At 37.1% G+C, this 144179-nt stretch overlaps 15 protein-coding genes across 15 annotated transcripts; 6 read left to right on the forward strand and 9 right to left on the reverse strand.

Annotated features, from left to right (window-relative positions):
- Positions 1-6945: 6945 nt before the first annotated feature.
- Positions 6946-7887, reverse strand: LOC311627756 (olfactory receptor 51A4-like; the record flags this gene model as incomplete). Its single annotated transcript, XM_084894316.1, has 1 exon — positions 6946-7887. The coding sequence occupies one exon, from the start codon at positions 7885-7887 to the stop codon at positions 6946-6948; it is 942 nt and encodes a 313-aa protein (XP_084750442.1).
- A 4943-nt stretch (positions 7888-12830) lies between these two features.
- LOC311627755 (olfactory receptor 51A4) lies at positions 12831-13772 on the reverse strand (the record flags this gene model as incomplete). The annotated part of the gene is made up of 1 exon (XM_084894315.1): positions 12831-13772. One exon carries the CDS (start codon positions 13770-13772, stop codon positions 12831-12833), a length of 942 nt encoding a protein of 313 aa, XP_084750441.1.
- A 7442-nt stretch (positions 13773-21214) lies between these two features.
- Positions 21215-22156, reverse strand: LOC311627758 (olfactory receptor 51A4-like; the record flags this gene model as incomplete). The annotated part of the gene is made up of 1 exon (XM_084894318.1): positions 21215-22156. The coding sequence occupies one exon, from the start codon at positions 22154-22156 to the stop codon at positions 21215-21217; it is 942 nt and encodes a 313-aa protein (XP_084750444.1).
- A 16485-nt stretch (positions 22157-38641) lies between these two features.
- Positions 38642-39592, forward strand: LOC311627813 (olfactory receptor 51L1; the record flags this gene model as incomplete). Its single annotated transcript, XM_084894421.1, has 1 exon — positions 38642-39592. Exon 1 carries the CDS (start codon positions 38645-38647, stop codon positions 39590-39592), a length of 948 nt encoding a protein of 315 aa, XP_084750547.1. The 5' UTR covers positions 38642-38644.
- Positions 39593-49152: 9560 nt separating this feature from the next.
- On the forward strand, positions 49153-50094 carry LOC311627761 (olfactory receptor 51G2-like; the record flags this gene model as incomplete). The annotated part of the gene is made up of 1 exon (XM_084894321.1): positions 49153-50094. One exon carries the CDS (start codon positions 49153-49155, stop codon positions 50092-50094), a length of 942 nt encoding a protein of 313 aa, XP_084750447.1.
- Positions 50095-55115: 5021 nt separating this feature from the next.
- LOC311627777 (olfactory receptor 52J3-like) lies at positions 55116-56052 on the forward strand (the record flags this gene model as incomplete). Its single annotated transcript, XM_084894337.1, is given in 2 exon segments — positions 55116-55706; positions 55708-56052. Coding segments are annotated over 2 exon segments (936 nt in total).
- Positions 56053-60189: 4137 nt separating this feature from the next.
- Positions 60190-61122, forward strand: LOC311627781 (olfactory receptor 52E2-like; the record flags this gene model as incomplete). The annotated part of the gene is made up of 1 exon (XM_084894341.1): positions 60190-61122. The coding sequence occupies one exon, from the start codon at positions 60190-60192 to the stop codon at positions 61120-61122; it is 933 nt and encodes a 310-aa protein (XP_084750467.1).
- Positions 61123-65141: 4019 nt separating this feature from the next.
- Positions 65142-66077, reverse strand: LOC311627775 (olfactory receptor 52E2; the record flags this gene model as incomplete). The annotated part of the gene is made up of 1 exon (XM_084894335.1): positions 65142-66077. The coding sequence occupies one exon, from the start codon at positions 66075-66077 to the stop codon at positions 65142-65144; it is 936 nt and encodes a 311-aa protein (XP_084750461.1).
- A 10351-nt stretch (positions 66078-76428) lies between these two features.
- On the forward strand, positions 76429-77367 carry LOC311627766 (olfactory receptor 52E2-like; the record flags this gene model as incomplete). Its single annotated transcript, XM_084894326.1, has 1 exon — positions 76429-77367. One exon carries the CDS (start codon positions 76429-76431, stop codon positions 77365-77367), a length of 939 nt encoding a protein of 312 aa, XP_084750452.1.
- An 8774-nt stretch (positions 77368-86141) lies between these two features.
- LOC311627739 (olfactory receptor 52E4-like) lies at positions 86142-87089 on the reverse strand (the record flags this gene model as incomplete). Its single annotated transcript, XM_084894299.1, has 1 exon — positions 86142-87089. One exon carries the CDS (start codon positions 87087-87089, stop codon positions 86142-86144), a length of 948 nt encoding a protein of 315 aa, XP_084750425.1.
- A 5185-nt stretch (positions 87090-92274) lies between these two features.
- Positions 92275-93213, reverse strand: LOC311627769 (olfactory receptor 52K1-like; the record flags this gene model as incomplete). The annotated part of the gene is made up of 1 exon (XM_084894329.1): positions 92275-93213. One exon carries the CDS (start codon positions 93211-93213, stop codon positions 92275-92277), a length of 939 nt encoding a protein of 312 aa, XP_084750455.1.
- A 7997-nt stretch (positions 93214-101210) lies between these two features.
- On the reverse strand, positions 101211-102155 carry LOC311627749 (olfactory receptor 52K2-like; the record flags this gene model as incomplete). Its single annotated transcript, XM_084894309.1, has 1 exon — positions 101211-102155. The coding sequence occupies one exon, from the start codon at positions 102153-102155 to the stop codon at positions 101211-101213; it is 945 nt and encodes a 314-aa protein (XP_084750435.1).
- Positions 102156-111075: 8920 nt separating this feature from the next.
- On the reverse strand, positions 111076-112014 carry LOC311627772 (olfactory receptor 52D1-like; the record flags this gene model as incomplete). Its single annotated transcript, XM_084894332.1, has 1 exon — positions 111076-112014. One exon carries the CDS (start codon positions 112012-112014, stop codon positions 111076-111078), a length of 939 nt encoding a protein of 312 aa, XP_084750458.1.
- A 16705-nt stretch (positions 112015-128719) lies between these two features.
- Positions 128720-129670, forward strand: LOC311628414 (olfactory receptor 52A5-like; the record flags this gene model as incomplete). Its single annotated transcript, XM_084895656.1, has 1 exon — positions 128720-129670. The coding sequence occupies one exon, from the start codon at positions 128720-128722 to the stop codon at positions 129668-129670; it is 951 nt and encodes a 316-aa protein (XP_084751782.1).
- Positions 129671-138636: 8966 nt separating this feature from the next.
- Positions 138637-139581, reverse strand: LOC311627751 (olfactory receptor 52D1-like; the record flags this gene model as incomplete). The annotated part of the gene is made up of 1 exon (XM_084894311.1): positions 138637-139581. One exon carries the CDS (start codon positions 139579-139581, stop codon positions 138637-138639), a length of 945 nt encoding a protein of 314 aa, XP_084750437.1.
- Between the last annotated feature and the right edge of the window lie 4598 nt (positions 139582-144179).

Genomic DNA, 144179 nt, shown 5'->3' on the forward strand with positions numbered 1-144179 from the left:
GGTTTGGAACCTAATACAGTATGCTGAATAAATGCATGAATGGATGAATGAGATAAAATGCAGTAAGGATTAAATAAAATAATTTTTAGTGCAGTGATTCTCCAGTTTCTTCTCAAAGGCACTCACCTCCAGACTAATGAATCAGAGAAAGTGTCAGCTGATTTCTCCACTAGAAGATATCATTTTTTCCTTGATCCTCCTTTCAGCTCCAATTTATTGAGGTAAAGGGATGTCACCCGAGGGTCTATGGGGGAAACAGAGGAGACACAGGCTGAGCAGAGACTTTGATAACCCTCTACTCTCTCTGACACTTATTGATCATGTAATTGCAAACAGAGCTAATTAAGATGACCAGCATCTGTGTTGATGACGCTTCGCAAAATTACTCCCAAGGACAAGCATGACCTTATAGAATAAAACACTTAATTGTTAAAAACACTGTCAAATTCATTTTAATATTTAATTATCTTAATACATTTAAGGTAAGGAAGGTAGAGATAGCAATTTCAATTTAAAGATAAAAGAACTAATGCTCCAAATGACGAAAAAAGAGATGAAAGATGAGAAGCAGCAATGATTAAGATGACCTAACCCCCCCCCCCCCAAACACACTTCAATTTATTGGAGTGACAATGCTTAATAAAGTTATATAGGTTTCAGGTGTACAATTCTATAATACATCATCTGTATACTGTATTGTGTGTCCACTTCAGGTCAAGTCTCCTTACAAAACCACACACAGGGACAAAGTAGGACTTGACGCACAGGTCTCCTATTCCCAGTTCATCTGCCACTCAAAACTCTCTTGACTAATTTGCTGTGGGGGATTTACTAGCAACTAGCTAAACTGAGAGCTCGGTGTATGGTCCAGGTTAGATGTGCCCCAGTTATCTCGTTGTTCCTGACTATTCTCTGTGATTCTTATAATACATACCTGAGCACCATCAGCTGCAGGGGCTTGGGGTGCATATTCCTCTCAGTTGAAGCTCAACTACAGCAATATTCCCTGCTTAAAACGCAGGGTCTTTTTGAAGAGTCCAGCAGCTTCTCTCTGGGGGCTGAGAATCCCCTGAGGCGTTCTCAAGACCCTTAGCTGAGGAGAGAAGTCCTGGGAGGCTGAGAAATTTCCATCCAGTATGTGAAGGAATAAAGATGTTGGGATGTTTATATTTATAGATTTCAAATTATGAAACTGGGTAAGAAAGACCCCAATAGGCCTGGAGAGCAATATTCTGAGAGAGTATTTTTTAAATTCAGATTCAGATGAAAATAAAGCTGATTCTAATCTTTATCTGGTACTTTCTACCAATGTGACTATGCACTCTAGGACATGTTAGTTAATCTCTTAGAAAGATAATTTCTCTATATCTTAAAAAGGGAGCATCTCCCTTCCTTTTTTATATAGTCCCTGGTACTATGAGGCATTTTCATATCGTTTATAGTATAACTTGGTTTGCATTTACAGAGAAAGCTCTCAGTCTTAACTATAGGTTTATTAATTCCTATTGACCATTTCTTGTGTTTTTCTCCCTAACACACATATGGTCTGTGTCATAATTCAGAAGGCTGTACTCCAAAATGCTAATTTAAGACCTTAAAAAGTTTGTCAACCCATTTTAACTACCACTATCTATATTGACAGTTCTTCCAGAATCAATTTAAACAATTTTGAAATATCTGAACAGAATAACTGATACTTAATGGATTTTCAATAAACACCATTTAAAAATAATGAGAATGACCATGATTATAGCTCGCAGTGCCCCTTCCCTCAAGCCTTTACCACTCTATTGTCTGTGTCCATGGGTTATGCATATATGTAGACAAGTTCTTTGGTTGATCTCTTCCCACCCACCCACTTACCCATCCCTGCCTTTTCTCTGACATTTTGCATATCTTCTTGGAAAACTATTATTTAGCTCCTCTGCCCATTTTTAAAAGCAGGTCATTTGGTTTTTGTTATAGAGTTTTGTTACAGAAGACTGGAGAAAAACCAAGCAACACTTAGAAAAAGGGAGTTACATTTTGTTATTAAATTAGAGGCCCGATGCATGAAATTCATGTGGGGGGTGGGGTGGTATGTGTCCCTCAGCCCAGCCAACACTTTCTCCAATCTGGGACCCCTTGAGGGATGTCCAACTGTCCGTTTAGGCCTGATCCCACTGGGCAGATGCTGGGATATTTGTAGTCCTCTCACAATTCAGGACTGCTGGCTCCCAACCGCTCGCCTGCCTGCCTGCTTGCCTGATTGCCCCTAACTACTTTTGGCTGCCAGCCTGATCATCCCCTATCCATTCCCCTGCCAGACTGCTCACCTTCTAACTGTCCCCTGCTGGCCTGATTGCCCCAAATTGCCCTCCCCTGCTGGCCTGGTCACTCCTAACTCCCCTCCACTGCCAGCCTGGTTGTCCCCAATAGCTCTCCCTTGAAGGTCTGGTACCCACAACTGCCCTCCCCTGCAGGCCTGATCACCCCTAACTGCCCTGGGCAACCCCAACTGCTCTTCCTTGTAGGCCTGGTCCCTCCCAACTGCCCTCCCTGCAGGCCTTGTCCCCCCATAACTGTTCTCCTTGCAGGCCTGGTTGGCTCCAACTACCCTCCTTTACCATCCAGTCACCCCTAACTGCCTTCCCCTGCAGGCCTGGTCCCTCCCAACTGCCTTCCGCTACAGGCCTGGGTCTCTCCCAACTGCCCTCCCCTGCTGGTCATCTTGTGGTGCCCATATTTGACCACATGGGAGTGGCCATCTTATGTGTTGGAGTGATGGCCAATGTGTATATTACCTTTTTATTAAATAGGATTCTGCACAGGCCCAGAGAAAAATGTGTCTTTCAAACTTTGAGTCCCTCAACATGGAGGAAACTTTTTCTAGTTATACTTTGTCTCCCAAATTTGGAATGAGACTTCTGGGCCTTCTGAGAAAGAAGGCCTGTGTGCTGGGAAGGGGCCATGAGACCGTATCTCAAGGCCTAGCCTGGTGCCAGCACTGACAACTCTGTCTGGGGCATAGTTTATGGCCTCTCTGTTATTTTCTCTATTATTTAAGCAAGCAAGAATTTACAGAAGCCAAAATAGCAGGGTTAAAATTTTTAAACAGCAGTTTTTATATAAGATGCATGCTTCAGTATGCATTTTAGGCATTAACATTTTATCAGATATATAGTTTGCAAATATTTTCTCCCATTAAGTAGCCTGCCTTTTATGCTACTTATTTCTTTTGTTGAGTAGAAGTTTTCTGGCTTGATGTAGTCTTACTTCTTAATATTTGCTTTTGTTATCATTGGTCCTGCAAGTGATGCTTTCCTATTGGCTTATGGGAGGACTTCCTGATGAAATTCACAACACAGTCCACAATATCCCTTACTGTTTTCTGAGAATTTAATCTTTCCTCTTCTGATCCCTTCCCTCTCTCCAGTCATGGAAATTCTACTTCAGTACTCTGGATGTTATAAGAGAAATGAGTCTCTTTGGCAGCATCCTGCACAGCTGTGAAAGCATGGCACTCATCACCTGATCTTCTTTTCACTTGCAGGAGAACTCAAGGGATAAGATGTTCTTGTCATGCCCTAACCAGTTTGGCTCAGTGTAGGGGTGTCGAACTCAATCAGAGAAGGGGCCAAAATCTAAAATCCAGCCTAAATCGCGGGCCCAATGGTTTACTGAACAGTCATAAACTGACAATGTCATAAACTGACAGCGGAGTGCAGTGATGACAGCGTGGTGCGGGCCACATTGCAAGGCCTGGCGGGCTGGATTTGGCCCGCGGGCCTTGTTTTTGACACATGTGGCTTAGTGGATAGAGTGTTGACCTGTGGACTGAAGGGTCCCAGGTTTGATTCCATTCAAGGGAACGTACCTCGGTTGCAGGTGCAGGAGGCAACCAATTGATGTGTTCTTCCTCTCACATCCATGTTTCTCTCTGTTTCTCCTTCTCCCTTCCACTCTCTCTAAAAGTCAATAGAAAAATGTCCTTGGGTGAGGATTAATAATAAAAAAGAAGTTCTTGTTTAGCCCTAGACTTTGCTGCCTTGAGGAGGGTAATGCAGACCCAGTCAAGCTGTTCCTCTAACTTCCATTCATCTATACTCATTTTATTTTTTTGCTGTAGAGGAGTACTGGAACTTCTCTGGAAATATAGACTTCTCTTGTCTAGGGGTGACTGCCCCAGCCAGTGTTTTCCAGAAAGTAGCAGGCCAAGGCCAAGGGAGGCTGGAGCTGGAGCATAGGCTTTTGTGGAGACCACAGTCAGTACTGAAGTCTATCTGCCTATTACTCAAAGCATAGGTGGGTATGACCTCTCCTGAGTCCCTTGACATATGGTGCTGGATCCCACAACTCCCCCAGAAGCATGTTTGTTCATGGATGAATGCTTAATTTGGGGGGAGAAGAACAAAGGAGAGACATTTTCTGTCACCATGATGCTGATGTCACTCTGAAAATCATTAGTTATATAATTATTTATTCCAATATATGACACAAATTTGTTTTTAAACATTTATTTTGTTCAGATTTTATTTCTGTAAAACATCTGGCCTTGAGTTCACCTAAGAAACTCAACAACAGAAATACATTTTTTAAAATGTAGAGATGATATAGATGCATATTTTATTACAGTACAATAATGTGGAAAAAAACAATGTTCTTATGAAATCAATAATTTTTTCTACTTGGAATTGGTTATTGTTTAAACATAATTAATGATTATAGTCAGGCAATTCTTCTCGTCTCTTTTCTTTGCATACATATTTAGAGTACTTGGACTAGGAAAGTTTGAGACAAAGCTGATATTTAATTTAAAAATATAAAAACTTTAGCATTATGGTACAAACTTTCTCTTCTGCTCATTACCTTCAATAAGATTTTAAAGATATGTGAGCTTCTGAAGGAATGCTTGGTAAACCAGACTAACTTGGTGACGGAAGTGAACACATATTTTTCAGATCCCAGGTGAAGAATAATTTCTTGGGTGACCCAATAGCCAGTGAGCAAGCAGTGGTGAAGGTACTTGGCCCTTTCTGATCAGTAGGGAACTCCTCCAGAAAGAAATGTTTGCTCTTGAGTCCCCATTTGGCCCGGCAGAGACTTCATTATTTGTGAACATGGTCTAATGTGTCGCCTTATGCAATGCTGTTTTTGCCTCTTTTACAAATTTAAGTTCTTCATATACTAACTGTCTTATCATCTGCTTCCCAGAGAATCCAATCTCTAAATTTCTAAATGTGTTTTGTTCAAAGTAGGTTAGATTTCTTTAATCAAACTATCTAAACATTGGAATACTAAAATATTTAGCTTTGATGTTTTTAGCAAATGTAAATTATTTGCTAATCCAAAACTTGAAAACAGAGCTTATATATATGTCCTATAGATTGCTTTGTTTTTAGAGGATAGTTTATATTTGAAAATACATTTTGTTTAAAACGGTTTTACTAACCAATCAATAAACTAAAACAACTTGCCGATTGATATATATTTTATGTATACATAAATGCATGTATAATTATGAAATATGTACCTATATAGTGAATTATGAAACATGTACAATTATGAATATATTACATATAATTATATTTATTTTTGTAGACCTATTAATTCTCAAAAGTATCTAATTGTTACCTTTAAATGTTTTAATTAAATAAAAGTTAATGTGCTTTAAGAAATTAGAAAAAGTAACACAAAATACTATTAGACAAAATTAAAGATAGTAGAGTTGAAAATGATTAATGTTATTTTAAAAATGTATAGCAGAAAGATAAATTCATACATGTTTGCCAAAAAGAGAAATTATTGCACATTTGAGTTGTCTGAGAAATGCAAATGTTGTTCAGTAACATAAATTCCATCAACATATCTGCCATTCTATGATTGTATGAGTATGGACAGAATATGAGACAAGGTTTTAAAAGGGTTTCTACCATTGCCAAGAGTCTGGGTGAACTACTGGAATTTTGTTCATGGTTTGTAAAACATCCTACAATAAGCAGGACATTCCAATCTGGCATTTTCCTGACTCAGATGCAAGTTGTGCATCTTTTCAGAAACACTACTACCTGTTAATATTAGTTGCCTGGAGGGTAATCGTGATTTGGTCATTCTGCGGGATAAATAGAGAAATAAAAAAAGAGGCAAGAAACAAAAGAATAGAAAAATATGTAACAGGCATTCATGTTAAATGTATATGTGATGCATAGGTATATATAGCACTATAGATAAATACAATAAATACATTAAAATAATAAATTCACGAGAACTGGGAAAGTTGAGGAAACAAAGTTGTGTATCTCTTAAAATGTTTTTCTTTTAAAACAAACATGCTTATAGACAGAGAAAGAATAGCTAATAAGTAGGAAGATTGAAAAAATTGGAAACATACAGAAGGTGCATCAAGATCTTTGAAAAGGCAGGGAGGTATGAAATTTACCTTTTAGGGGTTATGATTAAATTTTGATAGGGAGGATGGCGTTCTTCTTAGGAAGAGGAATGGAATACATTAGTAGAATATATATAAAAGACTTAAGGTCAGATGGTAAAAAAAAAAAAAAAAAAAAAAAGGAAGGGAGTAATTCATGTTTCACTGCCTTTAAAGGAAGCATGCAGGTAAGGAACAGAGGAGAGATAATAAAGAACCTAACAAATGCTTGGTATGATCTTTGTGAGAATTAGATGTCGGAGCTGAACAGGAGGGCAAAATAACTACACTCCAACTGATATTTGATGTTCAGCTGAGATAGTAGATGTTGTGGCACCAATTTGAACAACCCCATGCTTGTCTCCATCAGTGCTCAACAGGATACTAAGGGTATTGGGTATCAAAAGCCATTCACTCTATGAACTCTGTCTGATTATAAAACCCAAGGACATTCTACTGTACTATGCTTTATGCCAGCCACACATTCAAAGTTTATTTAATTGTCACTTACTAATGTATTCCCTTTCTCATTCCTTCAATCATTTTCTTTTTGGACAAAGTTTTTCCACAACCTTTTCTCGGATTTGACGGGTTTTCACACAGTACACAATGGGATTCATCAGGGGCGGCACCAGTAGGAAAACATCAGCCATGAGGATGTGGATCAGTGGTGACAAATCCCTAGCAAAACGGTGGAGCATTGCTGCACTCAACATGGGTGCATAGAAGATAAGCACAGCACAGATATGAGAAATGCAGGTGTTGAGGGCTTTGAACTGCTCCCTGGGGGTTGCAATGCTCAGGACCATCTTCAGGATCATTATGTAGGAAAAAGTAATAAACAGCAAATCCAGAATGGTAGAAAGAGCAGCAATGAGTCCATAGACAACATTGACTCTGTTGTCAGAGCAGGCCAGTTTCATGACATCCTGGTGGAGACAGTAGGAGTGTGAGAGCAGGTTTTGATGACAGTATATCAGCCGTTGCAATAGAAAGGGCAGTGGAAGGATCAAAAGGACATTTTTCAAGGTCAATAAGACCCCTGTTTTGATGACTCGGGAGCTGGTTAAGATTGTGCTATATCTCAGAGGGTTGTGGATGGCCACGTAACGGTCGAATGCCATTACAGATAGCACAGAAGCTTCAGTGACTGTGAATAAATGGATAAAGAACTCCTGGGCAAAGCAGGCAGCTGCATGAATTTCATGGACACTGAACAAGAATAGTCCCAACGTGGTGGGTAAGGAAGAGAGGGACAACCCTAGGTCAGAGATGGAGAGCATGGAAAGAAAATAGTACATGGGTTCATGGAGGCTTGGCTCTGTCTTGATGAAAAAGAGAATGGTAAAGTTTCCCAGGAGAGAAAGAAGGTACACGGATGAGAAAGGAATGGCTATCCAGATGTGACTCTTCTCCAATCCAGGGATTCCAGTAAGGAGGAATTTAAGAACTTCAGTGTTTGTGCCGTTAAGAGGAGACATGACACACAAACAGATACCTAACCAGAAGCGTACTCAGGGCAGTTGGAGATTTCTTCAATGCAGTCTGACAGAAGATGCCCTTTTCTGGTACAATGTAGGTCATAGACACTAAGGTAGCAGTCAGAGACTTCTTATAAGGTAGTCTATGTTTCCACTGTCAGTTTAGACTGTCAAAAAAGTCAAACACAGTAACAAATGAGAAGACCCTGACTTGCTTCCTCATCCAGTGATTTGTTTTAATTTTGTAAAAGTGTCAGACAATTTGGACTTTGCACACTTAAGAATCCCAGGCAATCCTTTGACCACATGCAGCTACCCATGACTAGATCTCTAATAAAACCAGGTCTCTAATTTGATGATTCTCTTATTTCAGTTTTATAAAACAAAATCTTAAAGGGAAAAGTAATGTTTACTGTGAATTGTGGGGGAAGTAGAATTCATAAATTGTTCCATACTTATGTTCAAAACTGTATATCTCTAATAGGATAACATATCAAGTAATGACAGGACTGAAAGTTCATAATGATATAGTCTTAGAGTTAAAGGGGCCCTTAAAAACATGTAGTCTTACTCTCTTGCTTGTACAAAACCATTTTAGATCAATAGGTTATCCTTAGCTAACATATTATACCTTATTCCCAGTATTATCATATTAACTACGCTTTCTACTTCACGACTGAACACTCAGATTGTTTTTCTTTTTTGAATTGATTAATATTTCTAAAAGTTTCCATTTTTTCTCTGAAGGTGAAGAATCTAATCTCATTTACATAAAATAGCTTCTTTTTTATTTTATTTTATTTTTTACATATTTCCCTTGATTGATTTCTGTCTTCTCTCATTACTAGACATTAAGGGTAGGAAATCATGGTTACACTGCTCACTACTGCATTGACTGTGCCTAGAATAGTAGCTTCATAATTTTTTATTTAATTGAGTGTAATATCTTGAAGTTGAAGACAGTAATACTTTATTCCATTAGTTATCTCTTTCAGAATAAACTTACTATATCCTATCAAAACAACTGTGTGAATTTTTGTTGTTTGTTTTGCTTTAGATTCTTCATTTGGTGCTCCTCAAACAATGACAAACTATTGATACCCCTTAACATATGACTATAATTCCTCAAAAGAGTGTTTAATTCTTCCAAAGTCATCCAATTATAGGTTCTTTTCACCATTTTCTTCAAGATCTAAAAATTAATGACTCACTTTCAGTTATTCAAACAATCTTCATCGTTTTCAATTACCTATCAGGTTGACTCTTTGACTTTTTCAAGAATATTAAGAGTATAGAAAAACCTTGGTTTTAAAAAAAGTGTAATTACTCTTAGTGTTTTTATATCACATTGTCTTCTGTTTTGCTGGATTTTGCTCTTTACCCAACCTCTAAATGGGTGAGTACCCAGAGTACTGTCCAAGGACCTGGCTTCTTTGAAAACCGTTAGCTTATTTAGGACAAGTGTTCAGAATTTAAGTGAAAGGCCTAGGCTACAGATAAGGACATGATACCCACCAACTTATTAAATTACCAATCTTCTGAAACTCCTTATCTGAGCCATAGAATTTGCCTTTCTAATTGTGCTAGATATAGCTAAAATTATTTTATGTCAATAGACTGTGGCCATTTGTGTTCTGGCCTTTGCCTCATCCTTGTTTTTTAAAACTGTATTGTTCTTTAGAAATAGGCACTATTGAGATTTAATTTAAATGTATAAGATAAGCATCCATAAATTTAATTATTTTATTATCTAATGATTATTAATTTAACTTTATTATAAATATGACACCTTCTGATGATGCATATAGATTTTCTCATTTATATTCTTATGCTATTACTTTAACCATTTTATAGATAAGAAAACAAGTCTTAGAGAGGTAGAGTAACTTGTCCAAGGTCATGTATCTACCTGTCAGGAGACATGAAGAAGAAGAATCATGTAATACTTGAAAAATACACCATTCTCACACATATCATACAGACTGAGCATTTCTAAAACTTTTCTGGACACTTACTCCCACCAACATGTGCATTCGTCTCTCTTTGGTAGTTCTGTAAAATTCTCAAGCTCCATGGGGATCTGCTGATTTCTTTTTATTTCAACATCTAGACCATTTCTTCAGGATCAAACGAGATAGAAAAAGCAATGCAAATTTTATCAAATATAATGAAAGAGTAGAATTATATATATATATATATATAAAACAAGGTAAGATATAATTCTACTTTGTAAATATATATATATATATATATATATATATATATATATATATATATATATTGTATTTACCTATATTTACAATATGATACTCCACTTTAAAATCAATGAAAAGAAAAAGATTAGAAGCATGGGAGAATCTCTCCTTTTCTGCTTTGTAAACACTGTTTTATAAAGTCCAGAGAGCCCATGGGATTGACTCAAGGGCAAGGGACGTTTATCTAGCAATGAGCTCACAATGCAAGCTCAGTATGAGAAAATTGAGTTTGATAAGATCTTGGGGGACATATTAAAATTCAACAGAAACACTTAGTGCTCTGATCTGATTGATATAATTTTCTATACTAAGAAAGCATTGTGGAAACAGATGCAATCCCCGATGTGAGAGCTAAAATGTAGTCAAGAGAGATAATTTTAGGGTGTAAAAGATAAGGTTTAACTGAGTTAAGTTAAACCTTATCTTTGTGGAAGTCATTAAGCCAATCTCTTAGAATCTCAATCTTTTCAACTGAAAAAAATAAAAAAAAAGCTTTATAAAAATGGGTTATTGTGTGAATAAAAAGAGAAAATATATCTAAAAATTCCAAGAAATGAAAGGATTTTAGAGACAGGAGAGAGAGGCAGTTAGGAAAAGGGGGAGGGGTCCATGGGAGAGGAATGCACAAGTGATGGACAGAGTCAGCTCCAAGCCACAAGACTATTTATAAGAATGTTAACAAGATAAGGGGAAGAAGAAGAGGGGGACACTGTGAGTTTTGAAACTGATGCTATGCAGGGAAAAGGGGGAAGTGGCCAATTAGGGAAGAATGAGGGACATAAAATAAGGAAAGTTCCAGTTAAAAAGTGTAATGAACAGGCAAAGAAGCTACCAGCAGCATTTCTAAACCTGTAGACCACATGTGTCAAACACAAGGCCCGCGGGCCAAATTCAGCCCGCCAGGCCTTGCAATGTGGCCCGCACCACGCTGTCATCACTTCACTCCGCTGTCAGTTTATGACATTGTCAGTTTATGACTGTTCAGTAAACCATTCGGCCAGCGATTTAGGCTGGATTTTAGATTTTGGCCCCTTCTCTGATTGAGTTCGACACCCCTACTGTAGACAAAGAGATTCACGGGACTAGGTTTTTCCCCATTTTGAAAGAGAGCTGGGCTCTCCCATTTTGGGGACCACTCCTGAGGGGATTACCCACTTGGAAAACCCTCCCTGTGTGGGAGTTTGTATACGCTTACAATAAATTTCCACACTTCTGCCTAAAATCTGGATTTATTCTTCAAACTTTGTGAGACAAGAACCTTCAAGGATAGTCCCAGTTTGCCATAGGGGATATCAGAATAACCTACAAAACTTGTAAGTCATAGGACAAAATTTTATCTTTTTCTTGGGTCCACGCATTGACCTAAATCCTCTTCAAATACCACACCAATTCTAATCTCATCAGGTGAGTCAAGAGACAATAGCTGAGACAAATGCTTAAATAGCAATAATCAGCTAGGAACTAGATAGTAGTTTACAATCAATGAATTTTTTTTACAGAGGCAAACATTGTTTTTGAATCTCTAATATAGGCAAAATATACTTCTGATAACAATTCCCCATTCCCCAAACATAGCCTCATTTTTACCTTCAATTGTTACCAACTATTTATTGGAGATCTACTCTGCATTAGAAACATCCTAGATTAGACACAAAGGCATAAAAATATAGGTATGTTCTCTCCCTTCATTGGTCACATACTTTATTTAGGAAGTTGAAACAAATAGAATAAACATAAGCAGCTGTATCTGTAATTAAAAATTATAATAATAATAAGTATAAGAAAGAATAAATGATAACCAAATTAAGAGATTTTTTAAAAAAAGAGAGGGTCATGATTTGAATTGAGGGATTAGGTAATCTATAATGAAATTAAGTTGAAATTTAAAAGAAGTGACAGAAATGAAATATAAAATTGAAATCAAGAGTATTCTAAAAAAAAAAAAAAAAAAAAAAAATGGGCCAGATATAAAAACTTACCAGAAATAGAAAAGTGATAAATGTAACAAATTTTCAGAAGGCCATTGTAGCTAAAACTTGATAATGTGATATTGTTGAAGAGGTAGAGAGGGTCAAGGCCATGGATAGTCTTATAGTATGTACTTTATTGCTTTAATTTTATTCCCAAAGAAGTAGGAGTTCATATTTTAAAAAGACATTACACCATTCAATTTGTCTTTTAAAAAGATTACTCCTAACTTGCATAGATAGTTAGAAAGCAGCAGGAGTAGTCATTTAGAACCAAAGAGACTAATGCAGTATTGCCCTAAAAATTGCTAGTAACACATTAGGATGATTAAAGCAAAGGAGACAAAATGAAGATGTAACTTGTGTCCAGATTGAAGAGAACTTAGTATAGACAAATTGAATATGGGAATAAGGAATCTATTTCTGTCAGAGGGATAGACACTACCATTTGTCTGTCTGGATTTGAAATTGTTCCTTTAAAAAGAGATGACATACGGCATCTGTTTTATTTTTTGTTAACTAGGATGGAAACCCCAGGGAATGTATTTCCTGTTCTGGTTTTATGCCTATGTTCAGTACCTGGCTTAAAGAAAATAAAGCTTATGATATTAACAAGAAAAGCATATTGATGATTATTTGTCAAATATTAGATTTTCTCAAACTCACCTTTAATCTCTTACCCAAGATAGTCACCCAATTAGGTTTATACTATATATGACTGCTATATCTGCTTCTGACATAATTTTGCTGCAACTCTTATTCTGATCTGCCTTGTTTTTATACAGTACACAATCGGGTTCATCAGTGGAGGCACAAGTAAGAGAATATTTGCCATGAGAACATTGAAGAGAGGAGAGGCATGCCGGACAAAGCGATGGACAATGGCAAGGTTGATTATAGGCAGATAGAATATGATCACTGCACAGATATGTGAAGTACAAGTATTGAGAGCCTTGAGCTGTTCTTTCTGGGATGCAATTCCCAGCACAGTCTTAAGAATCAGAATGTAGGATACAACAATCAGCATGAAGTCTACCATCCCACAAAGTGCTACCAAAAAGCCATAGATGACATTAATTTGGTTGTCAGAGCAGGCCAACTTCATTACATCCTGGTGGAGACAGTAAGAATGGGATAATTGGCTTTTGTTACAATATTTCAACTTTCTCAAAGTGATGGGGAAGGGAAGGACCAGGAGGAAGCTCTTCAAGGAGAACACTACTCCTATTTGGGCAACTCTGACAGTAGTAAGAATGGAGCTGTATCTCAGAGGATTGCGGATGGCTAGGAATCGATCAAATGACATGATCAGGAGCACTGAGGACTCACATACTGTGAACCCATGGATGAAGAATTCCTGGGCAAAGCAGGTATTGGCAGAAATTGTAGGAGCATTGAACAAGAAGATCCTCAACATGGTGGGCAGAGAAGATAAGGATAAACCCAAGTCAGACAGGGCCAACATGGACAGGAAATAGTACATGGGCTCATGCAAGGAGGCTTCAGTCTTGATGATAAAAAGGATGATGCAGTTTCCTAGAATAGCAACAAAATACATGCTACAGATGGGGATAGAGATCCAGATGTGTGCATATTCCAGCCCTGGAATTCCAACCAAGAAGAATGTGGCGATTTCAACATGTGATGTGTTGATAATTGTCATGATGCATTGAGAGGGCTCTGCAATGAAAGATTTTTGAGTTAGTAAAATATGAATATCTGAAAATTTGTTAGAAAAAAAGCAGTTGTTGAAGGTTCCGGCTTATTTCCAGTTCTCTTTGGATAGAACACAGCATTGATATAACTTATTATATAGTGTGAAGTGAATGCTATTTTAGACTAGAATCTATCTATATCACAGATTAGAAGAATTACTTTTGGCATGTGTTCTCTATAGAGAAACTAGAAATGTATTTATTAAAATGTATCTTTATTGTTGAAAGTATTACAGATGTCCTCCCCGCTTTACCCCATTGACCCCCTCCACCCATCCACCCTGCCTTTTCTACACTATTGTCTGTGTCCATGGCTTATGCATATATGCATACAAGTTCTTTGGTTAATCTCTTCCCATCCACCCACCCACCCACGCCTTGCCCCCGAGATTCATCAGTCTGTTCCATGTTTCTATGTGTCTGGATGTATTTTGTACATCTGTTTATTTTGTTCATTAGATTCCGCATATGAATGAGAAATACTTATCTTTCTCTGCCTGGCTTATTTTGCTTAATACTCTCCAGGTCCCTCCATGTTGTCTCAGAGGGTAAGTGACCCTTCTTGTGTCATTCCCTGGTGTAAATGTACCACAACTTTTTTATCCACTCATCTATTGCTGTGCAATTGGGCTGTTTCCAGATCTTAGCTAATGTACATTGCACTGCTATGAACATAGAAGTGCATATATTCTTTCTGATAGATTTTTCAGGTTTCTTAAGATATATTCCTAGAAGTAGGATCACTAGGTCAAATGGCAGTTTGAAAAGAAAAAAACCAACAAAATACATTTCTAGTTTCTCTACAGAAAACACATGCCAAAAGTAGATTCTGGTCTAAAATAGCATCCTGATTTAATTTTCCTTGTGAAATATTGTTAAACCCTAGTCAATTAATCTGGAATCCTTTACTATTTACTTTTTCATCTTAAATAAGATGTTATGTAGAATATATGATTACTAGAATAACACTATAGGAAAGCAAAGAAATCTCACAACTCAATTTCTTCCTACCTCCTGTAACTCCCACAAAAGTAAGATCATCTCAAAATCAAACCACCATTAGGTTTATTCCCTATCTTCTAAATATTGTTGATTATTTAAATATTCTTCCAAAAATTTCCACTATCTTCAAACCATGTATTTATTTGTAAGGGCACTCAGTGCACAGATGTCTAATAGGGCATATTTCATTTTTTCTGGCCAGGAATTTGTGATCAATTGCATCATGCTGATAGGACAATAATAACCTGAAGTGTCAATATAACAATTTAGAAGAATTTGAATTCTGCTAAAGACCAATTTCTGAAAAGATGAGTAGTCCATTTATGTAATCCCTGAAGAAAACAATTTTCCTAAAGATATGACTTTTGGAGGCATGATGTTGTATGTGGGTTGACTGTCAAAAAAGAGAAGTACAGTGAAAGTCAAACAGATAAGAATATCTGAGTACTTACCAGAGAGTGTATATTTTGGAGAGCACTTTCGAGACTGGATAAAAGATTTCAGCATAAAATTTCAGAAGTCACCCAATTCACCTGATACCAAAGACTCCACTTTATATAAGAAAGCTTGTCTCTTTCTTCTTCCTAATCATTTGCTCAAGGGGCACTGAGGTCTCTAGGGATTGCAATCAGTTTGTATCTGCTCTGAGAATAAGAATAAACATGCAGAGATGCAGTGAATCACAGAGATTGTTAATACTTTGGCATAAGTACTTTGGCAGAATTAGGGACTGTTTTGGTTAGAGAGGGTTTTTATTAACCAAGCATGGGATAAATACGATAACTGCTATGCAAAATCTCTGACACTTCTGTTGGGTATTTGGCTCAGATATTACTCCTCTTCCCCGAACATAGTTAAAGCAGAGATATGAAGAGTAGAACTTGTGCATTAAAGAAAGTGATGTAGGACAGACACCTTATGCTTATGACATGTATTTTTAGCCAAGGCTTTACCCATGAAGCCTAGATTGATTCTTCTAAATACTCCTAGGCATCACTAACTAATAAAGAAAATATTTAAAATATAAAAGAAGAAAGAACATCAATATTATAATACTCTTTCAGAGACTAGAATACTTTCCAAGTAGTTTTATGAGTGAATCTAAACCAGACAATCTATAATAATAAAAGTGCAATATGCTAATTAGACTGGACAGCCAAAAAACCTGCCAGATGTCATTCTGGATGTCCTTCCGGATGAAGCCACGTCAGTGGGGACGGAGGCACAGACAGTTAGGGGTAATCAGGCAGGCAGGCAGGCAGAGTGGTTAGGGGTGATCAGACAGGCAGGTAGGCAGAGAGGTTAGGGGCAATCAGGAAGGCAGGTGAGTGGTTAGATACCATCAGGCAGGTAGGCAGGTGAACAGTTAGGAACCAGCAGTCCCAGACAAAGTACACAAGTTGCACATCCCCTGAGGAGTCCCAGATTGTGAGAAGGTACAGGTCAGGTTGAGGGTCCCCCGCCCTCTGTGCATAAATTTCATGCACTGGACCTGTTGTATATTATAAAAAAGCAATTAATGTGTAATATATCTTATAAACATAGATACAAACATTTAAAAATCAGCAAATTCTTTATAGTGGTATATAAAGGGATACCATATCTTGAAAAAGTAAAATTGATCCTAAGAATCATGACTATACTTCAAACTGACAAAAAAATGAGATAAAACCATATGATAATCATATTAAATAAAATTCAAACACTTCCTCATGACAAAATATTTGAGCAAATTGAAATAGAAAGGTACTACCTTAATTTGAAAAAGACATGAAATACAACATATGAAATCCACAGCTAACATTATTTTAATGAAAAAATATTAAAATTTTTCCTATTGATGTCAGGAAAAGTCAAGATTGTCTCCATTAGTATTCCACTCAAAACAGTATGAAATGTCCAAGGTACAATGCAAAAAAAGGAAATAGAAATATAACAATTGGAAAGGATAAAATAAAAATGTTTCTATTGGTAAGTGATAAAACTTTATATGTAAAATTGATAAACATTAAACATAAGTGAAATTTAAAAAGCTGGCCAAATATAAAAAACAATATATAAAATTGAAATTCTGCATAATTAAGATGGAAATATTCCCAAATTAATGTATTGGCTCAGCACAATTCTGGTCAAATTCTAGTAGATTTTATTGTGAAAATTTACAAGTTGATTATCAAATTTATATTCTCTTTCTGCCATTTTTGGATAGCTCCAGTAGTTTCATTTTCATTTATTTATTTATTTTTTGGTTGAATCCTGTCTAAAGCCACATCTTCAATCTCTTTGGAAATGGAATTATCTATTATAATAAAAGGCCAATATGCAAATCAACTGAACAGCCAGTCTCTATGACACTGTTCAGTTGATTTGCATATTAACCTTTTATTATAATAGACCACTAGGGGGCAGATACTCAATGCAGGAGCTGTTCCCCGGTGGTCAGTGTGCCCCCACAGGGGAGCGCCGCTCAGCCAGAAGCCCTGAGCTGGGCTCACAGCTGGCTGGTGAACTCAGTGATGGTGGCTAGAGTCTCTCCTGCTTCTGAGGCAACACTAAACATGTTTGATTGATGGCTTAGGCATCCCCCTGAAGGCTCCAGACTGTGAGAGGGACCCTCCCCCCACCAAGTACACAAATTATGTGCATCAGGCCTCTAGTTACTTGATATACTGTGATCACATTGATTGTGGTAGTGGCATAGGGATTTCCACATGACCAGTTTTACCAATCAAATTAAATTTCATATCCATGGGTTTAGTGATTGGTTTTGCTTTAGGATATTAAGAAAGCTATATTAAATTATTTCTCTATATCTTTAAGTAGAGCTGAAGATGTATAAAGGGTCCTCTCTGCCTATTTATCCAACTTGTGACCATTCACCACACCATGCGGGTTGCCTTCATTCAGAATACTAATAGAAGCAGGGAAGGGAGTGAGAGTACTGCTAATGACCTATTTTCAGCACTTAAGTATGCTAGAAATACTCAATCTAATTGACTTTATTAAACAATTCATGAATCACACAGCCATTATGACAATATCTTACCTAAACATGTTTGTTTGATTTTTAAGAAAATATTATTAGCTTTGTTGTCACTTGAAATGGAATATGTATCTTAATAAAACAGGCTTTTTAGTTCTCAGAGTGAGTTTGAATTAACTTCAGTCAGGGAACTTTTTATTGAGGAGCTGATTATACTCTCTACATGCATGAGATTACTCTATTTTTAAGTGATTTTCAAGTACTATTTTCACTTGCTTTTTTTTTTTTCTGCCCCAAGTAATTAATTTGTAGAATAAGTGAGCTCTATATTAATGAGGTTTCCCAGACATAGTTTAATTGCTACTTTGATTATCTATCAGATATTTTATTCTTATTTTCAAAATTAATTAAAACCATAAAGTTTTAATAAACATACAATTAACAACTACAATGTTACAGATATTTTGATGAATACTGACAAAGACAGAAGTTAATATCTGCTTATTAAGTCCATTGAAGATATAGACAATAAAGATAATACTGTTCTTTAAGATTAAAACAGCAGCAAATAAAAAGTGATGTACAGATTTGAATAAAAAAAACAACAACAATTACCCCAATATACATGTAAAGGAAGGGATTCATGCCCTCGCCAGTTTGGTTCAGAAGATAAAGTGTTGGCCGGTGGACTGGAGGGTGCTGGATTTGATTCTAGTCAAGAGTGCATGCCAAGGTTGCAGGCTAGATCCCCAGTAGGGGTATGTAGAAGGTAGCTGATCAATTATTCTCTGATCATTGACTAGAGGCCCGGTGCATGAAATTCATGCATAGGGGGGTTGGTATCCCTTAGCCCAGCCTGCACCCTCTCCAATCTGGGATCCCTCGAGGGATGTCCGACATCCCTCTCACAATCTAGGACTGCTGGCTCCCAACTGCTTGCCTGCCTGCCTTCCTGATTGCCCCTAATGCTTCTGCCTGACAGCTGATCACCCCCTAACCACTCCCCTGCCAGCTTGATTGATGCCTAACTGCTCCCCTGCCAGCCTGTTTGCCTCTAACTGCCCTCTTCTGCAGGCCTGGGTCCCCCCCAACTGCCCTTCCCTGCAGACCCTGTTGCCCCCAACTTCCCTCCTCTGCCAGCCTGGTCACCCCTAACTGCCCTCTCTGCAGGCTTGATTGCTCCCACCTGCCCTCCCTTGCAGGCCTGATCCCTCCCAACTGCCCTCCCCTGCTGGCCATGTTGTGGTGGCCATCTTGTGTCCACATGGGGGCAGGATCTTTGACCACATGAGGGCAGCCATCTTGGGTGTTGGAGTGATGGTCAATCTGCATATTACCCTTTTATTAGATAGGATAGAGGCCTGGTACATGGATGAGGACTGACTGGTTTGCCCTGAAGAGTGTCCTAGATCAGGGTGGGGCTTCTCTTGGGGTGTGGGGCGGCCTGAGCAAGGGGCCTGTGGTTGTTTGCAGGCTGGCCACGCCCCCCAGTGACTCAAGTCGAGGCCCTGGTATCTGGAATTTATTTATCTTCTACAATTGAAACTTTATAGCCTTAAGTGGAGGCCTGGGCAGGCCACAGTGTGTGGAAAGCTTGGCTTCCTCTATCGCGGGGTGGGTAATCCTAGCCTCCTGCTCTCTTCAGCTCTTTGGCTGCTGCCATTTCTGTTGGGATTTATTTGTTCTCTATAATTGAAACATTGTAGCCTAGAGTGAAGGTCTTGGCTAGCCAGGGTGTGGGAAAATCTTGGCATCTTGGCTTCCTTCATTGCCAGGAATACCCAAGCCTCCCTCCTGTTCACTCAGTGGCTGTAACCATCTTGGTTGGGGTTAATTTGCATATTTGCTCCTGATTGGCTTATGGGTGTTGCTTGGGCATGGCTGGTAGGCATGGCATGCAGGTGTAGTGGAGTGGTGGTTAATTTGCATATTACTCTTTTATTAGATAGGATGTTACTATGTCTCTCCCTCTCCCTTCCTCTCTCTCTAAAAGTTCAATAAAAACATATTTAAAAGAAAAGTGATTCATGTAACCTATTGCAAATAATTGAAAATATAAATAATAAAGTATTTCATAATCTATTATTTTTTAATTTTAATCATTTTATATCTCTAAACATATTTCACAATACTTAGGACAGGGGAATTTTTAATAGTTTATATAAATTGTTGATGACTGACACCCATACACATACACACAATAAGTATTTAGGGGCTTTTGAGTCTATGTGTGGTTGAATGTGTGTTTTATCTTTCAGCATTCTTCAGAACTGCTGATCATGGCTGAGTTACTTAGAGCAATGTTTTTTTCCTAAACAAACATTATGTTACTTTAACATTTTTTTATTTAAAAAATACTTTAAAATAATATTTAAAATATCTTTAAATCTAATTAAGACTTGAGTGCTATAGCTAAGGTTGCCATATAGCTAATTGTGTAGAGAGGGGGGGAAAATCAGTAAAGAGGTGGGAAACTTATGTAAAAAACAAAATTCGGCTGAGTGAATTTGAAAAACTAATTGACTTCATTAAGCAATTATTGAATTTGAATCTAGCAGCCTCTCATCAAGCTACTAGAAGGGCACTGGGTGTTGTACAAAATGGAAGGTTTTCATAGGAAGAAGGATTTGGCAAGGGACACATTAGCAAAGAAAATAAAAGATTATGTTTAGACCAGGATATTTGCTTTGCGGGGGAGGGAAGAGCAAGAGATTTTATCATGGAGAGTGGGGGTGAAAGGAGAGAAGAGGGCCCATGTGACAGATGACCTTACTGGTGCTCAACCAGAAAATTCCAGAGTGGTTGATTAGCTTATATTTCTAGGAAAGTTGAAACTGCAATTAAATTGGGTATTAAATCTACAATGGCTATCATGGGCTTTCAGCATGAGTGATGCCATTTTGACTCTGTGGTTTTCTTTTTCTTTTTCTTTTTATTTTATTTTATTATTTTTTATTTTATTAAATATATTTTATTGATTTTTCACAGAGAGGAAGAGAGAGGGATAGAGAGTAAGAAACATCAACAAGAGAGAATCATCAATCAGCTGCCTCTTGCACACCCCCCACTGGGGATGTGCCCGCAACCAAGGCACATGCCCTTGCCCAGAATCGAACCCAGGACCCTTCAGTCCACAGGCCGACGCTCTATCCACTGAGCCAAACCGGTCCCGGCAGTGTGGTTTTCTTTTTAACATTTAGTTATAAGGTTATAATCCTAAACCTTACTGCAAAAATCACATACTCTAGATTGTTGTTGCTGTTGTGTTAAACCAATCGCTTTGCATTTTATGGACCTACTAAGTACATGCAGTCTATTTTTTTTTTTTTTATTACCATTTTCAGATTCCCACGTTGTTCAGAAATTTCTAACTCAGCTGGGTTTTTATATAGCCAAAATTTCCAATCAACCTTGTTTGTCACATAATTTCACCAGGATCCGATTTCTAATCTGCTGACTCTTTACAGAGTACACAATGGGATTCATTAGTGGGGGAACCAGAAGGAAGATATCAGCTACGATGACCCTAATAACTGGAGAAACATTTTTGGCAAAGCGAGGAAGGGCAGCCAAGGTGACAAGAGGCACATAGAAGATGAGTACAGCACAAATGTGGGAGATGCAAGTGTTGAGGACCTTGAGGCGGCCTTTGTGTGAGGCAATGCCCAATACTATTTTCAAGATCAGCATATAAGACACAGAAATGCACACCAAGGCCAACATAGCTATTTGAGCCGCAAACATTCCATAGATTACATTAACCCTGTTGTCAGAACAGGCCAGCGTCATGACATCCTGGTGAAGACAGTAGGAGTGAGATAGAAGGTTTTTCTTACAGAAACTCAGCCTCTTTAGAATAAAGGGGAAAGGGAGGGCAAATAAAATACTTATTGCCGTAAATATCAGGCTGATTTTAATGACTCTGACACTGGTCAAAATGGTGGTATATTTCAGAGGGTTGTGGATAGCTATGAAGCGATCCACAGACATGATAAGAAGAGCTGATGACTCCATAGCTGAGAATCCATGAATGAAAAACTCTTGGGCAATGCAGGCATCAGGGGAAATTCCAGTGGCATTGAACAAGAAGATTCTCAGCATGGTTGGAAGCGAGGAAATGGACAGTCCGAGGTCAGAGAAGGCCAGCATGGAGAGGAAATAGTACATAGGCTCATGCAGAGAGGTTTCTGTTTTTATGAGAAAGAGGATGGTACAGTTCCCCAGGATGGCAATGAGGTACATGAGGCAAATGGGGATGGCGACCCAAATGTGAGCATGTTCCATCCCTGGGATCCCAACGAGGAAGAAGATGGAGATTTCCACTTTAGAGGTGTTAAAGACTGACATGACACAGCTGTGACAGAATCAGGATACTGGTCTCAGAAGAGCCTTCCTGCAATAGCATAAGTAGATTAGCTCAAATGTGTATGCTTTAATCATCTGGTTGATACGAATCTTGAGATTACAGCTAGTTTCTTACAATAATTCTTTGAACTAAAACACTACTGTATAATATGTAAATAAGAGCAACATCGGGAACAATATAAGATATTAAGAGAAACATAAAAATATATTAATCTGCACAATTAATCACCCACACAATATTTCAAATGCTTTTCTTGGACTTAACATACAGAAAGAAAACAATAAACTTCACTGCTTCTATTTCCTGTAGCAATTTTTTGGATAGTGGTGCCTTTAAATTTGACAACTGTATAGATAAATGTAGGATCAAATAAGGGCATCCCTTATACAACTGCATTTTAGTTATAAAATAATAATAATTTTTAAGAAACAAATTCTTTCAAAAATGGAGCTAGAACAGTTGAATAACTACTTTCAAGAAAATAGATCACTATCTCACTCATTACACAAAAATTGTATTATAGACATAAGTTCAAGAGGTAAATCAACAAAGGGAAATATCAGTTGTAAACTTTTGTTACCAGGAGGTAGATATGACAGCAAAAGCACAAACAGAAAAAAATAATGTAAGTTAGATTTCATAAAAATTAAACACTTTTGTGATTTGAATAACATCATCACAAAGTGATGACAACTGATGGAATGAAACTTTTTGTAAAGCATATATCTGGACTTGTATGAAGAATATATGAAGGATTATTATAACTCTACAATAAGATGAAAAGATCCTTAACATCTTTAGGAAATTGCAAGTCAAATTAAAATGTGATACAGCTTCATACACATAGAATAGCTAAAATTAAAAAGAACAACAATTATAATTGTTGGTAAGGATGTGGAGAAATTGGAACTCTCCTACATTATTGGTTGGGTTTTAAAATAGTTTACCAACTTTGGAACCCGTTTTGGTAGGTTTTCAAAATTTTAAACATAGAGTTATAATATGACCCAGGAATTCCATTCCTAGGTATGTATCCAACAGTAATGAAAGCATATGTTTACAAAAATACTTGTACACAGCCCAATATTCAATCAAGTGATGAATAAACTGTTGTATATCCCTACTATGGACTATAATTTGCTAATAAAAAATAGTATTGATTTATGCTACAATACAGTTGAACCTTGAAAACATTAGGCTAAATGAAAGAAATCAGTCACAAAAGATAACATATTGCATTATTCATTTATATGAAATTTCCAAAATAAGCAAATCTATGGAGAAAGAGGGTATATTAATGGTTATCAGGGACTGGGGAAAGGGATATATGAGGAGGGACTTCTAGTTAATATAAAATACCCTCTTGCATTAAAAAATATTATAAGAGAGTGGTAACAATTGTGTAACACCATGAATATAACACAAACCATTGAATTATACACTTAAAAATGTAAACTTTATGGTATGGCAATAATATCTCAATAAAGCTGATATATAATAAAATGAAACTGCATTCTGAAATACTTACCTTTATATTTTTCTTACATAAGAACTTGCAGTGTGGAAATGGCATTTCTGTTATGGTTAAATAAAACCCACATGGAACACTTGATATGTTCTCACTGTAACTGAGATGCAGAATAAATTTGACAGTAACTGAGATAGCTGGGCAGCCAGGTAGGGTCAAAGGGGCATGAATTAGGTATGAAATGTGGAATATAAAATAGGAATGCTAACCTGGAGTCACTTAAAAAGAGATTCCGGTTAAAGCAACGAGGACATAGATAGAGGAATAAGTCATTTGACTAACGGAGAGGCTTAGTCATCAGCTGAGTAGCAGTAGAGGATCCAGCAGGGGAGTCTACGAAGATTGCAAAGTGCCCTGAAGAGAAAAAGGGAGCCTTAAATACCTATAAAACTTGGAAAGGCCCTAACTGGTTTGGCTCAGTGGATGAAGTGTCGTCCTGAGGACTGGAGGTTCCCAGGTTTGATTCCTTTCAGAGGCATGTACCTTAGTTGCGGGCACATCCCCAGAAGGAGATGTGTAGGAGGCAGCTGATTGATGTTTCTCTCTCATGGATGTTTCTGAATCTTTATCCCTCTCCCTTCGACTAATCAAAGAAAGAGTTTTTCTGCCTGCACTGTCTCTTTGCTTTGCTCTAGCTCTCCAAATTCAAAGGGCATTGTCAACTGGATAAAAAGGAGAGACAGCAAAGAAGGATTAGAAAGACAAACATATTCCTTCCATATTGGGGAAGGTGCTCTCTGAAACTGATCTTAGCTTGGGAAGGGGAGAAGTACTACCGTGTTTCCCCGAAAATAAGACATCCTCTGAAAATAAGACCTACTTACAGGTTTCCTTCTGAGTGAAATAGAAGGCATCCCCCCGAAAATAAGGCCCCCCCTAGACTCCGTCTCAGAAACTTTGTGAAACCTAAACTGCAAGAAGTTGTGACCTGGGTGAAGAATTCATGGGAGAAAAATCACTGACAGTTGCGAGCAGGCTACCTTGACAAGAAGTACTCATTTAAAGACAGTGCTATTGCTAAACATGAGAGATTTGGTCCACTGATTCTGAAAGAAATGGAGTCACAAGAAATTCACCAGGAAATTCAGGAATTGGATTGTTATGATGATGTTCAAGAAGATGATGACATGATTGTCATTGAATAAATGAGTAAATTCTTGATACTGTAGGATTCACAGTTTGTCTGGTTTGTGTTGACAACTACCATACTACCATACCGTATACAGGTAATAAATTTCCTTTATTTTCATTTAACAATAAATGTGTACCATATTCTTCTTCATGGAAAAATAAGACATCCCCTGAAAATAAGACCTAGCACATCTTTGGGAGCAAAAATTAATATAAGACACTGTCTTATTTTCGGGGAAACAGGGTACTTATGACTGAAGATTAAAGTCATTAACTAGAAATGGTTGTCTTTCTCTGTAATAATTGTTTACTATAATTGCTTTTTTAATTTCACTTTTATTGTTGACACTATTACAGATGTCCCCATTTTCCCTGCTTTGCCTACCTCCACCCATCCCTCAGTCTCACTTCCCCCTGGCTATCACCACACTCTTATCTGTGTCTATTGGTTATGCATAAAGGTTCTTTTGGCTAATACCTTCACCTTCTCTCATCCAGTCACCTCCTCTTCCTTCCCTCTGACAGCTGTCAGTCTGTTCCATGTATTCATACTTCTGTTTTTATTTTGTTCATTAGATTCTACATATAAGTGAGATCATATGTTATTTGCCTTTCTCTGATGGCTGATTTCACTTAGCATAGTAATCTCCAGATTCTCCATGCTGTCACAAAAGGTAAGATTTCCTTATCTTACAGCTGCATAACATTCCATTGTGTAAATGTACCATATCTTTTTTTTTATCCATTCCTTTACTGATGGACAATTGGGCTGATTCTAAGTCTTGGTTATTGTAAATAAAACTTTTTTTTCCCCAGTTAAAGTGACCTTAAGAATTTTTATTACCTAAGAATTATTTAAAATCTCACCTTACCTGCCGCAGTTTCCATCAAAGAGCCAGGAAAAGAACAACATACATTTAAAAAAGTTAAGAAGTGATAGGAGGAAATAAAATAAACTTGTCTTTTTCCTTTCTTCTTAAATGTTTTCTCTTTTATTTTAAAATTAAATGTATTGGCATGACATTGGTTAATAAAATTACATATGTTTCAAGTATACCATTTTATAATACATCATCTCTCTATTGCATTGGTATTCCCTGCCCAAAGGCAAATCTCCTTTTTTTTTTTTTTTTTTAATTAAGCCCCTGCCAGTTGTATTGTTATGTTGCAGCAGAAAATATAGACTAGTATGGCAAAGAGTCATGTATTTTTAGCTGTCTAAATAAATTTAAGATTTTATGAATCAACTACATAAAAAGGATTTGAAAGTTATAGCAAAATGACAGTTAACATTTTATGAGTTGATTGTATTTCTGTTTGAGGTGCTGAACATAATACTATCCACAATTATTCTCATTGGAGCCTTAAAATTCACACTCAAGTTGTAAAACACCGCTTGGTATATGGTGAAGGCATAACTCTTGGTATATTGCTCTCCAAAAAGGAATTGTTGAATTTCACAAGAAAATTAATAATGTGGATTTTTTTTCCATGTAGAGAATAGAAAATAAAGTCTGGTCCCAGATTTCAGACTGCTATATGTTTCAAAATAAGTTTGCAGAAATGTATTACAGGAAAAAAAAAAAATGGTTTCTAAGAACCTTAATTAACAAACAATTAAAGGAGTCAGATTAATTTTTATTTAAAATTTAAATATCAATATGAGTCCATGGACTCTTCAAACTTTTTCAAAAGTTTGTTATCATGAGACATTTATATAATAAAAAATGAGAATAGTTTACTCTCTACTGTTGTAATAGTCATCAAATGACCATGTGGTAAATATAGGGGTGGTTGTTTCCTGTGTCTTTTCCATAGGAACAACCGTAAACCTACTTTTGCCCACTCCTGTAAATACAGCAGGTTGCAAAGTAGGTAGGATTTATGATGGGGAGCGGGGATGCAGTATGTGTGTGTGTGTGTGGTGAAGAAAGTGCAAGAAATGGAAGCAAGGACCATTGGCTGGAAAGGACTTTTGGAAGCAGCAGGTTTGTTTGTAAATATATATTGAGAGAGAGGGAGAGAGAGAAAGAGATAGCAACACACACACACACACACACAGAGAGAGAGAGAGAGAGAGAGAGAGAGAGAGAGAGAGAGAGAGAGAGAGAGAGAGAGAAAGAAAGAAAGAGAGAGAGAGATCATTTTTCTCCGTGTCTTTTCTCTTTTCTCTAATTCACAATCTGTAAGTGCAGCATGTGCCTGCTGATGTATTTCCAAGCTGCTACTTTTGTGGCCTCTTGTATTTGCATTTTGGTTTCCCATGAGTTACTATATTTTTGTAGGTTGAGTTTTCTTGCTTTGTTTTTGTGATGTTTATCCCTAGACTCCTTATAAGGATATGATAAACATATGTGATAAACATATCCATAGCAAAATACAGTTTGAAGTAGATGTACAAAAATGATAGGATAAAATAGTAGAGACTATAAAGAAGTTTCTGAATACAGTTAGAGGAGTATAAAAAGTTACAGGCAGTTGGTTGAATAGCTTTACATTCAAGTTTGCAAGTTACTCACTGCTGGTATGAAAGGCAGCCCTATGTGAACACAGTTGTTACAAAATGCCTTTGTGCCAAGTGCAAGATTTGTCTTCCTCTAATGTTAGTCTATTCATTGTCTTCTCTTAAAAGATCTCAGAGAGATCCCCACTGTCAAACGCTTTGATCCAAATGCAATACCTGCCTTCTCCTTTGTTAAGTGCTATGCACATAGAATATTTTTACACCCCCAGTTTCCAAAGGATGGCTTCATTATTTCCTAAACACACACACACACACACACACACACACACACACACACACACCATTAAGCTTTCTGCCTTCTTATTCTGACACCGGAAGACAATCTAAAATGAAGTGTTCAGTGATCAATGCAAAGCAGTGATTTGTTTGAAGGATACATATTTTTTAAAATAAAAAGTATGAATTATGTCCCTTTAATAAAAAGGAATCTACCGTAGGACAGATTTGACATTTTCATTGCCACAAAACTTGTGCAACCTCTGTTTCTGCTTTATTGCAATACTGTAGGTTTTTCTGTTTGCATTGGTAACTGTTGTTTGATTCTACCTTGTCTACATAGCAAACAAATTAATCTCAAATACTTGTTCAAGATCTAACCCAGTAATGATTGTAAGAGTAACTCATTGTATAGTGTGCTCTTCTTGACATCTTGCTGCTTTTTATTCTCTCTTTACTGGCATAGCATTTCATTTAAATATATATCATTTTGGTATATACTAACATAAATTGAACAAATATCTTATATTATCAATTTGGAGGCCTCTATATTTAAATTAAATAATTAAGTAGAATTTATAAAACAACAACAACAACAACAACAACAACACCTACCTCTACACCATTACTCACCATTACTTATCATCCATGAACAGAGAGGTTTTTTTTTGTTTGTTTGTTTTTTGTAGAAAGATTGCTTTCTTATCTAACAAGAAAGGAAAAATATAAAACAAAAATATAAACCTAATAAAAAACATGTCAACTTAGGACAGACTATGGAGAAAGAAACTTCTAGTGGACACTATTGCCTTCTCACTGCAAATTCAGTGGTCTTGAATATCTGCACCCTGAAATAATTTATACTAACAAGTAAGGCAATACATTCAACATTCAGAAAGTATGTCACTCAAGAGACAAGTCCAGGTACCTGGCTTTAAATTTCTCTCTGCTCAGCCAGTGATTCTGGCTCAGCACTTGGTTGATTGGCATTATTTGGCAGGACTCTAGGCTTCTACCATGCAGTAACAGAATCATTGGACTTTTTAGAGCAGGGGTCCTCAAACTTTTTAAAGTGGGGGCCAGATCACGATCCCTCAGAGAGCTGGAGGGCGGACTATATGAACTACTAATTCCTACTGTAACACCTTGGCTGCGCTCACTGCCCAAAAAACCTGGCGGGCAGGATCAGACTCCCCTGGGGGCTGCATGTGGCCTGCGGGCCATAGTTTGAAGACCCCTTTTTTAGAGGGTCAGGGTAATGATATTCATTTTCATCACTTGGCAACCACAGTCAGAAAGATTTTTTGCTTGAGCTGCTTCAAAGGTAAATGGTAGCTCTGAATATCAGGAAACTTACCAGTAAGTTGGTAAGTTGTTGGAACCATATGTCAGAGTGAAGAGAAAAATGCAGGTGGCGTGTAGTCACCAGAACTTCAATGCTGTGTAGGCACAACTTTTATTCTGACCTTAGAAATTGAGTCCTCCCACCCTGACGTTCTCCTATTGGTCCAGAAAACTTACGAAATTTCCAGCTCAGCAGACTCTCTGTAGAAAAAAACAAAACTCCCTGTGGTGAACCCTCAAAGGCACTGGAGACATGGAGAGTCTGGAAATGAAAATAGAAATGGAAATAATTAACCATTTGAGGAAAACACCCCTTTTGTCTTCTTTGCTACTGCTGGGGCTGACCAACAGACCCTGAAGGACAGATGGATGATTCCTCTGACACTGATTGTTATGAAAGAGAGGGCTAAGGGACTGCCTGGCTAAGGGAACCAGACAGCCTCAATCACCTGCCTCTTCCAGCTTTTATCTAACAGCAGTTTGAGATAAAGTTTATCTTTTAGCTGAAGTGTCCTTTAAGCAAGGACACCTAAAGATTAAGTATAAAGATTCTGGTAAACACCTGAGGGTCCACATGTACACATTCTTGTTAGGAAAATTTAAGGAACAATGTGAAATGCAAGAAAGCAATGCACAATTATATGAGTTATGCCTGTATTCCAGCAGGCTGAGTCAGGATATCCAGGGTCATTTTTAGTCAAGAGACAGGTAGTTCCATGGGCCTGCTAACCCAAGATCCAGTGTAATAAGAATTACATGAAGCCCTTGCTGGTTTGGCTTAGTGGATATAGTGTCAGTCTGTGGACTGTTAGGTCCTAAATTCTATTCTGGTCAAGGTCACATGCCCAGGTTGCGTTGCAAGATCGATCCCCAGGAGGGGGCGTGCAGGAGGCAGCCGATCAATGATTCTTTCTCACCATTGATGTTTCTATCTCTCCCTCTCCCTTCCTCTCTGAAATCAATAAAAATATATATTAAAAACAAAAAGAAGTACATGGGATTGCATAAATTGACAAATAATATTTTATTATGTTTGTAATAGTTTCAATGTTGTTTTATGCTCTATTTTCTGAATATATATTGAGGTTTTTCTTTCTTAAGATATTTTCAACCAATAATTTAGTAGACTCTGCTTTTGTAAACTGAAATGAAACATTTTTAAGTCAGACCTGATTCTCATTGACTCCTTATAGTCCAGAAACTCTTTTTGAGTGTACTTGCATTTTATGACAATGTGTTATTTGCATGGTTCAATAAGAACCTGTCCTTTCTCCCAGGTGGTTGGAATGTCATTTTGTACACCAAAAAGGTTGTAGGTTCAATTCCTGATCAGGGCACATGCCTCGGTTTTGGGATCAATCCCCAGTTGGGGCACATACAGGGATGACCTCTCTCACATCAGTATTTCTCTCTTACATTGATGTTTCTCTCTCTCTCTCTCTCTCTCTCTCTCTCTCTCTCTCTCTTTCTCTTTCTCTCTTTTCTTCTCTCAAATAAACAAACATATAAACATATCATTGGATGAGGATTACAAAAAGAACCTATCCTCTTTTTAATTAGGATATAATTTGAAAAATTAGTTATACAATCAGGGCCTTTCCTCAAATGTTGTACTTGTGAATGTTGCTCATTAAATCACATATAACTGGTCACTTCTAGAGAACCAAGGTTAACTTTATATAGTGCTGACAAAGCCTTTTCAGATAAACTAGCCTGTGAAGGGATTCAGAACAAATTTCCCCAGAATGTGCCACTTTCATGGCATGTGGACTATTTTGAGATATAGACACAGTCAAGGCTCAAATAGACTCAGGAATAGTTTATAACTTTCCCTTTAGCTGCCTCGAATAATTTAGATAAAGGGCCTGGCCCAAGAAGAAAACTATTTCAGAGATTATTACAAAAGATATGGACTAGGTGGAGGAAGTTAGGCAGGGCCTGGAGATCAAAGTCCTCTTTGTGTCTATTGTCTCTGTAAGGCCCAGCAAACATTTACTTACCAAACATTTGCTCTTTCCATTCTCATGTGAATTGTCTTCCCTTTGAACCCCGAGACATCTACCCTCCTTTCTCCTTTAGCTCAAAATAGTTTAGAAGCCTTTTAATCTTAACTGCCTATGGGCCTCAAATTCTTATGCACCCACCTATGTATGTAACTAAATTTGTTTTTCTGTTAATCTGTTTTATGTTCATTTAATTAGTAGACCAGCTAAAGAACCTAGAAGGTTATAATAAAAAATTTTTTTCTCCCCAGCACCTGCTATTTGGTTTACAGTTCCAGTCCTTTCAGAGGTGTCATGAGATAAGGTATTTGGTGAAAGGGTTTAACCTATAAGGACTACAGGAACTATTAAAGAGATCCCAAGACCAACTTCTAACAGTTTTATGGCTTAGAACCAGAGGAAGACCAGCTCAATCCAACATGGTGACAAATGACACCTTATGGTGAATCCTGGTCTCATTATAGACTCATTGTATGCATCAGCATGCTAAGCCCTCCCTCTCCCACACCCCCTGCCAGCCAAAAACGATTGGAAATAAAAAGTTCTATCTGCCTCAGCACTAACCCAGTAGTGACACATGATACAACTACTAATAGAGGTCTATTTGTTAGACTTAGTGTCTTCCAATTCTTGAAACATTCTTCTGATGTTAATCTGAAAGAAGTGAGATAAATGGCCAATGAAAAACTGAAGATTAGCATAGAGATAGGGCAGGAGTTTTGCTTGCTAGATATGGGTAACTATACAATTAAATAGAATTGTTGGAAGTTCTTTTTCTCCAGAACAGATGGTATAAAAAATGCTTAATGTTAAATTTGTTAAGTCAAGGGAGATGTTTGAGGAGAATGCTGGTTTTGCTGTCTGGGGTCCCTCTTATACCAAGCTTGTCTGTTGAATTCACCCAGTTCAGGCTTTATCTCATCAGCCCTGTTTGTCAATGTCTCCATCTCCACTTCAATAAGTTCCTCCTTGGGTGTATGGAAACTCTGCTGCTCCAATGTTTTTCCCAGGTGTTATTTAGCAAACTTTCTCCCCAACTTTATAAGTTTCCAATAACTGGGTATTATTTTTGACATATAATAGTGCCTCTAAGAGTTCTGAATATTTAAATCAATTTAAACATTTGAGTTATAAATCTCTCCATAATAAATACTATTAATAACTTCATCTTCATATCAGTTTTCTTAATAGAATACTTAAAAATACTTACAAGAAAAATGGAGCAATAAGAAAATTTGTAAGCAGCATTCTATTTATTCTTCATTATCAACCTCTATTCCTTAACTATAAAAAAGTATCTATTTCTTTAGAAAATTCTATGCCATCCTGGGAAAGCTATTTTATTTTCATTTTAAAATGTGATATTTTTAAGGAGTTTAGAGTGAAGCACAGTAACCTCCATCTTGGTTAAAAACTGCTGTTTAAAATTTTAAGCCTGCTATTCTGGCTTCTGTAAACATTTGTCTGTTTAAGAAATAGGGAAAAATAAGACTACTCCCATTCCAGAAAGGCCATAAACTATGTTCCAGACAGAGTTGTCAGTGCTGGCACCAGGCCAGGTCTTAACATGTGGTCTCAGGGCCCCTTCCCAGCACACAGGCCTTCTTTCTCAGAAGGTCTGGAAGTCTCATTCCAAATTTGGAAGACAAAAACTGAAAAAAGTATAAATAGGAAAGACTTCCTCTATTTGGGGCCCAGAATTTGACAGAGACACTCTACTCTGAGCCCACTAGTACTAGCATAATAATAAAAGACTCCAAATTAATTTGGCTTATTGATTAAGACATCTTCTGATTTATAATATAGCAAGAGTAAAGTAGGACACTGTACAGAAAATTTTTCAGTATGTTGTTTTTATTTTAGAAGAACCTACTGAGAATCAACTTGTAGAATAAAGTTCATAATTTACATTGAATTGTTGAATGAGGTTATTCATCATGTCCTTTATATTAAAAAGTAGAGCGACATTTAATGCATCAGAATAGTGTTATCAGGACTGTTTCCAGTCTTAAGTATATACTGAGATTGAAGTAAGCATTAAACAGGAAATCATAACAGCGTATCAGCGATAAGTTTTTGATTAATGAGGTCTACAAGTAGAAATGAAGGTTTTGCAATACTTAACTAAGGAGCTGGCCACTGCATCTTCAGTTCAGGTAAAAAAAGAGTTAAACCCAGGATTAAACTATCCCATTTCCAGCTGTTAATCAGAACAGTCTAATTCTGGTCCTTTTACTGGGATACCTTTTTTGTATTACAAAGGCCTCTGGGGATGACAACTCAGGAAGCTGTACCCAGAGGGACTAACCCCCCCCCCAGGCATTCCCTTAAGTGAGCTCAGCTGAATTCCCATTAGGCATATGAATTAGCCATTTATGGTTAATACCATACAAGGGTTCACTTGTTTCAAAAAGCAGAATTAATTGATCTCTCATCTGAGATTTCAAGTACCTGTATATGGCTTTTCTGGAGGGTTGTCACATTTTACTTTTCTAGGTTAAAACATTTGTGTCACTATAATTTGTTTTTCAGATTCATTTTTGGTACTTGCTGACAAATGAAATTTATACCTTATAAAATGAATAATGTTAGTTTTCTTTTCATGTTCAAGAGCATTTGAATTTCTTTTCAGAGGTCAATCTATAATGTCTTTGAAAAACATTCAGTTATGCCCTGGTTGGTTTGCTCAGTGTTTTGAGTATTGGCCCAGCCACCAAAGGGTCTTAGGATTGATTCCCAGTAAAGGCTACATACCTGGGTTGCAGGTTCAATCTCTGGCTCCATCAGGGTCATGTGAGAGGCAACCAATCAATGTATCACTCTCACATTGATATTTCTCTCTCCCTCCCTCCCACTCACTCTAAAATATCAATGGAAAAAAATATCTTTGGATGAGGATTAACAACCACACAAAAATTCAATTATTAGCTTGTTGTAGTGCTTTCTATATGAAAGAATATAGCCTTTCATTGTGACATGCTTTGCAAATAATTTTTCCTTTTGTGTCACTTGTATTTTTATCTTTTTAAATTTTGGTGCCGTGGATTGGGTTCCCTTTGAATGAAACACTAAAGTGAACATTCATGTGTAGAAGTTTATTCGAGAGAGCTTGCAGGTTAAAACCTGTTGGGAGAGGAGGAAATCGAACTAGTGGACAGAGAAGTTGAACTCCACATGAATCTAACAAAGGCTAATTCAATCCTGCAGAGATCTCTGGAGCTAAAATGACCCTTTAGAATGGTCCCGAATTAAAGAAAGGGCCTAGGCCTTTCTACCTACACACTGATTGGTCATTGGATGTGGTTGAGGAAGAGACATGACCTTGGGTGAGTCGGTTCCATTCAGAAGACAGAAATTCTCAAGAAGGAATCAAATGAGATCTGTTAGCAGTAACACTCCTACAGAGGAATGGGTTCTTCAGGCCCAGCAGGACAAGGGCACTTGAGCGATGTTACACAGTAACAATTAGAGTCAGTACTTGCATTCTTGCACCCACATACTTCAGCAATACATTTGGGATGTAGCTTCTTCAGGATTCTTATGGGCTTTTCAAAATTGGGAACTAACAAGGGGATGGTTAGTGGGATGATCTACAGCACTTACAGCTGCAGCTATTCTGAGACCCCAACTGTTAGACATTATTTCTGTCCTCATTTATCCATTTTTGATTCCAACCACACTCGGCTAGCACTTAATCCTTGACTACCATCAATTTATCAAAATGTATCTTTTGCATTTGTCTATTTATCACTGTTCTTAGTCCATTTTGGCTGCTGTAACAAAAAGAGCATATCCTGGGTTCTTCAACAACAAACATTGATTTCTCACAGTTCTGGAAGACAAGAATGCTGTTGATGAGCTACTGGATGCAGCTGTGAAAAGAATATTTGACTTGAGGATCTCTCAATAAAACCTTCAAAGCTAAATAGCAAGGGGAAAAAAGACTGAACAAAACAAAACATACTATCTAAAGGTTGTAGGGCAACTACAAAAGCTGTGTTATGGGCAACTGGAAAACTAGAAGGAGAAGAAAGGGAGAAAGGTACAGAAGAAATATCTGAAATAAGGACTGAGAATTTCCCTCAAATTAATTTGAGACACCAAGCTGGAAACCTTGAGCAGGACAAAATGCCAAAAATATTACACCTAGGCATATCATTTTAAAACTATATAAAATCAAATAAAATGAGAAATCCCAAAATAAGTCAAAGGAACAAAACACTTTACCTATAGAGAAACAACATAAGAATTACATGACTTCTCCCTGGCAACCATGCAAGTAAGAAAAAAATGGAGTAAAAAGCATCCAAAATTCTGCCTTAGTATATACATCTAGGGAACCTAATCTCTGAAAATTGACTTTTTGAAAGGTCAATGAAATATTTATTAACTAGAGGCCCGGTGTATGAAATACTTGCACTGGTGGTGGTGGTTGGGGGTCCCTCAACCCGGCCTGCACCCTGTTGTAGGCCAGGACCCCTTGAAGGATGTTTGGAACCCCTCACTCCTTACTGCCTGCTGCTTGCTGCTCTTTACTTAGCACTGCTGCTGCGATCATGACAATATATAACGAGTAACTTTTAGCCAAAATAGCAAAATGTACATGCAAAATACATATTATAAAAATAGGCAAAGAGAAAAATAGAAAATGAAAGCAATTTTATAAATGTTTCAAAATATAATCTATAATTATATCTCTATGATAGTAGTTTCAAAACTGATAAAGGAGAAAAATCTGATTTGTCTTTTAACTGTTATCTATCAAAACTATAATTAAAACTACTCTTGATAGTAATTTAATAAAAGAATCATGCTAATATTATTCAAAGTCTTGCAGTTGGATAAAAAGAGAACTATTTCCTAAGTTATTTTGAGTTCTGCATAACCTTATAGCAAAACTTGATAAAGATGCCCTTGCCAGTTTTGCTCAGTGGATAGAGTGTCAACCTGCTGACAGAATGTCTTGGTTCGATTCAAGTTAAGGGCACCTACCTCAGTTGCAGGCTCCTCCCTGGCCTGGGCCCTGGTCAGGGCGCGTGCAGGAGGCAATCAATCCATGTGTTTCTATCATATTGATATTTCTCTCTGTCTTACCCTCTCTCTTCCATTCTCTCTAAAAATCAATGGGAAAATATCCTTGAATGAAGATTAAAAATAATAGGAAAATCTGGCAAAAAATAAGAAAAAATAAAGCGACATATCTAACTTGGGTTTATTCTAGAAATGCAAAGCCAAGAGTAAAAATCTATCAATATAATTTGTTGAAATTAATACGATGGAAGAAAATCATATGGATCATAAAAATCATTAATCTCAATGAACACCTCTGCTATTTCCCTCTCTATATCTGCTAGGTTTGGGCTACATGCATCTCATTCATTTGCATCAGCTGCTGCTGTGAGATGGACATTTGTTCTTGATGTTTTTCCTTATGCATTTTTTAAAGCTGTTTAAAAAATTAAAAAAAAAATATTTTTATTGATTTCAGAGAGAAAGGGAGAGAGAGAGATAGAAACATCAATGATGAGAGAGAATCATTGTGCAGCTGCCTCCTGCACACCCCTCAGTGGGGATGGAGCCCACAACACAAGCCTGTGCCCTTGACCAGAATGATCCTGGGACCCTTCAATCTGCAGGCTGCTGCTCTATCCACTGAGCCAAACCAGGTAGGGCCCTCATGCATTTTTTTTTTTTTTTTTTTTTTTTTAAGCAACTTCCTGAGAGCTTTGGCTCCTGTAGTTTTTGTTGGCTATTATTCTGACAGCTGAACATGAGGGTTTGGGTTGAGAGGTCACCTTATGTACTGGAAAATGTATGAACTCTTTCTCATCATCACACAATTCTCTGTTTGAAACAGCAAAGGATTCTTGGACTGTGGGCTTCAGGGAAGGATCTGCAGAAAGCAGAGCTGCTCCAGCAGCATGCCAGTGATCGCTTCTCCGGGAGGTGGGTACTCAGAAGTGGGCTGACACTCTTTCACTTTCTTTCTCCTCTCATGGGTCATCGTTTTTTTTGTGTGGGAGTCTTGATGTTCTCCTAGCACTTCTTCAGCTGTCTGATATCTTGTCTGACCGTTGTATTCTTGGACAAGCCCCTGCTGGTGATGCTGCTTGAGGGCAATAGTTCGGACATCACTTTTCTTACATGCCAGCACATACTCGTAACTTTCTACTAAAGCATGCAGGATGCTCTTTTCCAATTCTGAGATGTATTTGTCAGGTTTTATAATTTTGTTATTTTGGACTTTCCACCCTATTTCTCCTGGCCCTTGGCTATCCTGCAGTGCCCCTGGTTTTTCTCTTTTGTAATGCAGTTGTATGACAAGCTTTGACTGCTAAGTCATCCATTTCACAGAGGCATCCACTTACAAGATGGGCTATCTCAAACACATTGTGAGCCACACAATTAAAAAGCCAGGCCTTCACCCCAACCCTTCTTCCTCCACCAGGCTCCTAAGATAACTGACCATTTGGGCCTTTTGTTTTTTTCTGTTCCCACATTTTAATTTCTACTCATATGTTTTAAATTCCCCAAATAAGAGAGACACCACAAAACCCTCTGCCCAACCTCATCTCAGTAAAAGCAGAACCTGAGGTCTGTGACACATTTCTACACTTTTCAAGATCAGCATCATATGTTTTTGGCACAGCTGTTAAGAGATGTTTATATTAATTACATCTCTGGGGATCCAGCAGACTGTGATACTAATCATGAAGATTCAATCTATCCCAGGAGAAACCAAGAGTATTTATAGAGACAGTAATTGTAGCTTCTGTATTCAATATAAATTTGACTTTATACTGATATATAAGATAGAGATGGAACTCTTCTTGGGTGAGAAATAAACCAGAGAGAGCAAGAACTAAAAGCAAAAAATTACAAAGAAAAATTGGAAGAAAGATGGAGGCAATAAAAGGACTGGAAACAAATAGAGAATTACATAGTGATAAGACAGAAACTTAGGTAAAATGAATAGAAAGAAATGGTAGCCAGGAAAAAATATGAGTATAAATTATGAGTATTTAGAAAATAAATAGATTGAGGGGTGGAGGTAAGAGAGAAAGAGAGAGAGAGAGTGGGAGAGAGAGAGAAAGAGAGAGAGACTCTACCTACAATGGAGAAAAAACTATGCAGAGACAGAAAATAAAACTGGATTATTTGGGAAACAGTCTACTGGTAACATGATTAACATCTTATCAATGAAACTGGCTTATATGTAAATTTCAGGTAAGTGTTAATTTTTAAGTTGCAAATAAACAGTAGGTATATATTTTGGCATAGTTTGTGTTAATATACAAGGGCTAAAGAGAGTAAAATCACTAGAAGTACAATGTATTATTTATGCAAGGGAAGAAATGGATGTCATCCTCTTTAGAGGTGAACAATTTTGAGATGTATTAAATATCATAATATTTTACTCCAATCTTTCTCAACAATTTTAAGCTGATCAGTGGAAGATTGTCAGTGCAAATCTATTAAAATTCTTGTCAGAGATGACCAGATTTGCGTGGTAGACACTTTTGTCCCAGAATTGGCTGCTACTGGAAAATGTTCCTTATATGAAACCCATAAGAGGTACCTCCTTTCTTTCTCTGTGAGGTTAGAGAGGTTAGAGGAAACGTGTATTGTATTCTGATTGCACTGCTTATGCTCACAAGGGATATAACTTTGACAAGATAAAAAAGAATAACAGGAACTATTCCTCCTGTTTGCCAGGGTCACCATGGTGGTCTGGAATACCAACGATACTATGGAGCCCATATTTATTCTGAAGGGTTTTCCTGGACTGGAGTATGCTCATTCTTGGCCCTCAATTCTATTCTGCTTTGTATTCTTGGCAATCCTTATTGGTAACGTTACCATTCTCTCTGTCATTTGGATCGAGTCCTCGCTCCATCAGCCCATGTATTATTTCCTTTCCATCCTGGCATTAAATGACCTAGGTATGTCCCTGTCTACTTTCCCCACTATACTTTCTGTATTATGGTTGAATACTCGGGAGATCCAGGCAAGTGCTTGCTTTGCCCAGCTCTTCTTCATCCACACATTCACGTTCCTGGAATCTTCAGTGCTGTTGGCCATGGCCTTTGACCGTTTTGTTGCTATCTGCCGTCCACTGCACTACACCACCATCCTCACCAACAGCGTAATAGGCAAGATTGGTTTGGCCTGCTTGTTAAGAAGCATGGGAGTCGTACTCCCCACACCTTTGCTACTGAGACAATATCACTATTGCCATGTCAATGTCCTCTCCCACCCATTTTGTTTGCACCAGGATGTTCTGAAATTATCCTGTTCAGATGCCAGGATCAACAGTATTTACGGACTGTGCATAGTTATTGCCACACTGGGCATGGATTCTGTCTTTATACTTCTCTCGTATGTCCTGATTCTGAATGCTGTGCTGAGCATTGCGTCTCCTGAAGAGCGGCTAAAAGCACTCAACACATGTGTATCCCACATCTGTGTGGTGCTCATCTTCTTTGTGCCAGTCATTGGCGTGTCAATGGCCCATCGCTTTGGGAAGCATCTGTCGCCCATAGTCCACATCCTCATGGCTAACATCTACCTGCTCCTTCCCCCAGTGCTTAATCCTATTGTTTACAGCGTCAGGACAAAACAGATTCGTCTAGGAATTCTCCGTAGGTTTGGGCTGGAGAGGAGGCTTTAAGTAATTCTATCCTCTGGTTTTCCCACTGAAAAATTGTGGGGCAGCTAATGCAGTAGATAAAAAAAAATAAGATATTTGGGATTTAATCATCTGTTTAAATTCCTAATTCACTTCTAATTCTCGGTTAATTAACAATCCTTATGAGATTCAAGTTTTTCAGAGTCAAATTATGATAAGCATGGCCTTTTCTATCCCCAAATTAACTGAGACTTATAGTCAATAATGTATATAAAAGAGATTGTTTTGGAAAACTGTAAAATTTGTCAACGATTATTAAATTATTATTTGTAATGATAATAAAAATATTTTTCCTTATAAAATGTAACCATGTCTATATAGTTTCCCATGCTTATGATCTAAAACCCAGAAATTCATATTTTTTCTCTCTCTCTTTTTCCAATACATTTGCCCATATTTTGTTTCTCCTGCCAAAATGTTATAACTGTTTATGAAAATATTTCTGACTTCTGGGAGCAAGTCTGAAGCTTGAGTTCCTGGCAGATCTTTGAAATGCTACTGCTGTTATTGGCTATGAGCTAAGTCTTCACCTCATCAGTGGGCAATGATGTCTTTCTCCCACTGCCACTGTAGATCTAACTACTCTTTTAACTTAGCAGTTAAAAGATAGCGCAGGTCTAAACATTTGGGCAAATATGTAGATTTCCTGTTCAGTAGGGCAGCACAGGATTTCATCTTTTAATCTATGAGTGGGTTGGGAATTGTGCACAATAACCACCCTCATTTTTTAACAATTTTATTTCTGCTCTTATTCTACTTGCTGTGCAGATCTTTAATATTGTATCTTTCTCAGTATTTTTATTGTGGATAACTGTGTAAGTTATCCTTTCTTCTTTATTAGGATGACTTACACGTGTGCATTTATTAGTGATATCTTCCTATTTCATACATATTCACTTTCTTCTCAGCTATAATATAAACTTTTTGAGTTGGGTCATGGCTGCTACAACTAACATATCCCTATAGGTCTGATCTCCCCAAGCTATCATGAGTACTCATAAAATAGTTGTAAGTATAAATCCTATTGCCTATTTTCTTATCCAATGAAACTATATTAAGAAATATGAAATACCAACTGGGACAATTATTGCTTTAAATACTGTGGATAACTACAAAATGGAATGCATGGGTCTTAATGTTAAAAAATTAATGTTTAATAGTAGAGATATATATGTATAAAGATTAGTAAAATTAATAGATGCTAGCACTGAAATAAATAAATATTACTACTGAAGAGTGATCAATTTTATTTTATTTATTTATTATTTATTTAAAAATATATTTTATTGATTTTTCACAGAGAGGAAGAGAGAGGGATAGAGAGTTAGAAACATAGATGAGAATCATCGATCAGCTGCCTCTTGCACACCCCACACTGGGGATGTGCCTGCAACCAAGGTACATGCCCCTGCCCGGAACCAAACCCGGGACCCCTCAGTCCGCAGGCCGACGCTCTATCCACTGAGCCAAACCGGTCCCGGCAAGAGTGATCAATTTTAATTGAAGATTTAGGAATTAGGAATTGAAGTAGTTGACATTTTAGTTGTGCCTTGTGAGTCAAATTTATTAGTGCCAGCTGGGCAAAGTGTGAAACATTGGCGTGCTTCAGCTGACTTACATTGGCTTATAAAAGACAATTGTGCATATCTTATTCTAACTGCATGTTCTGTAATGTCAGACTGGTAGTTTAGATTTGGTCATGATGGAAGTATTTACAACAGAAACTGGTAAATACTAAACTTCAGGGCTCTAAAATTTTTCCTTAAGAGTTGGTTGTTAAGTATTTACCAGCACACCACTGGGCAAGGCGTTCCAGGAAAAGGAGGTAGCATGAAAAAAGCAGAGTATAGAAAGAACATGTTTGAGTGACATTTTCTCCAGTCTCCTGGAGCAACTTAAGACTTGCCCAAACTATCTCACTATCTCAAACTAGAAAGGACTCTGAAGTGGATTTGGACATGCACTACTCAGACTATACTTCAACCAAGAACTTGTGAAGGGCGGTGGGGGGCAAATCCTTCTGATCAAGCACCCCCCTAAATAACTTGTGAAAAACCTGAAGGGAATAGAAATACTAATTGGTAGTTATAGAATAGTAATGGAGATGTAAAGTTCAACATAGAGAATATAGTCAATAATATTGTAATAACTGTGTATGGTGCCATAAGGGTACTGAAAATATCGAGGGGAGCATTTCATAAAGTATATGATGTCTAACCACCATGTTGTATATCTGAAACTAATATAAAACTACAGTGAATGTAAACTGTAATTAAGAAATAAAATTTGAAGTTCTTAAAAAAATAACTTGCAGCCTATGCTGCTGTGATGTCATTATCTGATTATGGAATATGTGATGCTTGCCTCATAATATCATTATGAAGTGACCCTTTTATAATATTGTCTAGAAATACATGTGTAGGGTTTCTGTTATTCTTAGTTAACTATTTTTTAAAAAAATATTTTTTATTGATTTTTTTTTTTTTTACAGAGAGGAAGAGAGAGGGATATAGAGTTAGAAACATCGATGAGAGAGAATCATCTATCAGCTGCCTCTTGCACACCCCCTACTGGGGATGTGCTTGCAACCAAGGTAGATGCCCTTGACTGGAATCAAACCTGGGACCTTTCAGTCCGCAGACCGATGGTCTATCCACTGAGCCAAACTGGTTTCAGCTCTTAGTTAACTATTTTACACTAGAGGCCAGGTGCACAAAATTTGTGCAAGGGGTATGTGTGTGTACCTCAGCCCAGCCTGCACCCTCTCCAATCTGGGACCCCAAGAGGGATGTTTAGGCCCAATTCCACCAGCATTAGGCCCAATCTCACAATCCAGGACTGCTGACTCCCAATAGCTTGCCTGCCTGCCTGCCTGCCTGCCTGATTGCCCCTAACTGCTTCTGCCTGCCAGCCTGATCATCGCCTAACCACTCCCCTGCCAGCCTGATCAATGCCTAACTGCTCTGCTGCCAGCCCGATTGCCCCTAACTGCCCTCCCCTGCTGGCCCAGTCACACCTAACTGTCTTCCCCTGCCAGCCTGGTTGCCCTCAACTGACCTACCCTGCAGGTCTGGTTGCCCCAACTGCCCTCTGCTGCTGGCTGATCACCCTTAACTGTCCTCCCCTACAGGCCTGGTTGCCCTCAACTGCCCTCCCTTGCTGGCCTGATCACCTCTAACTGTACTTCCTGCAGGCCTTGTGGCCCCTACCTGCCCTCCTCTGCTGCCCTGATCACCCTTAACTGAACTCCCTGCAGGTCTCATCACCCCTAACTGCCTTCCCCTGCAGGCCTGGTCTCCCCTAACTGCCTTCCCTGCTAGCCTGGCTGCCCCAATTGCCTTTCCATGCATGCCTGGTCACCCCTAACTGTCCTCCCCTGCAGGCCTGGTCATCACCAACTGCCCTCCCCTGCTGGCCTAATCACTCCTCACCGTATGCCCTGCTGGCCCAGTCACCCCTAACTTTCCTTCCTTGCCAGCCTGGTTGCCCCTAATTGCCCTCCCCTGAAGGCCTGGTTGCTCCAACTGTGCTCCCCTGCTGGCCTTGTCCCCCACAACTGCCCTCCACTGCTGGTCTGATCATCCACAACTGCCTCCCCTGCTGGCCATCTTGTGGCAGCCATCTTGTGTTCACATGGGGGTGGCCATCTTTGACCACATTGGGGCAGTCATCCTGTGTGTTGGAGTGATAGTCAATTTGCAAATTATCTCTTTATTATATAGGATGGTTCATTAAACATGCTTTCTGAGCCTGAGTTTTCTCTCTACAAACCTTAAAATAAGGTTTTCAAGAAAGACATAAATTCCCATGGAACACTACATTCAGATGAAAATTTCTGAGCCAGTCTTTTTAATATTGGTTCTCTTTGTGTCTATGAGTTTTTGTTCCTTTGTTTTTCCTATTTGTACATTTGTTGCTTTCAGTTTTATATCCCACATATGAGTGTAATCATATGGTTCTTAACTTCTTCTGTCTGACTTAAACACCTACGCTGAGAAATCAAGCACAATATTCTCAAAGATTCATCCATGTTGTTGCAAATAGCAGTATTTCATCTTTTCTTATGGTTCAGTAGTATTCCATTATATATATATATATGTAACATGTCTTTATCTAATAGTCTATTGAAGGACACTTCTGTTATTTCCATATCTTGCACATCATGAATAATGCTCCATCATAGAATTGTACACTTAAGACCCATATGATCTTATTAACCAATGTCATGCCAATAAATTTAATTTAAAAGTAAAATAATATGCATTTGCCTCTCCATAAAAAAAGCTGTCTGATGCTCATGAAATCAGATCCAGAGGAATTAGCTTTATGATGAAATTATTTAATGGCTATGTAATTTTATACATCTGTTTGTAAATATTTTTTTCTTTTCCTCATCCAGTGTGGCTAGAGAGTGGTCCAGTTCCTAAATAGGGGCAGCTGGGGATTGAGAAAATGAAAGAAAGAGACAGATACAGAGATAGAAGGAAAAAGCTGTGCCCGGGTGGGACCACTGTCCTCCGACATAGACAGGGACAGAGATAGTGACCCTGAGCCAATACAGTGTGTTTACTTTATACAGCAAAAACCAGGAAGTTTTACTAAAAGTCAAGACAAAGGAGATTATGTGCATTCTTGGGTGGGCTTATTATTCTTGGGTGGGCTTATTGGGTGAGTCCTATCATTCCTGGAGCTTGGCTGAATTTAAATAACAAAACCCACCCACTGGCACCTGGTCTGAAAGTCAAGCTGACAAACACTCCTGCCTTTTGGCAAAGTGTGTTTCCAGGATGTGGCTTTGCTGAAGCACTGGATTCAGCTGACAATAATTAAATAAATGCCCATGTGCCTTCCCAGGTGCTCTCTACACCCATTGCAAATACCTGACAAAGTTTTTGAAGTCAGTTTCAGCTCGGGGAATAACATACAGGATCACAGACTTAGTAGACTGGCAGAATAGTATTGTAGAAATGACTAATTTAATAAAAATCTGTGTCAAAGTATCAGGGAATCAATTTTTGATGATTACTATGTTCTAAATGCTATACATATATTAACTCATTGAACATTTAAAAAACACAGGAGACAGATAAAGTTATTATGAACTCATTGTATACATAAGGAACCTATAAAAAGGCTGAGTAACAGTGTTCCCAAGGCTACACACAATAAGTGACGGAACATGAATTCAAAGGTAAGGACCTCTGGATCTACAGTCCATGCTCTTTACAGGCCACGTTCTTTGTTTACACATTACTCTGAGACTGAAACACAGAATTTTGAGTTTTAGTTTAATTTTGTCCCATTGCCTTCACCGCACTCCATCACTTTTTACACCCACAGTCTCCTCCCCGCAGCTTGAAAAAAAGGTGTTATTTTTTTTTTAACCTTGGCATTATTAACAATTGGATTGGATAATTTTCTGTTGTGGTACCTGTGTGCTCATTGTAAGGTATTTAGGATCATCCCTAATATCTAAAAACTAGATGTCTTAACATTTCCCCAGTGTGATAACTAAAAATGCCCCCAGACGTGGTAAAATATCCCGTTAGGAAAATTCTTCTTCTTGCTGAGAACTACTGTCTTAAATCAAGGATTCTTTCAACTCCCATTTGCCAAATGTAGTTCTGCTGAACACAAATTGTAGAAGTTAATAAATGCTTTATGTCTGAAAAAGTCTGAAACCATTAGCATGCAATGTAGATCTTTATACATACAATGCGCCATTTGTCCCAAACAGAATTGACCAAGGCTTTTCTTATATGTTTGGCCATTAATTCCCTTTCAGTAGTAGCCTATTGTACATTTTAGGAAAATCTGATATAGGGCATGTGAAGAATTATTATTTTTGAGCAGCTAGTAGCTGCTGTCTCTGGTTTTTTAGAGCATAGTCTTCTTTTTGTACATGATTCTGACTGACTGAGCCTCCATCAGATGATCTCAGGGACACTTCTCTGTTGCTACCATAGCTGGAGAATTTGACATGATCATCTCCTTTCCCAAGCAAGAGAAAAAGCTCCAGTGGCCATGGTATAATTTTTCCTCTCTGGAGGTTACATTAAGAAAAAAAAAGTCCTGAGAGAATGGATTAACCCAGAGAGGGTGCTGAGTTTACAGTAATTAAAGCACAGAATATATTGCTGATGAAACACATCACTGGATGGAGTCAAGGATGTTGAACTCGAAAATATTCTATTCTGGCTCTGGAGTTGCTGAAGGAAAATTGGGTGCTTCACTCAGGAAATCGATGCTTCCTTGAACTGCCCACCTTAAGATTCACTGTGGCGCTCTCTGTCTATAAGAAGTCCCTAGGCCTGTCTGACCAACCTATAGCAGAATGAATGGCTGTCTGAAGGAGGGCTTCTGAGTTGAGAAGAATGGGTAAAAAATTAGTACCTACTGGAAGAATTTGACCAAGTAAAATTACTAATTTCGGGTAAGTCAGAGGTACAGATTGACATTGCTCCTAAAGAAGCCAGACCATCAACATGGCTGCTCAAAAGGGCTTTGGGAAGGAATGCCATTAAAATCCACCTCCAGGTATAGATACTATAAGTGGTTGGTTGAGGCACCGAAATCTCCAGTCTCTCAAAACATTCCTATCTGATATTATGATGTTCAAAATGATAATGATGATATTCATGATGATTTAAGTACCTCCTCTATTTCTATCTCATGCATATCATACATATTTGGCAATACTATGAGAAAAAAAAATTAAGCATAGTAATTCTCAAAAGAAATCCTGAGGGGGATATCTTTTATCTTTACAAGTGATATGTTGGGTACTGCAGGTCACATCTGCCTTTAGATCACAGTTGTATATGGCTGATGCGTTTAAGATTGTGACTACTTCAGCATATCCATTAAGATTTTGCTTTACTTAAGTCTAAAGTATCTCCTAGGTCTCAGGCCCTTTGCTAAACACTTTATATACATATTCTTGAATATCTTAAATATTACATAAGGTAATGCATTTTCCATTTTTTCATCTTCAAAGAAGTTTGGTAATCTGTTCAAAATGAGAGAAATAAGGAATGTCAGTTATCATCAGGTTTTCTCTGACCCTAGAGGAGCATCTACCTAGTTCAAGGTGCTTGTATCTATATCCAACACACCCATTTACGGGAGATGATTTATGAATAACCTAAGTCAGAGACTTTTCTACAAAGAAGTAGGTGAGAGTAATCTTAGAGGGAAGGCCTGTCATACTGGGCAGGTTGGAGTCTCTGAAGACATTGAAAGATTTGAGAAGAGGGTATCAAGGAAGAAAATAATTGTGTGCAACTACCAAAGAGATAACTATTATTGTTTAATGTTATTGAATGAGCTGAGGAAAAGTTTGTGATATAAAAGCTAAGATAGTGAGGGAGGTGTATAAAGACCAATATTGCCTAACATGCTATGATTAGTCTGGTAGACACACCACAGGATGAGAATATGTAAAGCAATTCCTCTTTTCGTTGTATCTGCTCCTATAAAGGCAGGAAGTGGTGTCAGAGGGAAAAGGTTCTCGTGACTCCTGTAGGAGGTCAGGGAATTAGCTTAAGTCTGTCAGAGGAAACCATAAAATGTAAGTATATCAGTGGAGCAGGATAGATTGGGGAACAGATGAATTTTTTTGGGGAAAATTGACATAAAATATACCAAGGGGATATTTTTATTGCTATTTGGTACCCAGAGTAATTGGAATTGAGTGGCCATCATGTTGCTCAGTAATTGAAGTCTCTAGCAGTCATCCTATAATGCCCCATCTTCTTCAGTCCTTAGTCAACCCTGCCTCTTATGTGTCCTAGAGCACATTTCATCTGCTTGGCATCCAAGTCCTGAGCACTAAAGCTATTATACTCTTCTTCTAACATCCCATGTGTTCTTTTTGATTGTTGCCTTATTTTTTTTCTAAGGATTATTTTCTCTCTCTCCCTTCCAATTTTCCTGAGTAGGAGTAATTTATTTTTTGGCAACTCTTTACAGATCCAAAAATATCACTATCTCTTTGACACACATGCCTCAAGTTAATCCTAATCAAACTGAATTAATCGTACACCCTAATTTCACCAAGTTTTCATTTTTTTCTTTGTTTCATTTAATTATACCAAAATCTACCAAATAACTGAACTTGTCCTGGGTTTCTTTTTTCCCCCCTTATTTTTAGCATATGATCATTGACTGATATTTTATTTTTTCTCCTTACAAATTTTTATATCTATTTAACCTTTATCATCCCTACTGTTACATTTCCCCTTTAACCACTTGTAAAAATCACTACACTCGCCTTCTAAAGGACTTCCCTGCCTTCTCTTTTGTCAGCATTTAGACCATTCATTGATGTCGTAGTCCTTTATAGCAGCAAAGTGAGTGTAAACAGTAGACAATAAACTTTTATTTAATACAACTGTTTCAGTTGTATTAAAAAATATAAAGAAACCAGAGGCCCCATGCACGAAATTTGTGCAAGAGTAGGCCTTCTGCCGAGGCCAGTTTGGCTCAGTGGATAAAGCGTCAGTCTGAGGACTGGGGGGTCCCAGGTTCGATTCTGGTCAGGGGCATGTGCATTGGTTGTGGGCACATCCTCAGTGGGGGTTGTGCAGGAGGCAGCTGGTCCATGTTTCTCTCATCATCAATGTTTCTAGCTCTCTATCCCTCTCCCTTTTTCTCTGTAAAAAATCAATAAAATATATTTAAAAAAAGAAAAAGAAAAAAAGAAGATAGCATTAAAAAAAAAAAAAAAAAGAGTAGGCCTTCCTTCCTCCAGCTGCCAGAAACAGCTTCCCTCAGGCACCTGGGACCCAAGATTCCCTTGCAGCCCTGGCTTCATCTGGAAGAACTGCCAGTCTAAGTAGTATATTATGCTTTTATTATTATAGATAACATTTGTTCTAATTTGGCACTGATATCAATTTGGTCAAATGATTTACTTAAAAAAAATACATTTTCTATGTTCTAAGATTAAATACAAACTCTTTATATTTATGCATAATTTCCTTCAGAAATTCTGGCTCATTTTAGTTAATTTTTAGCTCCCCACAGCCCTCTGGAAAGCCATCAGCCCTATAAGTTTGCTCAATTATAGTTACTTATAATAGTAAAACCTTTCTGCATTTACATGGGTGCCAATCAGCTAGCTCAAACTCATATTTGTCATTCAAGAACCTAATTCAAGAATTATCTTCAATAAAACTTCCCTGACCTCCCTGGGTCAGGATAGTTTCCTGATATTAAACTAACATTTGGCTTTAATATTAGCTCTCTCTATCCATCCAGGTGTCAGTACTTGAAGGCATATTTTATATATTTCTCTATATTTTCACACTACACAAATTCCTTTTAGAAAACATTCTCGACAAATATGCAATGAACAAATAATTAATCCATTGGTAAAATAATAAATGCTGGTAGTAATTTACATATAACAAGCAGAAGAGTAATTGAAACAGTAAACAGATCAGCATGTATCAGTGCTTCTTTTTGCAATATTGACTTTTACCATAACTGTTCTATGTTTTTGTCTCTCCACCTAGGCTGAAGGTGCCTCCATCCGCACAATGTCTGTCTTCAATAGCTCTGCTCTGTACCCTCGCTTCCTTCTAACAGGCTTCTCAGGCCTTGAAAGCAGCTATGGCTTGATTTCTCTCCCCATCTTCTTTGTTTACGCCACCTCAGTTGCAGGGAACATTACTATCCTCTTTATCATCAGAAATGAACCTTCCCTCCACCAACCAATGTACTTCTTTCTGTCAATGTTGGCACTAACTGACCTGGGCCTATCCACTACAACCTTGCCTACCATGTTCGGTGTCTTCTGGTTCCATGCCCGGGATATTTCCTTCAATGCTTGTCTGGTCCAGATGTATTTCATTCATGTTTTCTCGATTATTGAGTCGGCTGTGCTGTTAGCCATGGCGTTTGACCGCCTTGTAGCCATCCGTGAGCCCCTGCGCTACTCGGCCATTCTAACCAATGATGTAATCATCGGAATCGGGTCAGCAATTGCTGGAAGGGCCTTGGCTCTGGTCTTTCCAGCTGCCTTCCTCCTAAAGAGGCTTCAGTATCGTCACGTCAACATTCTCTCCTACCCCTTCTGCCTGCACCAGGACCTCATAAAGACAACTGTATCCAGCCATCGAGTCAGCAGCATCTATGGCCTCATGGTGGTCGTCTGCTCCATGGGACTGGACTCAGTACTCCTCATCCTCTCCTATATTCTCATCCTTGGTACAGTGTTGAGGATAGCCTCCAAAACAGAGAGGGTGAAAGCCCTCAATACCTGCGTCTCCCACATCTGTGCTGTACTCACTTTCTATACACCGATGATTGGGCTGTCTATGATCCGCCGCTATGGGCACAATGCTTCCCCAATTGTTCATGTGCTCATGGCCAATGTCTACTTGCTGGTCCCACCCCTTATGAACCCCGTTGTCTACAGTGTCAAAACCAAGCAGATTCGTGACAGAATCCTCAAGAAATTCAAACAACAGAAAGTTTAGTTAAGAGCCACTAGACACAACTTTCTTTTCTCTCCTCTTTATATTTATGAGAGTACTTTATATTAATATAGAATTTTTAATTTAAATATTACGATTAATGCTTTGCCTTTAAGAAACCAGATCCAACTTCAATAAGAGTAAATCCTATCTTTTCAGTAGAGACAATAAAGGCATGTTTTGTTTTGTTTTGTTTTGTTTTGTTTTATTTTCATGTTGACATACTAAAAGAATAGGGTCACCAAATCCAGGTTAGGCCATTCTTAGAAGAACTCTGACTTTCCTTTTAATAATCAGCAATAAATGTTTGTGAAACAGACATCAAATCAACAATTTAGTGAAGTCATTCATTGTATTTTATAAAGTTTCTGAATTCCTAAACAAATTTGGTTGTCTACAGATCTTCCCTGGATAACCCAGTCTTTATTCCTAGCTTCTGCAAAAATGAATAATGGATCTGAGAGTCACATCCATAATCTTTTCAGGAATTGGTTGTCCAACCACATTCCTGATGCTGTTTACAGAAGGAACATTTAAAAAAAAAAAAAAAGCAATATGAATATACTGAAAATTTCCCAAATCTTCAATATCTATTTTCATTTTGTTTAGCAGTTTCTTCTCAGTTTATCTCTCTCACATTTTACTATAGGCAACAAGAAGAAACCAGGCTGTGCCTTCAACACTTAGAAATCCCCTCAGCTAAATATCTAAGTTCATCACTTACAAATTCCACCTTCCACAAAAACACTATTCAGCCAAGTTCTTTGCTACTTTAAAACAAGAATCACCTTTCTCCCAGTTTCCAATAGCATTTCCTTAGTTTCCATTTGAGACCTCACCAGAGCACCTTTAATGTTTATATTCTACCAAGATTCTATTCCTCTCTATCTAAAACCAATCCTATCTAATAAAAGAGTAATATGCAAATTAACCATCACTCTGTGACAAAGATGGCGGTGCCCATAGCCCAGTCCTCTCAGCCCCACAAGAGTCCCTCAGTCCCGGGGAGGGTGGCCGTTGAGAACAGGCAGCATGAATGGCCTGGCAGGATGCTGCTCAGAGGCTCACCTGACCCTTTATAAAAAAACAAAAACAAATTCACTCCCCAAGGAGTGATTTCCGCGCCTCTCCCCCCCCCCTCCCCCCTGCAGCCTTAGGGTCTCAGGCTAGGAAAGGCCCACACCCCCACAGAGTGATCCCTTCCAGCAGTAGCCTTGGGATCTCAGCCTAGAGACTTTGTGCATCCCCATGGAGTGATGACTCCCCCTCCCCCCCTTAAACCCTCCCTCCCCCAACCACACACACAACTGCAACCTTAGTTTCTCAGCCTCAGAAGCACCAGTGCCCCCATGGAGCGATCTCCTCCCAGCGGCAGCCTTGGGGTCTCAGCCTGGGAACATTGTGCATCCCCAAGGAGTGATCTCCCCTCCCTCCCTGCCACACACACCTGCAGCCTTAGGGTCTCAGTCTTGGAAATGCTGTGACCTGGGCCAGTGTCCCACTGCCAGCCTAGGGGAATCCACCTTGGACCTTCTCTTGCCCCTAGTAGAGTGATTGGAGAGGGAGGGTGGTAAATGGGTTTTGTTTAAAATCTTTACAAACTGCAAAGGAAATGTCTAAGGTAGGGTTTCACATAGGAAGTAACTTACAACTAATTTCTGAAGGCAAACTGCGACATTGCAGTTACATTACTGGAGAGTACCCCGTGATCTGGAGATTGGTCTCTGCAGTGGTGGTGGCGGGTGCTCCCTGCCCTTGTTCTTCAGCACCTCTGAAAGGGCTTGAACCCACCCAGGAAGGCCTTTTCCTCTACAGTTTTAACCAAGGCAGGGAGGTTTTGTAGACACGAATAAGAAGTGCCCACACACAAGTCCTGAAGGTGCCGGGGCCAGCAGAAATGACAAACAAACCTGGAAAAGAGGAAAACTAGAAACACCACTGATCCCAACATAGATCATATTTTTTTCTTCAGATGACGGTGTGTTTCCCTCTTCTTTGTCTTCTGGAAGCGAGACAGATTCAAGTACTGACAATTCTATAATACCAACGGAAAAGTTAAGAGAAACAGAGGACAGATAAGGAATATAAGGAAAAAAGAAAGGACAAAAGATGAAATATCAAGAAAAAGAAAGAGAAGGAAAAAAGGAAGAAACAACCACATGATATCACCTTTCCAAGGTCTCATAAAATTTCTGTTTAAGAAGTTTATTTTATGACACTTTTAGTTTGTGTTTACATTTTTACTGGTTTATCAAGACCATGGCAGGTACACTGTCCAATATGTTTTTTTAAAATATATATATTTATTAATTTTTTTACAGAGAGGAAGGGGAAGGGATAGAGAGCTAGAAACATCGATGAGAGAGAAACATCAATCAGCTGTCTCCTGCACACCCCCTACTGGGTATGTGCCTGCAACCAAGGTACATGCCCTTGACTAGAATCAAACCTGGTGTTCTTGAGTCTACAGGCCGACACTGTGTCCACTGAGCCAAATGGGTTAGTGTTGTCCAATATGTTGATGGAAAAAACCCTAACTAATAAAGAGATAATATGCAAGGGAGGGCAGATGAGGGTGACCAGGCTGGCAGGGGCCAGTTAGGCATCGATCAGGCTGGCAGGGGAGTGGTTAGGGGGTGATCAGGCTGGCAGGCAGGAGTGGTTAGTGGCAATCAGGCAGGCAGGCAGGTGAGCAGTTGGGAGCCAGCAGTACCAGATTCTGAGAGGGATGTGCGACTGTGAGCCCAATCCCATGGGCCTAAATGTACAGTCAGACATCCTCCAATGGATCCCAAATTGGAGCGGGTGCAGGTTGGGCTGAGGGATACCCCCAACCCCAGTGCACAAATTTCGTGCACTGGGCCTCTAGAATATAAACACAATTTTATCTAGAAACAGAAATCCATAGACTCTGGCTATAGAATATATGGAAATGTATCTATATGTATGCCACATATAAACAAAAATACCTGTATGGTTTTGACCTACATTTGTAATTTTCTCTGTATAAATTCTTATCCATGTCACTTTCTCTTGGACATCTGTTTTTCTAAATCACAGTCTAGGAGTTTTGTGAGCAATCTCAGAGGATTAAATCCCAGGACATCATTATAGTAGCACACTGAGTTAACTCTGTTTTTCAGCTGTCATAAATAGCTGAAGGCTTGATGTAAAACGACTTCCTGTGGACTGTGCAAAAATGGGGAGATAGAGCATTGCTGTCCAATGTTTTCCTTGTGTCTCTTTCTTTATTGAAGAGTGAAGCATCAGAGGTGAATTTCCTTTTGACTTATGAATGTTTTACTGAAAAGGAAGAGAGGTGATCAAAGGTGGCTGAGAACAACTGGGCTTGATAAGCTATGCATCAAGCAATCCAATTTCTGAATCTAATGGGCAGGTGGGTATGTGGGGGGGACTCTTGCTACATCTAAAATCTATGTACAAAATTATTACATAGTTGGTTGGTAAAGTATAATTTCTGCATCTGCTTTGAGATATAGAAAATGAAATGGACTTTGGAAACATGATGAAACTATGAGGTGAACAATGGCATAATACAGGGAGTTTATTTATGAAGATGAACCCAAGGTAGGCAACAGGGTCCCTAGAAGGTTTATTCTTGGCCATCATCCTGCCACTGAACAATAGCTGTTACCTGGATGTTTCAGTTTTTAAAAAATACAAATACATCTCTCTCTCTCTCCCTCTCTCTCTCTCTCTCTCTCTCTCTCTCTCTCTCTCTCTCTCTCTCCTTTCTCTATCATCTAATCTCAGAATGAATATATTTTATACTTCCATATTAATATCTATCCCATAACTATTAAGCTATAATTAAAAAGACAATAGTCTGTTCTACTTTATCCTGATGTTCTTCCACTCTGCCTCAAGTTGGATACCCAGATAAAGTGCCTTTATTTAATTATTTGAGTTTGTGAGTTCCCTGTTCCTTCTTCATTGTTTTGAAGCCATTTCAAAGTGCCCTTCTCTATTTCCTTTAAATAATTGCAGAAAGTAATTACCTCTCAAATTAGATTTTGTTATCCCAGGTAGTAGTGCTAAAAAAATTGCTATCTCTAGGTTCATAACCACCTGAAGCCTTCTGGGTTGTCCTCTACCCACATTTTCACTGCCTTAACCAGGCAGAAGGAATGAATAACTACGGTAGCTCTATATGGTGGTAAAATTCACAGGTTTCCTCAGAGGAACTGATGGGGAGTAAAGAGTGAATGAAGAAGCTTTCAAGTAGAACTAGAATCCATCACAATCATAACTCCCTAAATTTAGTTATTATGAAATAGGACGGTCTTGGAAAAATAGAGACATCAATGAAAATATGCAGAGGTATATTGTTGTCTTTCTTTCTGGGCTCTTGAGGTGCATGACTTAGCCTGTGCTGGCTCCTGGGCAGGCATTCCCAGAGTGTCTGCACTTTAGTTTGTGATAATGTGCATTTGATTTTCTGTTTGTATTTCTGACAGGATATTAAGCTTGATCTTGGATTTTCTCTATGCCAACAGATGAATGAACCATTAGAGAACTTCTGCATTCTCTAATTATGGAGGTATCGATCACATCTGTGCCTATACACTTACTTTCTCATATGACTGTTTTCTTATCATTATGTCTACATTACCATGTGTGTATCCTTGATTTTTCATGTTTCTCTCTTCAGATAGGGGTTTCACAGTAGGTGTGGGGCACGATAAATTACTCCATACTTTATATCAAGTCCTCTTATAACTCTGCCATGTGCTTGCTGATAAGCCTTCTATGTGTGTGTGTGTGTGTGGGGAGATTGAATCTGTATAAGTGCTTTGAAAATGACCCATTCAAGTGAGCATGGCTTGATTTAAAATTTTAAAAAATGCATTACCAGGCCCTTACCAATAGCAAATCTTTTCATTTTCACTATATATACTAAAGAAACTAAGCTAATCATTTTTATAAGTATCTCTCCATTCAACTTTTTCCCTCCCCTCCCCCTCCTAGGAGTGAGAGCTTATCCTCCTCTGCCATTTGGAAGGATGTTTTATCACAACAAGAGCCTTTTTCACCCTGCCACATTTTTCCTCATTGGAATCCCAGGTCTGGAAGAGGTCCATGCCTGGATCTCCTTGCCTTTCTGCTCTGTCTACCTGGTGGCTTTAGTGGGCAATGTCACAATTCTTCTGGTCGTCAAGACCAAGCAGAGCCTCCGGGAGCCCATGTTCTACTTTCTGGCCATCCTTTCAACCGTTGATTTGGCCCTTTCTACAACCTCCGTGCCCCGGATGCTGGGTATCTTCTGGTTTGATGCACACGAGATTAACTTTGGCGCATGTGTGGCCCAGATGTTTTTGATCCATGCCTTCACTGGCATGGAGGCTGAGGTCCTTGTGGCTATGGCCTTTGACCGTTATGTGGCGATCTGTGCTCCACTCCACTACACCACCACCTTAACATCCCGGGTGCTGCTGGGCATGGGTTTGTACGTTGTAATTCGTCCAGTCCTACTCACACTTCCCATGATCTATCTCATCTACCGCCTGCCCTTTTGTCAGGCTCGAGTAATAGCCCATTCCTACTGTGAGCACATGGGCATTGCCAAGTTGTCCTGTGGGAACATCCGCATCAATGGCCGTCTATGGGCTCTTTGTTGTCTCTCTCTTTCTCTCGAACTTGGTTCTAATTGGCGTTTCCTACACGCACATCCTCCGTGCTGTCTTCCGCCTCCCATCGCAGGATGCACGGCTGAAAGCCCTCAGCACGTGTGGGTCCCACGTGGCAGTCCTCTGTGTTTTCTGTATTCCCTCCGTCTTTTCTTTCCTCACGCACCGATTTGGACACAACATACCCCGGTATGTCCACATTCTTGTTGCTAACCTCTACTTGGTTATTCCACCCTCACTCAACCCTATCATTTATGGCGTGAGGACCAAACAGATACGAGAGCAAGTGCTCCACGTCTTTATTAAAAAATAGGGACTTCTACCTCCTTTGTTTAGCAAGCCTTTGGGTCCAGCAAACAAAATTGGTGTGTTCTTCTCAGAAAGACATTTCTTTGCCTAAAGTTAGTTCTGCTAAATTACATTCCGGGGAATTTGATCTGGCGGCTCCTTATTAAATCTATCGTGTGAAAAAAAATCATCATATTTCAAGTTCAAGGACCAATACCCATTGTGGAAGCAAGAACTGTCTGCATTATTTCACTTTGTGTTAAGTTTTACATTTAATTATTGATAGAATATAACTGCATTTATTATTTTTGTGTAAAGTATAAGAAAATTAAATACTTTTGTTTCTATTTTTAATGCTTTATAATATAATTAGCTTACTAATTGAGCACTTGAGAACTGTTTTTTATTCTTTCTTAACATTAAATTTGATTGTGTACAAGAGTTAGCTTTTTATTAATATAGTCAGCTTACCTGTTTATTCTTCAACCAGTATCATGGTGTTTTGATCAAATACATTTTAATTACTTTTAGAGCTGATTATCCTATAATTTTCTCATTCTCCTTTTGTTCTTTATAATAATTTATGAATAAGCACCAACTGGCTCTTGCATTAAATAGCTAAGAAGATGAATCACATTTGTTTTTTCCATCTGGGCAATATTTTACTGCAGTTTGGGATTTAGGGTACATTAACATGGGCCTAGTTAATGCTAAGCAGTGATTTCTATTTTTTTTCATGAGCTTTTTATGACTAATAAAAAGATACTGATAAAATCCAAAAAAAAGATACTGATAAAACCCAAAGATAGTAGTAGTTAAATTTTATGAGAAAACAAGAAATAAGAATCCATAGTACACTTGAATTTTAATTCATGTTTTAATATTTGTTCTAAACCGTAAATGCATGACTTTTTAATTGTTACTTTCTTGTTTAAAATATTTTCATAATTAAAATTATTAAACGCAAACATAAAGAAGTCTGAAGTTATTTATAAATCAGATACTGAAAATTATGAAAGCTCTGCTATGCTAAATGGAGAAGGCAACAGAGAATTACTTGGTGGGACCTTAAACTGCATTTGGAAGGTCAAGTCTGTTTTTGATTCTGTGAAGAAATATTAGGGAATTACTTTGACATAAAATAAATGCCACTAGCTTTATCCACAAAGCTATTGGCATTTTGTTTGTTATTAACATTTATTAAATACTTATTTTGTGAATTACATACTACCAAGCAAACTATATGTTATCTGTCACTTAAGCTTTACATAAACCACTTGATATATAAACTATTTCATTCCCCATTTTCTACATAAGGATATTAGGTCTTAATGAGGTTAAGTGTCTTGCTCAACATAACTCGGTAAGTGAATGAGCCATCTTGGAGATACAAGCAGTTGCAATCTGTTGCTTTGGGGCTCAATCACAAAGTAAACTTGCTTTGAGGGGGTTAAGAGTTCCGATTTGTGTAATGGCCCATCTCCCAGGAAAGCAATGTAATCAGTTCACGTAGGCTCAGGTCACAACACTGATTCTGAATAGTTGGCCTCCTTATTCCTAGAGGAGGGCAGACACCATGGGGGTGACCTCTGGGCCCTCCTCTCCTTCACAAATACGGCTCGAGGGAATTCACAAGTCTTTCCCTTGCGAGCATCATGTAAACCATAAAAAGTCCATTCTCTATTTGGGTTCACAGGCTCAGAATCACCTGTGTTACACAGCTTGGTAAGTCTACTACCCATTTTCCCAGCTTATGGATGGGATGACAGAGAGCAAAAAGAAAGGAAAAAAGATAGGAGTAGCATAAAGCTTTTGAGCAGAAGAACTGAGATTGGGTTCATGACATGAAGGAAGTTTTATACTTACATATAATTGCTAAAATACCACTGATAATTCTTGTTTGATTTTTATCTTTTCAGTCATTGTAAGGTCAGATATCTCAACTTGGGAAGATTTATTTATTGTTTCCTATCAGGTGAGGAGCAAAAATAATAAAATAAAATAAAATAAAATAAAATAAAATAAAATAGCAGACCCAGAGACAGGGAAGCATCAATCAGATTGTCAAACCTCAGAGGGAAGGTAGGGGAGATTGGGGGTAAGGGAAAGAGATCAACTAAAGGACTTGCATGCATGCATGCATATATGCCAAATCAGTGGTCATGGACAACAGGAGGGTGGGGGCATGCGTGGGGAGGGGTTTGGGATGGGAATGGGGGGGATGAGGACAAATATGTGATACCTTAATCAATAAAACAATTAAAAAATAAATGAATAAAATAAAAATAACAACAGCAAAAAAAGTCTCACCACAAAAAATTAAATAAAAATAAAATAATAAAATAAATTGTAAATGTGTCCTCTCACATCCCAAGTCTAGGGCAAGTTAAAGACATTAAGAAACAATAATAGAAATAGTTTAGTGCATTTGTGAGCACTGCTTTTTGCAGTGCAGGTAAAAAAAAAAAAATCAATCCACACGAAGAAAGAAAGCTGCTGTATAAACAGATTACAGTGAACCCCGGGGGAAAAAGACAAGCGGGCTCTGTCTCCAGGAGCCACAAGATTTTGCAAATGTGTTTCCATGCGTAGTGTTGGCTACCACCTATCTTTTAGGTCCAGGTTTTCAGCATCTACCACTTGAAGGAGCATGTTTTGGTGTATTGATTTTTGTTGTTGTTGTTGCCAAATAGTAATAACACTTTAGCCCTCTAACTGTCTCTCTTACCACTCTATATTCTTGGCAGGAAGCATACCTTTTGAAGCATGGGACACACATAATGATATATTCAAATGAAGAAGCTCCACTAAAATCACTTCTAACAGTACCTAACATCTTACTTGTGGTCTCTTTCTCCCTTCCTCCCTTTTCGATTTCCCAATGAAATCATTTCGTAGAATAGCCAAGGCTTTCATACTTAAGCATCTAAACCAAACCTTCCTATTGGCATGGAGCATCTTGCTGGGTATACCTGGTTTTTAATTTCAGGCCTATATTTACATAGTCCAACAAATTCTTTCACATCTACTTTGCCTTAACCATAATGGAATTATAAATCATCAAATACTAGATCAGAGGATATTTTCTCTGCCTGACTTTCCACTATAATGGGAGAGTGGTATATAAAGAATCCTTTAAGATTTGGGATACTTTACTGGTTGGTCATTATGAGATCTAGAATGTTCTTTATAGTGTAATGTCTATTTCATCTTCTCCTCAATGCTTTGGTTAATTGATTAGTATTTTTGAACCACTGGTCACTAACAAGCATAAATGAGGAAACTGATATACTGTACTATTAACATTCTTTGTGCCATCTGAGTTTGCATGTAACCCACTATGGAGATCAGCACATTAAAATCTCAGAGGATCATCATTCAAAGATAATGAATTTAAACATACCCCCTCTGATGTGATTTTTAAGAGTCTCTGGAGCGCCTTCAGCAATTTAAAAATACAATGACTTGTGCCTGTGTGTTATTGTGTTGTGTTTTTGGTTAAGATTTTTAATTCATCAGCAGGCATCAGTTGTCATTAGTACATATGGGAAAATCTCAGAGAGGATTAATAAGCTCCTATTAACAAAGGAATATGCTCCTGGTTAATAATCTGCTATGTGGGAAAAGAGCAGAGACAAGTTGATAAAGAGGGTAGTGAATGTGTGTATGCTATGTGAGCATGTGTGTATAAAAGCCTATTTATTCATTCACACCTTATGCTTTAATTATGAGTGCATGTATACCCACATGCGTGTGTGTATATATATATATATATATATATATATATATATATATATATATATATATAATGTAAACCAGGAGATACATAACTAAATGAATATAATAAAAGATGACCTTGCATAGAATAATAAATAACTAATTAAATAAATGCATGCATTATGAAACTATTTTAGAATAATGAAATTAAGTGTTCTATAATCAAACTCCAGTTTTAAAAGTTTTACTAGGAAGATTTCAATTATTCTGACAACAAAGCTATTGATGAGGTTATTGATAAAGTGATAAAGTTATAAAGTGATAAAGTTAAGATATTTGCTTTTCCCCCCCAGGATTATAAAGCATCATGGTAACAGAGTGGTACCTTCCAATATGAGTCAGCACACATCTACAATGGACACATTTATAAGAAATCACAAGAGAGATGTCCCTTTCTAATGATACCCAGCTCCACCCCACCTCCTTCGTGCTGCTGGGAATCCCAGGACTAGAACACATCCACATCTGGATTGGCTTTCCCTTTTGTGCTGTGTATCTGATTGCACTCATAGGAAACTTCACCATCTTGTTTGTCATCCAGACTGAGCGCAGCCTCCACCAGCCCATGTTCTACTTCCTGGCTATGCTGGCTACCATTGACCTGGGTCTCTCCACAGCCACCATCCCTAAGATGCTGGGCATATTCTGGCTCAGCCTTGGGGAGATCATTTTTCATGCCTGCCTCACTCAGATGTTTTTCATTCACATCTTTACTGGCATGGAGTCAGTAGTCCTTCTTGCCATGGCTTATGACCGCTATGTAGCTATCTGTAATCCTCTCCATTATAGCACAATTCTTACTAACAAGACAGTATCCCTTATTGGTTTTGGTGTGGTTGGGAGGTCTTTCCTCACTGTTTTCCCTTTTGTGTTCCTCATCTTGCGATTGCCCTTCTGTGGACACCACATCATCCCACACACATACTGTGAACACATGGGTCTTGCTCGCCTGGCCTGTGCAAACATCAGGGTCAACATCATATATGGTTTGGGGACCATTGCTATCTTGGGACTTGACATCATAGCCATTGCGCTCTCTTACATATACATTCTCCGTTCTGTTTTTCGTCTCCCCTCTCATGAGGCCAGACTCAAGTCTCTCAGCACCTGTGGTTCCCATGTCTGTGTAATTTTGGCCTTTTACACCCCAGCTCTTTTCTCCTTCATGACACATCGCTTTGGCCAAAATGTTCCCCGCTACATTCATATTCTTCTGGCCAATCTCTATGTAGTTATTCCACCAATGTTCAACCCAATCATTTATGGGGTCAGGACCAAGCAGATCCGTGAAAGGGTGTTCAGAGTATTCATCCATTGATAAATAGTGTACGGATCCCTCCAGGTTTTGTCCAGAGGCTTAAATGTTAATGTTTTCATCTAAGAAAAGAGAAGAGGCTTTGAAAAAGGCAAATGACCACTTAATGAGAAGGAGGTGGATGTCTTTTTTGTATGCATTTTACCCTTTCAGGGCGTAGGAGCTTTTAATTTTAAATGCTATTAAGGTAGATGAACAATGATTCTATATGATTATTTTAAAGAATAACTTAAGCCATGTTCATGATTCCCAGGAATCTAAGTGGTCAAATTACAGAAGACATTTTGCCACTGCCACTGTGGGTAACAGGTATTCCTTCTCTCTCTCTCTCTCTCTCTCTCTCTCTCTCTCTCTCTCTCTCTCTCTCTCTCTCTTCTTTACTTCCCTTGCTCTTCCTCCTATTTCTGTTCCTTTTGTTATTGATCTTTCTTTTTTTTCTCTCTTTCCCTCTCCTTCCAATATTTCTCTGTCAGCCTGTGTCAGTGTATCTTACTATAGCTTTCTCTTCCTGCCCTGCCTTTGGTTAATATCCTGTTCATTTACTCTCCTACCTTTGTTTAGTATTCTGTTCATTTACTCTCAAAATGTAAATAGCTTTTTTTCTTATTTGTTTCAATGAGTAGTTGATTGATTCAGTAAATGGATTACTTTAGATAATGAAGAGACTGAATTAAGTTCCCAAATTAATGAGCATGCCACAGGACCCAGATTGTGGTGAGTGTGGGGGGAACAGTATTTAAAAATATATTCATCAAAGAGCTACATTAAAAGGAATTAGAAACAAGAAAGTGAAGGTAAAGGTAGGAGGCCTGGGAACTAAGCAGAAGGCAATTATATTCTTACAGATATTAGAAATTTAGTGTTTAAAACTAAATACATAGCATCTCATTAAAAACAGTTTCTATATGATTTATAGAAGCAGTATTCATCCCCGCTACATTCATATTCTTCTGGCTGTCATATCAAATCTCTCTCTCCTCTTCTTAAAAATAATTTTGAATTGCCTGGTCTTGTTTACACATGTTGGTTGTAAAAGCAATTTGATTCACAAAAATCAGCTCTGTTTTTTGTTAAGAAAACATAGAATTTTTCAATGAAATATGTTGAGAGTGAAACCTATAGATCTACAAAATACTACCAAATTGCTCAATAGGAAGAGACTATTTCTATTTGGGAAGTGACTACGCACTCAGATAGCATGCATAAATTAATTATTGTTATGGACTCCCAGGACTACTTTTCTACTAGGTACACAAAGGCATTTCTACAGCAGAAAACAACATGAGGATGATTAGAGAAATTTAATAATTTATTTTTGCAGATTTGTGGGGACTCCTTTCATGTCCTATGTGGTTCAGAGTTTCAGTTCAGGGTTCAGGTTCTGGAGAAGGCCACACACAAGGTAAAGAGATTAGAAAAGTATTAATTTGGCGATTTGGGGGGCCAGGTAGGGGCCCACCTCTAGTGGGAGGACTACACACTACTCTGGCCTTGCTATCCCTTTTATTGAGACTATGGGATACACTCACAGACCTTAGGCAGGAGTCTCCAATAACAGAAATTTACATAAGACAACAGAGGTGGAGGCTGCTTCAGCTAACAATGTTTCAACTAAACAGTGAGTGGTTAGAGCAATTAAGGTTGTTGACCAGCCTTCCCAGCTTCCCGTCCACATCTTTCTATTAGTGAAACAGTGATTGATTTCCAGCACCAATCTTATGGAAGGTGGGCAGTAGAGTTAATACAGAAATTGAAAGGACCAAATAAGTAGGTAAGATTTACATCAGATCAAGTGTTTTCTATGTTAAAGGATTTGATCTTTGACTTATAATTATTAGAGTTTATAACATGAGAAGTTCTCTCATGTGTAATCTAGGGGCAATTACATTTGTTATGACAAAAAGATAATCTGGACACATAACATGGACTTAAATTGTAAGAGACTATTATTTTATTGTTTCACGGACAACTGCTATGCTTGGACCTTATTGAACATTATTGCTTTCACATTGTTCTTACATTTAATTGTAAATTTACTCTTACTCTTTTAAATTAAAACTAAAACTAACATACTCAAAGTACAGTGATAGGCTTGGAACAGTATTGGTTAATGGATTTTATTCTAAAAAATACACATTATGGATTATATGACTAAGAAAGAGGCCCACAAATTTAGGTATGGGATTCAAACCATAGTATATTTGAAATCAGTACCAGTATGACCTTAAATTTAAAATAAAAATACACAAATAAATTATTCAAAATCATAAAATAGATAATACTTCTAAAGCTCTTATTGTGTTTTAGGCATAGTTTTATATACCTTATATAAATTGTTTGATTTCATTCTACAAGCAATTCTTTGGTATAGGTGCTATTTCTGTGCTGTAATAGGTGAGGAAAATGAGAAGTGCAGACTTAAAGTACAATAGTTTGCCCAATGTCACGCAGGAGTGAGACATGGAGCCTGGATTCCAATCCAGCCAGTTTGATTCCAGTTTGATTTTTACAATTATGCTACAGTGTAATTATATATATATATATATATATATATATATATATATATATATATATATAATTTTAATGAAATACTTCAAGATATTCTTTTCACAATGGAACTTTTCATGATTCAGTATTAAGTGAAAAACTGCAAGTTATCAAATTGTATACAGTATGCAAAATTTTAAAAATGTAATTTTCAGATATAAATTTATAAGATTTTAAGCAATTTATGCCTAGGCAGTGAGATTTTTTTTGGAGGTTTTGTTAATTACATAAATGTTTAATGTTGATATATGTAATTGTATCATCATAAAATACTGTTAAACTAAGAAAGAAATGAAAGATTAAAAGAAAGTAACATTTGATATCTATAATACTATTTAGTCATTACTTCTATTTCACATTTTTTGGTTTACTTTTTAACCTAACTTAAAAACGAAAGCTTTGGCAATGTTCCTAAATACAAATAACACTCCTGTATTTCACATCTTAATTATTGACCATCACTATCCCATTTCCGACATCTTAAGGAAAATAAAACATGGATTTATCTTTGATACATCTCTTTCTCTCACAATCCACATACAAATTTTGAGTCAACTGCATTTATTCTGCCATTAATTAAGTGCAAAAATCTGAGCATTTGTTGAGATAAAACAAAGCTCTGAGTATTTCTTGAGATAAATCAAAGTTATTAATTTAATTACTAAAATTCAAAACATAAGATCTCTACAAGAAATAGTAAGATATATATTTGAGATCTTGGGGAAGGAAAATATATCTTAAAAAGGACACAGAAAAGAAGATACCTTGAATTTTATCAATATTTAAATATTTTATTGTTTAAGGAAACAAAAGCTAAAAGGGCAAACCACAGACAGAGAGAAAATATTTATAATACATAGTTGAAACAAAGGTCATGTAAGCAGACATATAAAGATATTCTCAAAGTCCATTATTAAGAGATAAAAATAAAAAATACAAAAGAGTGGGCAAAGAACTTGAACATGTACTCATAAAAAAGATATGTGATATAAAGTTTATATAAGAAAAATGCCTAGAAAGTTTAATCATAAAGAAAATACAAGTTATCTCTTTAATAAAATGCCCTTTCATGACTCAGTAGATGCACACAAATGATTGACAACATGAAGTGGTGACAATACAAAATGACAATACAAATAGGGAACAATTATAAATCTCATAAATTGATGGTGGAGGGTGAAAAGTATTATAATGTTAAATGTACATTCTGCTATACCCCTCCTATGACCTAAAAATTTCACTTTGTAAAGTACAGGGGAAAATAACATAATCTGCTAAATAAAATTATAAGAAACAGAATGCAGCAATGGATATTGAGAAGTGGCCTGAAGAAAAGATGGAAATAAGATACTTTCAGAAGATTTAATTAACATAAATATTTTGACATAGTTTTTGTGAGAAAGTGTTTTTCTAACTTAAGTTCCATAAAATTTCACATTGAAAGTTAATTATTAGGTGTCTTATGTTTTCATTTCTTATTTCTGAAATAATATTTTCTTCACACAGTCATAGATCTGCTTAGTTCGGACTCCATATATGACAGGGTTGAGCATTGGTGGCACAATGACATAAAGATTGGCCAGGAGTATGTGGATATAGCGAGGGACATTTCGGCCAAAGCGATGTGTCATGAAGGAAAAGAGGGCTGGTGTATAGAAGGCAAGAATTACACAAACATGGGAACCACATGTACTGAGAGACTTGAACCGAGCTTCACGGGAAGGAAGACGGAAAACAGCATGGAGTATCTGAACATAAGAAAGGGCAATGGCTACAATGTCAAATACTAGATTACAAATTGCACACAAACCGTAAATAACATTGATCTTGATGCTGGCACAAGACAGCCGAGCAAGACCCATGTGCTCACAGTAGGTATGAGGAATAACATGATTCCCACAGAAGGGCAATCGCAAAATGAGAAATATAAATGGAATCACAAAAATAAATGCCCTCACTACCACACCAAGACCAATCACAGACACGATCTTGTTGGTGAGGATGGTGCTATATTGGAGTGGGTTGCAGATGGCCACATAACGGTCATAAGCCATTGCCAAGAGGACTGATGATTCCATCAGTGTAAACTTGTGAATGAAAAACATCTGGGTGAGGCAGGCATCAAAGATGATCTCCCTGAGGTTGAACCAGAAAATCCCAAGCATCTTAGGGATAGTAGCTGTGGAGAGACCCAAGTCAATGGTGGCCAACATGGCCAGGAAGTAGAACATAGGCTGGTGTAGGCTGCTCTCAGCCTGGATCACAAACAGAATAATGAAGTTTCCTATGAGTGCAATCATGTACACAGCACAAAAGGGTAAGCCAATCCAAATGTGGACCGTTTCCAGTCCTGGGATTCCCAGCAACAAGAAGGAGGAGGGGTGAAACTGAGTGTCATTGGGAAGAGACATCCTGATAGATAATGCATAAGCCTTCAGAAATTTATGTTCATCCAATTGTACAGGTCACCAGGTAGTGTTCTGTAGCTTTGAAGACCTAAATATAATTTAAGAACATGTAAGCCAACTTCTCTCTTTGTTGTTATTATCACCAATAGAATCTTCCCTTCACGTTTGACTAATTTAGGATTCTGCCAGCTTATAAATATAGTGATGACAATTGTTCGTTAATTAAATGACAACACACAGGGATAATAACTATCGATAAAAAATGGAAGTCAGCAACATTTATGACAATATATAAAATGTACTTTAAAGGGTTAATATTGGTCCCTCTGTTTTATTGAGCCTTATGTTTTTATTGATTTTTATTTTATTATTATTATTATTATTTATTTAGAGAGAGAGAGGTTTCTTTATTACCTTGTGAGTCCCCATTAACCTTTTGTTAACGTGATCTGTGTTAGAGCACACAAAGATTGATGGAACACATGTTCTCAGCATCCTGTATCATCATTTAGAGCAGTGTTTCCCAAACTTCTCTCATGATGAGAATCACCTGGTGGAGTTGTTAAAACACAGATTCCTGAATCCCAACTAAGAAGTGCTAAACTAGAATTTTTGGGAACATTTAATAGGTAAAATTGTATACTTAACTAGTGCTCTAAGACAGATTTTATATACAGAGCACTAAGTTAGGTATGCAATTTTACCTATATGTTCCCAAAAATTCTAGTTTAGCACTTCTTAGTTGGGATTCAGGAATCTGTGTTTTAACAACTCCACCAGGTGATTCTCATCATGAGAGAAGTTTGGGAAACACTGATTTAGAGGGGCAGTATAATTTTTGTGTTCAAGAACAAGTGTTCTAGAGTCAGAACATTTTTATTGCTGCTATAATAAACTAGCAAAAGTGATATTAGAAAAGATATTTGGCCCTGCCACTGTGCCTAATTGGTGGAGCGTTGACCGGGAGTTCATGGTTCGATGTGCAGGCAGGGCACATGCCTGGGTTTCAGGCTCAGTTCCCAGGAGGCATGCAGGAGGCAGCTGATTGATGATGCTCTTTCATCACTGATGTTTCTGTCTCCCTCTCCCTTCCTCTCTATAAAATCAATTAAAAAAAGAAAGAAAGAAAAGTTATTTGCCTTTGTGCATATAAATAAAAGGATGGAAATTGTTCTGTATCTAAAGTTAGAAAATACAACACCATTAATTTCATTATGAATAATATTTAAAAATCTTTTTTGTTTTTAAAGTCCATAAAGGAAACTGTTCAAAATCTAAGCTTTTCTCTGCCCAATTAACTCTCTCAATGCACTGTCTTTCAAAATATGAGAAAAGATGAGAGTTACCTTGCACATACCTCAGAGGGAAAATTAACATTTGTCATCAGATAAAAGCTCTCTCAATCTTATAGTGTTCTACCCTTAGGTTTATGTATATATACATTGAGCTAAAGTTTTATTTTTCATGCTTTCCCTTTTTTTGGTCTTAATGTAAACCTCTCTCTAGATATTTTATTTATATTTGTGATTCCATAACCATTCTCATAATTCACATAAACTATAACCTTCACTCTACTTGTTCTATCTTATTACACAATTTAAATACGTTTTTATCAATAGAAAATATGTGGGCAAATTATGTAGTGAAAACATTCACACTGAAATAAATGCAAATGTTCAATCACATAAGATAAATCTTATCCTTGTTTGCAATCATAAATTAAAACTTAAAAATGATTATAACTCATACATTATATTTTTAAATAACAGAATATGAAGGTTTATGATAACAAGCATTAGTTTGTGTTAAAGAGCAACTATTGTGCACAACTGATTGGAGAAAGCAAAAATTAAAAGCAAAAATTTGGGCAGAGCAATTTAATTACTTGCCATAATAGGGACTAATATTCACATATACAATGTACTAGGATATACAGTTATTCTTATTATAAAAGTGCCTATAATAAAATAGAACTTGAAACATTGAAAGTGTCCATTAATAAAGCAATATTAAACTTAAAAATCTGTGGCATATTTTTTATGTAGCACTCAGAAGTACTTAGAATAAAGTATATTTATAAAACTGATAGGAAAGCATCTAAATGAAAAAAATAAAGTAGAAATTTTATTTTTTCATTAACATTAAAGCACAGTAAAAGCAAACATATATGCATGTGTATTTATAAATGTGGTTATATAAATATAAACATTTATATATAATTATGTATATTATATAATTATGTATACTATTATGTAATATTTTATATATATGTGTGTGTATATATAACCTAATACACAAACACATGTAAGTATGTGTATTTATAAATACAGAAATGATCTAAAAGGATCATATTTAAGTTAGGAGACGTCTAAAATGTGGTGGATGGAAAGGTATAAGATAGCATAATTTAGCTGTATCACTATGGTTTGATTTTTTTTAACAGTGCCAATGTATTCTATATATTCATATATTATCTGTGTATTTTGAAGTAAGTAGATAAATAATGCAGAGTTACAATTGTATTCATCAGATAAAAAGAAATTACAAATAAGATTTGGCTTTCCATGTCATCTAAAATATTAAGAATTGTTCTAAACTCTTGAAATACATTTTCCCGTATTTCTCCACATAGAAAATCATTCACCTATTTAATTCATGAAAGTGATGATATGTCTTTGATCTTCATAATGTATCTTCACATACAAAACCCCTCAGTAACTTGGTTAGAATTAAAGTCTACTCACATGCCAGCTCCTTTAGATTATTTTTCTAGAAAACTTTATCCATCAATCATGCCCCTCTTTAGTGTCCTTATAGTCTATGCTCTTACCTGTCTTCTATCTCTTGTCACTTTTGTTTTATATTTCTGCATATTTTTCCTTTATTATATTACAAATTCTTACTTGGCAGAGGACATGCATTTTCATACATTTGCTGTTCCAATGAATGAATAAAGAAAAAGAGAAAAGGAAAAAATAAGAGATTTCTATCCATTTTCTGGTAAATAATTTCAATATAAATTTAAGATAGTGAAATCACGATGAATCTATTTTAGTCCACACTATTTCTAAACAACTCTACATTAACAGTTTCCTTGATTATAATATTACATCTTTCAAATACACCCAGAAATCACTCTCCAACAAAATTGAATTCTGTCTACATTTTATTCCTTGTCTGATAAACATGCATTTTTTGCTAGACATGCATTTATTGCCATTTATTATTCATATTTATATATTTGTATACAGAATAGGGAAAAAGAGAGAATGGAGTGAAACTCATGCCCGCTTTGGGGAAGGAATAAAGTAAAGTATAATATCCTTTGGATAAATTCTACATTCCTTTCCATCTTTTAACAAAGGTAAAATAAGTCTGCGTGAATTGGTTTATACTAGGTACTGTATTATTTACATGGAAGGCTTTGCCATTTAATCCTTAAGGGAATTTCTGGATAATCACAATACAGATAAAAACAAAACAAAACAAAACAAGCTAAGAATGTTAATTTAAGTTTCCTTAAAATATTCTACTCTAAATTCAAGGAGTTGGAATTTGAACCCAAGTATAATTATAATATTTGTAATCTTCACATTATCCCTTAAGAGATGGGTACTCCATAGAATTTTGTAAATGGAAAACAACAATGCATGTGAGGCTGCTTTGAGCAGCATGAAACATTGCTCAAGTATCATAGATTTGCTCAGAATTTAGGATTGATGCATCTATACTCCCAGCCTTGCTTCATCAGCCTTCCTTTGATGTACTGAATTAAGCAGAGAAACCCATGCCTGGATTTATTCTCAAAGAAAGTTGGATTCTAATCTCAACCCATAGCAGAGTGGAATTTAAGAAAACTTACACAAGCCTGTTTCTCACCAGAGTGCTGAAGCCAAGACATGGATGAGAGGGACTGCACATTGCCTTACCTCACCAGGGGTTCTGTGGGGATCAGTATGAGCACCTACCTGGTCTGAGGAAGACATTAGTTCTCACAAGACTTGAGCTCAGTTATAGACTTGTCTCCTAATTTCTGAGACTCCCTGGGGTATGGAGTGAAGAAGGCCTCCCTGGGGTGTCACGGGAAGAAACCAGTGGGAGTTGGAAGTATGAGTTCAGAACTCATGTTCTGAGTCTTTAGAGTTCACACTTAAAAAAAAATTTTTTTTTAAGTTACAATTGATGTACAATATTATATTAGTTTCAGGTGTAAAATGCAGTTGTTAAACACTTTATGACTTACTAACTGCATTTTAGAACTTAATATCTTATCATCCCATTTAATCTAGTAATCATCCGACACCATACACAGTTACCAGAAGATTATTGAGCATACTCCCTATGCTGTACTTTACATTCCTGTGACTATTCTGTAACTACCAATTTGTACTTTTTTTAAAACATATTTTATTGTGTTTTTACAGAGAGGAAGGGAGAGAGATAGAGAGTTAGAAACATCGATGAGAGAGTCATCGATCAGCTGCCTCTTGCACACCCCCCACTGGGGATATGCCCGCAACCAAGGTACATGCCCTTGACCGGAATGGAACCCGGGACCCTTCAGTCCCCAACCCGATTGAGCCAAACAGGTTTCGGCCCAATTTGTACTTTTTATTCCCTTCACCTTTTTGACACATCCTCTTTACCCATCCCTCTCCACCTGGCAAACATCAGAATGTTTCATGTATCTGTGAGTTTATTTCTGTTTTGCTTGTTCATTTACTGTTCTTTTTTACAGATTAAATTTTTGATAGATATGCATTTATAGATATGCATATAAATATTCATATTTATATATATTTTTCTTCTTACAGAAGACCATTTAACATTTTATGTAATACTGGTCTGGTGGCAAACAGTTTGCCTTATCTGGGAAGCTCTATCTGTCCTTTGATTCTAAATGATAGCTTTGCTAGGTAATCTTGATTGTAGATTCTTGCTTTGTATCACATTGATTTTATTGTACCAACCCCTTCTGGTCTGCAAAGTTTCTTTTGAGAAATCAGCTGGGAGACCCCTTGTAGGTAATTAATTTCTTTCCTCTGGCTGCTTTTAGGATTCTGACTTTGTCTTTAACCTTTGGCATTTTAATTATGATGTGTCTTGGTGTGGGCCTCTTTGGGTTTATCACTTTCTATGCTTCCCGAACTCGTATTCTATTTCCTTCGCCAGGTTAGGGAAATTTTTCATTATTATTATTTCATATAGGTTTTCAATTCCTTGCTCTCACTCTCTTTCCTCCTGGTACCCACATGATGCCAATGTTAGTATGCTTATAGTTGTTCCAGAGGTTCCTTATACAATCCTAACTTTTTTTTTTTTTTTAATTCCTTTTTCACTTTGCTGTTCTGATTGTGTATTTTCTGCTTCCTTATTTTCCAAATCTCCAATTTGATCCTCTGCTTCATCTACTCCCCTGTTGATTTTGTATAATGTATTCACTTCAGTTAGTATACCCTTAATTTATGATTGTTTCTTTTTTATGGTTTCCATGTCCTTTTATGCTGTAGAAGTTCTAAGTTCAACTACTCTTCCCCAAGTTCATTGAGCGTCCTTATAAGCAGTATTTTGAACTCTACATCTGGTAGATTGCTTGTCTCCATTTTGTTTAGTTCTTTTTCTGGAGTTTTGTTCTGTTTTTTTGTTTTGTTTTGTTTGTTTGTGGTTGTTTTTTTTTTTGGGGGGGGGGCATGTTTCTTTGTTTCCTTATTTTGGCAGTCTCCCTGTTTGTTTCCATGTATTAGGAAGATCGGCTACATCTCCTGGCCTTGGTAAAGTTGCCTTATGTAATAGGAGGCACAGGCTTCCTAATTATCCAAGCTGGACACTCCAGGTGTCTTTATGAATTCTGTACACCCACCTGTTGTAGTTGAGCCTTGATTGCTGATGGCATGGTAATGTGAGGGATTTAACCCCAGGCCAAATGACTGCAAGGACTAGCTTCTATAACCACAGAGGATCAGCTGCTCAGGGGCCCACGTCATGGAGCAAGACTTACTTCCGCTGATCTCTGGTGCCCACTGAGTTTCATTTTGAGTGTATTGCTTGTGGAGGTGATTGGTTGGTGCTTCCATATGGTCTGAAGCATTCCAGAAGATGCACTGGCTCTGGAACCTCCTAGAACAGTGGTTGGCAAACCATGGCTCCTGAGCCATATGTGGCTCTTTGGCCCCTTGAGTGTGGCTCAGCATTAGAACCACTTCTTCAAAATAGAATCTCCCAGGCCGAAAACCGACTTCTGCATATGGGCCACAAAGTTTCAATTGCACTGTTTGTGAGCATCCACACGTGGTATTTTGTGAAAAAGCCACACTCAAGGGGCCAAAGAGCCGCGGTTTGCTGACAACTGTCCTAGAAGATGCAGGCCAAGGTCAGCCACCACCTGTGTTCTACCTGTGGCACTAGCCATGAGCTATAAAGTGATCTGTAGATGGTTGCTACTTATGCAGGGTTTGGGTTGCCCAGAAGAGGCCAAGCTTAGTGAGAGTTACAGAGCAATTTAGTGAGAGGTACAGAGCATACGGAGGCCAGATGATACTCGTTTGAGGAGTTTTAAGCAAGTGTGAAGCATGAGCCAAGACAGGCCGTTCTTATGAAAAGCCACTGGGAACAGCTTGGGTGGGCCCACAACTTAGGTGGGCTGAGGTCTCAGGAAATTTTCAGAGGAAAAGCTCAGAAATGGAACAATGGCCTCTTCCAGACATTCTATCTGGGAGAAAGCTGCCCCTAAAGGTCTCATCCTGATACTTCAATTCCTCCCCTTAGTTCCCTGGTTCCTTTCAATCTGTTGTTCTAGCGCTAGAGCTCAGTGATGAGTCCAAGTAAGTCTGTGCATGGGCTCTTTAAGAGAAATGGCCGGGACTCCAGCAGTTTTCCATCTCACTCAGCTTCAATTCCTACTTATTTTTATAGCAAAAAATTATGGGGACCTCTCTTTCTGGCATTTGAACTCAGGGGGTCCTGGTGTGGGGTTGGGATTCCTCTCTCCTCAAGGGGGACACACATATATCAATATAAATATACATATATAACATCTCCTCTGGATTCTGGAACTCTCACAAATGTCTTTTCATAGATTTGTGGTTGTTATCTTGGTATTTCCACGGAAGGTGGGGAGGAAATACCACCTTCTATTCTGTCATCATACTACTCAAAATCTTACTTTTCTGCCTTCATTTCCTTAGAAGCCAGAGCTCCTTATGTCTCTCTTTTATTGATTTAGAGCTGGATTAGACACTATTGTAGGTACCCAGAGACCTTGTGTCCTTTACAAAATGCCTCCAGGGGATTTTTCCATTGCAAGCTCCTCCCTGGCAAAGAGTAGTGCCCTCATAAAAACTGAGCAGGTTGAGACAAGATAGAGACCAGATTCCTGGTGCTCCAGCTGGTGAGTCTCCCCATGTCCCACCTCTCAGTGCATCCTTTCTTCACAGTGATGGATGAAGGAAGAAAGAAGCAGAGGAGAGGAAGAGAAGAGACACAGGGTTACACTTTGGGGATAGAAGTCTAAGGCTGAAACTTAGGAAATGAATAGGATCACATTTAGGAAGGGCCATATAACACTAGATTTCAGCCTGAATCCTTTTGTTATGCATTTTAGAAAAATAGACTTCCTGGTATCTAAAGAATGACAGATAACATAGTGTTTTTTGGAATAGGTTCAAAATGTTTTAAATGAATTACTTGCTTAAAATTATGAACACATTTATCTTTTTTATATGTATTTTATACTAGAAGATAAAAATGCTCATTATTTGCTTTTCATTACAGAGTGAATAAGTTTTAAAGTTAGTTTCAACCAATTAGTAAGATGGTGGAGCTCATGCTTTTAAGCATTGCCAAGTTCTGTGCTATAATAAACCCAAGGAATGATGAGGATTTAAACTAGCTCTATGAGGATAGAACAAATGTACTGATTTTAAAAATATTGAAGAAGTATATCAGTTGTGTTTTTAATATTTGGAAGGGGAGGAAGATGCTATTCAGATTTTTTAATCTAGCCAGTTCACAGAATAATAATGATGCAAGACAAACAAGTACAAAAGTTCATTTTTCTGTATGTTTACAAATTATTGCTACGCTGTCTTTTTACTTAACCAGCTAATAAGGCTCTATTGCAGAATTCTCTGAGTTGAGAAGTATAATTTCCTCATTATTTTATCTTTGACCAGAGAAGATAATACCATCCTTTCCTCTAAAAACAACTAAAAAAACTCACAAAACCCAGAAAGGTAACTTATTCTCTTCTTTAATGATGAACTCTGCTTCTACTAGCTAAAGTAGTTTTCTTATTTTTTTGAGAATCTAGTGCATGTAGGAGTGATGAAAAAGGAAAACATTGTTTTCTTAATTTTCTGAGACTATTTGCCTACATTTCTGATCTTCCCAGATGTTATTTATGAATATAAAAGCTTTATTTAAAATACAAGAACTTAGCCAAAACTGGTTTGGCTCAATGGATAGAGCGTTGGCTTGGGGACTGAAAGGTCCTGGGTTCGATTCTGGTCAAGGGCACGTACCTTGGTTGCAGGCATATCCCCAGTAGGGGGTGTGCAAGAGGCAGCTGATCAATGACTCTCTCTCATCGATGTTTCTAACTATCTCTCTCCCTTCCTCTCTGTACAAAATCAATAAAATATATTTTTAAAAAATAAAATAAAATACAAGAACTTGCCATTAGAACTTACACTGATAAATCACAAAAAAATCTGCTTTCGTAATTGGATCCTACTTTCATTCCTTATGTTGTCCATGTCACAGTTTTTTGCAATATTCATTGTTCCATGAGCAGGCCAGAATATTATAGTAGAAAGACTTTATTCCTTCGGACATTTCACAGAGTGTCTCACACGAATGACATCTGTTGTTCTTAGATCCCTTTCCAAAGTTTAACATTTACTCTTAGGAGTTCTTTGTTTCCTTATCCATATTATACTTTCTTTTTATTATGTATTTATCATGAACAGGAAGGACACTCTTCTTGGCTTTGTTTCCCAGATATCAGTGTCTTCATAATACAACAATTGTCTTAATGAAACTGTGATCGTAATTAGTAAGAATTATTCTTTGGAATCTCCCAGTGATACCAAATCATAAAAAGTCACTTTTTACTATAAAACAGTTAACATAATGAATGGTCAAATGTTTTGAAAATATACACTCTAACAAATGCCGTAAGTAAGGTACATGCAATTACATAAGAACAGTGTAAGTATCATTGAAAATTATTCAGTTTGTTCAGAATATGTTTTCTATCTAGTTTCTTCTTCAAAATATTTGCCATGTATCTTCAACACTTAAAAATACAATTGCTTCAGATTTATAGTGAAGATACTGCTATCTTTTTTTTTTTTTTTTTTTTTTTTTTTAGATATATGTGAGCTTAAAAAAGACCATGTTTGAGTAAATGCGTGTGAAGGAGGGGGCTGTAAATATATTACATGAGTGTGAGGCATGGATTATCTTTTTCTTATGTCCATTGTCTTTCCATTTCAATTGAATTATATTCTATTCACTTTTTTCTTCTTTTTTATATACCTTTATTAATTATAAGCATTTAAAACATTTGATAAGTCATTTAAGCTATTTCAGATTCAGATCCATATGTAAAAATTTAAGTTAAGTGTGTTTATAAAGATCAGGGATGATATTTGCAAAGGTTCTGACAGCATTGAATGTGGTAGGCAGTACCTCAATAAATGGTAGTTGATAATTTTTTCACTAGATTTGCTTCATATTTTGTAATAATAAGAAATAAATATTAACAAATAGATTGATTTTAATCTTTTAGATTTATTTTTACTATTTGAGAACACATCTTAACAAATCTGGGTGTTCATCAGCACTTACTGCCTATTCTGTATGTTATCTTAAGTGTTACTATTTAACCAACAAAATGGAATGAATAGAAATACCTATTTATAGAGACTGATAGAGCCCTTTGAATGTCAAAATTGAAAGTAAATTATGTTGGTGATGATAAGAGAAGGTATTTAATGAAGATATGTTTACACAACATAGCATAATACCAATGAGGTAACCATTGCAAAGGAGACCATTCTTCTAAGAGAGGAAAAACAGTGCCAAAAAAGGATGAATATATTATGTAGAATTTTTTATTACAATCTATGGGTAACTTCTTTCAAAGCCTTCTTATTGATAGTTCACATCTTCACTTTGCTTTTTACATAGTACATTTCTAATTGTGTGAATTAACTAAGAAAGCGAATATTCACAATTGTATGCTATCATTTTCCTTTAGGTTTAAACATTGCAAAGTTTTACCTGGTAGCCTGCATACAGGTTGGCAGTAGCACATCTGTAAGGAACATGGACTTATGCATTATCAATCAGGATGTCTCTTCCCAATGACACTCAGTTTCACCCCTCCTCCTTCTTGTTGCTGGGGGTCCCAGGACTGGAAACGGTCCACATTTGGATTGGCTTTCCCTTTTGTGCTGTGTACATGATTGCACTCATAGGGAACCTCACTATTCTGTTTGTGATCCAGGCTGAGAGCAGCCTACACCAGCCTATGTTCTACTTCCTGGCCATGTTGGCCACCATTGACTTGGGTCTCTCCACAGCTACTATCCCTAAGATGCTTGGAATCTTCTGGTTCAACCTGAGGGAGATCATCTTTGAAGCCTGCCTCACCCAGATGTTTTTCATTCACAACTTCACTGGTATGGAATCCGCAGTCCTCTTGGCAATGGCTTATGACCGCTATGTGGCCATTTGCAACCCACTCAGATATAGCACCGTCCTCACCAATAAGGTCGTTTCAATGATTGGTCTTGGTGTGGTAGTGCGGCCATTTATTTCTGTGATTCCATTTGTATTTCTCATTTTGCGATTGCCCTTCTGTGGGAATCATGTCATTCCTCATACTTACTGTGAGCACATGGGTCTTGCTCGGCTGTCTTGTGCCAGCATCAAGATCAATATCATCTATGGCTTGGGTGCTATTTCAATCTTAGTGTTTGACATTATAGCCATTGCCCTTTCTTACGTTCAGATACTCCGTTCTGTTTTTCGCCTTCCTTCCCGTGAAGCTCGGCTCAAGTCTCTTAGCACATGTGGTTCCCATGTTTGTGTAATTCTTGCCTTCTATACACCAGCCCTCTTTTCCTTCATGACACATCGCTTTGGCCGAAATGTCCCTCGCTATATTCACATACTTCTAGCGAATCTTTACGTTATAGTACCACCAATGCTCAACCCTGTCATATATGGAGTCAGAACCAAACAGATATATAATCATGTGAAGAAAATATTATTTAAAAATAAGTAATTAAAAAGAAATAGTGCCTAATATATGAGATGAAATGCCTTGTTATATTAAATTCAGTAAATTTAAATGTGTTTGACATAAATTTTTATTTATTTTGGCTTCCTTCTGTAAGCATTTTAATGAGTACAGACAGTCAAAAGTCTAACCTTTGTTATCCAATTCATATGGAAAAATATGAGTAATCAGTCTTTATATGTAATTTTTTATCACTAGATATTAAGTAGGGTTTATAGAATGTGCCATATTCCTGTGCACTAGCTATTCTATATCATTCTTATGGATTAAATATATATATGTTGATTTCAGAGAGGAAGGGAAAGGGAGAGAAAGGTAGAAACATCGATGATGAGAGAGAATCATTGTTTGACTGACTCCTGCACGTCCCCTACTGGCGATTAAACCTGCAACCTGGGCATGTGCCTGACTGGTAATTGAACCCATGATTCTTGGTTCATAGGTTGAGGCTCAACCACTGAGCCACACTAGCCAAATAAAGTATTCTAGCTTTATTTCAACTGAGACTGATAAAATTTAAATGTATTAATCTGTAAATAGCTATGTTTTCTATTAAAATTTTAAAGGCTACCTTATATGCCTTTTTTATTTATTTTTATTTTTTAATATAATATTTTATTGATTTTTTTACAGAGAGGAAGAGAGAGGGATATAGAGTTAGAAACTCGATGAGAGAGAATCATTGATCAGCTGCCTTCTGCACCCCCCCCCCACACACACACACACTGGGGATGTGCCCACAACCAAGGTACATGCCCTTGATCGGAATCGAACCTGGGACCTTTCAGTCCGCAGGCCGATGCTCTATCCACTGAGCCAAACTGATTTGGGCAATATATGCCTTTTTTAAAACAGTCTTTTATATGTCTCTAAGCATTAACTTTTCTTTATATGTCCATGGCCTAAAAGATAAGTAGAAATCAGTGGTGAAAGTACTGAAACTATCTTTAAGTTCAGTTTCTCATCAGATATATTTATAACATAATGTCCATAAATATAGAAATATATAAATTTCCATAGAAGAAAATTTATTTTTCTAAATACCTAAATGTCTCTATATTAATTAATGAATTGCATCACTAATTAATAACCTTCTCATCAAAATCAGGTTTTGATGGCTTCACCAGTGAATTCTACCAAATACTAAAGGAAAAAAAAATCACAGCAATTACCTAAAATCACTTCCAGAAAAAAATCACTTCATTTTATGAAGCTGGAAATAGCCCAATACCAAAGCCAGCTAAAGATATAATCCAAAAAATAAACAATTAAAAAAATATATATTTTATTGATTTTTTTACAGAGAGAAAGGGAGAGGGATAGAGAACTAGAAACATCGATGAGAGAGAAACATTGACCAGCTGCCTCTTACACAGGTGTGTCTGCAACCAATGTACATGCCCTTGATGGGAATCGAACCTGAGACGCTTTAGTCTGCAGACTGACACTCTATCCTCTGAGCCAAACTGGTTTTGGCTAATAAACAATTTTTAAAATGCTGACTATTTCTCAAAAATATTTCGCATGAACAGAAGCAAAAATACTTGATAAAATATTAGGAAATTGAAGCTAATAATTTATTAAATATATAGCATGATCAAGTGGTGTTTATTCGTGATATGCAAAGCTGGTTCAACATTCAAAATATAATTAACAAAACAACCTAGAACATCAGCTTAATGGAGAAAAATACTATTCATCATATGAATGATTAAAGAAAAATATTTTAAAAAAATATGTTTTTATTGATTTCAAAAGAAGGGTTGAGAGAGGGATAGAGAGATGGAAATAGTGATGAGAAACATTTATCAGCTGTCTCCTACATGCCCACTACTGGGGATCGAGCCCAAAACCTGGGCATATACCTTGACTAGGAATCAAATCTGTGATGTCTTGGTTCATGGGTGGATGCTCAACCACTGACCTATCCTGGTTGGGCAAGTAAAATCTTTAAAGAAAACACGGAACATATTTATAAAAACATTTGCTAACAAGGAATAGAGAACTTTCTTAAGTTGATTTAAAAATAATCAAAATCTACAACTAAATATATGCATAATAAAAATAACCCAATTAAAATTTTGAGCAAAATATTTGTCTATACACCTCATAAATATAGAGATAGAAGTCAATCTTGCTGTAAAATCCAGCAATCACAGTCCAAGGAGTTTACCAAACTAGTTTGTAAATTACATTCACACAAAAACTTGCACATATACATTAATAGTATCCTACCTAATAAAAGAGTAAACAAATCCAAACAGAAATGGCTGTTGGACATGGAGCAAGCAGGAGGCTTGGCTCCATTCCAGGCTACAAAGTTTCAATTGTAGAAGGTAAATAAATTCCAGACACCAGGGCTCTGCTTGGGTAGCCAGGGTGCGTGGCTGGCCTGAAAAACAACACAGGACCCTGCTATCTGGGATTTATATATCTTCTACAATTGAAACTTTGTAGCCTGGAGCAGAACCAAGCCTGCTCGCTCTGTGGAGTTTATTCACCTTCTATAATTGAAACTTTGCAGCCTGAAGTGGAGGCCTAGGCCAGCTAGGGCAGGTGGAAAGCTTGGCTTCTTCTGTCACCTGGGGAAACCCTAGCCTTCTCTCTCCAGCTCCATGGCTGCTGCCACTTCTGTTTGGATTTGTTTACCTTCTATAATTGAAACTTTGTAGCCTTGAGTGGAGGCCTGGGCCAGCCAGGGTGTATAGAAAGCTTGGCTTCCTCTATTGCTGGGGAAACCCAAGCCTCCCTCCTGCTCTTTGTGGCAGCAGCCATCTTGGTTGGGGTTAATTTGCATGCTTGCTCTGATTGCCTGGTGGGCATGGCTGGTGGGTGTAGCAGAGTAATGGTTAATTTGCATATCACTCTTTTATTAGGTAGGATAATTTAAAATTTTAATTTGTAATTGTTTGCTAGTAGTATTGATGCTTATACTTAAGCAATTAATAAGCTAAATGATTGCTTCTAAATTTTTAATTTTTCTGTAATTGTTCAGGTAATTTCTAAATAGAAAAGGTTACTTCTTTCATTTCAGTATTACTTTTTTTTTTCTTGACATATTTAGCTTGTTAGACCTTCTAGCAAAATTGATGCTAGTTGATGTTTTTGCCTTTTTTAAACCAAAGGGACAAATCTTTCAGTGTTTCACTATTCAAAATGATATTAGTTATAGATTTTTCATGGATTCCTTTCACCAAATGAGTAACTTTTATTTTTTTGCCTAGTTGGCTAAAGGGGTTTTGTTTTTTACTATCATATATAAATGCTGAATTTAATAACTACTTTTTCTAATTCTATTAAGATATTTTTTGCATTATTTGTTTATATAATAAATTATAACTTTTTTTGACTAAAAACTCTAATAATCGCTTCATCAATCATAGCATAGAAGCACCAATTTCATCAAAAGATAGCTAAAACCACAGTCTTATTAAAGTAAAAAAGGGGAAAAGTAACTCCTACAGAATGAGACTATGATGCACAGATGAGTTTCATCAGTGGATATCCTCTTGACCATCATTTCCAAAGTTTCTTACATTTCAATTTCTTGCCTTCTATTAAAATAATATCCTGGGTCTTTCTCTTCTGTACCTGATCAACTCAGGTACCAAGGTAACTTGAAAATGTTACACAAGTTATGGTTACTGGAAGGGTAACCAGATGAGCATTTCACAAATGAGTGAGCTAAAGATGACCATGAATCACTACACCACTCTACCAGCAGAAAAAAATTGTTTCTAACTCCCACAATCCCCATGAAATATTCAATGGGATAGGCAACAATTTTAATATATCTGGTAGTTAACCAGCCTCAAATTTCATTCATTATGTTGTTAAGAGTTTAATTGGTATGCTATTACACATAGTGATATTCAGCCATCCCTTATGTTTTCCCAGAAATACCAAAGAAGGCAGTGGAGCATTTTCTAAGAATTTTCTAAGAATGGCTGGCAAAAGTACTTAGTAAATGTGGTTCACATGGGTGTATCATCTTAGCCTAGTGTATTCCAGCATTTTTCTCCTTTATGACTCACTGGTTTGGTAGAAATGTCACATATTCCTGGCCAGTCTATACATGTGGTTGTTCTCCTTGTTTCAATCCAGTCATTTATGGAGTCAGGACAAAGCAAATTCAGAACAGAGTTGTAAGAATATTTGTAAAGAATGTGTAACCCAAATGTATTTGGAAATTGATATTCTTTCCAGGTAATATTTGGCTTATAATCTCTCAGGGTGCCCCAAAATGAGACTATGTAAAAGTCACTCAAGCATTACATCAGCCTAGAATCTCTTAAACTCATATTCAATGATTCCTTTATATAATTTGACTTTCATCAATATACCGTATTTTTCGAACCATAAGACGCACTTTTTTCCCCCCAGAAGTGGGGGGGAAAAGTCCCTGCGTCTTATGGTCCAAATATAGCCTACACATATACTGTAAAAAAAAAGTTTTTTTACTTGCCCGGCTCTGTGTGGTCTCTGTGTGCTTGCCCGGCTCTAAAATGGTTCTAAATGCTGCTGTTTACTTTACAGGGTTGATTACATGTGTTTATGACTGTGATGTTGGGTTTTAATGCACATAAAATATTTTAGGACACTATTTGTTTCAGAATCTTTTTTTCTTCATTGCCCTTCTCTAAAAACTGGTGCGTCTTATGGTCCGGTGCGTCTTATGGTCTGAAAAATACGGTACTTCTTTTTCTTGCTGAAAGTGACTGAGGACTGTAAGGCTAAGTAAAATACATAATGAGATTCTTGAATGTGTGTGGGTTAATGATGTTCTCCATGTCAATAGTATTTGTCTATTCTTTTGTCAATGCCATACTCTCTTAATTATTGTAGCTTTTTAGTAAGTCTTGAAATACAGTTATGTCAATTCTCCAACTTTATTCTTTTCGTCAATATTGTGTTTTTCAGTTTTTTTTTTACTCTTTACATAAATTATAAAATCAGTTTTTTGATATTAAAAAATAACTTGCTGAGATTTTGATTGGGATTGTATTGAATCTACAGACTGATTTGAGAAGAACTGACATATTGACAATATTGTCTTCCTAACTATGAACATGTGATATTTCTCCATTTGCTTATTTCTTTGATATATTTCTCAGATTTGTATAATTTTTCAAATATTGATTCTGTACATATTTTTAAAGATTTATATTTAAATGTTTATTTTTAGAGGCTAATATAAATTGTATTATGTTTATCATTTAAAATTCCACTTCTTCATTTCTGTTGTATAAATAAAAGTTTATTAAAAGTGTAAAAACTATATTAACCTTGTATCCTGAAACCTTGCTAACATTGCTCACTACTCCTAGATAATTTTATTTATGATAAATGTAGACCCATGTTCACACCAAGTCTTGTACACAGATACTTATAGTTGATTTATTCATAATATCCAAAAACAAAAACCAACACAAATATATAGCATGATGACTTGATGGACAAATTCAGACACATCCACATAATATAATACTATTCAGTATTATAAAGAAATAAATGATGAATACACAACATATATGAATTAATCTTAAAATAATTATGCTTAGTGAAAGAAGTAAATACAGAAGTAAAGAAACTTATTTTCTTATTACATCTACATAAAATTGTAAAAAAATTAACCTAGTAGATATAAGTGGTAATTGCTAAGAAAAGTAGGATGGGTTTAGGAAATGATAATAGGTATGTATTTCATAGGCACATTAGGAAATTTGAGAGGGTAAAATATATGCTTGTTATTGTTATTATGACAATTGTTCCATAGTTAAAAACATATGGCACATGCTAGTAGGAGCCAAGAGGTACTTCTACTATGAAGCATGCATAATAGGAGCTAAAATCAGACCTGTCTAGCCTGGGAAAAGGATCAGATTAGATAAGGGACAGAGAATCCCAGAAGATATAGGAAATGGATTGGTTAGGGGGAGGGCCCAACACCAACCTTCAAAGGATTGGGAAGCTGATTGGTTAGTTTGAAAGTGCACGTGGTCTGCCCAAACCCTAGATAATATAATACAAGCTTAACAAAGGCTCTCTCTCTCTTTCTGTCTCCCTATAACATGTGTTCATTCAAGCGCTCATGCGCTTCCATATTTTCTCTCAGTAACAGCCATACAGGCTTAACAGCCAAGTGCCAGCTCCAAGCAGGAGCCTGGGTACTGAAATGTAGTGTCACGTGGAGTGCAGCTAAGAACAAAGACAAAGCTAGCTGGACAGGGACAGAGGCTGAATTGGACTAAGTGTTGGCATGGCAAAGAATCTCTGGACACTGGCTCTATTTCTGGGCCTGATAAAGACAATGCTGGACTTTTTACAAAGTGGAACTGACAGAGATGAGACACCAGGAAGGGGTGGGGCAGCCTTCTATTTCTATTCCAATAAATCTAGCAACTTTGTGAAAGGACCCCATTTTCATTGGCCACACCTTCCACCACATACATAACACTTCCCTTATTCCCTTTCCTTTTTTTTTTTAAACATAGCACTTATTTTTTAATTGTTACACTATATTTATGTTTAAAATGTGCATTAAGTTAGCCCAATGTGGTTAAAATGCAATGAGTCTACTACAACTAATCTCTCCCACAGATTAAGACTAAAATCTGTACAAGTTACAAAGAAGTTACCTATAAAATTAGAAAATCAGGCAACAGGGAGTCAAAATTTAAAGAACTGATTGGTATCATGTATATTCTTAAAAGAAATGTTCCCCTATCAGGGGTCTTCAAACTACGGCCCGCGGGCCACATGCAGCCCCCAGGGGAGTCTGATCCTGCCAGCCAGGTTTTTTGGGCAGTGAGCGCAGCCAAGGTGTTACAGTAGGGATTAGTAGTTCATATAGTCCGGCCCTCCAGCTCTCTGAGGGACCGTGATCTGGCCCCCACTTTAAAAAGTTTGAGGACCCCTGCATGTCCTTGCCTTCCACTGGCTAAAGAGCAAGCACCAACAGGGAAATAGCAGTTTACAAAAGTAGCAAAAGGAAAGAAGGGAGGGAGGAAAACAGAGAAGGAAAAAGATTTGGATTTAGAGATTAAGTGTGAAACTCCTACTTTTTTTCTCCTTTCTCTCCATTTTACTAACTATATAAAGTAGAAATAGTCTAAACACATTGATTTATGATGGAGTTAGTTAGATCAGATAAAAGAGCAAAATCTAGCTATATGTTGTTTACGAAACTCCACTTTATATATAAATATGTAGTTAAGTTAATTTGTCATGCAAAAGTATTTAAAAGTGGCTATATTAATATCAAACAGAATTCAGAATAAGAAATATTATAAAAAAAGATGGATGTTATAAAATGATAAAAGAATCAGTTCTTCAGAAAGATGTAACAGTACTAAATGCACATGTAACTAACTGCAGAGTTCCAATTATATGAAGGTAAACAGATAGAATTAAAAGGAAATACAGCCAAGTCCACAGATATATTTGGTGAATTCAAGATTCCTTTTTCAGTATCCAATAGAATCAGTAGAGAGAAAACGAACAATCAAAAGGTATAGGATGTAACTGAAAAATGAATTAGACTAAAATTTATAGGATTAAATACTATTAGAAAAGGCTATATATATATATATATATATATATATATATATATATATATCTCCAATGACCAGAATGGCAGAATGACCAGAATGATTGGCTGCTATGACAAGCACTGCAGCACCCAATCAGCAGCCCCCTCCCCCAGCCAGCCCAGCCCCCGATTGGCCCCCAACATCCCAATCAGGAGTGGGGCCAGACAGCGAACCACCCACAGCCCCTCCCTCCCACCAACCTGGCCCAATGGGCTCCCATTGGGGTGGACAGGCCAGCCCCCACCTTGGCACAAATTCTTGCACCAGGCCTCTAGTATGATAATAAGTGTACATTATTTACCTTCCTTTAAAAATTTTTTTTAATCAGCTATAAACTCCACTAGAAGTAATCTTTTATTTTTTTGTTTATTATCACATCCTTTAGGATCAGGTAAGTACCTGGTACATAAAGATGATTGCCAAAATCAATGCCATTATTTTATTTTACTTATTTTAGGAACAACAGTTGTGATTCTTCAAATTTCCACAAGTTTGAATGATACCTAATGTTCACACCAGCACTGTGAATAACTCATGTTACAGTCAGTATCCATTCTCAAGGCTGTTGAGAATGCACCCTTCCCATCAGTTGCTAGGTGGGAATGATATGGCTTACTACACATTTTTCTCTTTTGATCACTTCTCTTTAGTTTTACCTTATGGTTATAGTGAGAGTACAAATTAACCAAATCTTGATTGTCATTAGAATTATCTATTTTTATTTTTTATTTTTTTGGTAAATCTCCACCTGATAATATATTTTCCATTGATTTTAAGTAGATTTTAGCAGGGATGTAGGGAGGGGGAGAGAGGGGAAAAAAATTTGATGTGGGAGAGATATATCCATTAGTTGCCTCTGCACACATCCCCAACCAGAGGTGGGGATTGAACCTGCAACCCAGGTAGATACCCTGATTGGGAATCAAACCCTCGACCATAGAGGGTGTAGGCTGGTTCTCTAATCAATGAACAACATTGGCCAGGGTGAATTATCTACTTGTAGATTCCTCCAATTTACAAAACAAACAAAAAATACTAGCCACAGTCAGAAGGGAAGGAATGATATAAGATTATAAGTCCTGGTCTGCTGATTCTAGAATCTGAGAAATTTATATCAAAGAAGTGATTGGAGGAGGGAAATAAGTAGAAAAGTAGGGGCCATAAGTCTCAGTTGGTTTTAGTCATGAATAATTGTAGGACGGATTTTCGGATCTGTTTGGTCCTTACTCCATAGATAACAGGGTTCAGCATAGGGGGTACCAACAAGTACATGTTGGCCAGCAGGATATGGGTGTGGCGTGGTACATGCTTGCTAAATCGGTGGGAGAGGAAGGAGAAAAGAGCAGGGGTATAGAATGTAAGGATGACACAAACATGAGACCCACAAGTACTAAGAGTCTTCAACCTGGCATCTTTAGAAGGAAGCTTAAAAACAGTACGGAGGATCTGTATGTAAGACAGAGAGATGCATGCCACATCAGTCCCAACAATTAAGACAATGACTGCCAAACTATAAAGACTATTGATGGAAATGTCAGCACAAGCCAACTTCACCACAGCCATATGCTCACAATATGTATGGGGGACAATATTGGTCCTGCAATATGGCCACCTCTTTACCAGAAAGGGATGTGGTGTCATTAGCACTAACCCACGCAGAAGAGCCACTGTGCCAACCTGAACCACAACAGAATTTGTTAGAATGGATGAGTGTCTGAGAGGATTGCAGATTGCCACATACCGGTCAAGTGCCATGGCCACAAGAAGCCCTGACTCCACCCCAGAGAAAGCATGGATGAAAAACATCTGAGTGAGGCAGGCATGGAAGTTGATTTCATGGTAATTGAACCAGAATATAACCAACATCTTGGGAAGAGTCGAGGTTGACAAGATGAGGTCCGTGATGGCCAACATGGAAAGAAAATAAAACATGGGTTCGTGAAGAGCAATCTCAGTTTTGATGATAAAAAGGATGAGTATGTTTCCCATGAGGGCAACAACATACATTGAGCAGAAAGGGATAGATATCCAAATATGCATGTCTTCTAGACCAGGTATGCCCATCAGGATGAAGACACTGGGATTGGTGGAGGCCGTGGAGTTAAAGTCAAGCATAATGATTCTGACTAAATGAAGGCATCTCTTTTCTCCCTGGAGTAATCAAAAGCACATATATTCTGGTAAATATGCAATATACAGAAAATTACTCAGTGTAAAAATACAACCAACCAAATTTTAATTGCCCCTTGGTGAGAGTTTCTGAAATTAGAATTATTTCATCCCTCATCCCCAGATTTTAATTTCATTAAGAACCAGTTGGTGTAAAACTATCTTCTCTAACTGCTTATTACTTTGCCGTTGGCTCAGAATCTGATGCTAGGTGTTCCCTTCTGTCTATGAAAGCTGGGCTAAGTGAACATCCTGAAAAATAACACCAGTTCCTTGCATCCTATAAGGCAATGGGGGACAACTTTTATATCATCTTCATTGAAAAGTACGCTTCCAAAATAATTATGGACTTTGAGACATTTTGTATGAAGTATACTAAATCAAAAATTTTCAACTGGTGTGCCACAAGAATTTTCAAAACATGCAATGCCTGACTATATATTTAGAGGTACTGATAGCTTTTCCTTACATTGTCAAATTAAAAAATGACAACAGCCAAAATGATAGCCTTCCATGTGAATGAATCAAAATTATATATATATATATATATATATATATATATATATATATATATATAGTTAGACCAGCAATAGATACATTTTTTGATGTTTCACAGAATTTTCATAATTAATTTATGTGTGCCATGAGATGACAAAGGTTGAAAATCACTATTCTAAGTAGATATTTATAAAAGCAACATATAAAGGAATAATAAGTTTTCCTTATCTATAATATTTTTAATGACAAAACTTTTTGAAATGTTCCTCCCTAATAAATTTTGTCCATAAAACAAACAGCATCTAATCACCTAAATAGTTCTAAGACAGGAGCAAAGCCATTAACACACCCAAAAGGTATGCTGCCTGGATTTTCTGGTAACCTTAGAAAAAGATGACTTGGATAAATATCCATGTTTTCATTGTAATTTAGATATATAATTTAATGGTTACTCCTACTCTTGGATATATATATATATATATATATATATATATATATATATATATGGTTTGTATATGTGTATCTTATCTTCTTCTGGAAGAGAGTCTCAGAGGATTGAAAAAGAGTAATCATTAAATATTTATTTTTACCAAATTTATGTTGAGATGCTAACTACAGTACAAGGAGCTTCTCATGATACCTATGAATTCAGAATACACTATACACCTTGGGAAAGAAAGACTGGTGAGCTCTAAATCAATCAAGTAATCAAATGGGGGTTTTCCCACACCAACATGCAATTAGAGGACACCAGCTGGCTCAGTCATTTGCTACTTTTTATGTCATAATATATATCACAAAAAAATTTAAGAGTCATTAGCAAATGTCCAGTTGCTGATTTTTATAAAACATTATGAGGTTACCTTTATCATTTCTAATTTATAAAAGAAGAAACACACATGTTACATAAGCTAAATTTCTCCTAAGTCACATAATCAGCATGTGCTAGAAGGATATAATACATCCTGATTCACTCTAAAACTTCACCATTGTTCCTCTACCATATGTAATGAAAACAAAGGGACAAATAATGCTAATATTTTCCCCAAGTTTTATCATGAATGATTCTCATAGGGCTTTAGAAGCAATAAGGACATATGTTCTTACTTATTATTTTATAAATGTGTTGTTATGAATTAAGATAGTTTATAGAGAATTTATAAAATAATCCTAAAATCTTCCTCTTCCAACATCTCAGTTGATTTCATTTCATCTCAGTCGATGCTCATTGTGAAACTATCGGTAAGCATTTTATTTCTAAATGAATTATTCTTAATCTCAGAGGACACATTTGCATACACTTCCTTTTCCAAAGTTAGTACCACTTGATTGGTTCACGACACACCTAAAGGATGGTTAAGGAAAAACTCAAGAACATCCTTATCTAACCTTATAAGTAGCTTGTTCCATGTGGCAGGACTCCACTGATTTACCTGTCAACATGAGGCATCCCAGAGAAGTCTCTAACTTATCTTCAGAGGAACCACACCGTCAGCCTCTGTTGCATGTTCTCAGTCTATTTGCAGCACAGCTGAGTCTCAAGAATCCACAGTAACTAAATATTTATTCCTTCTCTCTATGAAGCTCTTCCTCATATCAGGATGCTACAGTCTCTTTATTATTGCCTCTCATTTCTTTGACTAGAGTAAATATACAAGAGTTGTTGTTGCTTCCAGATTAATTGTGTTGTGTTGAATCAAAGACAGGAACTCAGTTGTTGAATCATTCCCTGCATGGAAGGTTCATGCAAGTTTTATAGCCCCACTTGGGGGGAAGTCCCAGGGGCTCAAATTCTGCAACAGATGCTACTTTACCTTCTGAGAAGTGTGATACCTGGGGAGAACACATTTTCTCTATCCCATGACATTAGTTGGTAATGAAATTTGATGTGAGTGAGATTAAAGGAGATTTATGAAAAAGCGGATTATTTACACAAGTGCCTCTGACCCCACTAGTTCAGTTAAAATTAGTTCAGTTAAAACCAGTTCAGTTAAAATGAATGTTGTAGTCACATAGGGGACTTAGCTAAGAAGGCAACACAGAAAGAAAATAGTAAACTAGATTCCTGTGATGCTGTCAGACTTAACAATCATGATTCTTTCTCTCTTTCTGTGTATAAAATGATCATTTGCATTCAGATATATGTAGTTCTATACATGCATATGTAAACACATTCATCACACATATATACATATAAATATACTAGAGGCCCGGTGCAAAAAATTCATGCATTAGAGGGGGAGATCTCTTAGACTGGCCTGCTCCCTCTCACAGTCCGGGAGCCCTCAGGAGCAGGAGGTGACCCAGCGATCAGGGGAAAGTGATGCCCCCACCACACTTCTGGTGATACCACTGCTGGCAGCGCAAGCTTCAGCTGGCCTTGGCTACTTGAGCCTTGGGCAGCCCAGGAGGCTGGGTAGCTTCCATCCAAAGCTTGCTTGCACCTTGGGCATTGTCTGGGAAGCTGCCATCCAAGGTTTGCCTGCACCTTGGGCTGGTCCTGGGTGACTGGACAACTGACATTTAAGGCTTGCCTGCGTCGTGGGCTGGCCCTTGGTGGCCGGGGTACGGAGGGGACCGAAGGACTCTGGAGGCAGGTGTGTAGAGTGGCCAGGCCTGGCTGGGGTGAGGTTGGCCTCGCCGTGTGCTTGTTGCTCCGGTGGAGAGGGGACTGGGCACCACCATCTTGTGGCTGTGGGCACTATCATCTTTGAGGGTATGATAATCAGTTAGCATATTCCCTCCTTATTGGCTGTGAGTGCTGCCATCTTTGAGATGGTGTGAGGGTCATTTAGCATATTCCCTCTTTATTAGATAGGATACATATACGCACATACATACTTATAAAAATTATTGCACCTATACAAAGCATGGTGATATTACAATATATGTTATACACAAAAGAGATATACATACCTATATCTATTTGTGTATGTGTGTGATTATAATAATTTGATGTTTAGTAAATATTTATTGAACAAGAGGCCCAGTGCATGAAATTCATGCACAGGGGGAGTGTCCCTCAACCCAGCCTGTACTCTCTCCAATCTGGGACCCCTCAAGGGATGTTCGACTGTCCTAAATGGGCAGTTGAACATTGCTCTCACAATCCAGGACTGCTGGCTCCCAACTGCTCACCTGCCTGCCTTCCTGATTGCCCCTAACCACTTCTGCCTGCCTGCCTGATCACCTCCTAACCACTCTCATGCCAGCCTAATTAATGTCTAACTGCTCCCCTGACAGCGTTTGCCCCCAGCTTCCCTCCTCTGCTGGCCTGGTCACCCCTAACTGCCCTCCCCTACAGGCTTGATACCCCCCAACTGCCCTCCCTTGTATGCCTGGTTTCTCCCAAATGCCCTCCCCTGCTGGCCATCTTGTGGTGGCCATCTTGTGTCCACATGGGGGAAGGATTTTTGACCACATGGGGGCAGCTATCTTGATCTTGTGAATTACACAATTTTAATAAAACCATAGCTTTCATTATATCTAATTTGAGCTTTCAACTTCACGTTACAGAATGCATCTTTAAAGATATTTTAATGAAAAGCATTATAAAATATACAGATTTGTATGTCAATTTATACTTCATATAATTATATTTATTTTTTTTAAACTTTCTAATTGTCTGAATGACTAAATGGTATTTAAAATGTCTGGTACCTTTGTCCAAAATTTTATTTATTAGAAACTGTCAGCCATCCATAAAAAGTAATTAAAAATTTTATATTACTATGGTGTCTTGTGTGTACCATATTTCTAAGTATTCAGTATTAAGTTGATACTTTTAAAACCTTTATAAAAAGTGTCCTTATTGAAGAATATTCTTATTGGATCGTAATGTATATGCAGATTTCCATCTGACCAGTATAACTTTCCATTTCTTTTTCCTTTTCTTTTGTTTTATATTTTTTTCCAAACTGAGATTTATTACAGTATATGCTATATATGCTATTATTAAGACAACACATCTCCTAAAGTTTAGCTGTGGCACATACTAAGTTATATAAAACCTCTATGTTACTTAGCAAAATAAAAGACTTCATTGCAAGCTAAAATATTTTTAAATACCAAAGAATATTTGATAAGCTAAGTCTCAATCATAGTCCCAATTTCTTTAAAATAAAAAAAGGTTTAAAATTTTCAAATACATACTTTTGCCCATGACTATTATTCTACTTTTAGTTCCTAGATCATTAACTGCTACAAGCAAGAAAAAAATGCTGTTTCTCTATAAATTTGTACTAACACCTATATATCAGTTACTCAAGGTCAACATACACATCTTAGCCAATAAATAATGGAATGAGCAAGCACTTGCCTGTTTAAAAAAAAAAAAAAATATATATATATATATATATATATATATATATATTCTAGGTACTTGGCAGACATGAATTAAGAAATGATTCTATATTGAATATAGACATGCCTCTTACAAAATAGCACACAATTGCCAGGACTACTTTATTTCATATATTAACCATACTTTTTAAGATGAATATGACACAATGTTTACCTGGAAAGTTTCTGTCTTCTCAGGTAATATAGATTGACTTGAATATAAACAAGATCATAGTTCTATGGTAATACCTGTCTTGCTGGTTAATTAAAAAAAAATCTTACAAACTCAAACTTATGTATTTGTGAAGACTTTAAGAATCTTCTCCCGTATATTTTTGGTTTTAACACCATAGATGATAGGGTTCATCATAGGAGGAATCAGAAGATAAACGTTGGCTATAAAGATGTGGACGTGTGGAGCTATGTTATGACCAAATCTGTGGGTGATAAAGGAGAAAAAGGCAGGTATATAAAACACCAAGATGACCCAAACATGGGAACCACATGTGCTCAAGGTCCTGAGCCTGGCCTCCTTTGATGGGAGACGAAACACAGCACGAAAAATGAGAATGTAAGAGCAGATAATCATTATGAAGTCCAGCCCACCAGTAAGAAAAGCAAGAATTAAGCCATATACTCTGTGGACCCTGGTACTCGCACAGGCCAGTTTGATCAGGGCCATGAATTCACAGTAGGTGTGGGCAATGATGTTGGTTTTGCAATAGGGAAGACTCATCAGTAAGAAAGGATGTGGGGTCAGCAAAATAACGCCACGTAGGACAATGGCCAGACCCAAAGCCATAATCACTCCATGTGTCAATATGGTGGAATGTCTCAGAGGGTCACAAATGGCCACATACCGGTCAAAGGCCATAGCCAACAGGAATCCCGACTCCATGGTGGACAAAGAGTGGATAAAAAATATCTGGATGAGGCAAGCTTTAAAGTTGATTTCTCTGTCATCGAACCAGAAGAGACTGAGAATCTTGGGAACCACAGTGGTGCAAAGCATCAGGTCATTCACAGAGAGCATGCAGAGGAAGAGATACATGGGTTTATGAAGACTAGGGTGTGTCTTGATGATGAATACAAGGACACAATTCCCCGTAACAGCCAGTAGATAGACCAGGAAAAAAGGAATGGAGATCCAGACATGAGCAGCCTCCAGTCCTGGGATTCCAAGGAGGAGGAAAATAGCTGGATGGACATTGGTTCTATTTGGAAATAACATTTCAGAGTTGCTAACCCTGCTGTAGTCTAAGTGTTGTCAAATTATCTTCAGTATATCGAGCATAACATATATTCTTTGTTTATACCTACAATAGGTGGTACCTATTTTGACAATCAGTGGTAGGAAATTTTGCACCTGTTTCAAGTATGTGGTGAAGAGATGTGGAATTAGCCAGTAATATTTGCTTTAAACTCAAAATCTAAAAGATAAAAGAGAGAGTAGACCCTGCTACAGGGAAAAGAAAAGAACATCATATATCTCATTTCTGCCCACTATTTAAATACCACCTAATAAGTGCTGGAGATATAGCGTGTGCTGATTTAAATGACTTATAATTTTAACAAACATATAAATTAATAAACAAAAGAGGCTGATTTTCAAATGAGAATTAGAAAGTTATTGCTCTGATTATGTCTCCAAAACATATTTTCACCTATGAGGCCCATTTATTTCACTTCATTAGAAAATTGCTTATATAAGCTCATCATACTAAAAGGCACATTGCTATTTTAGATTAAAAACACTTATTATAATAAGATTGATAAGCAAAGACAAATTTGAATATTTGGACCCTTTAGAGCACATGTGTCAAACACAAGGCCCGCGGGCCAAATCCAGCCCGCCAGGCCTTGCAATGTGGCCCGCACCGCGCTGTCATCACTGCACTCCGCTGTCAGTTTATGACATTGTCAGTTTATGACTGTTCAGTAAACCATTCGGCCCACGATTTAGGCTGGATTTTAGATTTTGGCCCCTTCTCTGATTGAGTTCGACACCCCTACTTTAGAGAGAGCGTGATTTTTAGTTTTACTTGATCTCTATGTTACTATCACTTTGTAAAGTGTAAACTAAACATCCAACCATATTTCCCAGACACAACTCCATAGTGGTGTCCTAATGTGCACTGTCTCAGTATGACTAATTCCAATCATCATTATTCTATGTCTTAAATACCTTTACATCTCCAAAATATTTTGTTCAGCTGTTTATACTATGTAAGTCCATGAAAAGTCACTGAATGGCTGCCTTTCTTTTACCAACCATATGTCGGATACCCTGTAGATGGCCTACAATGTAGCCACTAAAATATTCAAGGCTGGCACTGCAAGAGAAGTTTCTGACCCTGCTTCAGCCCTATGGCTGGAGTCCATTTATTGCTCATTATCTGTGCTGCATAGAGTGTCAAATATTTTTAATTCCTCTCTTGTTTTTCTTTCCAGTAGAAATGCTGCTCTCTCATGCAGTCCTCTTTACCTGGCTGGTCTTTTTGCCTGGTGTTGCACTCATCTCTCAGAGGCTGTGAGATAAATCAGTTGCCCCCGCTTCCTCCTCCAGTGCCTACGGGTCTTTCAAGAGGGTTATACAAAATGAACGCCTTATGTGAGTGGCTGTCAGTGACCATAAATGAGAGTCCCTTTCTCTGTTCCTCTCTAGAGGGTTCTCTCTGATTGGGCAGATGACATCTTTGGGGGCTTTTGCAGTCACCAGAGGATTAGCCTCAGGAACCAATAATTAAAAAGTCCCTGTGCAGGCATTAGGGTCATAATGGTGATTATTTAATTGTACTTTGGTGAGAGTAAACATATACTGATTATATAGGCAAAAAGTTCTCTTTGCAGCATGAAACTGATTTAGCTTTCCATAGTCCCACATTTTTCAACAGTAGGTTGTCAGTCAGTATGGTTTAGAGTAGTTATTTTTAACATTTTTCATCTCATGGCACACATAAATGAATGACAAAAACATATTTTTTTGCTGACCTGACCAAAAATAGGTATGATTTTGGCTGATTTAAAAAAGTAAAATGAAATAAAAAATTGCCTACCTTTTTGATCCAAGGTGATTTAAAAAAAATCAGGTATCTCTACTTTTACATAAAGATATCAGATATCAAAAATCAACAAATCAGACACAACCTTCTTCTGCTCTGTGTCCAATAAGAGGCAATTTTATTATATGACCTACGTATTTATGGTTCAAGACAGGGTATTCACACCGATGGCTATTGTTGCGTTGGTTCTTGTCATGTTTTTATTTGACATTCTTAAGGAAGTCAGTTGCCTGACTAAATAATAAGATATTGCATATTTTAAAAATTCTTGCAGCACACTGGTTGAAAATTGCTGGTTTAAGCAATGCTAATAAAATATTATCCATTTAATACCTGCCTCAAAATCACCTGATTGATCATATTTCCCCCAGATATTTTCTAAAATTTCTTATTTCTATATATTATCTATTATATCAATTATCTGATATTATTTCCTTATCTTTAAAAGGAGAATAAAATCTTTTTAAAAAATATATTTTATTGATTTTTTTTTACAGAGAGGAAGAGAGAGGGATATAGAGTTAGAAACATCCATAAGAGAGAATCATCTATCAGCTGCCTCTTGCACACCCTCTACTGGGGATGTGCCCGCAACCAAGGTACATGCCCTTGACTGGAATCGAACCCGGGACCTTTCAGTCTGCAGGCCAACACTCTATCCATTGAGCCAAACCGGTTTCAGCAAAAAAGAAGAATAAAATCTTATTAGCGACCAGGCTGCCAAGGGAGGGCAGTTAGGGGTAACCGGGCCAGCATTTCAGGAGTATTTTGATACTAAAATTATAAATACATAGAATAAATTTTCCCATATACTCTGTGGAAAATAAAAGACATTTTGTACATTTTATTTTTGTTATTGTTTTTTAATATTGCTTTTTAGTGATAAGCTTAAGATTTCCATTTTCAAGTGGACATGAAGTATGAAAAACCAATGTCAAGCAATATGACTAAATCCTCTGTAAATCTTTAAAGAATTTGTGAAATTGGAACTGATAATCATTGATGACTAATGAGGGAGATGGTGTATTAGACATGAATCAAACAGAAGGTATAATGAATTATTTGTCCCCTTTTCTAGCTCATATTTTACCATTACTCTTTTCTGACCAATCTCCAGTTATAGACTTCCCTGGACCTTTAACAGTATCACTTATTTTGCATGTAAGGCTTATATGAACCTATCCAGATATCTTCACTAATGCTCACAGGTAAATGATCTGTCCAAATCAAACAAAGAGGAATTGAGGATGTCTCAAAGAAAACATTTAGTTTTGAGGGATTTAATATCAACTTGAAAAACCTTACAATACTACATTATATTTCTTTATCACAGAAACTGAGTTTTCCTTATCAAAACAAATGTCTCTGTTTCCTTTTCCTTAGTATAAGGTAAAGGATCTTATGTGATATATAAAGTTTAAATAAAGCATAGTCTCATTAATGTGAGAGGTTCATTCCATAGAAAGTCCAATTATAAGACAAATATGTTAATCATCAGGAATTCCATATCCTATTACTTCTTTTTTACACATTTAGATCAATAGATATAAATATATTGATATGTAGATAAAGACATATGTGAACATTTATTTACGTATAGCTAAGATCATTGAAATAGCTAAAATGCGTTAAATGAAAGGTTCTTAATCTTCTGCTGAGGTAGGGAACTAAATGGTTAGTGCTTCTACATGAACAAAGCTTCCCTTTACTCTTAACTCCAACATTAGCATCTTTAGATCTTTAGGAATCTGATGAACCTCATGCTGTGGAGGAATACCTAGTTTCAGGTTTGGCTTTGCCACTTATTACAAGTGTAACCTATTTTTTCTCTTTTTAAATTGATTTTTAGAGGGGAGGAGAGAGAGAGAGAGAGAGAGAGAGAGAGAGAGAGAGAGAGAGAGAGAGAGAGAGAGAGAGAGAAAGAGAGAGAGAGAGAGAGTTTTGTTGTTCCATAAATACCTTTCCAGTGACATTCAATTTTTTTTTTAATTTTTATTTATTTATTTATTTTAAAATATATTTTATTGATTTTTTACAGAGAGGAAAGGAGAGAGATAGAGAGTTAGAAACATGGATGAGAGAGAATCATCGATCAGCTGCCTCTTGCATACCCCCTACTGGGGGTGTGCCCGCAACCAGGGTACATGCCCTTGACCAGAATAGAACCTGGGACCTTTCAGTCCACAGGCCAACGCTCTATCCACTGAGCCAAATCAGTTTCGGCTATTTTTTTTTAATTTTTAAATTACACTTGATATTCAGTGTTACATTAGTTTTAGGAGTACAACAGAGTGGTTAGATATTTATATAACTTATGAAGGGATCCAGCAAGTCTAGTACCTAACCTGGCACCGTACGTACCTATTAAAGTTGTATTGACTATTTTTCCTGTGCTGTATTTTACATCCCGATGATTATTGTGTAACTGCCTACTTTCACTTCTTCATCCCTTTGGAATAAGTGGGAAATTATCAACACAGACAGAGCTCACTGTGCTGAGTGTCCTGACAGGTTTAGTCTGACCACAGAAATGGAGCAGGGTCTCCATCACTACTTTTCTTCCTCCCCTGAGGAACAAATTGAGATTTGCATTTGATACTTCAAAGTATATAATGAAAAATTTTGGAATTTTATTTGAGAGTTAAATTTCTTTTTCTTTTCTAAAAAATGAAAATTCTGTCCTGCCTGTGTGGCTCAGTAGTTGAGTGTTGACCCATGAACTAAAAGGTCGCTGGTTCCATTCCTGGTCAGTGCACATGCCCAGGTTGTGGGCTTGAACCTCAGCAGGGGATGTGCAAGAGGCAGCCAATTGATGTTGCTTCATCTCTCACAGATGTTTCAATCTCCCTATCCATCTCCCTTACTCTCTCTCTAAAAGTCAATAAAGAGATATTCTAAAAAATGGAAACCTGCCCTTTTAACATCTATTTAAAGATATAATAAACACCATAAACTGATGAACAACAAAAATAGATCCAGAGACATAGAATCATAGAACAGACTGTCAAACATGAGGGAAGAAGGCAGGGAAGGGTAGATGTGAGGGCAGAAAGGTGTTGAAGGGGTAAGAGATCACCCAAAGAATTTGTATGCATATAAGCATAACCAATGGATGCAGATAATGGGGGCAGAGGAGGGTGGTGGTGTGAGAGGGACTGGGTGAAGTCTGTGGTTGGGAGGCGGGGCAGGCTGGGAGAAAATAATGGGGGAAATGGGGACATATTTAATACTTTCAACAACAAATAATAATTTTATATATATACATATACATACACATACACACACACACACACACATATATATATATATATATATGTGTGTGTGTGTGTGTGTCTTCCTTTTGGAGCCATACAGAAAAAGGTATATCTGCTTCTTATCATGGTCCTTTAAATATGTGAAGACATCAATGCCCATAGGCCATGTTGTGTTTTTTTGTGTGTTTTTTTTTAAGAGATGATGTCTATACCCCAATCATCCCATTTTCCTCGATATTTTCCGATTTTTTCACGTTCTTAAAAGAAGGGTGTTTCAGACAGACAGGGAAGCAATTTACATTCATGTGATTCTGACTTGAGATATGTCGCTTTACAAACATTGTAGAGAATTTCTCCAAAGTTTATTATCATAGCGAAGTCGTCGTGCCATACCTATGGTAAATATTTCCAACTGTCTAACCTCGAACAGAGTTTCTGAATGCTGTCCCCTTAATTATGAGAGATAGGTATAAAACTGGTAAACATTAAACTGCTTTATGAGGATGATTCTAAAAAGCCACAATGCTTTTAATAGAAAATACAGGTTATATAATAATAAAAGAGAAAAACATTGTCATGTACATCTGAGAGCTAATTTTTAATTGCATCTCAAATTTCATGGAGAAATATACTGGAGAAAATAAAATCAAGACAAGAATTTGTCAATAAGTTGCAACTCAAAGTAGGCGTTGTTGTGTGCATAGAAGATTCTACCTCCCATCCCTCAGAGCTGTATTATTTGTAACCTATATGAGACTTACAGATAGACTAAAAGGGACCTTACACTTAACGCATACATGCAATAGCACAGTTAAATTTCTTCACACCATCATTTCTGAGTCTAATCACAAATCAGGTACTAAGGTCAGAACTATTTCTAGAATTATTTTTCTTAATCCCAGATGCTATCTAATGTAGTCTTAATCCAAATACACATAGACAAGTCAAATGTCTAGTTACCCAGAGAACATGGGATTTCAACTACTTCAGCTAACTCCATGGATATTTTTCTGTTTGCTTATTTGCTATTGAATTATTCAGACTCATATTTGTAATTTAATGCTTTCATGTGAATGTGAACATTATAAATGCCAGTTAATGTATTATCATAAATTCCCACATGAACACACTTTTTAAAAAAAGGTTAATTTCAAAACATATTTGGCATTCTCTTCTTAACTTTACTCTATTTTCAATAATAATAAAAACAAGAGTAGCCAATATTTATGAGGTGTTTACTATGAATCAGATATTATGATTAGTGCTGTAATTGTATCAGTGGTTCCTAACAGAGTTGATGAACTTTAAGGAACATTTTAGATATTTCTTGGTGTGGTTTTGTTATTGTCACAATTTGGGGAGTACTATTAAATTTAGTAAATATAAACCAGAGAGAATCCTCCTGCAATACATAAGATAATTCCTCCATATTTCCAACACTCTACAAATATTCTGTATCTGATAGAAATTTCAGATAAGCAGTTGAACATTGTGTAGTTAAAAAATACTTTATATTATGCTAAGGGAAATAAGCCAGTCAGAGAAAGAAAAAACCATATGATTTCACTCATAAGTGGAATCTAATGAACAAATTGAACTCACAAGCAAAATTGAGACAAGATTCATAGTGGGCTGACAGTTTTGAGGGATGGGCAGGCAGAGGGAATGGAGGAATTGAGCAACAAAAGGGGGAAAAAGAGAGAGAACTAATGAATACAAACAAGAATTTGGTGATTGTGGAGGAGAGGGGAGTGAGTGGAGGTGGGAGAGGGTCTAGAGGGATAAATGGTGGTAGAAAAAATAAAATCAATACTATAATGTTCTGAATGTATAATTTTACATTGTTTTATATTTATTGTTCTGAATGCAGCTTTTAAACATTGCTATACTAGTTATCATAAATTATCTTTTTATGGTTTTAAAATGAAAACATGAACTTGATATTCCAGAAAATTAACTATCATGTAAGTGAATTGAATATTGTATATTGTTGTGTTAAGACAATGAATATCAAGTTGTTGTTGTTGTTGTTGTTTTTTAACATTTTTAAATAGGAAAAAATTCCTTTAAAAAATGACATCACCAAATGCAATATTTCTCATGATATTTGAGTAATTGATAAAATATACCAGGATTAACTGGCATTTCATTCACATTCACATTTATTCTATGCATAAGTACAAGGACCTGATGACTTTATTATGTCATCTAGTGTTGTCATGCACAAGTATATGTATTACTACTTTTACTTTTATATTATTATTTGGGTACTTACGATTTTTTAAAAATTTACTATTTTTTATTAGAAGGGTAAAATATATGTTAGAAAACTCTGTTGCATAAAGGGAGAATTATATTTGATTATGTTCAGAATAATTAATGTATATAGTTTTATTTAAGACTCAAGTTTACAACCATGGATTATGGGTTACTATCTTTGTAGTATAAATGAATCTTAATCTAAATCTCACATCTCAAACCACATAAAGTTTTCAAATATTTTTTAACAGAAAAATTTTATAACCCCAAGTTAGGAAATCAATTTCTTAGATATGACACAAAAAGCATGAACCACCCATAAAAGAAAATTAGATAAATTAGACTTCATTAAAATTAAAATTATTTCATTATAAAGTTATTTATGGCTTAATAAGTCCCAAATAAATACAAGGTTAGGGAACATAAATAATAATAATAATTATAAGTTTTGCTCTAATTTTTTCTACTTTTTCTATATCTTCTATAATTGCTACTTCTCACTGAAGTTAATATAATTACCAATCTTAGCTATCCAATATTAATCCAAAACTTTGATGAAAAGTTTTATATTTCAAGTCAATGCTGATTCATTTTCAACATTTCCTATTTAATAAAACTCTCATCTTTGTTGGGGAATCACAAACCTTGCAAAGTCAAACACATTTGACTGCTAACAATTTAAAGAATCCCTCCCTGATCCTTTTGGTTTTAATACCATAAATAATAGGATTCATCATAGGTGGAATGAGAAGGTATATATTGGCTATAAAAATGTGGATATGTGGAGCAATGTGGTGACCAAATCTATGAGTGAGAAAAGAGAAAAAGGCTGGTGTGTAAAATACCAAGATGACCCATACATGGGAGACACAGGTATTTAAGGTCTTCAGACGGGCAGCTTTGGATGGAAGATTAAAGACAGTGAAGAGAATAAGGGCATAGGAACAGATGATCAATAGGAAATCCAATCCCCCAGTCAGGAATGCCACAATTAGGCTGTAGGCTCTCCGAATCTTGGTCTCAGTGCAAACCAGCTTTATCAGGGCCATAAATTCACAATAAGTATGGGAGATAACATTAGTTTTGCAATAGGAAAGCCACCTCAGCAGAAAGGGGTGTGGACTGAGGAGGACAGCTCCTCTGAAGACAATGAACATACCTAAGGCTACAATCACTGTAGGTGTTAAGATAGTGGAATGCTTCAGTGGGTAGCAGATGGCTACATATCTGTCAAAAGCCATGGCCAAGATGAACCCAGATTCCATAGTAGACAGAGAATGGATAAGATACATTTGTGTGAGGCAGGCTTCAAAGTAGATCTCTGTGTCATTGAACCAGAAGAGACTGAGTATCTTGGGGAGTGTAGAAGAAGTAAGCAGCAGATCAGCCACCGAAAGCATGCAGAGAAAGATGTACATAGGTTCATGCAGTTTGTGGTCTGTCTTGACAATTAATAAAAGAGCAACATTTCCCATCAGTGACAGTAGGTAGACCAGGCAGAAAGGAATAGAAATCCATTTGTGGACAGCCTCCAATCCTGGAATTCCAAGCAGTAGGAAGATGGTTGGTTGAAGACTGGTCCTGTTATAACCTGCCATTATCCAAACAATGATGTTCCATAATCCTGTCCAAATTAAACATCATAAAGATTTTAAATATATAAAGACCAACTTTATTTGTTAAGTTTGGGGAGAGATGTTAACATCCAATAATTTCTTTGGTAATAAATTGTCTCAATGCATCTATACATAGGGCTCTGCTTTTTGGGTAAGAAAAGTAGTAGAAAGGAATTCTCTATACATCTTTTCTCTTTCTTTTCTCTTTTTCAGAAAGTATTATCTTGTTGGCTAAATATATTTTAGCAATATTATGTAGTTTTTAGAGGTAGTGTCGATATATTCTCAAATACCGAGATAGACTTTTCTACCATCTGAAACAGTCAAAAAAATTAAAGCCCAATCATCATGAATGAGATCAACAATTTGTATATTTAACTCCTGCTACCAACTCCCAAAGATTGTGCTTATAGTTATAAGGAGAAAGGAGGTTTTGGGAATATTAAAGAAAAAATAGTTCAATAAATAAATGAGGACAAAACTGATCTTATATTGGAAGATCAGTAACTGAGTTAATAAAGGAAGGAGCCTTATCTTCATAAAATCAGCCAAACAGAATGGTAAGAAATCACTTTGCAAAGATAATCCAATATAGAAAATGACTAATCTGGAAAGTGAGGGTGTTCAGGTTTCTAGATATATTTTTTTAAAAATATCAATTAAATTATCCCAGAAGGTACATAATTTACTCTTCAGTCATACAATGCACTTGATGCTGATTTTTGCTTCCCAAGTAAACTTCAACGCAACTCTTGGCTCAAGATAGCAGGTGTGTCTTGGGATATATTGTTTTGGAAAGGTATCCTAACAATCCTAAATTTTAAATTGATAAATCATTACTTTGGTTCAAATATTTGCATATAATAAGTTTATATAATATTAGGCATCCTTTGAGTCTGAATAAAACAAAATTTAATAAAAACAAATAGGGTTTTGAGCAAATGTAGTTCAGGACTAAATTCTAAGGCTAGCTTAACAAAAATTCTGCACAACACATATATCTCAGCTTAAATATCAAATTAATCTTCTATCTTACTTTTTGTCAAGTCAAGAAGTTGTGCCATCTTTCAGACAACCACAAAGTCTAAACCTTTACTGTTGTGACTGGACCTAGGACCTCCAGCCTAGGCTCCAACATTCCTTTATCAAAGAAGCACTGAATTGTCCCTTCTCACCTTATTCACAGCTCCTCTGTCTTTCATCTGATTGTCTTACCTCTATAACTAGAAGGTCTCACTACTCAGCATGAGGCTCAACATACTATTGGATTTAATTACAACAGGGCCCATTACACTTCTTCTCCTGGGGGAGCAGAGGCCTGCAAGGAATATCCTATATATAGACTCTTATGGGAATGCTATTTGATTGTAGACAGTTTCACTAATCTGTCTCAAAAGGCACAATTTGGTCTTTTGGAAGGATTCAGTCTTATGGTGTCCATGCCACTTGAATTCTGAGCTTAGACATTAATGGGAGATAGACTCTGGATTCCAGGTCTTGTGAGATAATTGGTTTATTGTACCCAGGGGTTTAAGCACTAAATACTTCCTTATAGAGCTAGTAGTGGAGGATATTTTGGAGCAACAAACTTAAGAATAATCACAGTGATTGTAGTAATCTTTACATGCCTCTAGATATTCTTAAATAATTCACTGAACCAGTGTTAGTTCTGAAAATCAACTAAAGCCCCAGGATATTTTATAGTATGTTTCTACTCTTTTATTCCACTGAAATTTATTTGTTTGATTGAGTACAGTGTATGCATTATCACCATGTATAAAAGCATTATTATTTGTGTTTTAGTTGGGATGTTATACAATGATTGGATATATTTTGCTACACATATGTTCCTTATCATTCTCTTCTGCTCTGTATTTCACAAAAAAATGTCATATATGAAAAACTCACAACTACTTTGTGATAAACGATGAAATACTGAAAGCATTTTCTCTATGGTTAGGAGCAAGACAAGAATGCCCACTTTTATTATTTTTATTCAACATAATACTGAAAATCCTAGCCATAGAAATTAGAGAAGAAAGAGAAATAAAAAAGGCATCCATATTGGAAAAGTAAAATTAACTGTTTGCAACTAAAATAACCTTATAAATAAAAACTATGAAGATTTATCTCTCTGTCTGAGAAACTCTCCCTCTCTCTCTCTCTCTCTCTCTCTCTCTCTCTCTCTCTCTCTCTTTTTCTCTTTCTCTCTTTCTCTCTCTCTCTTCCTAATAAATAAATTACCAAATTACAGGATACAAAATTATGCATAAAAAGAGTTGCATTTCTTTACACTATAAATGAGCTATCTGAAAAAGAAATTATACAGTTTCATTGACAATAATATTAAAAAATAAAAGAGACATAAATGAAAGTTAAGATTAAAATTTATATACTGAAAACAGCAAAAAATGCTGAAAGAAATTAAACACAAATAAATGGCAATACATCTTGTGTTCATGGATTAGAACACTTAATATTGTTAATATGCCAACACTATCCAGATTGATCTTCAGATTCAGTGCAATTTCTATCAATGTTGCAATGACTTTTTTTTTTTTTTTTTTTTTTTTTAGAAATATAAAAACCCATATGAATTCTCAAGTGATCCTGAAGCTCAAAAAAAAATCTTGAAAAAATGGAACTTACTAGAAAGGTATAGTAATCAAAGTGGGATAAAAATAGATATATAGACAATTGAATAGAATAAAAGGCCCAAAATTAAACTCTTGCAAAGATGTTTAAATAATTTATGCAAAGGTGCCAAGACCATTCAATGAGAAAAAGGTATTTTTCGACAAATGGGTTGAAATACCAGATGTCTACATACAAAAGAATGATGTTGGACTTTTATCTTACATAAAAAAGAAGACACAAAACAAACAAACAGACAAAGAAACAAAACAACCTCAAAATGGATCAAAATCTAACGGAAGACATAAAATTCTTAGGAAAAAAACTTTTCATGATACCAATTTTGACAAAGATTTTCTTTGGATATGACGAAGGCAATAAAAATAAAAATTAATAAACTAGATTTCATCAAAATTAAAAACTTTTGTGCATCAAAGAACACTATCAACTCAGTGAAAAGTTAAGGTAGAAAATCAGAGAAAATATTTGCAAGCCTTATATTTGATAAGCAATTAATATCCAGAAGATATATTTTAAAAATCTTAAAACTCAACAACTATTTAAAAAAAATCACTGGATTAAAAATGGGCAAATAATTTGAATAAGTGTTTATTCAGAAAATATGTTCAAATGACCAATAAACACACACACACACACACAAAGGCTTAACATCACTAATTATTAGGAAAATGCAAATTAAAACCATTATGAGATAACATTTCAGAATGGCATCATTAAAATAATAGTTATTATTAAAAATAAGAAAGAAAAAATTATTGGTGTGGATGTGAAAAATTGGAAAGAACATTTGTGCATTTCTAGGAAGAATTCAAAGTGATTTAGTTGCTACAGAAAATTGCAGGTCAGTTAATAAAAAAACATGGAATTGCCATGTGTTCCATCAATTCTACTTTTGTATATATACCCCAGAGAAGTAAAAACAAGAATTCAGACAGATTGTTGTATGTTCATAGTATATTCATAATACCAAAAAATGGAAACATCACAAGTCCCATCAGCAGATGGCTGAGTGGATTAAAAAAAAAAAAATTCACAAAACATTAAAAAGGAAGGAATTTCTAACACATGTTAAAATATGGGTGAACCTTAAAGATATAATGCTAGGCGACCTTGCCAGTCACAGGAGGACAAATATTTTGTGATTCTATTTATGTGAGGTGCCTAGAATAACTAAATTTCTAGAGACTGTAGAAGAAAGACTGTAGAAGAATTCTTTTCAAAGTAAGTAAAGAAGTGTGAATGGAAAATGATTGTTTTATGAATATGAAGTTTCAGTTGAGGAAGATTAAAAAAAAAAAGCTCTAAAAGTGAATGGTGGGGCTGGTTGCACAACACTATAAATGTACTAATTCCATTGAACTGTATAAACTTAGAAGCAGTTAAAATGCTAAATTTTATGTTATGTATATTTCACCACAATAAAAAAAAAAAAAACACCCTGGGCATTCCCGCAGGGGTGAGTAATGTGACCCCAGAGACCTGGGCAAGGCAAGAACATGGGGTGTCTCTGTGGTTGTTGGGCTCTCAGCAATTCAAGGCAGAGAAACAAAGTCACAGAGCTCTGCTGACCCATAGCCCAGAACTCGCTTAGGCCAGCCACCCTTGGTGTCAGGTTGAGGAGCACTTTGTCTGGGCACCTGACCACTGGTGCTACAGAATCGTGTTTTTCCCTGGAGCAAAGGGTGCACTCTATGAGCAGCTCCAGAGCCAGCCAGCATCCAGGGACGTCCAGGCAGGCACACAGACCAATGGAACAGAATTGAGAGCCCAGAAATAAAACCACATGTATATGAGCTAATTATTGTTGACAAAGGAGCCAAAAATACACAACGGAGAAAAGAAAGTCTCTTCAATAAACAGTGCTGGGAAAATTAGAAAGCCACATACAAAAGAATGAAAGAAGACCACAATTGTGCTCATATACAAAAATTAATTCAAAATGGATTAAACAACAAAGATATAAAGTCTGAAACAATAAATTACATAGAAGAAAACATAGGTGCTACACATGTGGAGCTTGGTCTTAGAATTTGATCCCCAAAGCAAGGGAAGTAAAAGCAAAAATAAATGAATGGGGCTATATAGAACTAAAAACTTCTGTACAGAAAAAGAAATGACTAACAAAACAAAAAGGCAACTAACCAAATGGGAGGTGATATTTTAAAACAACAGTTTAGTTTTCAAACAAGGCATTAATAATAAAAATACAAATAACTCATACAACTTAATAACAAATAAATAAGCAATCCAATTTAAAAATGGTCAAAGGATCTCAACAAACACCTCTCCCAGGAAGACATAAAAATGACCAAGAGACATAGGAAAAGATGTTCAACTTCACTCACTATTAGGGAAGTACAAATCAAAACTACAATAAGGTACCAACTACCTCACACTTGTTAGAATGGCTATTATCAACAAGGCAGATAATAACAAGTGTTGGAGAGGTTGTGGGGGAAAAGAAACCCTCATTCACATAGATGGGAATGGAAAACAGCATGTATGTGGTTCTTCGAAAAATTAAAAATAGAGTTACCATATGACCTACCAATCCCTTTTCTGGGTATCAGCCTAAAATTCTAAAAAAAAAAAAAAAAAAAAAGTATAAAGATATATGCCTCTCTATGTTCATGGTTGTCAAGACATGTAGACAAGTAAAGTATTATTAATAGACATCTGGGTGAAGAAGATGTGGTACATATAGACAATGGAATACTACTCAGCCTTAAGAAAAGATGAAATATTGTTATTTGGGACAACATGAATGGACCTTGAGAATATTATGCTAAGTGAAATTAGTCAGTTAGAAAAAAAACTAATAACCATATGATTTCATTAATATGTGGGATAGAAAACTGAAACTCATAGATCATCTGGTTACCAGGAAGAAGGGAGTGGGGACAGTGAAATGTAGAGGGAGCCAAATCAATGGTGATGGAAGATGATTTGACTTTGGATAGTGGACACACAAAGCAATATGTAGGTCATGTATCATAGAAATGCACACTTGAAATACATATGATCCTATTAACCAATGACACCAATAAATTTAATAAAATAAATAATTGAATGATCAAATGATTTTATCAACAAAAGACATTAAAGGTAATTACTATATTCTTATCACTATTCTATTGCACTGCATTAAATCTATCCTATTCTTCAGAAGAGCTAAAGTTATCAATATGTGGCATACAATGGAACAAGACAATGTACAGCAAAGAAAATAAAACACAAGTTTTGTTGTTTAATTTTTTATTTATTTTTTTGAGGTGTTGGTATTATAAATTTTCTAAATAAGTGGCTAAAAGGGAATGAAATAAAATACATTCATTATATAAATAACAAAAATACAAATAATGCACAATTACAAAGATGGTAATATTAAATATTATAGTTCTTAAAGCAGTTTAAACAAAGGGTGCAGAACATAGAAAATTATAATCATAGTGGAAGAATCTAAAAAATAGCTTATTATGTTTCCTATGCCATAGCACCAATCTTTATGTTTCATTTAATTGCCATACAACTGTATGAGGTAGATGCTTACTTTATCACTGTTTTTACATTTTATAAAATTGAGGGAAGGGAAATCTAATAGCAATAAAGCTACCCAAGCAATGAATATTGGACTTGATCTGAAGCAGTCTAACTCTAAAGCCTGGATACTTAAATATTAAGTGATTAGAATACCTGGAAAAATGTCATGACATCTAAATTATACCACAGTAAGAACGTTAGTTTGCACATCAATTAAGGAATCAAAGAAACATTGCCAAATATTTCTAGTTCTCCAAAATAGAAAGCTTCACACTCTCCCCATATTTGATTATCAAGTGAGAATGGTGAATTCAGAGATGTTAGTCTGCATGTTTAACAATGGGTGTGAGCTTCTAATGATAATAAGCAAGGGGAGATAAAAAGTTTCAAAGCATAAATATCAAAACACAATTTTTACATATCCAAATTATAAAACGGGTCCACAGATTTTTAGGTTGTATTTTTTAAAAAATAATAAGAAGTAGATAACTGGATTGGGAATCTAGTGTCAATGAACTTGTAAGTCCCTGGTAGTGGGCCAATAAACTATTTCAACATTGTTGCTAATAAGAAATATCAAATCTTGTTTCTTGATACTGGGTTCCAAGTCATATAATAAATAAATGAGGTAGAATCAATGCATATGGTGGCCTGGTAATTTGGTAATATTGGCTAATATTTATCAAAATGGGAATTCATGACCTCAATTTTAAAAGACAACAGACTTCATGGTATTAACTTAATTTAAAAAATACACTCCTATCAAAATTTCTCCAGAAAATGGGTCAGCCTTAATACTAAAATTAGAGCATTCATATCAATTCAAGTTCATTTGTTGAGACATTTGCTCAATATTAATGTTTAATATTTATATATTATTTCTACTCCTTTATCTAAATGAACAATAATTCTTTAATTTGATTGCATTATAGAAGAGATACAACATTGATCACCTGTTCTATGAAATCACAGCTACACACATAATCAAATGGCTTTAAATTGCCAGGTATATGCTGGACATCATTAGGTTCTCTGGAAATTTTTTTTATATTATTTCCTTTTTTTCTCCCCCTCTTCTTTTACCGTTCACTCTATATTTGTAATTACCCTCTAAAAAACACATACCTAGGAGGAAAATAATTTGTTCTCCAAAGTTTAATAAATAAAAAAGCTGAAATAACTTGTCAAATTATTATTTTAGTATATTAGAATAGACATCTTACCTAATAATAGACAAATATGTAAATTGACCATACATCCGCTACACCACCAACCAATCAAGAATGATATGCAAATTAACCAACCAAGATGGTGGGTAAATTTGCATACCTAGGCTAGGCAGGCAGCACCAGGCCCCAACCATGGGGGTCCAGATCATTTGGGAGCCTGGGGAGACAAGGTGTGTAGCACCAGGCCCAAACCAGTCCAGGTCCATTGGGGGCCCAGGAAGTCGGGGCAGGCAATGCCAGACCCCAATCATGGGGTCCAGGTCCATCCTGAACTTGGGGAGGTGGGGCAGGCAGTGATAGGCCCTGCCCACAAAGTCCTGTTTCATCGGAGCCAGGGAGTCGAGGTGGGGAGCGCCAGACCCAAACTGTGGGGTCCAGGTCCATTGGGGGGCCCGGGGAGGTGGAGCAGGCAGCCCCAGGTCCCACTCCCAAAGTCCCATTCCATGGGGACCCTGGGGAGTTGGGATGGACAACACCAGGCCCAAACCGCGGGGTCCAGGTCTATCGAGGACCCGGAATGGTGGGGTGGGGAGCACCAAGTCCCACCCACAAAGTCCTGTCTCATCGGGGCCCAGGGAGTTGGAGTGAGCAGAGCCAGACCCCAACCATGGGGTCCAGGTCCATTGGGGGCCCGGAGAGGCAGAGCAGGAAGTGCGGAGGATTTTTAGGCTTCTGTAGGACATGAGGGAAAGCCCACATTTCCTGCTGATTCTAGCAACACAATTGTCTATTTATTGTGCCTGAATTCTTCTGACCCCTTATAAGGACTCTACATTTTCTTGGGGGTTGATTTTCAACAATAGCTGTTCATGGGAATTGAGGTGTGTGTGTGTGTGTGTGTGTGTGTGTGTGTGTGTGTGTAAAATATTCCAAACAACAAGTCTACCCCTTCAGAAATTAGTGTTCCAATTTTGTTTAATTTCCATAGATTCTGATTTTGCTGATTTGGAGAGTATTCAGCCAACAGTAAATTTTAAGTCCCTGAATGATTCTACCCTGTGGGTTAGAAGCCCCTGCTTATGTTTATGCAAACACAAGAGCCACATGTCCAGGTAAAATACAGGAATCTCAATTGTACAGCTCAATAAATGTTTACCTATGTCTACACCCAGGTAGCCACTATCCAGAATGTTCTGTTGAATCTTTCTCCATTAGCAACAAAGACAGAACCAGCTACTTATCTTGGAGAGAGGAAAAAAAGAAAACAAAGGAGAATGTGTGGGAATATGTAATAATACCTCAGAACAGTACCTCCCAATAATTTTATTTATCAGATGATAGGCTCTTTCTCCTCTGTGTTGTACTTATCGGCAGTCAGACATCCCCAAGTGGTCCCAGGGCTACTAGTATGATTTAAAAAAAAAATACATTTCAGGCGGTAAATGCAATTCAGCTTGTGTGAGTGACAGCAGTTATTGTCCTTACATTATCTCCATTTATTCTTGAACCAATTTTTTTATTGATTGATACAACTAAAATTAGGCAACTTTGACCATTAGTATCCTAAGAACATGTTCACGTATTTTCTTGGTCCTTACTCCATACACAATAGGGTTGAGAAATGGGGGCACCAAAAGGTACATATTTGCAATAAAAATATGGACATGTGCAGGCACATGTTTCCCAAAACGGTGAGTAAAAATGGAAACACCTGCTGTGGAGTAGAAGACAAGAATAACACAGACATGGGATCCACACGTGCCCAAAGCCTTAAGGCTAGCGTCTCGAGATGGCAGGCTGAATACGGAGCGCAGAATAAAGGCATAGGACACAGCAATGAGAATCGCATCACACGAGCCAATGATTGTAGCCATACTGAGGCTATAACGTTTGGTGGCCCCTGTGTCCATACACGCCAGCTTCACCACAGCCATGAACTCACAGTAGGTGTGGGCAATGACTCGAGTCCTGCAATAAGGCAGCTGTTTGAGCAGGATGGGATGTGGAGAAAAGAAGGCTACACCCCGAATCACCACAATGGTGCCCATTATAGTGATGTGAACGTGGGTGAGGATGGTGCTATGGCGCAGTGGATGACAAATGGCCACATAACGGTCAATGGCCATGGCCAAAAAGAAGCCTGATTCCATGGCAGTAAAGCTGTGGATGAAGAACATTTGGGCCAAGCAGGCATCAAAGGCAATGTCATGGGCTCCAAGCCAGAAGAGACAGAGCATGCGGGGCAGCGTAGATGTGGAGAGGACCAGGTTAGTGACTGACAGCATGCACAGGAAGAGGAACATGGGCTCATGAAGGCTTCGCTCTGCCCTCACCACGGCCAGGATGGTCACATTCCCCACCACAGCCACTATGTACATGGAGCAGAAGGGAATCCCGACATGCCGGTGCTCTAGTCCTGGGATGCCCATCAGCAAGAAGGTGACAGGAGAGGGATGAGAAGTATTGAGAGGAAACATGATGATTTTTTCTTTGACTTTTGTAGTGCTTCTGAAGGTAAAGTTGCTATGTCAAGAGGATCACAACCAGAAGCTAAGACATATGAAGATTTTGTTCAGAAGGTCCATTAAAGATGTGTTGTTAAAAACAATTTAAATTCATAATCTGGAGTATTTAAAGTCATTAGAATCAGATGAATAAAATTAGTAATAACATACCAAATTATTGTTTTTAGAAATATAGAAACATAATACTTATATCATTTCAGAACCTATTAGTCACTTAGTCCTTTCATTTCCAGTAAAATATTCTATCTGCAGTCATACTTGTCCTTAATTCAACAAATATTTATTGAGCAGTTATGATGCTTCTCCTTTAAGATCACATATAGTAATTCTCTCATATGAGTGAATTTTCCATAACTGGCAGTGATCAAATCAGAGGCCTTGTGAAAATTTTAGAACATTCTTTAAAAGACCTTTAAGTGGAAATAGAAATAAATGGTCTCTGTCCCCCTCTGTCTGAACATGATGTTGAAATCTTTGACATAGCTTTTGAAATAGGATTAACTCAAAATACATCTTCAGCTTTCATTTAGCCCTCTGCATCTGTGACTAATCTGACAAATGAAATATTCTGGTTTATTTTCCATTATTTTCTTCTACTATGTTCCCTTGAAGTAGGCATATAATATTAAATTTTTTAAATATTACTATATATTGTTAAGGATAATATATTTCTTAGCATTAACCCCACTCACTACCTTCTCATCTTCATTGTCTTAGACTAAGATAATTTCACTGTGCAGATAAATCCTTCCTGTGCCTTTTCAGTTGTTGATCCCGAAACCCACGTTCTAAACCAGGGGTCCTCAAACTTTTTAAAGTGGGGGCCAGATCACGGTCCCTCAGAGAGCTGGAGGGCCGGACTATATGAACTACTAATTCCTACCCACACTGCACATATCTTATTTCGCAAAAAGGTAACAAATACAATATAAATAAAATGAAGAACATTTATAAATAAACAGATCACTTACCAGTATTTCAATGGGAACTGTGGGCCTGCTTTTGGCTAATGAGATGGTCAATGTCCGGTTCCATATTTGTCACTGCTAGTAACAAGTGATACAAGTGGGCATCAGTTAATCTTGATCTGGTTGGGGATTTCAGATGTTTCATTCTTGAAAAAGTCTGTTCACAGACATAAGTGCTACCAAAGATGGTTACCATTTTGAGTGCATGGTTCCTGATATTTGGATATGTCTCAGAGGGGAGAGATGCATAGAAATTCAGAAGGCTACTTGACTTGAATGCGTCTTTCAGAGAGTCACAATTCTGCAGTTCAGCCAGTTCCATTTGGTAAATTGTAAGGACATTTTCAATCTCAACAGAAAATGGGTTACGAAAAAGCTGTATGTCCTGTTCATGGAGATGAAGCTCTTTGAATCTAAATTGAAACTCCTTTTGCAACAATTCCAGTGAATCCACACATGTTTTCTTTGGGAATGCAACCAATGGTTTGTCCGCTGACAGGTTTTGAATTGTTGGGAAATGGCTGAAGTTTTCCTCCTTTATTTGTTTGATGAGAAGGCCTAATTTTACTTCAAATGCTTTCACATGCGATGCCATATCACAGATGAGCTTCCCCTTTCCTTGAAGTTGCAGATTGAAACTGTTGAGTAGCTCTGTTATATCTGTCAGAAAGGCAAGGTGCCATTTCCATTCTGCATCATTGAGCTCTGGTACTTCTTTGTTTTTTGAAAGTAGAAAAGCTGTAATCTGCAGAAGTAAGTCATAGAAACATTTCAAAACTCTCCCTCTACTCAGCCAACGGACTTCTGTGTGGTACAGAACATCCTCATGGGCAACATTTAGCTCAGACAGAAATTCCTAAAATTGTCTGTGGTTTAGTGCATGAACTCTAATGAAATTAACACAAGATACCACAATTTTCATAACAGAGTCCCACTTCAGTGATTTAAAACACAGCGCTTGTTGGTGGATGAGGCAGTGTATGGCAATTGGATGAGGATGGTTATGTTTGTCCATCTCTTGTTTAATGTGAGCAATTACTCCTCTCTTAGACCCCACCATGCTAGGAGCACCATCAGTTGTCACACTGGCTAGTTTAGCCCAGTCCAGCTCCAAACCATTCACAGTTTGGCAAACCTTTTCATATATATCCACTCCTGTGGTTATACCTTGATACTTTGCAGTGCAGCAAGCTCTTCTGTGACTTCAAAATACTCATTTGTCCCACGCATAAAAATGAGAAGTTGGGCAGAATCACGAACATCATTGCTTTCGTCGAGTGCCAAGGAAAAATAGCAAAGTTTTTTTGCAGAGTTTTGCAAATGGTGCTGCAAATTGTCTCCCATTTCTTCAATCCTTCGTGTCATTGTAGCTCCTGAAAGACTCACTGTACTAAATAAATCGGCCTTCTCTGGACACATCTCTTTGGCAACAGAAAGAAGGCATTCTTTAACAAATTCTCCCTCCACAAATGGTTTGCCATTGCGCGCTATTAGCTTGGCAACTTGAAAACTTGCCCGCAGTGATGAAATATTTAGCTGCTTCTGCTTCACAAAAGTATTTTGCTGAGTTGTCAGTGTATGTTTCAGTTTTAATATTTTATCTTTTCTCACTTCTCCGACCAAACAATCATATTTATCTTTATGTTGAGTTTGATAGTGGCGTCGCAAATTGTATTCTTTGAACACAGCAACTATATTCTGGCATATCAGACACACAGCTTTTTCTTTGTACCGCGTGAAAAAGTAATCATAAGTCCACTGTTCTTTGAATATCCTACACTCGGAGTCAATTTTTCTTTTTCTTGACATCATTGTTTCCTAGGGATTCCAAATTGCTATTAGTAAAATACTATCAATAATATGTGTGTGTGTGTGTGTGTGTGTGTGTGTGTATATATATATATATATATATATATATATATATATATATATATATACACACACACACAGTGTATGAACTCCCATTAGTAGGTCTCTGCCCCCGATGTGGACACTTACCTCTTGCAGGCTTTTTTAAGCAGACCAGCTCAGTCCCTGATGGGGTTCGGTTATATCTCCCTATACAATGGCCAAATTGATACGTTCGGAATCAGCATGTGAACACGGAAAAGGAAATGCAAAATGCATATAAAATTTTTAATGTAAACCCCTTTAAAAGGCTTTAATTGTCTTTTTACACTGGAGTTGACTTTCTGGTTTGGAATGGGCCTGGCTATATTAGTAGGAAGATGCGATCAGGGTTGCCTCATGGAAAAAAAAAGGCTGTTGGCTGGGGCGGCATGCTGTCAGTCTCAATTCTTCCACAAAGAGACTTGGTCCAAGTCCCCCCCCCCCCTCCCCCCACCTGGCAGAATTTTGATTTCTCATATCAGCACCGAACACCTTCCCCCCAAAACTGGCAGAATTTTCCATATGGGCAATTCAGCACCGAACCCCTAACCTCCCCCCACCTCCCACCTGGCAGAATTTTGATTTCACATATCAGCACCGAACACCTTCCCCCCAAAACTGGCAGAATTTTCCATATGGGCAATTCAGCACCGAAGCCCTGACCTCCCAACCACCCCCCACCGCCCACCCCCCAACTGGCAGAATTTTGATTTCAGCACCAAACGCCCCACCACCCCCCCCCCCCAAAGGGGAATTTTCATATGAGTCACCAACCCCCCAACCCCCAATCGGGCAGAAATCCCCCATCTGGCAAAAATTTCTTTCTATGGCACTTTCGACCGACCTTTGGTGAAGGCAGTGGAGGGAGAGGAGGAGAACCTCACTGACAGGCAGGCACAGCACACAGACACCATGTTGCCTGGGGGTGAAGCGGGAGCCTTTTTACATCATTGCCGTGCAGCACAGCACAGACGTGCCTGTGCAGCGGCACATCGCACGCTCTGAGCCCCAGCAGGCACTGTGCTCTTAAAGAGGCAGAGGGGTCAGAGCGGCCGTGCAGTGACAGTGTATATGCAGGTCCTGGCGGCCGAACTGTAACACCTTGGCTGCGCTCACTGCCCAAAAAACCTGGCGGGCCGGATCAGACTCCTCTGCGGGCCGCATGTGGCCTGCGGGCCGTAGTTTGAAGACCCCTGTTCTAAACTATGCACAGAAGTCTACTCATTAGATTGGTAAATAGACCCAATGAAGTCTGAAAAATTAGTTACTAACTAAAACAGATTTCTTTATACTTTTTTCCATAATTCCAATGAATAGTCAAATCTCCCTGACAGAGATTCCTTGGAATAAAGTAGTTGAGAATGAAGCAGGAAGTGGAAGTGTTCAAAAAAAAGAAAAAGGACTCTTCAGTCACCAAAAATGCTTAGGTTGTAGAGAAAATTTTGGTTACTAATTTCCTGTTTTCCCATCTACCTCAAGGCAATACTTGGTACTTGTATAGTACTACCATTAATACTTAAGGAAAACCTACTTCCTCTGTCTCAAACCAATTGCAAAAATATAATAAGCATCAATAAGAACTTGCATAAAGATACCTATGCTTTTCAGAATCATGACAACACACTTACCTTCTCCAAATACCATTAACTAGAGAAATATTACCTAGGTTTTTATATTTACATTTCTGGGCTTTATTAAGTGAAAAACACTGGGACAATGCAAAGATGGCTTTTTAAAACAAACTGTTTAGCTTTAAATAAATAATTACACTTTAACTTTAAGCAAGTAATTTATAAGGCAAAAACTTACCTCAAGTGGGAAGGTAGAATGAATTATGTAGACATGAAATTAAGAAATCAAATTTAATTTAGTCAAGGAAAGCATTCTTGAATAAATAGCACTTATGTTGGAATGTAAAGAATATATGACTTCAGCCCATGAAATTTTAATATAGATGAATAGGTATTGATATATCTATCTTCCTGTCTATCATCAATCTATCCACATATATATGCACATAAACAAAGGAATATAAATAGAGTTACATCAGAAAAGACAATCATGTTGTAATGAATTAAAATCTAATGTAATTGGGATGCTAAGATTATAAGGAGATAGATCCAAGTGAGATGAGAAGGGCCCCACATATTCATGTATAATCACATATAGAAAATTTTATAATCCAATCTCTAGATAAAGGCTGTCACTCAGATATTCAGTAAGTGTATGTCAGAGGTATAAATATAATACGGAGCATTATAAGAACATATTTATAAAGTGAACACACATACATACATTAGTTCCCAAAATACTTTTTTTTGTACAAACATGCATGATATAATCTAAGTGATACCGTCTTCATAAAAATACCAACCTGTAGTTGAGTCCAAACATTATAAGGTATTCATAGTTTTGTTCCATAATACAATAGATTCATACAAAATGAAATATGGTCAAATTGAGAGATCATTTTTACTTCTATAATATCCTTAAGTAAACTTTTGCTTCCTAGAATCCAATTTCGTATTCATTTCATCCATAGAGAATGAGAAATGTTCATTTTCTCTGTTTCAAAGGATTATATCTCTTCCCTTGAATCTAAGTCAGTTGTAAAATTAAAAAGATACTTTTTGGGGGAGTCCCACATACTTTAAAAAATTATTTAGGTCACTCAGAATATCTCTTTCTCTACATCCCTTTCTAGTTTCATAATAGCCTTAATTAGCTCAGAGAGAAACTGATTCAGAGAAGGAAGCAACCTAAAAGTGGAGCTCCTATATGTAGAAACATTGCTGTAGTAATCTCAGAGGATAAGCAGGAATAACACCTGACACAAACAGGTCCTTATGGAGTCATTGGGAGAAGGGGGAATGTTTGAATTATTGGTAATTCACAATCTTCCTAATTTCAGGGATAGTAATTTACCTGTGCATTCCCTTAGGTTTATAGCTATCCCTCAGTATCCCCCAGTTAAGAGTACCAATTCTAAAGGGAACTGAAGACACTCTTTTCTTAAATAGATCAACTGCATTCAAACATCAACTTGAGACATAAACCTTGTAGTTAAGAAGAGAGTTGAAAGATATATTTAAAGTGTTTGGGAGGGGAGATAAAAAATTTTGTATCTGCCAAAACTTCAAAAATGAGGAAAAGATTAAGGTATTCTCAGAAAACAAAAGCTAAAGGTGTTTATTACCACTAGGCCTACTCTATAAGAAATACTAAAGGGAGACCTTCATGTTGAAATTAAAGGAAGCTAGAGAGTAACTCAAACATATACAAAAATATAAATACATATACAGCATTATCATAATTTTAATTCACAACTCCACATCTTATTCTTCTACAGAATTCAAAAGACAAAAGCACAAGCACAATTATAAACCTATGTGAATGGGTACACAATACATAAAGATGTAATTTGTCACATTAATAACCAAGTGTGGGAGTAGAACTCCAAAGGAGTAAAGTTTTTTGTATGTGATTGAAGATAAGTTGTTATCAATTTTAAATATATTGTTATAACACTAGGATGTTATGTGTAATTCCTAAGAAAATATAGAATAAGCACAAAAGGAAATGACAAAGACTTGGGAGGTGTCATTACAAAAATCAACTAAATACAAAGGAATGCAGTATGGGAGGATATGAGGGGCAAAAAATGTTGTAAGACATACAGAAAACAAAAATGGCAATAACAATTCCTTCTTTATGAGTAATTACTTTAAATGTAAATGCTTTAAACTCTCTGGTCAAAACACATAGGTAGAATGTCAGAATGAATTAAAACACCAGGTTGTAGACTTCAGTTTACCAGTTCAGCAAGTGAGAGGTTGGAACTTAAAAATTTGCTCTAACAGTAAAAAATTAGAACTATTTGAAAATCAACAACTCTTCTCATATCTGTGAGACGGGGAAGTCTGCTGCCCCCAAAATTAAAGAAATCAAAAGTGAAAACAGAAAAATCACAATTTAACAGAACAGAAATCTCCACAACAAACAGTGCCAAGCCAGGAAAGTGAACTGTTATTAACTAATTGCTGGAGGCTTAGTGTAGGCAAGCCTGAGATAAACTCTAGTCTAGAGGGACCCAGTCATTGCTGAGTCCTACAGTTTTGAGTTTTGTCCCTAGGAGTTCACTATGTCCTCTGAATGATATCATAGAAAAATCTGCTCAAGCTTTTGGCAGGGTGAGGGGGAAATGAACCATTTTTGAAAACACCAGACCATTCTATTCTTCTTCACAGAATCTACCTTCAGAGAAAAACTACCTATTCAACAAGAACCTTACTTGATAGATTTTTTTTAAAAGGAAGAGAGAAAGAAGACAGAGAAGGAAAGAGGAAAGAGAAGAGAGAGAGAGAGAGAGAGAGAGAGAGAGAGAGAGAGAGAGAGAGAGAGAGAGAGAGAGAGAGAGAGAGAGAGAATATGAATATGTGCCCTGATTAGGAATCAAACTCACCACCTTTTGGTCCATGGGATGACACTCAACCAACTGAGCCATACTGGCAAGGGTACTGGGTAATGATCTACTATACTAAGTAAACTTGGTAAAACACATAAGTCTCACACCTGAACTTCTATATTCATTATTTTACTGTAGTCTTGACATAAAAAGAGTTGATTAATGTAGAATATATAAAATTGCAGATCATACATGAACAGTCATCTGATTATGATAAATATGCTATAGGATGTTAGAGGATAACATCTTTTTTCTATTCAATATATTATGCTGAGTAAATGAAATATTCATATGGGAAAAAATTAGCATTGATTCCAATCTCACACCACTAAGGGGGGAGCAGAGTTTTCCAGCCCCAAATTGTGGGATATTTAAAAATAAGCTAGCTATTTAAAAAAACAAAAGATTCAGGAAAACCCATTGACCTTCCCTTTAACTGCCTCAAAGTATTTTGAAACCTGCTCTAGCAAAGAAACTGTCATCATAGATAACTACAGTTTAATATGAACTAGTATGTGATAGATATAGTGAAAACCTAGAAAGCCCATTTGACCAAAGTCTTCTCTGTGTCCCATTGTTAAAGATGGTCCAACAAAAACATATGTTAACATTAGAATGTCAAAATTTATAGAGAGGTTTAATATTTATTTTCAGAGATAGAATATGCCTGGAAGCAAGATCTCAACAGACTGAAAAAAATGCTTTGGAGAGTAATAGCTTGTACTTCAATGCATTTGAGGTCCAGGAGGGAACATAAGGAAGGTTGCATTAAGGTGAGTGAAAACAAAGTGGAGATTGTATTAAAAACCCATTGAGTATATAAGTCTTGGGGTCATGCTTTAGTAGGAAGGGTCTGAAAAGGAGGCATTTCGAAACTGTTTTAAACTAGATTCATAGAATCGATAGACAAGGCTTGCTTAAAGCAAATATGTCTTTTATTGAACAAGTTTTATATTCTATGGTGACTACCTATCATGACCTGCCAGGAATTTATGATCAGATTACCTCTGAGTTCCCTAGCAAGTTTGGGTCAGTGGATAGAGCATTGGCCTGCAAACCAAAGGGCTCCGGGTTTAACTCCATTCAAAGGCATGCACTTTGGTTGCAGGCTTCTCCTCTGCCAGAGCCCTGGTCAGGACTTGTGCAAGAGGCAGCTGATCAATGTGTTTCTCTCACATCAACATTTCTCTCTGTTTTTCCCTGTTTTCCACTCTTTCTAAAAAAATCAATGGAGAAATATCCTTGGGTGAAGATTAAAAAAAAAGGATTACCAGTGAGGTTGCTTTGCATAGATCCCCCTTTTCATTCACATATGTTTTACTACGCATTTTCTTTTTCATCTCCATGTGAATTGCCTTTCTGCACTTTAAAGTCCCAAACCACTATTCATTTCCACCCCTTCCTTTCTCCTTAGCTCCAGATGGTATATAAGCCTCAACTGTGTGATTTACCATATTCTTATAGAATCCTCATGTACATAAGAAATAAATTTTTGTTATTTTTCTCTTGTTAATCTGTCTCATGTCAAGTCAATCATTAGTTCAGTCAGAACAACAAAGAGGGAAAAGAAGGAATTTTTTCCATTTCCCACACCATTAAAAATAAGTCAGTCCCAGACTCATTTTCTATCTAAATGTGAAAGGAAAAATAATAAAACTGCAAGTGAAATTTTAGGGGGATATGTTCATGATCTTAATATAATAAAAATTTCTTAAATAGAAAATAAAAATATAATTTTGGGAAATATTAACAAATTGGATAGTATCAAATCAAAAATGTCTGTTCTCTTAAAAACACATTTAAGAGAAGGACAAGACACAGAACAAGGATACACATATTAAATTGCATTAAACCTATAGATCAATTTGGAAATAATCTATCTATAATAATAAAAGCATAATATCCAAATCAACTGAATGGCCAAACCAGATGACCACGTTATGACACATGTTGGTCAGGGGAGCCCCGCCATTGCCCTATGATCACCTTTCAGAGGGAGGCCTAGGCTACAGGTTGGCAGGGCAATCAATCTGGGGAGGTTCCATGATCATCCCACAGAAGGAAGCTCAGGCTACCAGGCTGCTGGCGCTGAGGCAGGTGGGCAGGGCCTCCCTCTTCAAGGTAATTGATCATGGGGCTCTTGGGCTATGAGAGGGTGCAGGCTGGGCTGAGGGACCTCCTCTACCCAGTGTACAAATTTTTTGCACCAGGCCTCTTGTCCAATCTAATAAAGAGGGAATATGCAAATTGACCATCACACCATCACAAAGATGGTGGTGCCTATAGCCATAGATGGGAGTGTCCAGTCCTCTCAGCCCCACCAGAGTTCCCCAGTCTTTTCAGCCCCACCAGGGGGGTGGTGGCAGGTGCACAGTGTGGCTGGAACCATCCTCAGATCCCCAGCTTCCTAGGGCCAGACTGAGGCAAAGGCAAGTCTCATTGGCTGCCTAGCTGTCCAGGACCACCTGAGGCTCACGAAACCTCGACTGGTCGTGGCTTGTGCTGCCAGCAGGGGCAGCAGCAGGAGTATGATGGGGGTGTCACCTTCTTCTGATCGCCAGGTCACCTCCTGCCCCTGAGTGCTCCTGGACTGTGAGAGGGGGCAGGCCGGGCTGAGGGACATCTCCCCTCTCCAGAGCATGAATTTTCATGCACCAGTCCTCTAGTGTATATATAAAAGGCTAAGTGTTCATCTATCTGACCAGTACCTGTTATGTGCACTGACCACCATGGGAAAGACGCTCATTGCAGGAGCTGGCATGACATGCACTGGCCATTTAAAAATAAATGGCACCACAGACCTGGTGCCAACAAACCAACACTTGACTTCCCCCAAGTGGGACACAGGCCCCGCCACCACCCTGGAACAACACCCCATCAAATTGCAGCCAATGCTGCCAACACCCCATGGTGCAAAATGCAGCTCACAGTGCAGCTCAGCTCAGAAATAATGGCTGTGGGCACCAGGTAATGACATCACATAGCAGCGCCCGACTTCCTCTCCCTAGCAACTAGCTTCCTTGGATTTTTTTCAGCCCAGGAACCGACTTGCTTTATAGTCAGGTGCAAACATTTTACACTTTAAAGAAGTGTTTGTGAAATATTTTCCCATGCCTCATCTCATTTGATTCTCACAGAAGTCTTGAAGTAGGTATATAGGCGACTCAGTAGAATCCTATTTTCTTTTCATTAGCCAGAAAATGGAGATTTAGAAAGCTTAAAAACTTGACCTGACTGAAAAGAAGTAAGAAATGGTGGAGCTTGAAAATGACGTCAGGTTTTCTCATTGCGCAGAATATAGTCAAACACTGCTGCAGTTAAAAGTTTTACCCTGCCAAAACCGGGTTGGCTCAGTGGATATAGCGTCAGTCTGGGCACTGAAAGGTCCCAGGTTCGATTCTGGTCAAGGATATGTACATTGGTTGCAGGCACATCCCTGGTAGATTTTATACATTTTTGTGGGTTCATACTTAAGTATTTTTTCTTTTTTGATATATTAAAATATACTTTAAAATTATGATTTTTCTATTGCTCATTGATAAAAAATATAATTGATTTTTTTTATACTGATCTTTTATCATGGTATCTTGATGAACTCAATCATTAGTTCCTGGAAAAATTTGTAGAATATTTGGTATTTTCCATGTAGACAATTTTGTCATCAGCTTTTTTGAGGTACAATTATAAAATATTTAAAGTTTACAATATGATGAGTTGATATATATGTGTACATTGAGAAAGGATTTCCCTCATTGAGCTAATTAATACATCCATCATTTCACATATTTACCTTGGTTTTATAGTAACAACATTTAAGTTTGATTCCCTTAGCAATTTCAATTATTTGGTACAGTGTTAGTGAGAGTAATTATAGTAAAAGTTCTAGTAGCTACAAGTTTCTCCCTATATGTTAATATAGAATAAATGTATATAAAATAGTAACATTACATTTTATAAAGATAAATATCTTTTCTATTCCTTAAGCTACAATTCTGGCCATAGGCCAGAAAGTAGACTAAATTACGGCCTTCCTTCCTACAAATTTTTTTCATTTCTCAGATTATCTTTCCCCATACTTCAAATGATTTCAAATTCACCTTGCTCTAAAAGTGACCCATAATTTGAGATTTCCTGGTTCTTATTTCTTGGGATCAACTCAGAGGTAACTAGTATTTCCTGGCTACCTGCCTGCAGACAAGGGTTCCTTTCTCCTATAAAAGAGAGCTGGGCTTCCGCAGTGTAATGACCTCTCTAGGGCAAGGTCTGAAAATTGCACTGGGATCAGATAAGATTGTAAGGCCAAGAAAAGCAACAGCTAATGACAGTCCATGAGAGATACTTAGTAGCTAATACCTTTCAGAATCTAAAGCCTGGCAGAGAAGGGCTCTTCCGTCTACTGATTGTACATTCTAGCCAGCTACCTGTTTTCCTGGGTAAGTTTCTTCTCCTTGAATTGGGACCTGTGTATTGCTCAGAGTTTCTAAATATAGCAAGTTTTTAAAAATATATTTTTATTGATTTCAGAGAGGAAGGGAGAGGGAAAGAGAGATAGAAACATCAATGATGAGAAACAATCATTGATTGGCTGCCTCCTGCAAGCCCCACACTGGAGATCGAGCTTACAACCTGGGCATTTGCCCTGACCATGACCTCCTGGTTCTTAGGTTGACACTCAACCACTGATCCATGCTGGCCGGGTTAATTGCAGCAAATTTTGACAGAAGTGGAAAGTGCAGTGAATTAAATAGTCTTGATCCTGCATCTCTCAGTCACAAACTTTCCTTTGGCAGTCACCTTTTTCCTTCTTATTCGAGTTTATCATTAATAAGAGGACAGATTATTCTCATGTCATTTAGAGATAGAAGAGATACAAAGATAATCTATTACTATCTTCTTTATATTTGAAGAAAACTCAGAACGGCCACATTCCAGTTAATTAGTGGTAGGGCAAGATGAAAATAAGGTTTCAGCATCCTCTTCTAATGTTTGCCTACAAAATAGCTCTAACATTGCTTAATTTATTAAAAATAAGAGGAGAAGATCTTGTGGTTTGGAAAGTGTGTGTGTTTGCAATTTGACAGGAGAACTTTAAAAAAATAATAAGTCAAAGCAGAAGCATCCTATTACTTAAAGAGCTTTGGTGTCTGGTCTTGTTGCTACTGTAACTCAGATCTTGTCCCCTGAAATACAGTCTATTTTTTATCTGGGGCATTAAAACCTCATTTTTTGTATTTTTGTCTGTGTTTTTTCCCTTTTCTTTTGTTTCTTACTTTACCCTATCTCCATCTCGATTTAAGATTTCTTTTTGTTCTTTTTTCTATCTCTCTCAAGGAGTCCAGCAAATAACACTTTCTGATCTGATTACCATAGAAAGACAAGTTGCATAAAATGCATGCTTTTGATGTCTTAAAAGCTATTTTTAAAAATCTAAACACTTCCAGAAAACTGGTTTCCCGATTCACATGTTTCCCATCTACCAAGTAAGACATTTATGGGGAACATGATTATTTCTCAGGTGAAGTGGCTAAATCAATTTAAATAAGTGAAATACTAGTTTATTGACTCTACCAAGGTCTCCACATCACTAGAGGTCATTTCATCTGCTACATGAATGTCCAATCATATAGATTAAATTGAGGACAGTTATTGTGTTCCAGAATTTTCATCATCTCATGGATTTTTTATATTTTCTTCAGAAAGTTTCCTCATTTCTGAATTTCGTTTTAGATGTCCTTAAAAGGTAGTAGTGTGTCTCTGTCTTCACAAAAGTTCTCTAAAAGTTCTGACAAACACTAGCTACCAAAAATTAAGTAATTACTTTCTTCCATAGTTTGTGCTAAATTTTTCAAGTATAAATTTATTTAGCCCTTCCAATAATTCAATGAATTAAGTGATATTATTATTCCCATGTATAGTTATGTAGGCTTAAGAAATGTGGACAAGATTCCATGTAAGGTAAATATGTAGATCCAGCATTAAATTATGTTTGTTTGTTGGTTGGTTGGTTTGGCTTTTATGAGTGATCAGTCAAATGCAACCATAAGAAAAGACAGAAGAAAGGCTCTGTAACCCTAAGAAAATAAGATCATTAAACCAACAGGTTCCAAAGATAGGAGGCACAGCAGGCCTTGCAGTATCAAATAAGAACCACCAAGATGATAGGCTGATGGGGATGGGGGTTGAGACACAAGTTGGAGATAGAGGTGGGGGAGTTAGGGTGCTAAAGCCAAGGCCTTTCTTAGGGTGTACACAGCAAAGGCAAGGTAGAGAAGGGCAAACAGTTTAGGATTAGCTAGTTTGAGTAATTTGGGTACAGGAATGGCCTCTACTTGCCTGGTAACTAAAATGATTAAGGCAGAGGACTATTGCCTCCACGAGTACATGGACAGATAAAGGGGTTATGGATTGGTTTGTTTGCACAGCACAACTATGCTCCTGGCTGGGACTTTTGCTGTCTCTAAGAATATTCTAGACCAGATAAGGAGGGGCAGTCTCTTCCCAGGGAGAAAGGTATTTTAAGATGTCAAAAATCACAATATACAAAAACTTACACACACACACACACACACACACACACACACACACATACACACACACACACACACACACACACACATATATATATATATATATATATATATATATATATATATACTTTATAATATATAAGGTGATATATATTTACTAGAGGCCTGGTGTATAAAACTCATGCATGAAGGTGTGTGTCCCTCAGTCCAGCCTGCATCCTCTCCAATCTGGAACCCCTGGAGGGATGTCTGATTGCACATTTTGGTGGGCCTAAATGGGCAGTTGGACATCCCTCTCACAATTCAGGACTGTTGGCTCCCAACCACTCATCTGCCTGCCTGCCTGATTGCCCCTAACAACTTCTGCCATCTTGTGTGCTGGAGAGATGGACAATTTGCATATTACCTCTTTATTATATAGGATATATGTATATATTTATATAATATAAAGTATATAACATATTATTTATATTAATATAAGTATATGCTATAAAATATATAACATTATTTATGTCCTATATAATAGAGATAATATGCAAATTGACCATAACTCCAATACACATGATGGACACTCCCATGTGGACACAAATGGCCACCACAAGATAGCAGGCAGGGGAGGGCAGTTGTGGGCCATCTGGTCAGCAGGGGAGGGTATTTGGGAGGGACCAGGTCTGCAAGGGACAGCAGTTGGGGGTGACCAGGCCAGCAGGACACAGCATTTAGGGGCAATTGGACCGGCAAGGGAGCAGTTAGGCATTGATCAGGCTGGTAGATGAGTGGTTAGGGAGTGATCAGGCTGGTAGAAAGAAGCGGTTAGGGGAAATCAGGCAGGCAGGCAAGAAGTTTGGAGCCAACTCCCATCAGGCCTAAATGGGCAGTCAGACATCCCTTGAGGAGTTCCAGATTGGAGAGGATGCAGGCTGGCTGAGGGATACACACACCCCTGTCCCAGTGCACAAATTTTGTGTACTGGGCCTATATTTATACAGTAAATATTAATTTATATATTATATAATATACATATTATACTTTATAAAAGAAAAGTAATTTGATGAATACATTATCATGTGTAACTATGTACTTGGAGCTAAATTTTATTTTTATTCTTATATTGTCATATAATTTATAAATAATCATGTAGGATATATAATCTTTTATATATAAAAGATATGACCTTTATCTGTTCATGTCACAATTACAAGTTATATCCATATTTATTACCATAACTTCTAAAGGTTTATTTTATATGGTCAACTAAGGAAATTTCTTTTCACAAAACTTCTAATTGTTTTAGTATATATCTCTTTATTGTCTTAAATATAGTCTACTGATGAATGTAGCTACTAAAGCTCATATAACAAAATCTCATTCTCTTCATCAGCTTTTAAAGTATTTTATTACATTGGGGACATTAAAGTTATACCCAAGTGTATATATTCCTATTAACTATGAACCTGTCAATTTTGTTTCTATAATTTTACAGCAGCAATCCCTCTAGTTTTCCTTTAAAGAAAAATACACAAGTCCCATTTATAGTGGTACTCCCTATTCAATGTATTTGACTATGACAAAATCATAAGGAAGTTAAAACTTTTGAATGATGTTAAGCTTGTAGAATAGTTAATGAAAAAAAAAAAAAGAAGGGAGTATATAAAGTTTCTTAAGCTTTAGTGAATAGATTTCTAAGGAAAAAGAGTTGAAATGTTATAAAAATATCAGAAATTTGAAGTATGAAGTGAAACAATATAATAAGAGTTTTCATTTCAATTTATTTTTTTATTGTTAACTCATAACATTAAAATGAAAGAACGCACCTACGTTAGGTTGGTCTTCATTATAAATAGTAGCATGGCCTCAGCCAAACCTACCCCTTTTTATCTGAAACACATTAATATCATAAAAATATTTTAGCTACAGGGTTTAGCCAATAAGTCAGTTTATATATTTAATTATTCTATCTTAATTGATTGTGCCTTTAATCCAACTAACTTTTTCCCCCCTTTCTTCTCAACATTTTGTCTCCTATAAGATCTGTGAGTACTTACATCACCTTCTACCCCCTTCTGTTACACAACCACATTTAAATCGAACAGACCATAATTATCTTACTAAGTCAAATATGCTTCTCTACTACAGATAATAGCAACTCCACATCACTTCCAAGAACCAGAATAATGAGCCTGCACATAGGCATATCAACCAATACTTGCTGAAGGAACAAACTTCTTCACTCCTTCATCTGAGAGTCAATTTGTTAAATTTGTGGGGAAGTGTTTTGCTTCCTATTCTTGGGAAAATGGAAAGATTTGGAAAGGCTGCCACTATCTGGGAATTCTGAGCTTTGAACACAATGAACAAGGCTTTGAAATTATGGATCTAGTCTACAATTTTAAGTGTCACAGAGAAATTTTGCCTAATCTGAAGTGTGTCTGAAGTTAGGAGGTGGATATAGACAAAAAAGAAAAAAAAAGCTAGTTATTTGTAATACAACCTGAGAACATTTCATTAACCAGCAAGATCAATGGTGTTAGAATCATAATTTCCATTTCTACAATTTCTAGGTGATAAGCACCGGATTTACCTTCCTTGCCTATAAGCACCTACATTGACTTTGGAAAAAGATATCCAAGCATTCTATTCTGATACTGACTTAAATGGATTCCCAAAGGTTCAGTTATATGGCCACCTTTTCATCATGTTTTTCATGCTCTAGGAGAAACGGTGAGGAAAATTCCCTCCTTTCTTCCTATCTGTAATTTTCCTCTGAATCGGTAATGGAGTCAGTGGGGAAAGGATTTACCAACCTGATGGAATCAACCAACATGTCATATCTGAACCCCAAGACAGTGATCCTGATTGGGATCCCTGGACTAGTGCATGTGCAGTTTTGGATTGGATTTCCCTTTTTTGGTTTGTGCCTAGTGTCTCTGCTAGGAAACCTTTTCTTGTTAATCATCATCCCTATGGAACGCAGTCTTCACCAACCCATGTACATCTTTCTGGCGGTGCTGGCAGCCACTGACCTCGGTCTCTGTGTGGCCATTGCTCCAAAGATGTTGGCCATCTTCTGGCTTGGCTCTTGTTCCATGGCATTTGATGCTTGCCTTACCCAGCTCTTCTTCATTCATGCCTTGCAGGGTATGGAATCTGGTATTCTGTTGGCCATGGCCTTTGACCGCTATGTTGCCATCTGTAATCCTTTGAGGCACACATCCATCCTTACACCTTTCTTTCTAGGTCAGTCTGTACTGATGGTGGCAATCCGGGCAGCGGTGCTTGTTGGGATTTTACCCATTCTACTTAAACGACTGCACCGTTTCCAGTCGGTGGTTATTGTCCATTCCTACTGCGAGCACATGGCTGTGGTCAAGCTGGCTGCAGAGGATATCCATATTAACAAATCTTATGGGCTCTTTGTAGCTTTTGCAATTCTGGGTTTTGACATGATCTTTGTCTTCATCTCCTACATTCTAATTTTTCACGCAGTTTTTCATCTTCCCCAGAAAGAGGCACGACTTAAAGCATTCAACACTTGTACTGCCCATATTTTTGTCTTCCTGGAGTTTTATATCCTTGCCTTTTTTTCCTTCTTCAGCCATCGTTTTGGACACGTGTCACCCTATGTTCATATCCTATTGTCTACCATCTATCTTCTTGTGCCCCCTGCCCTTAACCCCATTGTCTATGGTGTGAAGACCAAAGAGATTCGCATGCGGGTTGAACAGATTTGTACTCTGAGACCTGACACCCAGAAGTGATCCAAAAATAATACAAAATAGGAAATATATGTATTTATTTGTTTAAGATGAAAAGTCCTTGCACTATGTATATTTTGGAGAGGTTTTTACATTATAATGATCTCCTCTAAATAATCTATTTTCCTCAAACAAGAGCACTCAAATTTGAGATAAACTTGGTTGAAAAGTTTATATTTATAACATTGATTCCTATCATCCCTCATCTTTCCCTTCCTTTGTTTTTTATCTTTTGTTGTAACCCTGATATGAGAATTAATGGCATAATATAGTTTTGTCTAAAAATCTACCTTTCTTTCTTCCCTATGGTATAACACTTTGTGATTCATCTACAAACTAAACAAATTTTTGCTTTTTTTCCTGAATCAAAAGTAAAATTATTAAACATCTTAGAATTCTTGCTATTATAAAAACAGAATTTGAAGGCTCTGATGATTGGCTCTTGAATGTAAGAAAAATGTGCTAGATAGAATATATTATTGTGACCAGCAAATTTTATACATTTTAGGAGTTGTTATAAAAAAGGTAAATTTTAGCTCATTATTGCTAAGAATACAATGGAAACACACTGTCCCCAAATAAAAATATAGTTGTAAGAATAAAAAAACTATCAATGGTGATTTTTAAATAATGAATGAATAATCCTATATACAGATGGCATTCTTCACATGGCAGGTGGGGTTACAAAAATATCATAGCAACTGTAAGTACCACTGGCGTGGTTGAGTCAGAGCTGAAAGAAATAAGTGTCAGTAATAAATTTATTTGCATTAACTCTAAATAAAGACATTACCCACTCATAGCATATGTAGTAGAAAGATGTCACAGTCTAAAGAATGTTATTATTATCAGATTCCAACTGAGGCTATAATTATTTTCAATAGGTAAAAATGTGAACTTATGAATGAATGGTTGTTGGGATACTTAAATAGTAAAAATATTTAAGTACTTTTTTCCTCTACGTGATTTAGCCACTCCATACCGTGCCCAATTTATCCTTTTTTTCTGGAATAATATGTGGAGTGGATTGAGAGTCTTCTCATAGTGAAGGAGGAACAAGAAAATAAGCAAACCTTCTGAGTTATGGGAGGAAACTGGTGTCATGCAGAATAAGGCATATTGTCCTAGAAAGAAAGAGATGTGTCTTGGCTCCATGACTCCCTATACATCTGTATACATTAGCAAAGGTGTGCTGACTACCTTGGAATCTCTAGAAAAAAAAACCCTAATCCACAACACTGAGAGAAACCATATATATACATTTATCATGCAAGCTGATGTGGGGAGTACTGGAAAATAATCACAGGTGAATAATAATAACAATGATAGAGATGTTTGGGAACATAATACACAACCTAGAGAGAAGGTATTGTAGAAACTGAAAAATTATTTATGATGGAAATGAAAGAAAGCTGAGTGTGGCAAATTGTGCTTTCTAAGCACGGCTATAGCTGTATCTTCCATATGTGATCTTGCCTCACCATCATGAAGAATAAACTCGTATTTATTCCTCTCAATAAGTTTGAGCCCCTGCAACTGCTAGGAATGCAACAGAAGTCAATGTGTGTCAGTTCTTGGCAGAGATCTTAACTGATATTGCAGCTTTCTTATTTCCATGCCAACTTGTAAGAACCCCCTGGGTTCTGCTTTGATGGAACAAGAATCAGTGTGGAGGGGGGCTGAGTGCCTGACATCTGAGAGGAAAAGAAGCCTTTTATCCAGACCTGGGTTCTTCTTTCAAACACTATTAGCAGCTGCTTGAGGGATTCCCAGGGAGAACGTTACAGCTGAGGCCAACCAATCAACAGAACTTTGAGGGGAAAAATAAATAAATTATAAGCTGTTGTTTAAAGTTACCAAGTGTTGGGTTGTTGTATTATACAACAATACTTAAATGTAAGGGGAAAAATGGTGTGAAGAGTTTTTGCAGTAACAAAAGCCTAAAACATGCAGCATTTGCTTTGAGAGTAGATGGACAGAAGTTTAAAGGGTACCAATGTTAATGAAAGGTTTAAATAGAGTGACATTGTTACTATGTAGCAGAGAAGACAGGGATATGTGCTTTGTGGTGGTGGAACAACTGACAAAACTATCATCTTTTTTTATGCATAAAATTAAAAAAATATATACCTAGTGAACATTTATTTTTTTATTTTTTATTTTTTTTAAATAAATCTTTATTGTTCAGATTATTACAAATGTGATCCTCTTCCCCCCTCAATTGCTCCCCTCCACCAGGTTCCCACCCCACCCTCTGTCCTTTCCCCATCCCCCATTGTCCTCATCCCCATAGGTGCACAGTTTTTGTTCAGTCTCTTCCCGCACCCTCACTCCCCTTTTCCCCGAGAATCGTCAGTCCACACCCCTTCCATACCTCTGATTCTATTATATTCACCAGTTAATATTGTTCACCAGATATTTTTTAATTCCCTTGGTTTTTAGATTCACTTGTTGATAGTTACGTATTTGTTGTTCATAATTTTTATCTTTATCTTCTTCCCCTTCCTAAATAACCCCCTTCAGCAATTCATATAATTCTGGTTCAGTAGTGATGAACTCTTTTAGCTTTTTTTTATTTGTGAAGCTCTTTAACTGTCCTTTGATTCTGAGTGATAGCTTTGCTGGGTAGATTATTTTTGGCTGTAGGTTCTTGCTATTCATCACCTTGAATATTTCTTGCCATTCCGGTCTGGCCTGCATGGTTTCTGTTGAGAAATCAGCTGACAATCGTATGGGTGTTCCTTTATAGGTAACTACCTGCTTTTCTCTTGCTGCTTTTAATATTCTCTCTTTGTTTTTTGCTCTTGGAATTTTAATTATGATGTGTCTTGGTGTGTTCCTCCTTGGATTCCTTTTGTTTGGGGTTCTGCGGGCTTCCTGGACTTGTAAGTCTATTTCTTTCCCCAGGTGGGGGAAGTTTTCTGTCACTATTTCTTTCAGTATTCTTTCTGTATCTTGCTCTCTTTCTTCTTCTGGAATCCCCATAATTCTGATGTTGTTTCGCTTGAAATTGTCCCAGAGGTTTCTTACACTATCTTCAACTTTCTGGATTCTCTTATCTTCTCCCTTCTGCAGAGGAGTGTCCTCTGGCTCTTCGTGTTCTAAATCTATGTCTTGATTCTTGTGATCTTCCAGTCTGTTTTTAGGACTTTGTATAATATTTTTTATTTCAGACAATGTTTTCTTCATTTCTTGTTGATCCCTTATTATTTCTAGTTGCTCCCTTTTCATATCCTCATAGGTCTCATTTATTTTATCGGCCTTTTTTAGGATATTGTTGAATAACCTTATAACTGTAGTTTTGAACTCAATGTCCAATCTTTTCTTTTCCTCCATCTCCTTCCTTTGTCTCCTTCCTCTTGTCTGCATTTTAGTTGTTTCCCTGATTTGATGGAATAGCTTTGTGTTCTAGGTGTTCTGGTAGAGCCCAGTAGCACAGCCTTCCCAGTTACCTGCGGTGGACAGTCTTGGTGTAGCCCTTTGTGGGCTGTGTGTGCAGTCTTGTTGTTAAGCCTTGCTTATTGTTGGTATCACTGGGAAGCTTTGATCTCCAAGCCAATTGGCTGTGAGGATCAGCAGAGTCTCAGCTAGGAGGGCTTCTGTACTCTGATTGGATAGGGCGGGGTCTTGGGGTGGCGCAGACAAGCTTTGGGTTCCTGCCAGTCCCTCCTTAGAGAAAGCCAGCCTCTGGGAGAGCTTCTGTGCTCAGCCAGAGATTGGGTGGAGTCTCAGGTTGGTGCAGACAAACTGTTTTCCCTTGGGCTCCTCCCCAAGTCTTGCAGTAATGGCCTCTGGCTTCACACACGTCTGAGAGATCTCTGCCCACTGCCTGACAGTCTGGCCTCTCCCTGTCTGGGGCAGTCTATCAGAGCAATAGGCTGATTCTGTTTTCCTCTCGAACAAGAAAGCCAGTTGCGCATTAGCTGTCTGCCCTCTCCGCGCACCTGGAGTAAGCCAGTAGCGAACTCAGCCCGGCCCGCCCTCTCTGCTCACTGGTAGTAAGCCAGCAGCAATCTCTGTCCGGCCCTTCCTCTCCCCGCGCTGGGCGTAAGCCAGCGCCTTTTCACGCACACAGTTCTCCGTACCTTCACAGTTCCTGAGGTTCAGCATGCCTTCTCTCTCCTTCCCAGATGGCAGAGCCTCCTCTCAGCTAGCCGTCCGGCACTTCAGGGCAATGCCTCCCCTGTTTTTCAGTTCTAACTTCAAATTTGTTGTGGTAGGCTGCATTCGGGTGTCTACCCTATGCCGCCATCTTGGTGTCTCTGTACCTAGTGAACATTTAAAGAAAATGTTGAAAGTACTACATCTACTAAAATGTATAGAAAAAGATGAGTTAAAGAAGTGTTCAACTTTCAGGTAGGACTCAGAAGAACCATAAAGGTTTATGATATTTCTGAATTTGAACATTTACTTTTTTCCTAGACATTATTGCTTCTTCTTTTTTAGGACACAAAGTTTTCTTTAATTACTTTTTTTTTTCCCGGGGGGTTGGGGGAAGGAACATCACATTTCAACTCAATTAAAAAAATTTTTTTTTATAAGTACAGAGTTTTTTGTTCTGTTTTGTTTTGTTTTGTTTTGTTTTTCCTCCCACTCACCATGCCATGAATTTATGGGGAGTGGGCTCCAGTAGCTCAGGCTCATTTCCATGGATTCTCATAAAGTGTGCTTCTCTGGGTGGAGCAGGCTGACACTTCAGTTGAACCTGATACACTCTTAAAGTCAGAGCTGGCCTCTGGAAGATCAGTATGCATGTTTTAAGATTCCTTGATCAAAAGTACTGCCGGGTTAGACAGAAAAGGACCGTGAGAGCTCAAAATAAGAAGAATTATTTGATACAGACCATATCTAGCCTCGTAGCTTCTGCTTTTCTCTTTTGAAGCCCCGAAACCCAGGCTAATTTAAGAGAGAGATCCCAGGGAAGGAGTACTGAAGCTTGTCAGTGAAGAAGCCTTATTGAATGATCGCCATGCTTACAAACCTTCTGAGAATCCAGATGCAGCCCTTTTGTGTCATGCAACCATGTGAAGACATAAAGTGAGAATATGAAATGAGCCCTGTCAACACTGCACACGATTTGTTACATAGCAAAAGACAATCGTAATGATTGGGAAGGGGAATTATACTTGAGGGAACACATTGGCCCACTGAAGTTGAAATATTATGTCCTACATAATATTCAGAAGTGGAGCTGAAGAGATTTCGCTAAGAAAGTATCCTTCTATAGAGAAGAATTTTGGCTAATCCAACAAAATGCTTCTTTCCTCCCTCCTTCCTTCCCTCTTTTCTTTCCTCTCTCTGTCTGTCCTTTCTCTTCCACCTTTTTTTTTGTCCTCTCATCTTTCCTTCCATTCTTTTACTTTTAGCACATAAGCCAAATAAGTTCACACATTCTTTCATATTTGTGTTGCTTCATCAGAGAAGTTATTTGAAATGGGACTTGACCTACTCAACACATCTTTATTAACCTTATATTATATGCCATGGAAATTCTAGGTACTATGAAAACAAGTATAAACAAAATACTAATTTTAATGTAGAAAAAGATTATGCAAATAGGAAATTATCATATTGTGTGATATGTGTTATGATTGATAAAGGAGAGGTGACATTGCAGACCATTGGAATAAATGCAATACAGAATACAGAATAAAAAGAGGCAGGACGTTAGGGAAGGAGGAAGTATTGCCTAAGATGAACCCTAAAAGCTGATAAAGAGCATATAGTTAAAGTGTTAATCAAGAAACAGGGCTCTAACTCAGCAGGGGCTAACAAAAGAAAGCTCCTTCTGCAAGCCCAAGCTTGCACAAACATGCTCCCCTTGAGTGGTTATTTTACAGAAATTCCTGAAGACAATAACTCCTGAACCGCAACCCCCCCCACCTCCCCCCAAGAGATAGGATGGCTGGCACCAGCAGAAGGACAAAGGGCAAGGCCCTAAAACCACAACTGGGGGCCAGGTCCCAGATAGGACTGTCAGCTGAAGCTCTGTCTGCAGCTCTCCCTGAGGACATAGGAAGCCTGCTCCCTCCCCATTCACCACTGACTCCTTTCTCAGACACAGTCCACCTGCAGCCAGTGCCTTGAATAAATGAATATATTTTTGATTACACTGAGCCCTGAGTTGGTTCTGTGCAACCAGGGCCCAACTCTGAACCTTTCAGTTGTTAGATTCTGAGAGGAGTTATTAATTTATTTGAGTAAATTTATGTGTCTGAAAATTGGTCCAGACAAACTGTGAAAAGGTTAATAGCATTTTTGTATATTTATTGAGATAATTGATATGTACATCAAATATATGTTTGCAAACATGTTCTTGTGAATGTATGAATATGTATAAACATAAGTATGATAGTGGTTAGAGAGAGAAAGACAGAGAGAGAGATGTTTATAAACAAATAAGACGATAAGAGGTATGTATCTGAAATAAAAAGCATGTATATTTGTGTATAGGTGTATGAAATAAATATTGCCTGTGTCGTATTTGTTTCAGGTAGAGCTGGGGATATCTAAATTATAAACCTTAGGAATAGGGAGATGGTCATAATTTACATGCATATATCCCTTGGTTTATGAGTTGGTGTTTAATAGAATTTTTAAAAAACTAAGACAAGATTTTAAGTTCTGCTTATGTGCAGTGTAAAAATCCATTTCTGGGCATGGCCCATGCCCTTCAAGCAATATCAGTGTAAAAGGGATGGCAAGGCATGCAGATTAACATCTGAAGTGCAGGATAGATCGTGGACAAATATATGTCAAAAACCTAAAGTGTCTGGCAGTACAGAAAATGACAGTTGGTATTATGTGAAGACAGGCATTAAGGAAAACAAATTGAAGAAAGTGTCTCTTGAGATGGGAAGGGTTTTTTTTTTTTTTTTAATAATATATCTTATTGATTTTTTTTACAGAGAAGAAGAGAGAGGGATAGAGAATTAGATACATTGATGAGAGAAAATCATCAATCAAATGCCTCTTGCACACCCCCTACCGGGGATGTGCCTGCAACTAAGGTACATGCCCTTGACTGGAATCAAATCTGGGACCTTTCAGTCCAAAAGCTGACGCTCTATCCACGGAGCCAAACTAGTTTCAGAGAGATGGGAAGGGTTTTGACTAAGAAAGGTCAAGGGAAAATGCCTCCCAAGTAACACAAAAACTGAGCTAAAGTAGCAAGGGATGTGTAGCATCTTTACAAATAAAGCAGTAGGTTTGGCCAGATTGATGCTTATATTGTGATTTAGCAAAAATAAAGCACCTGGAAATGCAGACTGGAGTTAAGTCACGCAATTATTTGAATGCCATGCTATGAAGTTAAGACTTTATCTTGAAAAACAGACTGTTGAAAATTCTAAGTAGACAAAAGAAGATATTTGTGAATACAACTCTAGTTATAGAGTTAATAACAACTTTGAATATGATAGAAATTGGATATATGAACATTAGTTGGAAGAATTTTACAGTACAGAAATTCTAAGTGATAAAGTGCAAGACAGAAAAAAATATAGTGGAAATGTGCAGTGGGCTGCTTCTCCTTTCTTCGCGTCCCCCACGGAAAGGGAGAAGGACAGGTTCCTGAGTGGAGGAGCTGGGGATTAAGAAATAAAAGAAAGAAAGAGACAAGAGGCAAAAATAGATTTAAAAGCTGGGTGCCGGGTGGATGCTGTCACTCTGATGGAGGGACAGTCAACACCCACCACAGACAACACAGCGCATTTATTGATTTCCAGAGGGGGGTTTAAGGTAAAAGAAGTTTTGGGTGTGCCCAGGTCCTATTCATTCCCTCATACCTGGGATTTAGCATATCAAGACCTGGGTAAGTCAAGGTCCTATTCATTCCTCATTCCAAGCACATGGATAAAGATAAGAAATCTGTAGGAAGACAGTCTCCAACATTTTGGGAGGCTGTTTCCAGGGACGGCCATGCCAGTCACCTCGGATTCAGTTGACTTTAATTTAAAGGTCATCCATATGCATTCTCAAGGGGCCCTCTATAGAAATGTACAGAGAAATCTTGGTGATTGTTTGGGTGAAGGAAACAAAAATAAAAATAATTAAGGATATCAAGGTTTTAAACTTAATTTAACTCAAGTCAAATGAACAAAAATGGGGAACATAGAGGGATAATGTAGCTGGCACAGAGACTAGAAGCTTAGTTTGGAAAGACTTAAGCTTAAGATGCATGTGAAGAGTGATTCACAAAGCTGTTACAATATGTTTTCTGGAAAACAGACATGATTCCTGGTTTAAGATACAGGTGACTTAAATTTGTGAAAACAAATATAGGTAGGTAGAAGGAAAAAGTGAAGCTAGAGAAAGAATAGATTTAGGTTTTCTTCCTCCACCCCCCATGCTTTCCTATCAAATTCAGTCTACTGTATATTGGTTCCAGATTTTGACACTAATAGTAACTCTCTAAAGAAGAATCTTCTCTATTAAAACCCTTCAGACATAAAAGATCTTTACTCATTGACATGAGCTTGGGCATTTATACATACTTATTTCCATTAGGATTACTTTCCATGATATATAATTCCATATTGGTTAAATATCTAAAACATAAATATGAAAGAGAAATCATTAAATAAAAAAAATCTTAGAATAAGTAGTTGTGCTCAGAGATCTTGATACCGTATACCTAAATTTATTGTTACCTCATTTGCAATAATGTTCTTCTCATTTATGTTATGTAATGTGATCAGATAAACAATAGATTAAAAACAGTATGTTTTCCTATGTTATTACTTGCATCAGCATTTGAGAAGTTTTCTGGTCATGAGGGTTTCCCAATAACAATATTATGATGAAAAGAACATGTCTCAGTTATATTCCCACACTGACTAAGTCCTCCTCTTGCCTTAGTTATTCCCTTTCCCATGAAGCCCCCAATCTGGCATGATTTATCTCTACCCCCAACCTAACATGATTTCCAGCTCCATAATCCAGGTCCCTGTCTACCTCAGGTATCAACCTCAGTCTCCACGACAGTGCAGGATCCGAAGCACCCACTCCCGCATTTGCTTGTTCCGGGCTCCATATATCAAAGGGTTGATCATGGGAGGCACCAGGAAATAGAGATTGTCAATGATAATCTGTAGATGAGGAGCCATATGATAGCCTAAAATCTGGGCCAGAACAGAAAAGACAACAGGAGAATAAAAGAGAGCAATGACACAAAGATGAGAGCCACATGTGCTGAGAGCTTTGCCCCGTGCCTCCCAAGAGGGTATTCGAAAGACGGCATGAAGGATCAGCCCATAGGACAGACTGATAAAAAACAGATCAAATCCCACAGATGCTACGATAACCATGAGGCCATAGACAATGTGGTCAGAGATGTCTCCACAGGCTATCTGCACCACAGCCATGTAGGCACAGTAGGAGTAAGCAATGACGTGAGTTTGGAAGCTTTCCAGTCTTTTTGCTAAGATGGGTGCTGGGGTCAGCACTGCCACTGCCCTCGCCAGGACAGCCAGCGCCATCTTCACAAGCATGTTGTTAGCAAGAATAGTTGTGTATCTCAGAGGGTGCCAAATAGCCACAAATCTGTCAAAAGCCATGGCCAGGAGGATCCCAGACTCCATGACATAAAAGGAAGGGATGAAAAACATCTGGGTGAGGCAAGCATTGAAGCTGATTTCCTTGGCATTCATCCAGAAGATGCCCAGCATGCGGGGCACAGTAACACTGACCAGGGAGAGGTCAACAACTGACAGCATGGCCAGCAGGATGAACATGGGCTCATGAAGACTCTTTTCCACTCGGATGATGCATAAGATGGTGGCATTGCCAATGACTGAAATGACAAAGACCAAGAAGAAAGGCACAGAGAACCAGCCATGGGAAGATTCCAGGCCAGGAATTCCAGCCAGGACAAATGTCAAAGGCTGAGGAATGGAGCTGTTGCAAAAGGACATTCCTACCCTAAACTCCTCCAAGGGCTGATTCCTGAAGAGAAAGAAACAAGGGACATTTGAAATCAGTGCATATTTCCATTTAAAACACGGGGTAGTACCTTATGGTGGCAATCATAATTATATCATGTCAACTAATTATCAAATAAATGTTTCTGCAACTTGTAGTGAGAGAGGAGATAATCCTAGGCTGCAAAAAGAAGAAATAGTCTCAGGGATTAATTCTCAATAAAGACATATTAACTCCATAGTTTAGATTGTGGCTCTGATTCCATTTAATATTCACTGTGTGAAATCCTATAGGATTTTTTTTTTTTTTTCTCAGATAGCAGGGCCTGGCAAGAGACCCAACATTTTAACGTTATAGGTAAAAGCTAGAAATCACGGCTTTCACTCAAGATGAGGAAGTTGATTTTTATCATGCCAGGGTCCTCAGCTCTTGAGATTGGCCTTGGTTCTTTAGGATTCTCTAAAGTATTTGTTGATTTTTACAAAGAACTTCAGAAACTGGCTGATCTTACAACTGACACACATTCTGGAGAAATAAACAAATATTTTGGATGACAAAGGTGGAATCCAAAAAAAGCCTCAATAGATAATAGTTTAATATTCAAGTTCCAGTATTTTAGTATTAAAACATGGTAGAGAGTGGGTAAAGTTTTGGGGTGGCATATATATATATATATATATATATATATATATATATGAATCCATGTGGTTTTGTATGGGGAACATAGTTTAGTAATTAATTGTAATACATATTTCCATAAAAATAAGACTACTGTATTTGCTGAACATTTTGACCTACATAATTATTTTGAATAGAAATGCATATTTATAAATTATTTTATGTTATAGATTAAATAGTATATTTAACAGATTAAAAGTAAAAAACATAAAAGTATATAGTAAATAAAAATAGTAAAGGAATAGAAATATAGCTTTTTTGTTATTAATATGATTGAAAATAAATTTCATGATTAAAGTTTAAATTCCAAATATTTGTTAGAAATAGTCCAACTACATAATATTTAAAAGAATCACACCAAAGAACATTTTCAATTCAGAGCTGTTTGCATCTAAAATTATATAGAAATTGCTATAGCTTTCTTCAAAATCAAGTTTAAAACATTTTCATTTCCTGTGACCATATACAACTGAAATTAGGATGAAACCATATAACACAAAGTTGCTTTAAAAAAATAAAAGTACAGTAATATTAATATTGTGTCATTTTGTTTTCATTGTTGATGAACTTGGATTATTTATCTATTTTGATAATTAATTTATTCTAAATATACTAAAATAGAGTGGTAAAGTTGCTAAAATCCCACATGTAAACAATATATAATTAATATTTTCAGATCTAAGTATGTCATATATCAACTGCATTTGGTAAAAGGCACAGCATAGCTGAATAATAGGTTGGTCTCCTGGAATTTAACTTGGTATAGTGATAATAGCAAGATCTTTGAGATTACACATGTTTGAGAAACAATCTCAGCCCTCCCACTTATTTTGAAATCACTCAGATGTAATTTGATCAATTGTTTAAGCCTTTGAACATCTTTTTTTTTTTTTTATCAAAAGTGGGATAAACCTTACCTTAAAAATTGTAATGAGGATTAAATTCATCATTGAATCACAACATTATATAAAACAATATTCTTGACCTAATTCTTTGAATATTTTCTTCTTTTAGTATGAAGTACAAAGTTTAAGTGAAAGATGCAAAAAAAAAAAATAATGTTCGTTTTTGTTTGTTTGTTGTTTTGTTTGTATTAATCCTTACCCAAGAATATATTTTTTCCGTTTTTCAGAGAGAGAGGATAGGCGAGGGAGAGAGAGAGAAACATGGATTGGTTGCCTCCCACAAGCTGGGTATGTGCCCTGGTTGAGAACTGAATCTGTGACCCTTCAGGGCAGAGAATGACACTCCAACCAACTGAGACACACTGGCCAGGACATACTATTCTTTTTGATTTTTTGTTTCTTAGAAGGAACTGTAACTAGGATAAATTAATAGTCTTGAATTGACAACATAATAAAAAAGATTTGATGACCCTGGTAATTTTATCCTCAAATATTTTTAGATTCATTATATTCTTGAATGAAAAAAAGAATTTAGTATCCAAGAGAGATACCTGATCAAATAAAAGATGCTAAAACAATTTAAAAGCTGCATTTCAGTTTAATAAGGAAATAGCCCTATCACAAACTCAAACAGAAAAGATATCTTATGGGTAGAAATTGAATGATCATCAATCAGGAATACATTGATAAATATCCTAATAAAATTTCCCATCTGGTGATGGAATTAGGATATTACTAGTGCTTTAAGGAACATGGTAAATTTTTGCCTGAGTTATCAAAAATAATTGCCAGCAACAACAATATCAACATTAATTTCAAGTACAGAGATCATTAATTTAGGTGTAAAAATTAGAAAGACTCGTATTCTTTCCTAAAGAATGCCACCGAATATTCTAAAAATTGCAGAACCCAACCATGGACTTAAAAGGGTTGGTGATTGGTATTTAGGAATCTCTTTTTCCAACATGACTTTGCATCCCAGGATTTTCTACTCTTTTCCCTCCTTCTTCTTCTTTCTTTTCCTAGAATAGTACCTGTAGATGGTTATGAGTCTGACCACAGTGGGACTGGGACCAGCAAAGCAACTGTCCACATGAAGTACAGACAAGATCTGTTGATGTCCAGAATAAGATGAAGTGTCTGAGCTGGAGGCATATTTATGCTGGTTTGTCACTGCCTCCTCTCCATGCTCCTGGGTCCCTAGGGGCCTCTCTGTTAGGCAAAGTGCTTTACTTGGCTTGAATATTCTGGGGAACAAAGTCTAGAGCCAGTTACTGAAGGTAGTGCATGGAGTTAAAGAGACAGAAGGAGAGTAAACTTTGGTTTATACACAGTGGAGTATACAGATGTTGTATTATGAAGTTATTCATCTGAAATTTATATAATGTTACCAACCAATGTTACTCCAATAAATTTAAAATTTTAAAAAGCAGATGTTTGGGAACATTGTAGAACTAATGTGTGTGTGTGTGTGTGTGTGTGTGTGTGTGTGTGTGTGTGTTGTAAGAGGTCACGTGTGTGGCTTATGTACTGTAGGAGAAGAGTAAGGGCTGAGGAATCATTTAATATGAGATTAAACTTAGAGTAAAAGAAGGTAGAACTGTTTTCAGTATAATTACATACAAATTGCTTATAGCTTGCTTCAAAACCAATAGTTTAAATCATCTTAATTTCCTGTGACCTTGGCAACTCCATAAGCAAAACTTAAAGTGAAATTAAGTTTTAATTTCCTATATGCAATTAAAATCCAAAAAAGCTGGGAAAATGTATGCACTAAGTACATTTTAACTGACTAAATTAAAGCCATTGTTTGGTAAATAAACTATATAACAGAAACACAGAGAGTTGAAGTTAAAGTAGGAGCAATAGAGAAGATTTAGAAAAAAAATATTGCACAATACCAAGTTTAAGGGAAACTGAGCTTCAGGTTGTCCCAAGGCAAGCCACACTAATCTGGAGCTGAAGCTGGAGGGGGTTGGAACTGTAGGAACTGCCAGAGGCAAGTCCCTGTGACTGTGGCTAAAACAGGTGTAGTCTGCAGGAAGTCCTAGGGGCAAGGCACACTTAAGTGAGCTGTGCTAGGGTGTGTGCAAGCTGAGGAGTCCCACGGCAAGTCAGGTGGCTGGAAGCAGGCTGCAGGGAGACCTGTTTCTCTCTCTCTCTCTCTCTCTCTCTCTCTCTCTCTCTCTCTCTCTCTCTCTTACTCTCTCTCTCAGAAGCTTTCAATTCAGATCTGTTTTTCTTTAGGAGGGACTGCTCTGTGTGTAGGTGTAAATTCATTGTATTCCTGGGATGAGGTGCATTCAGGGTCTTCCTAGGCCTCCATCTTGAAATGGAAGCCCACAAGGATCTTTTAAAAATGCAATCTGATTATGTCACTTCTGTGCATAGAACTTATATTGTCTAGTTTTCAGTATCAATTTGAGACTCCTTAGTACACCCTACACACCCCTGCATGCTACTATCCAAGCATTACTCAGCAACTCTTCATTTCACCCTCTATCCCAGCCCATGAAATAGACTTCCTTCAGTTCTTTGAATGCCTGACACCCTTTCCTATCTTAAGATTCACACATGTTCACACATCCTGTTCTCTCTTCCTGTAACATTACCACCCATTCAGGACTTCTCTTTTTAACTCCTAGTCAGCATTTAAGTAAATGCCATTTTTAAGGGAACTTTCCTTAATTCTCCTAGACTAGATCGAAACACTGTATTATGTGCTCTTATAGAAATCAATATTATTACTTGACAGCACTAAATATCCAGTATATTTATGCATTTGATCATCACTCAATTATATCATTTCCATGAGGACATAAACTCCCTAAAACATAAACTTCTCTTTTGCTCACTTCTCCTCAGAATCTAGCACAATCTGGCACATTTTGCCACCCCAAAAAGTGATTTTTGTTGTATGAATATATGAATAAGTTGCATTTTTTTAACTAGAATTTCATTCATGGATTTTGAAGATTTAGTTTTGTGATTATTATTGTTACACATTC

This window comes from Pipistrellus hanaki (genome assembly GCF_964339955.1).
Source record: "Pipistrellus hanaki genome assembly, chromosome: 9".
NCBI lineage: Eukaryota > Metazoa > Chordata > Mammalia > Chiroptera > Vespertilionidae > Pipistrellus > Pipistrellus hanaki.